Raw genomic sequence first — 141,995 nt, 5'->3', positions numbered from 1 at the left:
TTCCACCTCCACAACCCAAGAGACAGTCAAATGTGGCAGGACCAAAGAATTCTGGGGCTGGAGAACAGTTGAGGCAGACCCTTCATTTCATAGATGATATAACCGAGTGTGTGCTTTTCCTCTACTTGCCTAAAATTATCCAGCTGGGGAGGAGGCAGGGCTAAAACCCAGGTGTCCTGACCTGTAGCCTACATGTTTGCCACCAACCCTTCCTTCCTGCTGGGTTAATTGCTCAGCCAAGGATGGAAAGTAGAAGACTAGGAGACTCACTGAAAAACTATTACTCCAGGGGTTAGGGCTTCAAGGGCAGGAGCAAAGGAGGTTGGAAGGCATCATCAGTGTAGTCAACCTTGGCCACACTCCTGAGGAAGTGGCATTTGTCTGTGATTACTTCTGTCAATGTTCTTCCTCACTCATTTCTTGAATAGGCTGGTTTACCATTGGCTAAGCAAGGGGAAGAAAGACTTATGGAAAAATAAGGGAGAAAGCCTGGAAGCCAGAAGAGGACCATTTGTAAAAACATTGCACCATATTTGCTCAAGGAATGAATAGTTATCAAGGAGTCCTAAAGAAAGCTATCTACACTGCATGCTGCACAATAGCCACTGTGCCATTGACAAGTGCGTTCTAGTCTTGCATTACTGGTTGTTAACCTCTTGTCGATCAATAGATGTAGCCCCCATGCCCAGCTGTCCCATGCCGCCTTGGCCCTTCACCCTGGGATGCCCTGGACTTCCCATGGATCAACAACTAAAGATTGCCTCCAGAGCCTCCAGAATAAGTTCTGGTTGATTAGTGCTTGTGCAAGCACTATTTGCTGAATATTTTGAATAGCACCCCTGTGCACAACAAAGTCTGAAGTTCAATTTAACTAAGTTATGCAAAACTAATGCTGTATTATAGCTTTGCAACAACCCTGCACGGATGACTATTAAGAATCGACCTGTTAGAAACCCTAGAAGACAACAGAGAATGAAAGCAGACATGGTACTGTGCAAGGTCACAGAGCTTCTGGTCTAGTGGGGGACACTTAACTCTGCACCACCATTAAATGAGGAGACCCTCTAGGGACACTCTGAACCCTGTGCCAGCTACTGGTTCTCAAGGATGGATGATGCAGTCCCCCTACAGGTCATTTTGCATCATGATAACAGCAGGGTGCTACTAGCTTCTCATAGCAATGCAGTGGACAGTATCACAAAAAGAAGAATCATCCTGCCAAAAATGCTAATAGCACTCTATATGATAGCGAGAATATCATAAATATGAATATCATGAACAATCAACACTGACACACTGTGAGACAGTATGTTCTGCAAGGTAAACAACACAGCCTGTCAGAGTATATATGATGCTTGCCATTCAACAATTGAGCAGAATCTAAGGGGTAAAAATTTTTGTTTGCACAATCCTGTTGTACGGGTCAGACAAAATGCTGCATATAACCAATGCTTCTCCACCTAGTGTGAAGCAAAAAATTCTATATTCTGAGCACCATACCTGCAGCACATGCACACAAAAAATGTGTTTACTGAAAGCTATACCACAGCTAGCCAAGGACTGTGGATCATGAAAACAGGTACAGAAACATAAAGGGTTAAGTCCTTGTTCTGTTCCTGCTTAAAAAAAAAAAAACTATAATATACCTCCTAATCCTTGTGGTTTCATTCCTTACCAGCCAGAAAGCATTGTCTGAACCCCCACACTTCTCTCTTAAGCTGCTTTTACAGCCCCTTCTATTTGAGAAATAGCAGACACAGGGGTATTATTTTCACCTTCGGCATTCCCCTAAAGCAAAGCAAAGGAATGAATCTCTTCCTCCCTGACAACAGAGCTGGGAGCTGGCAAAGCAAATTCTAGTGAAGAAAAAAAGCAGTCTAGAATGTTAATCCATCATTCAGCCAAAACTGCAGAATATCTTCCCAGAATTTATCCAGCTTCTCACAACATGACTGTGGAACTATAGTGGCTTATATAGAGTAGACAGGCAATGCATATCTGTGGAGTGAATTAATAAAATGATGAGAAGAGTACAATGGGTAGCTGCGAGGTCATGTCACCACCCCCACCACCCCCAGTCAATCTCCTGCAAGACTCAGGTGCTGGAACCTAAAACTCTGATCTGCTTCTTATTACTCAAAAGATTTTTATCGACTTACAATGATAACAACATCTAACAGTTACTGAATTTTTCATATGTGCCAAGCACCCTACAAAGTGCTGTATCTGGATCATTTGATTTAATCTTCACAGCAACACTAAGTACTAGGGTTCATCATGATCCCTACTTCATAGATAAGGTAAGTAAGGTAATGAGAAGTCAGTCTTCTTGCCCAAGATCACATAGCGAGGAGGTGATGGAGCAGGTTTCGAATCCTCTTCTAGTGTCTTCAGAGTTAGCCACACTGCTCTACGGGAAGAATGGAGGGTCAGTTGCTGACTTCTCAATAGCTAGTGTCCACAGAATTCCAACACATCCCACTTGGTGCCTCGTTTTTAGAGGCTGTCACAGAGAAATGGGAGTTGAAGAAGCTGTGTCTGAATCCTGAAGCATCACCGCCAAAGATTTAAGGAGCATGGTGCTACACATTACATCAAAAGCTAATTAACCAAAAAACATATAAAGAGTTCTGAAAGCAGCAAGGTGGTAGGAACTAAGACCTCAGTTAGGGAGTGGGGTCAGGAATGGTTTCATGAAGAAGTACCATTTGACATCCTAGAAGGAGATCGAAATTTGGAGAGAGCAGAGAGGTATGCAGGGAAGGACACTGCAGACAAAGGAACAGTATATTCAAAAGCACAGCCTCTGACAAACTGCTAAAAGAAGGAAAAATCACCTCAAAAGAAGAATTTTATCCTCCTGGCTTCTCCTTCTTGCTGTTAAGACCCAGGGGCCAGGTCTAAATGTACTAAAAGTAACCAGCAGAAGCCCAGGACTGAACTTCTGGAAGAATTCTTAAGGAGGCAATCTAAGGATGATACGGGAGAGCCAACAGCTAGCCACCACGAAGGAGCAATTTTGTTCATGGTAAGAACCCATGGGGCAAGAGTAGGTGTGCACAGGTGCTTGGATCAGAAGAGGCTGCTACTCTGCCCTTTGAATTTAGGGGATTATAAAATGGAAGCAAATACATGGCTCAAGAGGTTCAGCTTTCACGGGATCCTTTAATTGCTTCAAATTGGCACTGTGTCCCAGTTTATTTATTCATGTGTACTCTAGAGTTTCTCACACAGCAACTCCCCAGAAGCACCTAGGAAAACCTGGGGCTCTGTTCAAGATGAGACACTCGGGAGCTTAAAGGGGTTTCCATGAGTTGGGCCTATCTGCCCTCCACAAGGAAGGCTGGAGAAGGTACGGGATTGTTTATCTTGGAGCCAGAGCAGCCTGGGAAACATCAGGAGCAATGGAAGGAAGGCTGCAAAAATACCTGATGAAGGTGCCTAGATCATCAAAGGGCTGGCACTTTAGATGTCCTCATTAATAATAATTGATGTTCCACTGCAACAACAACAAAATAATAATAATAATAATAATTGATGGGTAGACTCCTCAAGGATATTCTTAGGGAAGTAGGATTAGCAATAGCCTTCTATTTGTATAGCACTGAACAGTTTTCAAAGACAAGTTTCCTAGATTCTGTGCATGCCAAGAATATTAGTCATGACTCTACTGACTGCAGGGGACAGAAATGCAACTATAACTAGCTTTTTTAAAAATGGGAAGATGGTAGAGTAAGAAGCTTCAGAGATCTGTGCCCCTACAGAAGCTTTGAACAACCAGCAAGAAATGGCAGAGACATCTTTCTCAAAACTCTAGAAAACAATTGAAGAACTACAGTGACAGGAAAAGTGTAAAATCAAGAAACATTAAATTAAAAGTGGTAGGGCCTTGTGGCACCTTGGCTGGTCCCACTCCCAATGGGGATCTCTGGTCCTGGCCCAAGAAGGAGCAGAGTAACCCTTGTGTACATACTGGGAGCATGTGTGCCTGGCCTAATCCATCTGGTGGTGTCGTGAGGGACTTGCTCTCCCAGAATTAGCCCTATATCTAGAAGGCAGTTCACAAGCTCTTCTACAGAATGCTGTGGGAGAGCAATCAAGCAGGATGCCTGGGGCAAGGCATTGCTGACAGTAGGATCTACAGTGCAATGCCCCAGGCAGTGAGGAAACTGTTTCCTAGGGAGGAGGGGCATTCATATCTAAGTAAAAGGTGGGGGGAGGGAAGCAATTCCTAGGATCAATGCACACGCCCAAAATAAGATCTTGTATAGAAAGGACAAGAGAGGGCCCCTAGCCTTTAATCTTGAGCTATTCTCTAAACTCACTGCATGGATAAACTCTGAAGGAGAGCACTCCCACAGGTCAATCTTCAAAGACTGGGAAAGGCACTTTTTTATATATACTTTTTGTTTTTGTTGTTAGATCCTGGTATTCAAAGAATGCTCTCTCATACATTGGATACAAGTTTAAGAAATAGGTGCATTAGAGTCTAAATTCTAGTGATAACACATTAAAATATCAAAATTTCCAGGTTTCAGCAAAAAAAAAAAAGAGGCAATAGCCCAGGCAAAGGGGAGACTAAAATATTCGAAACCTTCAATAAGAAGGATTAGACCTGGGACATAACAGACAAAGACTTTTAAAAAATGGTCCCAAATATGCTCAAAGAGCTAAAGGAAAATGTAGACAAAGAAAAAAGGAAAATGTAGACAAAGAACTAAAGGAAATCAGGAAAATGATAGATGAACACAAAGAAATCAACAGAAAGGTGGAAATTATGAAAAGGAATCAAACAGCACTGAAGACCACAATAACAGAAATAAAATATTCCCTAGAGAGGTTCAACCACAGATTGGAGGTAGTAGAAGAAAAAATTAGTGAACTTAAAGATAACACAATTGAAATCATCCAATCTGAGGGGAGGAAAGAATGAAGAAAAGCAAACAGTCTGAGGAATCTGTGGGACACCATCAGGCATACCAATATACACATTGTGGGAATCCCAAAAGCAGAAGAAAGAGAGAATGGAAAAGAAAGAATATTCATAGGACAATATATACATTGTGGGAAACCCAAAAGAAGAAGAGAGAATGGAGGAGAGAGAATATTCAAAGAAACAATGGCTGAAAACTTCCCAAATTTAACAAAAGACTTGCAATGCATATCCAAGATGCTCAATAAACTCCAAATAGGATAAAACCAATAGACCCACACCATACTATGTTGTAATCAAACTTCCAAATGCCAAAGATAAAGACAGAATTCTGGGAGCTGCAAGAAGGAAGTAGCATGTCATATTTAAGGGCACTTCAATAAGATTAAGTGCCAATTTCTCAGCAGAAACCATGGAGGCAAGAAGACCTATTTAAAGCACTGAATGCAAAATATTGCCAACCAAGAATTTGGTATCCAGCACAACTGCCTTTCTAAAATGAAGGAGTGATTATGACATTCCCAGAGAAACCAAAACTGAGGAACTTGGTCACCACTAGACAGGCCCTATAGAAATGCTAAAGGGAGTTCTGCAGGCTGGAGTCACTAGACATTGACTACAGCCACATAAACAAATAAAGATCTCTGGTAAAGATAATGACATGTTGTTCTAGTTTGTAAGCTGTCAGAATGGAATATACCAGAAACAAACAGCTTTTAAAAAAAGGGGGGGCGGAATTTATTAAATTGCAAGTTTACATGTTTTAAGGCTGTGAAAAAATGTCCAAATTAAAGCAAGGCTCAGAAATGTCCAATCTAAGGCATCCAGGGAAAGATACCTTGGTTCAAAAAGGCTGATGATGCTCAGGGTTTCTCTCTCAGCTGGGAAGGCACATGGCAAACATAGCAACATCCGCGATCTTTCTCTCCAGGCTTCTTGTTTCATGAAGCTCCCCTGGGGGGCATTTTACTTCTTCATCTCCAAAGGTCTCTGGATGCGTGGGTTCACGTGGCTCTTTCCAAAATGGTTCCCTCTTAAAGGGCTCCAGTCGGTAACCTCACCTTGAATGGGTAGAGACACATCTCCATGGAAACCATCTAATCAAAAGCTACCACCTATAGTTGGGTGGGTGACATCTCTATGGAAACAATCCGAAAGGCCCCACACAGAAATATTGAATAAGGATTAAAGAACATGGCTTTTCTGGGGTACACAATAGTCAAACCGGTACACATGGGGAAATATAAATGCTAATAGTATTGTATTTTTTGTTTGTAACTCCACTTTTTATTTCCTTCAGGGCCTAAAAGATAAATCATTGCTTTTTGGACTCAATGTATAAACATGTTAATTTGTGAAAAGAACTACAAAAAGGTGGGGGCATGGAGACATATAGGGACAGAGTGTGTGTATATTATTGAAGTTAAGTTGGCATCAAAGCAAATAAGATTGTTACAGATCTAAGACGTTAAATTTAAGCCCTATGATAAATTCAAAGAAAATATCAGAGAATATGCAAGCTCACAAAGTCAGAAATTAGAGTACAGTTTGCCAGGGGAAGACAGCAGGCGGAATAGGGAGTTAATGCATAATAGGTATAGGGTTTCTGTTTGGGGGAATGATAAAATTTTAGCAATGAAGGATTATGAGGACACTCCAATATTGGGAACGTGATTAATCCCATTGAGTGGTATGGTTGAAATGGGGATGTTTATTGTATATATGTTCCCACAATTAAAAAAAGAAAGAAAGAAAGAGCAAATAAAGTGACAATGATAATTAAATACAATACATGATCCTGGATGGAATTTAGCAAGGAGGAAGAAAAGACCGAGTCATTATTAGGATACATGAAAAACTGGAACATAGACTAAACTTTACATCAATGTTGAATTTCTTGAACTTGATAACCGCACTTAAGATGGTTATTTAAGTGAATATCCTCGTAGTCTTCAAATGTACATGTCGTCTTCAAAGAGTGAGTGACCTATGCTCATGTTCAGAAAATGGATGGTTGAACAGACAGACCGATAGATAGATAGTGGTTGGATGTTTGGATAGTTAAGTAGAATGATATGCAAATGTGACAAAACAGGGTTAAAATTGGTGGATCTGGATATCTGGAAGGGTAAGGCTGTGTTGATTCTCTGTTTGGGTTTTTTATAATTTTATAACCTTCTTTTAAGTTTGAACATATTTCAAAATAAAAAGGTAAAAAAAAAAAAAAATTAACGGGGATCCCCTATATTACCCATTGGCTACTTGCCCTGGAGCACAAGGCAAAAATCTCAGGGCTAGGTTATGTCTTCTCTGGATCCAAGATTTCATTGTAAATGAAAGTTCCATGAATCCCTCTTCCTCTATCTTCTCCCTGTGACCATACACTACCCTGCCTTCAAGCCTTAATCTGAACAATGTTGCCACATCTATGAGACCTCACCCCTAAATCAAGGCTGGTCATCCTTTCCTCCATTACTGAGCACTTCCTATGTGGCAAGAACTGTTCTAAGCACTTTATTTGTATGGCCTCTTCTAATCCCCAGATCTCCGTGAGACAGGTACTATTATTGCCTACCCATAGCCCCTCCACTCATCTCAGTTTGCCTGGTCTACTATGACAAACACCACACACTGGCTGGCTTAAGCAATAGGAACTTACTGTCTTATGGTTTTGAAAGCTAGAAGTCTGACATCACAGTCTCTACAGGCCATGCTTTCTCTTGGAGTCTAGTATTCAAATGCTGGTTCACCACAATCCTTGGGGTTCGTCAGTTTGCACCTCTACCTCCATCACACGATGGTCTGCTTTGTGTCTGCACTGCTCTCTCCCTCTGACTTTTGGCTTCTACCAACTGTGTCTAAATTTCCTTTGTTTATAAGGACTCCAGTCATATGGATTAAGAAACACACTGATTCAATTTGGCCTCCTCTACATAGGATCTTTGAAGACAGAGGAGTCCACAAATGAGTCCACACCTTAACGAATAACAACGTTCACAAATGGCTTCACACCCATAGGACCAGGGGTTGAGATTTGAACATGTCTTTTATGGAGGATATGATTCAATCCCCAACACACACACCTTTATTTTTTTGCATGTGGAAACAGAGTGTCAGAGGCTTTGAATAATTAGCCAGGGTCACAGTACCACTGGATGCTAAAGCCTGGGGTCTTAAAAACTCCACTCTTTCTCTATCTTGCCCTTCTCCAGAAATCCCATCTCTCTTCAGGACATGCGCCACTCTTTCCCTTGTGACCCCTGTTCCAGGGATTTGTGTATAATTCTGCCTCATCCTTCTACACTGTAAGTTCCTTAAAAGCAGGGGTTGATCATATTTATTTCCATTTCCCCAGTTCCTGACAGCTAGCAAGGGCTCAATCAATGTCTCCCTGAAGAATAGAAGAGAACATGAAGGTTAAGGGCAAAAGTTGACCAATGTTCTTCATCCATAAAACAGAGAAGGCTCATCTTGGAGAGCTAATAAAAAACTTTTAGTTGCCTCTCTGACTTCATTCATTCATTCCTTCTGCAAATATTTGATGAGCCCTTCCTATGAATTCAATCTAGTGGTAGGCATGGAGGAAACAAATAAATCAGACAGATTTGCCCTCTTAGAACTTGTAACCTGGTAGATAAGTCAGATGAGTGAATAAATCACTGTATTACAATGGCTTGGGGTGCATTTATTTCTCAGGTAAAGGCTGTCTTGTGTGTCAGGAGTCATCAAAAAAAATAATGAAGGCAGGCAAGGTAGGGCTCGCACAACTTTTATGAAGTTGGAGAAGAGCTCCTATATGCCAGGAGCCATCATAAAATAAATAATATGGTACAGAGCCAGATTGAAATAAGAATACATGAGAAAATCTACCCTTAAGCTTAGCTAAGCCAGTAGGTCACAGAGGAAAACTCTTGTGGTTTCCAGATCCAGACCTGGGTTCGAATATAAGATCTGCTATTCATTAGCTATGTGTAGTTAGGCAAATGTCTTAACCTATAAGTCTAGTTTCTGCATTAATAAAATGGGGATAATAATACCAATTGACCATGTTGTGCTGTGTATCAAATGAAGCAAATACAGGGAGTATACCTGGAAGCACTGAAGGCTCCATAAATGTAATCAAAGTAGGTTCTGGACCTACCAGACCTAGGTTTGAATTCCAGCTCTACTCTATGCCACCTCAGGAGGCTACTAGACTTCTCAAAACCTCAGGTCTCACCTCTGTAAAATAGGAACATAATAATTTTCTTCACAGAGCAGTGGTGATTCATGAGACTGAGGTGTGATATATGTATTGGTATATCTTGGGTGCATATGGTATCCATATATTAGTACAGTCCCAAACGTGTAGTTACGTGCTCATTGATTTGAATAGCTTTTCTATTATTCTTGTCTGTGTGGCCATTTGGCTCCCCTATTACCCTCTGTTCATTCCTTGCCTTCTTGTCTAGAATTCCTAGAAGGGCTCTGACTATTTCTTCCTAAGCTCAAGTCCATTTGCTATTCCCTTCTCCACTTCAAGGCATCTCCCCACCCCAAATGGAAACACAGGGTATGATAACACAGCGGGTAGGGAAAAAATAAACACAGATGGTTTTTTTCCTGACTACAAAAGTAATTCTGTTCTTTAGTAAGGGATCTTTGGTGATAGCTCATAATTCTCTGAAAGCCACATCCTTACCCAAGGCCCCTTAAAGGAAGGATCTGTTTCATGTAGGAAATATCATTGCTAAACTTTGTATGTCATGGGGTGGGGCAGTGCTGTAGCAACAGACAGCCCCTAACCAACATTTATTCCAACTGACACCATCGCAAATCCATAAATCCACATTCACTAGAGTGCCTCTTTTTCTGTATCCAAAGCTAAAAACACCCTCCTGCTTTCCTCAGTTGGGTCATAAATCTTTTCCTAATCCTATTCATATTAAAAATATATATAAAAATAAAAATGTCATTGTGGGGTTTAAAGCTGTTTCTTAATACCAATAAGAGAGAGGTGCCTTGCCCTGCCCTGCCTTGCCCTGCCCAGAAGCTACCATCAAAGTGATCAGGCAGTGGTATTTGCAATAGTGGAAAACAGGAAACAACCAAACTATCCAGCATGAGGAAATTAGTAAATGAATTATAGCATATGCATAACACAGAACAGGGTAGACGGCACTGAAACGATGTTGAAGAATAAAAATGCATGAGAAGCTGTATGAAGAGAATAAAAGGCAGAAAACAGAGAAAGTGCAGAGCCAACACAGAGGGCAGAGAGATGAAACCAAGACAGATGTCTGGAGATGCAGAAGGAGCTGAGAGAGCCGTTTGAAGGCAGGATTTGGGAGAGAAGGACAGCAGATGTCACCATGTGCCTTCCGATGGGACAGAGAACCCTGGGACCTGATCTGCCTTTCTTAAGAGAAAGTTAAGAGACATCTTCACAACCTTAGAATTTTAACTTGTAACATAATAAATCCCTTAATAAAAGCCAAAAAAGAAAAAAGAGTGGGAAGGTGTTCTAGTTTGCTAGCTGCCAGAATGCAATATACCAGAAACAGAATGGCTAAAAGGGGGGGGGGGGAATTTAATGAGTTGCTAGTTTACAGTTCTAAGGCTGAGAAAATGTCCCAATTAAAACAAAATTATAGAAATTTCTAATCAAAGGCATCCAGGGAAAGATACCTTGGTTCAAGAAGGCCAAACAAGCTCAGGGTTTCTCTCTCAAGTGAGAAGGCACATGGTGAACACAGTCAGGGCTTCTCTCTTGGCTGGAAGGGCACATGGTGAACATGGTGTCATCTACTAGCTTTCTCTCCTGGCTTCCTGTTTCATGAAGCCCCCTGGGAGGTGTTTTCCTTCTTCATTTCCAAAGCGCTGGCTTGTGGGCTCTCTGCTTCACAGTGCTGCAGCATTCTCTGCTCTCTCTGAATCTCCTCGTTCTCCAAAATGTTTCCCCTTTTATAGAACTCCAGAAACTTATCAAGACCCACCTGAATGGGTGGAGACATGTCATCACCTAATCCAGTTTAACAACCACTCTTGATTAAATCACATCTCCAGGGAGATCTAATTTCAGATACAAACATACAGTATTGAATAGGGATTATTCTGCCTTTACGAAATGGGATTTAGATTAAAACATGGTTTTTCTAGGGGACATACAGCCTCTCAAACCAGTACAGAAGGTGTTCAGAATAAGCTCATATTTGTAAAAAATTATTATTATTAATAATAAAGCATACTTATTATAAGGGTGCCTCTTGCTCCTGCATATGTATTTTTCTTTGTATGCTGTATGGTGGGGGTCACATTTCATTCTTTTTCCATATGACTATCCTGTTATTGCAGCACCATTTGTTGAATTTTTTTTTTTTGGAAGTATACGGGCTGGGTGCATATGTATTTTTAACAAAGCATACACACACACACACACATATATATAAATATATAGTGTGAGGTGGAATTACAGGTGACTTTTTCTTTTTTGGGTTTGTTTGCATTTTCTACAGAAAATACATATTATTTGTTGCATTCATTTCCAGGGACTTCTTCGTGGCTTAAAACAACAAGAATGTATTTTCTCACAGCTCTGGTGGCCAGAAGTCTGGACTGGAGGGTCAGCAGGGCCATGCGCCCTCCCTGCTCTAGGGATGGTCCATTTCTTGCCTCATCCAGCTTCTGGTGGTGGCCAGCGTTCCTAGGCTGGAGGCTACATCCCTCTGTTCTCTGTCTCATTCTTACATCACGTTCTCCTTTTCTGTGCGTCTCCTCAGTGTGTCTGTCTCTAAACTCTTGCTTTGTCTCTCTCTTACAAGGTCACTAGTGCATTTAGGACTCATATAAGTCAGGGTTCTCCAGGGAAACAGAACTAATAGGAGGTATCTGTAAATTGTATGGGATTTACAAAAGTGTCTCATGCAATTGTAGGGATGCACAAGTCCAAATTCCATAGGGCAGGCTGCAGGCAGGTCTTCAATGAATTACCCAGGAGAGACTGATGACTGAAGTAGAGACGAAAGTTCTCTCTTCTGGCTGCTGAAGCTGTTACTTCCCCCTTAAAAACCTTCAACTGATTGGATTATGTATCTCACTGTGGAAGACACTCCCCCTAGCCGACTGCACGTGTAATCAGCCAAAGATGCAATCAACTCACTGATAATTTAAGTCCATGAAATGTCCTCACAGCAACAAATAGCCCAGTGCTTGCCTGACTAGAGAACTGGGCATGATTACCTGGTCAAGTTGACATGTGAACCCAACCATCACAAGACCCACCCAGAAAATCCAGGATAAGCTCCGCTTCTCAAGATCCTTAACTTAATCACATATTTTGCCATATGCTCTAGTTTGCAAGCTGCCAGAATGCAATATACAAGAAACAGAACAGCTTTTAAAAAGTGGAATTTATTAGGTTGCAAGTTTATAGTACGAAGGCCATGAAAATGTCCAAATTAAGGCAAGGCTACGAAAATGTCCAAATTAAGGCTCCAACAAGGAATTACCTTAACTCTAAAAAGGCCGATGATGTTCAGGGTTTCTCTACCAGCTGGAAAGGCACATGGTGAACCAGGTTTCCTGTTTCACGCAGCTTCCCCGGGGGCATTTTCCTTCTTCATCTCTGGCTAGCATGGGCTCTGTGGCTCCTTCCAAAATGGTTCCCTCTCAAAGGGCTCCACTAGCAACCCCACTTTGAATGGGTGAAGACGCATCTCCATGGAAACTACCTAATCAAAATTTACCACCCACAATTGTGTGGGTCACATCTCCATGGGAACAATAAAAAAGCTCCCACACAGCAGTATTGAATGAGCATTAAAGGGCCTGGCTTTTCTGGGGTACACAAGAGATTCAAATCAGCACACCACATAAAGTAATATTCACACGCTCTGGGATTAGGACATATCTTATGGGCTCCACCATTTATCCCACCTCATTTTGAAATCCAGAGAAAGTAGTTTTATGTTTTCCTTGGACGTGTTCACTATTGTCTGTGTTATTTTAGCCTCAGTGCCCAGCACTTGGGTCATGATAGACACATAGTAAATATTTGTGGAAAGAATGAATGACCTACCCAGAGTAGTTACTGTGTTCAAGGTGAAAAATTATAGGTGACTTCTTTCCTTTTTAATTTTTCTTTTGTTATTTTTGTTACTATCATTTGCAGATGCCACTTAAATATATTTCCCTCTTTTTCTACCCATATTCAAGTATTTTTCTCTCTAAAGCTAAGATACAAAAACCTTCCTATAACCAAATACTTTGGCACAGAAGGGGGTTCCAAGGCTTGAGCTTCTTCCTAAGTATAGAATGACTGAAGGGCCTGCAGCCCTACACCCACGGCCCTCGGCAGCAGTTCTTTCCCGCAGCTACCCTAGGCAATGTGAAGCTCAGAGACTGACCATGTGAAGAAAGGCTCTCTCCAATCATTCTGCCCTTCTCCCTTCTGGCACTGGGAACATTGACCAAGAACGACACTCAGCAACTGGAATGAAACGTATTACCTTGTCTCCTGCCTGAGAACTACTACAAGCCCAACACCACGTAATCCTATTTAAACTGGTAACACTGAACCTCTACAGAGTCTAGAGATTGGCAAATAGAGGTGTCTGTGCTCCACCTACCAAACATAGACACATCCACACACAGACATTGGGAAAACGTTGCTAATTGACTATAGCTCTCCTCCCATCGGGCATTAGGATCCTTCTCAGCACAACTCTTTGGCAGCCATAGCCAATCAGTCCGATCTGGCACTGAGATAAAAGCCATTTGCCTTCCTTCATCTAGCCTATGGTGAGACTGTATCATCATCATTGACAAACATTCATCAAGCTCCTTACCTGTGCAGAGGGTTACAATCTAGGCATAGATTCAGGAAAGATACAAAAAAGGAGGTCCAAAGCAACCAAATACACGATGCAGTCAACAACTGGAAAAGTTCAGAAGTTGGCACAGACCCTTGAGGACTCAGAGAAGGCTACCAAAGAGAGTTAGACTAGAGGGGACTTGGGAGGAAAAATAAGACTCAGATTAGTGAACAAAAATGGACAGAAAAGTCAAGACTTTAAGAAAAATGTGACCTCTTTTCTCCCCTCCCCCACCCTGAATCTCCCTCTACCCCAAGCAAACTTGGAACTTCTGCTCTGAAGTACACTTAAGTTCCAGGCCTGACCAGCTTGTTGAATCCAAATTGCCAGACTCTTTCAGGGTTATTTTGGTCTAATGTTGGAACCATTTTTTGTTATTATTGTTTTTCCTTAAGCTGAAGTCTTAGAACTTTTCATAACTTGAAATTTTTCTTTTTATTTCAGCAAGTCAAATCTTGTAAAGGCCTACATATTTTTTTTAAGATTATAAGATGTTTATGCAAAAACTTTTTAAAAATGTCTCTGCCTTGCCTGCAATCCATGCAATGTATGTTAAATTAGTCTCTAGTCTCAGACACTGTTGTTAGTTATCTCTGTGCTTTCATTTTTCTAAAAGAAAAAAAGGTATAGTGGTAATTCAAGATGTTCTAACATTTCCATGATAGTAAATGAAGCTATTTTGTCATTAATGAACTAATGGCACAGAACATGGTGGTATTTGTAGGGTTCTCTCCATTTTCCCCATACGCAAATGTGTCTATATATTTTGGGATTTGTTCAGGTTACTTTCCTCACCTTATCTTGTACATAACTTGTATTATGTGTAAGTTAAACATTTTAGCCTGAACTTGGAATGTTCCCAGTCATTTAATTCAGCAGGATGTTTTCTGCCTTGTTGGCATATGATAAAAAAAACATAAGAAGTATTTGCTACCAATAGGTAAATGGTGCCCCTATTGTATAATGGGGAAAATCTCACCTGTCTTTTTTGTAGCCTAAGCCAAATCAGCATTGCAATCTTAAAACAATAAAATGCTTGTATTCATCAACTAAAATAGCTGGACGATAGTACGTAAGAAACAGATAGTTGTTAAGATAATAAAAATAAAAACATAACATCAAAAAGAAGAAGAAGAAGGTAACTTAAAGCTCAGGGATGTGCAAGCCTTTTCCCTGGAATGTCTTCAGGGAACAGAGAACAAGCCAAGGTAGCACAAACTGAGGGTATTCAGGTCCCTGTTCAAATGGCACCTTCTCAAAAAGGTCTTCGCTGAGTGTCCAGCCAAGACACCTCTCCCTCACCCACCCATCACTCTACTCCCTTCCCTGACTTCCTCTTTCTTCAAGGAACTTATCACTACTCATCTGGAGAATATAAGTCCATCCTCTAGATAAGTTCATCCTTTTATCACTGCTCATTTAGTGGGCAAAGTCCCCGTACACTTGAATGGGTCCTGGCATATAGTAGGCACTCAAAAATATTTACAGAATGAATGGACGCACCAAGAGGTCCTAAAGGGAGCTCACTATGGAGAAATATGTGGGGCTCACCTGTTATTGCCTTTGAATATCAAACTAAGAACCTTGGTCTATTGAAGAGTATTTCCAAAGTTATTTCCCATCAAACGCCATAGGAGGTATTAGGTCAAAAACAGAAATTCCATGTTCTAATGCACTGATGGAATACTGCATTAAACAGCACTAAGCAGTTTTCTTTTCTTTAGTTCTTTCTAACACCTTAACCATATCAGTATGTGCTCTCCAAATATTAATACACTGAGCTCTTCTCTTTTTTTTTTTTTTTTTTCTTAACACATCATACTGTATTAGGGTTTCACTGAAGACACACTGGGTAATGGAACTGCAGAAAATGGGATTCTTTAAAGATGTGGGAGCCAGCATTTAATGCATATATGATGATATTTTAGGAGGATTAATCTTTTAGTAGAAATTAGTACAAGGGAAATGCTTGAAACCAGGAACCTAATTTGGAGATTATAGCAGAAGTCATTTCCTCTATCATTGTACAACAAATAATATGTGCCAGGCCCTGTTCAAGGCACTAGGGATAAAGCAATAAGCAAAATAATGTCCATCCCTCATGTACAGACAACCTATGTTCCAGTATGTCCAGGACAGCCCCAGTTTTTGTTCACCTCCCACATAAATATTAAATAGTGCCATTTTTATTCTCAAAATTGTCCTGGTTTGGATGATAACTTAAATGGTCACTCTGTTCATGGAGCTTACAGTCTATGGAAGAGACCAAGAGACTCTATGGCACCATTGTGCAAACCAGACAAAGGCCCCCCTCGGGATGGATGTAGCCCAAAACGCACAGTTGGACAGACAGATTTCACTCTTGTGCAAACTAAATGAAGGCATCAGGACACTGAGCTTGGGCGGCAATGCTCCGTTTGAATTTCTGCCTCCACGCCCCACTGTACACAAAGATTACAGTCTAGAAGTGGATTCAGAAAAGAGCACTAAGGCAATGTCTGGCCTAGACCCCTTGTGCAGTGAGCAACCTCCACAACAATTAGCTGCTGCCCTGGAGAGGATCAATAAACAAATAAATAAATATATCGATAAATACAATGTCGAGTAGTGAAAGGTCCTGGAAGAAAAAAAAAGCCAGGTGAGGGGATCAAGCGTCACGGGGCAGCCAGCAGGCACCAGTGACAATGTGGTCTGTGCAAATGTCACTCCCTATAGCTGAGCAGCATGGTGCTATTTTAGAGGCGGTGGTCAGGAACGACCAGGTGGCGGCGGAAGGTAACTTGCTATTAATCTTAAGGAAAGAGGAATAGATATGAGAGAAACATCTGCTATGGGGGAAAATAAAGCCAAAAATGGCACGGCAACTGGCTTCGTTCAAGGGGGCTGGGGATAAGTGTTACAAATGACTTGAAGCTTCCACATACCGTTCGAATGATTCGTTGATGGGACTATTAAATTCTGCCCAGCTTACAAAGCACTTACACTCATCATGTGTGGTTGGCACAGAGAACACACGGGTGAAAAAGGCACAGTCCCTTCTCTTGGGAGTTTGCATCCTGGAATAGGATTTCCTAATGTGTCTGATGGAACACTAGCTGGGTAGCATGTTAATTGGGGTTCCTAGAAAAAAATAGTTGCTCAAACAAAGTTTGAGAAGTGCTGGGCTAAGCAAAATTAAACAGGTTTCTTGACTGGAAGGCTTCTCAGAGACATTTTAATAGATTCATAGACTTGGAGAATCTCAAGAAGGAAATGTGGACCGCAGTCTCTCCAAACTCAGATGCCCAAGGAAATCTTTCTTTGAACAATAAATCAGGAGACTACTGTTTCCTAGACAAACGCCAAATGGCCAGAATGGAAAGCAGAGTCAGCTAAGGGCTACAGAGGAGGCAGAGCTGGCAGAGATAAGGGAGCCACCAAGGAGCCTTTTGCACAGCCCTATGGAAGGCAGGACTCCACGACCTGGGCTCACACTGCCACAGGGCAGACCTGCCCGAGGCTGTCCCCACAGGTCTGGCTTCACCCAAGCTCCAGATGTAACCTCTGAGTCAGTCTCCCCTCCCCCAGGGCTAAGTTTAGCCTCTGAATGACAGGCTAAAGTGACTGTCTGACATCCCTGGGCCTCCACTTACCTTTCTATAAAAATGGGGATAAAAATATTCCCCTCCCTCTCCTGGGTGGCACGAGGCCCTGGTAATTACTATTTGGCAGGGGAGCTGAGGTGCTGACAAGCTCGGCCTGACACACTTCGCCCCGGCTCCTCCGGGGCTGCACCTGTCTCCGCAGGAGCACGCGGTCCCCGACGGCAGCACCCTGAGGCATGCTCAGACCTCAGCGCCCGCCAGCCTGCCGGGTCCCCAGCTCTCTCTTCTTTGGCTCCCATCACTGTCACAAGGGGCTCGCCTAAACCCTCTGCAGACCCCCGGGCACTGTGGAGGTGGGAGATCCACCTGCCGGCTGCCATTCCCGGGCCTGGCCGCCCCTGGGAGGCTGCTCGGGGCCCAAATGCCCGGAGCACGCATGTCCCGCCCGGAGGCAGCCGTGCGATGGCGGCGCTGAGGAGGCAGCGCGCGCCCAGCCCGGGCCGTCGCGGGGCCGGGCCGTGACCCCGTCGGAGGAGCCCAGCCCAGCCCAGCCCAGCGGGACCAGTGAGCTGAGGTGGGTGCTGCTTGTGTCTGAACGTGCAGGGAGGAGAAAAGGCGCCCGCGGGTGGTGGGGGTGGGGTGGGGGAGGGGAATCTGGAGGCCACGGGGCAGAGCTGATCTTGCTCCCAATTCTTCCACCAGGAAGAAAGAGAAAAAAGTGCCAAGGAAGCCTTGAGGCTTCTGCACACACAGCTCGCCTGGGAGCCAGCCCCTCATCACCGTTCATAAGAAACGTGGCCGTCTTTTGTAGGTCCTTTTCCCCTCCAGCCTGCCTGTGAGATGGGTTTTGCCCAATTTCATCTGCATAGGGAATGGTGGGGAGTCGTAGCACCCTTTACCTTGGGATGGCACCCCTTGGAGGCAGCTCTGCAGGGAGCTAAAGGAATGCCTGCTCCGGAGTAGATGGGTGGGAAAGGAGTGACCTTGGGAGATGGGGACGGGGATCCCTGTATGACTTGGAAATGCCAGTATGCCCACCTGCAGAACGGGATCGGAATGTTGAGTTCTTTCAATTGGCTGCTCTCAGAACTCAGGGCCGTGTACCGGATATTTTATGGTGAACCAGTTGTTACAATTACACGCCTTGCTTATTTGGTCAGATATGCCTTCTGATCTGGCCGAAAGCTTCCCATTAGATAGTAGGCGTTTGTTTTCATCCTGGGCTACATTCAACTGCTATAAATGCCTAAGATAGAGATGAGCCCATGCTGATTGCCATCAAAATCTGCAGCCCCTTGGCCTTGAATGTCAGTTTAAAATTAAGATCTTTTGAAATCCCTGAAAATCGGAGGGGGTAGGGTGGGGGGAGGAATGGGGAAACCTCCAGTAAAGAACGATGACAGAGGCTTGTCTGGCTCAGCTTCCAGCCCCTGCCTTCTTTAAAAGCCGTCACTGTCTCTAGCCCTAGCGTGTTAGCAAGTGCCTTGTCAACGTCAGGGGAGCCGCGCAAAGAATCTCCGGCATGTTGTTAGCCTCGTTTCAACATATAATTAGCCTAAAAGTCCTCCTCGCTGCCTCCATTCAGCATTACATCATAAAGAATCAGCTAAATTTTACTATTTACAGGAGACCATGAAGACTTTAAAGAGTTAATTATGGCTCACTGGAGCCTGTCCCCAAGAGCGCCAGAACCAGGAATTAAACTGTTTATTTCCAAGTGTCAGTCTTCAAGACAGCATTTGAGGCGACTTCCTCCGTGGAATCCGAGATTGCCACTAGTTTGAAAGTATATCCACCAGATGTACAGTCGTGGGTGGAGGAGGTAATTTGATTGCTCCAGTTTAGGCCATGTGTTCTCAGAGCTCTCTTCATCTATTTGGCCTCAGAGAGAAAAGGGAACCAAGGAGAGCTGGAATTCGACTCACCCTTCTTGTTCCATGGGGTGAATCCAGCTAAAGCCATTTGTAATCTGTGAGCTGGAGAGACCAGCAGTGTGGCCAGAGTTCAAAGGGAGTTCAGCCCTAATCTGGATATTACAATCTGAGCCAATCTAACCATGCAGGCTCTGAGGACATTATTATCAGTCAACAGCAATTACAGATAAAATAGTTTTATTAATCGGCTTCCTAAGGGGAATGTGTTTATCTGATGGGTGTGTATATAATGGGATCACAGAGAGGGGGCATGGTGTATCTGTACTGTGTGTGGTCGGTCTATACAGTGGGGAAAGCAGGGTGTCAGGGGGAGGAGGGAGAGGAGGAGGGAGTGTGGCTGGGAGTTATGTGTAGGTACTGTGTGCTGTGTTGGAGCACGTCGATCACGAGCGTGGGTATATGCGTGCATTTGCTCATGTTTAGACAGCTGGACTTGAAATTGTACCTTTTTCACCATTATACCTTGGATCTGTCATAATCCTTTTCCCAAAAACTAAGTAGACTTTTCCATATTTGTACTTAACTGGAACTTATATTAGATTCCACCTGAAGGTGTCCTCTTTGGCCACTAATTGTCAACTGAATTTTCAAATCTTATCTCCAGACCTATTGGGGCATGTTTTACATGTCCAACACCTTAAAGCAGTTTGTCACGCTTGCAGGGGGCTCCTGAAAGTGCTGCTCCCCTCTTGAATGTTTTTGCACCTGACCTGAGGTTAATTCCATTTACCTCCAGAGAAATGAAGTTTATGGGGCCCAGATCCTAAAGCTGTCCACCAGGAAATTTCCAATTCAGATGAAGTCTCAGTGGGGCGTTGGGTACTGAGTTAATGCTCCGAGGCTAGGTTCCATGAAAGGGAGCCAACAACCTGTGCAACTCCCCCAAGACTGCAGAACAGCCCTCAGAGGCAGCCTGGCCAGCTCAGCCCTTTCCCCCATGGTCTGCTTGCAGCATCAAATATCTGAATTAGCCCTCTCAAAGCACAACCTGTGTCTGCTGGCCAGTTGTGCAACTCTTCGCTTGCTTTGGCTGAAACACATGATCTGAAACGATGATTTCCCCCCTCCTCAGAGGGCCTTGTGCAAAAATCTGCTACTTGCCTTTAATGCAGGGGTGGCACCTGAATGTTGCCCAAAGTAGCATGGGATCCAACACATGTGACAGACAGACAGCTGATGTGGCCGTACTTCCTTGATGTAGAGGCAGGTGGCATCCATTCTTCCATAAGCACCACAGAAAGGAGAACTCGTGAAAGGTCCACATCCAGCCTGTGAGAATTTGATTGCTTCTATAGAAAGATGTAAATTATGCCAGCCACGACTTGCATTGCTGCATGACAACTCCATCAGCTGCTCTGTAAACTGAGCTGGATTCCTGGAGCCAGAAAAGCACATTGGAGCCCAAAAAAAATGGGGTGAGGAAACGAACATTTTATAAAACTATTGCTCCACTGAACCATAGGCCAGGTAGAGTGGCTTCTTTTAACTCTAAGGCTGATAAACTTTGATGAAGGCCAGATGAGAAACTGAAAAGGAACAAATAGATGGATGAATGCCATGTGCCAGATGTCTACAACTGGGTTGTAGCAGTTAAACTAGTGAGTAGCTAATACCATTCTCATTTTACTGTTTAGGAAACTGAGGCTTGGATAGGTCTAATGATAATAATCATAATAACCATCATTTGTTGAGTATTTATTATGTGCCAGGCCCTGGGCTGTGTACTTCTTACATTATTTTACTTAATCCTCACCAAAACTCTATGAGGTAGCTATTTATTTATCCTGTTTTTCAGATGAACAAACTGAGGCTCAAGGAGATAAGTAACTTGGCTTCTGAATGATAGAACTGAGGTTTGAACCTATGTCTATCAGACTCAGAACCCAGGCTGTCTCTAATATGGGTTTTTCTGTAGCTGCCTTGTCATTTGGCTTTTGCTCTCAGTAACACCATCGTTATCTGTTTAGTTATTGCATCACCTGACAATTTCAGCCAAATCCCATTATCTCTCTGGTTCCTTGGAGCCAAAGTGATAGCTGACAACTCAGAATAAAACTGAATCCTGCCCATCTGCCTTTGTAAACTGAGAATGACTTAATGTGTTGTTTCATGAAAGGGGATGTGGATGAGAGTGATGTACGGAATCATAGGAATCACTTTAACTCCAACAGCTCAGTGATAACTTCCAAAAACGCTGACCCAAGATGCTGACCTTGGGTGAGGACAAGTTTCTAGGAGGAGAGCAGGAGTTCAGAAGTATCCTTGCAGGACTGTGGGCTCTAGGTACAGATGTGTCCGTGCTGGTGGGAGCCCAGCAGGCCTCTTGGTGAGGCTGGGCAGCTTCCCCCTTTTGAGGGCTCTCCCCTAAGGTTTCTCCAGTTCCAGGAATCATTGGATTGCAATACAATGACAACCTATAATAAAGTGATAACTTGGATGGAAATTTTGTAAAAAAAAAAAAAAAGAAAGTATAAGGCCTACTTTTTTATACCATTCTGGGTTTACAACACAGACTTCCTCTAAATTAGTTCCCAAACAGAATGAAACTCAGGAAATTTCACTGTGTAATTTAGGCCTTTTTACTTTTTAATGGCAATTAAAACTGGGCAAGACAGTAAGAGGTTGCAGACACATGCATGACACAGAGGGAAACATTATTTCAGAATTGTAGAAAGAAGCAAACTAAGCAAAGACCTCCATAAGAAACAACAGTATGACTCTTGGAAAAACACATGGTGGGAAGAGAAAGAGAAAAATCAAAGATCGTGACCACAAATTTGCCCCTGAACAGCAGACAAAATCTGAGACTTCCTCAAACTCAAGTTCCCCGTCATATGGCCAGAGACCCTCTGGTTCATAGGTGTTGATACCTCAGGCACCACAATTCAAGACTCACCAAGGGCTGCCTCGTGGGAACACATGCAGGACTGAATCGACCTTCCTTGAGTAGTTCTGGGCTGTCCCGTAGTCATTCTTTTCTCCCACAAACCTCCCGGTGTCCCCTTGATTGAAAGACCTTTCCCTTCTGGTCATCCCCGACACTACAGGGTATAGAGGATGGAGTCCTAGCTCTGCCACTTGTTAGCTGTGTGACCTTCAGCAAATTACTGAAGCTCTTTGAACCTCAGTTTCATCTTCTGTGAAATGGAGATAATAACAGTCCCTACTCCTACAGTTGTACTTGACATATAATAAGCATCCAGTTTCAAAAGGTCACCCCAATTTTTCGTGACCCAGCTCGAATGCTGCTTCCCATGGAACACTTTTTCTAAGTGTCTGAACCCTACTGACCTCCATTCACTGAAGTCCTTACTTTGGCTTGGAATTGTAGACTGCCTCTTAGTGTTTCCTCTTGGAATTCTCTGCTAGGGTGTCTGGTCCTCGAGGGCCACAATTCAGACTTACTCTTTCTTATATTCCTGACAATACTGGCCTATTATATTTGTTGACTTTTTATTATGATGTTTACCAAATTTATCCTTTAACATTTCCGAAATCAGGATATGTTTTAAAATCTACACATTTATCATAGCGTTTTCCCTCCAAAACAGTGATTTAAATTAATGATGTATCTTATAATCAGGGGCATCTGAGCAGTAATTAAGTAGGATAGATTTGCCTGGATCCAATCATACATTTTCCCATCTCACGCTCTGTCCTCCATCCTCACACACTTCTACCCCATCCCTTGACCAAGCACATGTTTGGATAACAGCTGGCCAAAGGGAGGAATTCAGGCTGGAGCCAAAGAAGCCAGTCAAACACATTGTCAAACCGCGTGTATGCTCATTCCCATTTGACAAATGGGGAAACTGATGTTCAGAAGGGTACGCTCACCCAGCAAGTCTGGCGTTAGCTCACCTAGGGGAAGATTAAGTCCTTAATGATTGACTATCTATTGTTAACCTAACTTTCATTTGTACAGTTCCCAGATTAATCAGGCAATTTAACTGAGGCTGGAGGGACTGGCCCATTGAACAGCCAAGGTTTCAATGACGGCACCAGTAGACCACTCCATCCTCCAACCAGCAGCGTGGGCTGGCCACAGCAGCCAGTGTAATCTAGTCTTCAAATGTTCGCCCTCAACAACTCTCTTAGAAAAGCACTGCCTGCCAGGGAACTGATGTTTGACAAGAGAACAGCTAAAGGAAAGTCTGTTTTCAAGATCCCTTCCTTTGAGAATGGACTATTCCCTTGGCTGGGCCTCATAGAACTGTAACTTCGTGCAGCCATCATTGCCTCAGATTCATCTGGCCGACCAAAAACACAGGAGCCTTGATTAGGGCGACATACAGGAAGAAGGGAGACTAAAATTACAACCGTGCAGTTGTGGCAGCTGTTTCACAGACATCATCATCATAATTAAATCTTATTAATTAAGCGAGTATTCCTATCCTCGCTTCCATTATGCCTCTGCCACCATTGTCTTTGCCGTTACTGAGCCTTCTTGATGGCTTCAGAGCTGAAAATGACACAGAGACTCATTATTCCGTCAGGCTCATAGCCAGAAAGGACTATTAAGGAAACCACCTCCCTGCTGCTATCAACTGAGTCGGGAGCTCCCAATGAGGAGGATGTACAGCTCGAAGAGCTGAGGGATGAGATGAGCAAAGGAGAATGAGGGAAGATACCCAAAGAGGAAATACAGCAAAGAACAAAATCTGAGCATACACAATCAGACAACAAAAATTGCTTGAGCACCTATTCGTACTGGAGCACATGTTGGATGCCTTAAAGAAACGTAGGTAGACGACGCAATCCTTGCTCTCAAGGATCCTTCCAGCAACAAGGAGGTACCCACGAAAACCGATGTCCCTTCAACCTATTTTCTGCCTTCCCCAGAGGCACCAAGTGAAAGCCTAATGGTGAAACCTGTGGGCTCTGGTGCTAGTCCTGCTTAAATCCTGCTCTGCGTCCAACTGGCTGTGTGATATTGGGCAAGTTATTTGAACTCTGTATTTCCGTTTCTTCATCAGTAAATTATAGATGATAATAATGGTACCTATCTCATCGGAGTGATGTCACATTAAATGTCTTAATACATGTAGCATGCAAGACAGTTCCTGGCACTCAGTAAATGCCTGACGAATGATAACGATTATGATTATTTATTGTAGAAAGGCAACATTATCCCACTGATGTGGTAATGCTCAGAGGTTAGGGGTCTCAGCCAAATTCTGTATTCCACTCCTTAACCTGTGATAATAACCAACGCTTGTTGCACTCTCACCGTATACTGGGTACATGGTAGGTAATTCACAGAGAAGGAAATGGAGGCCACTAATTAGTGAAAATGAGCCATGAATCTGATGTCTCCCAGGTGGCAGATGCCAGAGATGGGAATCCAAGTCCAAAGTCTGAAATGCTCATGCATTTTACCATCGTGCAAATCCTCTCCTTTTAGGGGCATGGTGTATGAACGTACGTAAACTTGTGGTGAACTCTCTTTTATTTGCAGCATGTGCTGCCTCGTGGGGTAGTGGAAAAGGTGACAGATCAGGAAAGAGAAGGAATGGCATAAGGAAATGTGGGCCTACATTAAAGAGGATGGGTTCTAGGAAAAGCAGCTGAGACAGGGAGCCTGTAATATCTGGCAAATAATTGAGTGAGGGCCTCCAGCTTCATGTCAGGTGACTTGTCCTTTAATTCACTTGCACTTATTTGAGGGTCGTCTTTTGTCCCAAGAACCATACTAGGCCCAAGAGACTTAATAGGGTTCCAGAATGTCCAACTGACTGTGAAAGACAGACTGTGCCAGGCATGGCCATGAGACCCAGGGAGCTTGGGCCAACAGAAAGGGAAGGGTTCCTCTAAGGTCAGTGCTAAGCCCAGACCAAAAAGAAAGAGGCCAGCTTGAGCTCCTGTGTCCATCAAGCGGTTCTAACAGTAGACAGGCCTGGGTTTGGCCCCAGCTTGGTCGCTAACCAGCTGGTAATGCCCTGCAAGGTATCTCTGTTCCCTCATCTTAAAAAGAGAGTCATAACTCCAGTATTTTGGAGCAGCTAGAAGGAAAAATCTGAAATAGTGGAATGGTCACTCATAAGAAACTCTGAAATCTGTTCTGTAACTACTTGTTGGAGTGTATTTTAAAAATCATTGTTTTTACTTTGTATGTATATTTAACAATAAAAAAAGTTTAAAAATGTGAAGAAAAAAGTGACAACAGATTTGAAAAAAAGATCCAAGTAGAAAATCTAGAACTGAAAAATAAAGTAAATGATATTGACTCAATTGATGGGTTTACTAGATTAGACACTGCTGAATAAAAAGCTATAAAAAAAAAAAAGAGTCATAATAGCTACCTCCCAGGGATGCCGTGAAAAGTCACCGAGGTAAGACAGTGAATGATCCCACCACAATGTCAGATATTCTATAAGTGGGGTCCACTCCCCCTTTTCCCCAAAGAACCACCCCCTGAGTCCCCAGAGAGTGGTTAGTATGGCGGTTAAGAACATGGAGCCAGGAAGGCTGGATAAAAATATTTGCCTTGTCACTTAGCTGTGTGACCATAGGTGAGTTACTTAACCTCTCTGTATCTTAGTTTCTGTGTCTGTAAAATGAGGATAATAAGTAACTTCCTCATAGAATTTTTCAGAGGATTTAATGTCAGCAATGAAAATAACATACCTGGCACATTGGCAATAGAGTTCATATGTAGGGTTCTCTACACTTGGTAGATTTTAATTCCTTTAATTTACATGACAGTCTTAAATGAGGTATATTCTTTGTCCCCCATTTTAAAGATACAGTGACTGAGAAGCAGGATGTTAAATAAAACCTTCCCAAGGCTTTCCTAGATACCAAATGGCAAAGTAGGGATTTAAACCTAGGAAGTCTCCTTCCAGAATCTGCCCTCTTAGCCACTAAGTTACAATTTTAAGACCAATTAGTATAACCTGTTATTATTATATGATGGAGACACTAGAAGGAAAATAACCTTGGAATTCTAAAATGCTCTATTCCTTCTTCTGTCCACCCTTTCCTTATTTTCAGGCCTTAGTTTGCATCTCCTACTTCCCCATCCCCAGACCTTGCCTCTTGTCTCCCAAAAGACATTCATAATAGTTTTTATAAGCTTAGTGTTTGATATCATCCTAGATCACCACTCCAATTACATGTAGGTAAATGTGATGGCTATGCTTAATGAGAGTCAAATTCCTCTTTTATTTTGGTTTAATCTTCATCGTCTCTTTTATCCACTAGTCCAGAAGCCTTTAATTTCGTGCTTTGCACCCAAAGATGCTGTATTATACATTCAGATCAGTGAGACAAATGGAGCTTGTTGTCATACATACCCACTGCAGGAAAACTTTACATTCTTAAATATTTGTGCCAATAGAGCATAGAAAAATGTATTTACTCCAACGAACTCTTTTCTAAAAATAATATCAGAAAAGTGTTTTCCTTGAAAACTCCTCCACTGAGCAGAGTGTGTGCGTCAGAACCAAACATTAGAAGCATTTCAGAAAACAGAGACAAGATGGGAAAGCATCCAACCACAGAGAACATGGTATGTGGAACCAAGGAGGAAGAGGAGAAATCAAAATATTTTAGAGCTTAAAGGCATCTCAAAGAGCATCTAATCCAGGTATTTGCAACCGCTTTTTAAGGGCAGATTCTTTTGTTCAAATGAAATTGTACCCGAGAGACTTATGTAAAAGCTGAGATGCCCTTACTGAGTCGGGGAGGGGTCTAGAGCTGAATCCACTCCAGTCCCCATCCTCTGAGCCCCAACAGCCCTGGTGAGGGTGTCAGGGAACCGCGTGGGTTCCTCAGAGTACAGCTTTTGAAAACACTCTTCTCATCCAGCCTCCCCCTTCGTCACAGCAGAGAACGAAGCCTAGAAACTGCCTGACTTGCCCGAGGTTACCTAGCAGGTCAGCGGCACAGACAGTTCCCTTATCTTCAATGCTTTTTCCATGATGACATCCCAAATCCTCTCATGAACTGCCTTTTGTTTCTCCGGACTGTATGTCTGTTTGTATTCCTGTGCTTGTACCCGTGCCCAGTGTTCTCGAGAAAACCTAACCAACCAGTCCCTGCTTTCGCTTTAAAGCTGGAGTCTGTAGTTTGGCCCTACAGTCGACTGCCCAAAAAAAGGCTGGAAACATAGTACGGAAGGTATTGGGTTATAAATACAATCCCCTAGAAGACCTGGGGCATGAGATTTCACAGCCTAAATTAGATCTGGTTTCTGCTTTTCACGGGGAAGCATTCAAAGAGGATAGGCCTCAGCAGGGCACCTGAGAGCTGGCATCGAAGTCAGGCCCCCTGGCCAATTAGCTTTGGACACCCGACTTCCTGCTAAGCCTCTCTGTTTCTCCATCCAAAAATGGGGGGTGGGGGAAGAGGCAGAGAGCTACCCCACGGCTCATTGTGTCCAAAGATGTGAGAAGTTTGAGTAAGCTCATGCGTGCAACGTCTTATTAGTGCCTGGATGAAAAAGTGGAAGGAAGGCCCAGCATTCATTCTGTAAGCTGGCTGCTTCCCTCTCCTGGTCGGAAGGTGGAAGGGTGGAAAGGGGGTTCGAATTAATGAACTTTATAGCTGAAGACTTTGCGGTCATAATAGCTAGCGAAGGGCGTGCACGGTGTTTTTACATGCACTACCTCGTTTTTACATGCACTACCTCATTTAATCCTCACCGTAGCAACCTGAATAAGTACTGCTATTTGCCGGACGAGGTTCAGAAGAGCTAGTTAAGTTGCTCAAGGGGACACAGCTAGGAAATGGAGAACCCAGGATTGAATCCAAAGCTATCTGTTTGTAAAACCTGTGTTCTTAACCACTGCCCCATACTGCCTGTCCTTCCTGCTGGCCACCTGGGAAGGAGGGATAAGTGACGTGATATCCAAAAGTGCAGGACCCGGCCAGCCCAGGAGGGTGGGTGGCAGCCTAGAAAAGCACCAAAGCTGCGTTTTTCTGAGTTTCCCCTCCAGCGTGCACAGAGGAGAACTCCCCAGCAAACGCACAGTCCCGCAGATCTCCCGGAGGCAAGAATTCTTGGCTTGTTTACTGAGTCCCCTGGGCCACAGAAGTGGTGAGCTGGGCACAAAAGCAGGATAAAGGTAAACTTTCTGCATCTGAGAACCATCCCCCCCTCCAAGGAGCCGTGTCACACTGTATGTCACCGTCATCAAAGGGGCTGTGCATAAACCTGAAAAACTAAACGGACCTGTCTGTAGGTGTTACTTATATCACAAGGCTACAGGTGCCTTTATTTCCACTGTACGCTGGTGCTGGGAGCGACTGCCTTCTCTTGCCTTGAAAACCTCTGCTCTGGACCTAGCCACTGCTGTCCTCACGTAAGCACCTTTTCTTTGCTCTTTTGGATGAATTGTAAGGGGTGTCAGGGCTCAGCGGCTTGGGCTGGGACCCAGATCTGCTCATCTGTCTCCAGCTCCTGACCGCCAGCCCCTCTGCTGCATCCATCAGACACAGCACCTGCCTCCCGGGAGCTGTTTTGACTTGGGTTTAGCTGCTTGCGTGAGAAAGACATTTTTGCTTTCTCTGGCTGCCTGCCCACACGCCCCCTCCTCACCCCTCACTCCCACTGGGTCACTTGACTAAACCAAGGGGAACTCAAAGAGAATGCAAACAGGCACTCAATTCTCTGCCTTCCGGCTGTCGTTAGGAAGGGAAGCTGGATTTTACACAGAAAAATATTCTGCTTACAGGAAAGCTCAGCAGCCCTGGTTTAACTGCTTTTTCCATTGGCCTGCTTGCTACCCCTTGATACAAAAAAAAAAAGAGAGAGAGAGAACCACCGTATTATAGTTTGGGGCATTCTGGAGGAGTTGGCTTATACAAAATAGTATTAAAAGAAACCCGTGTTCCCTTCTCATCGTGCCTGGGAATAGACGGCTTCCAGAAAAGCTCTGGTAAGGGATTTTCCACTGTATTCTCAGACGTTATCATTCTGCAAAGCTTGGGCTCCTGTGGGTTTGCCCCCTTCTGGCAGTAACTGGTAGCTCATGCCCCCTTCTCAAACAAGCTGGGAAGCCACGTTTGGACGTGCTGAGAAGTTGAGCAGAAAAGGATGGGACTGCCTTAGGTACAACCTCTTCATTTTACAGATGAGGAAACTGAGGCCCAGGGAAGTTCATTGATTTAAGGAGACAGTTAGTTTTAGTTCAGAGACCCAGGGAGAGGGATTGTTTGCCCATTTGAGTGAAAGTGTAATTATTTTGTCCTCATGTTCTCTGTGAGAATGTTTTTTCATGATTCAAGGTATTCTTGCAAGCGTTGCCCCCGTTTGACTGCCTTCTTTTCTCAGAGTGGCAGCCTTTCAGATCGACTGATGGTGGTTCATTTTTCCTTGTTAAAACAGGGAATTATTATGTTGAAATAAAGGAATTATCACAGGCATTGCCACCACACCTCTGCATAGATGAACTGATTTTATTAAATCTTCAGACATTGGATGAGGAAACTGAAGCTCAGAGAGGCAGGCATACAATACCTTGGTATATATACCATAACTTGTATGAAAGAAAAAAAATAGAATTTCAGCAGACTGATTAGTAAGAAATCTGCCCCAGTTTACTTGCCTTGTAGATGGCAGTGGTGGCATTTTATCCAGACAGGTCTAACCCAAAGCGGGGGAGCTTTGCGTTGCAGCCCGCGGTGAGCCCTACAGCACACCTTCTATGGGTCTTAGTTGCACCTTCAGAAAAGGAACTACAAGCAAACAAACAGACTCCCTCAGCAAGCTAAAGAAAAATGAAGACTCACTTGAGAAGACATCAGCAAGTCCATTCCCACAGCTGCTTTGATTTCTCCCAGCAGAACTTAACACCCAACCTGCCGGCCCTCAAGAGCAAGTGAGATGCGCCATTGGGTTTCCTTCAACTGTGTCCCTTCTTAGAGAGATCCAGAGAAGGAGAAGAGACCCTGCCTATCCCCACAGAGACCCAGCTGGGGACCCAGTGGACAGTCCAGGGCCTGGTGTTGCTGAGGCTTTGTAGAAGGAAAAATATTTTTCTTCTCGATCCTACTGCCCTGATGGTGAAATTGCAGAAGGCGTCTCTTGGTCCCCTCTTCCATGCTTTCCGCCCCCACGGTCTTGTTCTGCCCAATGATTTTTTGGGGGCATCAGCAGCCCATGTGTAGATGCTTAACTGGGTGGCCTTTTGGTCCCATGCCCAGAGTGAAGCTTATGATCCCCGCCAGGGTCAGGAAGGAATTTTCCTCATCTGGCAAACAGGCCAAGGCTGGGTGGTTTGCTCCTTCCCCTCTCTCCGGAAGGCTGAACAGAGGAGCCTGGCTGCCCAGGCCATGGCCACAGCCCCTGGCATTGCTGCCTCTGGTCCGTGTGTGGGCGAAAAGCCCACAGGCCTGACCCTCTGACTGGGTGGACCTCTCCCTGGGCGCACTTGGTGAGTGAGCCGACTCTAAGGGTTCTGAAGCCACTGGGGTATCTGGAGACCTGAGCCACGCGTGCCACAGCTATCTCGGTCCCAAGAGGTAGCCGCAGCCGAGCCTATCTTGTGCGTAGAAGGAAATCCAGCTGATTTTTCCAACCTTGTGTTAATTGTATTTGACCCTTTCCTATTTACCAGGCCACTGGAAAGGTGACCACATTTGGGGGACACTGATTCTGACAGCCTTGGGTCTGCTGGGGGACAGTGATCGAGGGACCAGGGTATGGAGGGGGCATGGCTAAGAATGCCCAGAGACCACTGCCCTCCCAAGACTCCCACATCTGGCTGGGGTAGAAGGTAATGGTATAGGAGGAAAGGGAGAAGAGGGAATTAGCGAGCTTCCTCGGAGCTGAACGTTTAATCTGTGTTTGTACTGGTTGGATTTTACTTCATTTTGGTGAGCTTGCTTTGGAGTTTACCCGCATAGAATCAGTGTGCATGCCTGAGTGTACGTGTGCACGCCTGAGTGTACGTGTGCACACCTGAGTGTACGTGTGCACACCTTCGGAGGCGTTGGATCAGTAGGATGGGGCCTGCGGAAAATTCTGGAGGTACAGCAGGCCTTCGAGTGCATCCTGTCAGTGTCCCCATTTAGCAGACGGAGAACTGAGGCTTGGAGAGGTATAAAGGGCTGAACCCTGACTCCCAGCCCAGGGCTCTTCCCATGATGACAAACCAGCCAGACCCTTGAAGGACAGAAAGTATGGCTCGAACAGGCCAAGGACCCTCCCTAGACACCAAGTTCTTGTCCTGTCGTTGACTCTGGGTCTAACCCAGTGCTTCCCAGCCTTGTTTCACTATTGCTCCCCTAAGGAGCCTTTTTAGACATTTCTTCCCTAGTGATCAACCAGCCCCCATCGTTCGCTGTGAAATGTCAATACCACAGATACACTGTACATCTGCTTATGTACTGTGGCCTTTTGGAGGGTCACAAAATGTTGTCGTATTAAGGATTTTTTTTACCACCAAGAACCAAATTTTGCCCACTGGGGGGACAGTATTGCTCCCATTGAGAATGTGTGGCTTAACCTTGGGCCACTGGCCTCATAGCACTGGGACTCAGTGTCTTCACTGAGAAATGGGCCCCAAATAACTGCTCGTTCGTGCCCACTCTGGCCCACCTCCATTAAAGGAATCTGTAAGAGCTCAAGTGTTCGATTATGGTAAAGCCTAAGCAAGAGGGTCTCCTGAACACACAGCAGCCGTCATTCCTGAGCTCTCGTGCCCAGTGTGTGCTGGCTAAGCGGCAAGGCCCTTTGTGGAATGCCCAGAGTCAGTAATACCCCCTTCTAATGTGATAGCAAAAGTAATAATAGTAACGCCTCTGCTACTATAATAGACATTTTTCAGAAAAAGCAAGAAATAATTACTGAAGGAAAATAGCACTTGTACACCTGACAGAGCCCTTCAAGAAAACTTAATGGGTATACTTTGCCGTGAAAGGAATTACCAAAGGGAATCAAATTCAGCCTCAGGTATAGCACTAATGAGATTACAGATCAATTGGATCTGTAATTGAGTGGGCTGGGATAAAGAGGGGGAAGAATCCCTAAAATATCATGTTGATCAAAAATATTTCTAATTTTTATATGATCAAATTCAAATTACCAAGTGACTGACTCACTCCTACGGTAGCATTTTGAACTTGAAGAATTTCTTACTGTTATTGAAGACCCGGGGTCTAGTCCTGCTGCTAGCTTCCATTCTGAGGTCTACCTTCTCCAAACCCAGACAGCGAAGGTCATGTCAGAGGCCTGCCATCCTCTTCCTCAGTGTTCTGAGCCTCTGGCCCAGAGAGGAAGGGGTGTTTTGACCTGAGCCCCCACTGAGGAGCGCTTTTCTTCAGTCCAGTCAAGAAAGCAGAGGTGACTGTGGGTTCCAGGGCTGCCCTCCCTCAGAACCTCCCACCCCCACCCCCATCCCTCTTCATCCTGCCTCCCGCTTAGGACATAAAACCATCCAATCTGTGGGAAAATCAGAGCCCAAAGCCAGGCAGCCCTGAGCTGTGTCTGATATGGGCCTGGCTCCCAGGGGAGATCCACGGCTCTGATAACCCACCAGGCATGTGAACCTCTCCTGGTGCTCCCTCCTGGGGTGGGTCATTCTTGGGTGGTGGCCCAGAAAGACCACCTAAGTGTGAGAATTCAAACTCGGCGACTTACTTATGGCAGGAGCACGTTTCTCATGCAGGACTGATGGGGATGATGGTGGTCGAGTTAAAGAAACCCTCAAAGGATCAGTCTTTAGTTCTGGAACCCCACAATCCTGGGCCCGCTTCGCAGTGAGGTCCCTTTGAATATCTAAGTATGTCTGGGATGTGTCTGTGAGTAGATACGACTGTGAATGCTTTTAGAAAGGGAAGACATTGGGCTGAGAGCTGGAAAGTTTGGGGTCTCTCCATAACTTAGCTCAGTCTTTCAGCCACTGTGTGACGTTGAGCAAAGATGAAGTGCCCTGGGCTTCAGCTTTCTGAATTGGAAAATGGAAAGATAGAGAGAAGAAATTGAGCTCACTTGGTATATTCCACCATATGGCAGTCACAACCCTGGTGAGCCACAAAATGATTGGCAAAGTTTTTCTTCAAAGGCCAGATAGTAAATATTTTAGGGCTTGCAGGCCAAAAGGCAAAATGAAGGTAGGTAGGTACTTATGTAGCCATTTAACATCCAACCCTCAAACATGTCAAATCATTTTTAGCTGTGGGGGCTGTATAAAAACTGGTCTTTGGACTGTGCATTTTTGTTTAATGATCCCTGAGCTAGGTGGTATACAGATAAACAATTTTTATTTAAATGCTCATTTATTTATTTTTATGTATGTCAAAGAATACCCATTTTCCATTTAGAGTGGCGATATAAAGTCTGCTTTGCAATGAATGTATTTATGTTAAAACAAAAGGGAAGTAGAATGCTCGCCTTTCATGCCAGGTTCGATTCCAGGACCATGCACCCCCCCCACCCCCACCCTCCAAAAAAGGGGGAATGTGTTTTTTTTTAATGTGTTGTTAATAGTAGTGCTCAATTATCATGGTAATAGGCAAATGACTGAAGTTTGAGAAACATGAGAGTAGATGATTGCTAACCTCCTTACCATCTTAAAACTCCATGCTTTTAAGATGACCTGAGCCTGGTCTTTACTCTGACACTTAACAGCTGTGCAAACTTGAAGTACTAAAGTGGCATCCTCTTCTGCAAAATGGCAGCAGAACCACCCTATCTTGTATCTTTCATTATTGTAAGAATCGAAGAAGACAAAGTGGGTGAACAGATTTTTTTTCATCTCCTAAACATAGATTTTTTTTTTTTTCTGAACTAGGGGACTAGGGAAAACAACAGAGAGGTAGTTTGAATGATGAGCCTGGCGAGGATGAGTGTGACCAAGGCCCTGAACCTGTTCTGTTCTGCCCTCCTTCCAGCCTCAGCCTGACACTGTGTCTCTTAGAGCCCCCTTTTCTGCATGGGGAGCAGAAAACAGCTATTAGAATCATGGGCTTTTGAAACAGACAAACCTGGGTTATCACCCAAGCTCTGACACCTGGGAGGTTTTGCACATGTTACCTAGAGACTGAGACTCATAAACCCAGTACCTACCCCAAACAGTGGTCCTGAGGAGGCCAGGCATAAGGAACGTGAAGTACTAAGGTGCTTAGCACAGAGTCCAAAGCCTGGTTAGTGAGTATTAGCTATAATTATCCCAGATCCTACACCCTGGGGCCTGATGTGCTGCGGAATTAAGAATTCTTCAGGTATTAGGATGGCGACACTGTTTATCCACCACAGAATACAGAATAACCCTGCAGGGTCTAGGAGAGCTCAAACACATTACTATTTCTGCAATCTATCATAGGAATATTCACTAAAGGGGAAAAAATAAAATTATAACTATTATATATAAACAGTCTATAAAACTATATAGATATCAACTCAGGGCTGATGTTTTGCTGAGAAATAAGTTTGCGCCAAACACATGCACCTCCTTTCAGTTTGCAGAGGTTTCAGATTTTAAAATTGTAGGAGAAGGGCTTGTGGGTATATTCACACATAGCAATTCTTGCAGTTTCCAGAAGCGTATTGTTATAAGCCAGAGTTCAGGTGGTCAGGTGAGAGGGAATACAGACAGTAAATACACAGGGAGTGCTGCCAGGAAGAGACTCAATCCTCAGCTCCTGGCTCTGCCACTTACGGGTTTGTAACTTGGGCAAATGTCTCAACGCCTCCGTGCATCAGTTTTCTGTATAACCTCATGGGGCGTGGTGAGGATTAAATAATGTCATGCACGGAAAGTGCTTAAGGAGCGCCCCGGCTGGCAGTGAGCAGCAACGAAGCGTTCGGACCATTGTTGGGAACAGCCCGCTGCCCAGTGGGTGGCCCCGGGCTCCGGGCCCCTCCTCACAGCCTCTCCCACCGTTGCAGGGTGATGTTGGACTCAGTGGTACACAGCACCTTTCTGCCCAACACGTCCTTCTGCGACCCCCTCATGTCGTGGACTGATCTGTTCGGCAACGAAGAGTATTATCCTGCCTTCGAGCATCCTACAGGTACGTACGTGCGTCTGAAGGCATCCATCTGCGGGCGGCTGGGATGGGGTTGGACAGGGGGTGGCGCTGGCCTCAGTCGGACGACAAGGCGGTGCTTGGAGCGGGAAATGGCAGTGTGGAGGACAGAGGGCCAGTGGAGGCCTGGTGGCAGGCAGGGTGGCCTCTGCAGAGAAGACAGCCCTGGAATCCTCAGGCCAGCCTCTTCCCAGCCACACAGCCGTGGGGGGCCTGGCTAACCTCTCCGAGCCCATTTAGCCAATTGGCCCCATTTAGCCAATAGGTAATACCATTAATTGTCATTAATATCATGCCAATCTCTTAAGGTTATTGTGATAATTAACATGGTGGAAAGGAAGCCCTTAGCCCAGAGTCTGGAAAAATTGAGAGTTTGATGATCAGGGTATCGGCTCACATGTATTGACCACTTAGCGACGTGTTCATGGCAAGCACCCACTGCATCCTTACAGAAGTGCCATGAGAAAGGAATGATCGTTCTTGTAAATGAAGGAACTGAGACACAGAAAGGTTTAGCGACTTGCCCCAGGCCCCACGGGTAGTTAAGCTCCAAGGGAAGCTGGCTTCGGCAGCTGGAGTCCATTGCACGCCGTCGCCTTACGAATGTCACACAGTCGTCATTGCCACTAATGTTACTGTTATTCTCGGAGCGTCTGTTTCTCCAGCTCTATACCAGGGATAATCGGGGTCACTGTGAGCATTGAGGGAGTCAAAGTGTGTAAAAAACAGAGACTGGCATAAAGCGAGTGCTCAGTGAACGTGAATCCCCTCGCTGTCTCCAGACCTCCCCTACCTCCTCTCTCTGGATCAGTTTTCTCCGTCTGAGAAGGAAGCCTTGGAGACCTTGTGCAGATCCCACGGCAGAGGGAGGTCAGCTGAGTTTTGCCCCAGAACCTCTCTGAGGACCTCTGTCCCCGAATCGCCTGGCTGCCTGCTGGGCCCGGCAGGTGCGCCCCACGTGGGTGCTGATGCAAGTGCTGATCAAGCCCTGCCTTAACCCTGTGCTCCCAGGTGTGCCGGAGCCCACACCTGGAGTGAGCAGGCAGCCAGCCAGCCTCCAAGGATGCTGTGAAATGTCTGCCACCCCAAGGAAGCCCAGAGGCAGGGGCTGCACAGACTTGAAGACGTTGCCACGTAATTCAGTCGTGCACCCCCTCTGCCCCTGCCCCCACATTCCCAGTGAAGTCTCACAGCTGCCTCTGGAGTCTCCAGATAATTGCATTCGGACTTGGGTCATGCAGCATACGTATTACAATTCTCCATCAGGTCTATGAAGCCCCTCGTTTCCCAAAAAGACGATGAGAAATGCCTTCCATCTCCTCCCCCTTGTAATTTGGTTAACAGGCTAAATTTGAAGAAGAGAAACAAAGGCTTTGACGTCCCAGTCCCCTAGCCCATGTCCCGTCCTTCTCCCTGCTGGTGCAAAAGGCTGAGGCCACTCCTAACCCAGACCTGCCATCCTGGGAGGTCCCTCCTGCCTGGTCTGCTGGGCCGTGGTTGGGGTGGTGGTGGGAAGGGGTGGCCTTGACCACTCTGCCGGTGCTTTTGTCGTGGTCGAGAGCTTGGACTTTGGAACCAGACATCCCACCCGAAGCACATTTGACTTTGACGCCTGATGGCTGTGCCATCATAACCTCTTTGCCCCTCTTTTCTCATCTGTAAAATGAAGCTAATAATAAGAATGCCTACTTTGTAGGGTTGTTATGAGGATGAGATGGGTTAAGATATTGCAAAGTGTTTGAGACACAGTCTGGCACATGAGAAGCACACACAAGTGTTTGTTTAAAGGTGAAGGGCTAACAGAAGTGAGCTCCAGAAGGCTGCCAGTGTGCTTTAGAAGTCTGGCACAGTCTCGGAGATGTTGACACAGCTTTCTCCATCTAAGGTCTCCACATTTCCACCAGTGTAAAAAGAGGAGGTTGGACTGGGTTATTTCTAGGATGCCTTCTAGAAGCTTCTTTGAGTCTTGCATTAGGCAGCATCACAGATTTAGCCCTCTTCTCCCACCATCCCTTAAGATGATAGAAATTCCCAACAAGGCTTAAGGCCGACAAAAATAAAATATCCTCCAGGAGTTTCACAGATTTCTAGCATTCTCTTAGGGACGAGCCAGGCTTTTGCGCTGCCCCCCCTTGGGCCGCTGGAGCTCAGAAGACGCTGTATGTCGCTGACCTTCTAAAAGGGGTGAAAGGCGAGTCTTGAGTGAGTGCCTCTCTCGGAGCTGCCCTGGGCCCTGGTCAAGCCTCTTAGTTCCCTGGCTCTCTGGTGAGAGGGAGGCCCAGTGGTGCTTCTGTCTTTTCAGACAAGGACACTGTCACCCAGAGAGGGTGCGTTGCTGTGAATCTCAGCAACAGCCTCCCCTGACTGGAACGTGTGAGGTGGCAGCTCGGAGAGCGGCGGACTCAGGGACCTCTGTCCTCAGGCCCTTGCCTACGCCCCCGGGGAGACTCCATCTCAACTCTGCGGTCTCCACAGGGGCTGGCCAACGAAAGATTCCTGTTTCCACACTGGTCAGCGCCGGAAGGCTAGTCCTTGTTACCTCAGGCAGGTTTTTCCTAAGATCTCAGATCTGCTTTCCTCAGCTGTGACAGTATCTGCCTCCTAGAGTTGAGAGGATTAAATGAGATCCAACATGTAACGTGTTCAGGAAAGCGCCTGGCTCTTGGCAGGTGCTGTTCAGCCAAGAACACCTCTTGCCTCCCAGTTAGGCAGAAACACAGCCTTCTTTCTCCCTCCTCACGTCATTTTTTTGTATTGAACCAAAGCCACACAGCTCTCCACCTCAGCCTGCCCGATTCTCAGGATTTTCGATAGCTGGGATACTTTGAGATCAATGGGAGAGAAAGGGAAAAAGAGAGGATGTGTCCGTTATACAAATCCTATCTGCAGAAAGTCAGGGAAGCACACTTACACCTGTCAGGAAAACCAGCTGTACTCAAAACCTTTCCAGATGGCTTCGGCAGAGTGCCCCCAAGTCTGTGCCTTCCATGTGCTAACCACAAAGGATTCTGATCTGGTCTTTGAAGTAGGACTTCTGCTCGCTGCATGGCAGGCTGGGAGGTGGACAGTCACATACTGCAAAATGCAATAGAATTTCATTAACTCTCCCTGGCCTATCCCCTCAGCTGTTTCAAAATAAAGAATTACAAATGCTGGAGAATGTATCAGAATGGGGTGACTACATATGTTTCACGTGTATATGAGTTTTCAAAAATGCTACCTCTCCACTCGAGCTTCAGGAGCCAACCATCTGAAATGCCAGTAGGGCCCTCGCCACACCCCTGCTTTCTGAAAGTCCACCCTGAACCCCCACACACCCACACACTTCTCCCTGATTGCTGAGATGGCCGCACCAACGTGCAAAGCCTCCTGTGCTTTGGAATCTTGTTTATACTTAGTTGTAGCAGAGGTTTATCATTCTGGGCAGCTCTAGGGGTTCTTGGGAGATCCCTCAGGGGCCCCTGTAGAGGGGGTGGGTGGCAGCTGATGAGGCCAGATGCCAGCACCACCCCCACCCCCATCCTGCCAGGGTTATTAGCATGGTGGTTATTAACACTTGGCTGCAGTACACCTGTGTGACCCGCTCTTCGCTCTGTCACTTTCTCGCTGTGACCATGAAAAGAGACTGCACCCTCTACGCTTTAGGGTCTTCATGCGTAAACTGGAGGATGTTAGATGACCTCAAAGCAGTCATGAGGATAACATGAAAAAAAAAGCATTTAGGACAGTGACTGGCACATACGCAATAAATATGTCAGCTATTATTACACAATGCATTTTCCAGCAAGATTTTATTCAGAGAAAGCGCTTTCAAAAAAAAAGCTGCAATACTTATTGATCTTGCGTATTAATATCCGGAATATCAGGGAGAGGCATTTGGGTTTCACGTAGGCTTTTCTAAGATCCATGTGCTGGGTATACAAGTTTGAAAACATGCAGAGGAAAGAGTCTGAGAATTTCTAAATCAAAACCAGCTCAACAGTTTGTTGTTTGGAAGTTGGCAGGGAGCCCTGTGGCAGCAGACACTTCCCCATGGCACCCCCAGGTGGAGACCTCCCCAGCAGCCACCTCTCACCTCTGCTGCACATGACTGAGGGTTCGGAACTTGGTTCTCTCTGCCTCTTCCCAACTCCACGTTCTCAAGACCACGTCTCTCTGCAGATCCCTAGCCAGCAATTCTCGGCTTTTCTCTGTCCAGTTGCTTACACTTCTCCCGGGTTATGTTTCTCCATCTCCTGATCTAAATCATTCCACAGGCTCAGAAGGAAACCAAGGAGAGCTATTGGATGGGGTTAGACCAGCCCTTAAGGAAACCTGGGAACAATTTTATCATTTCAGATTTTCCTTCATAAGGCCCTTCCTTTTAGTAACAAAGCTGCTACGTGGTCCATTTGACCACTCTCTCAAGTGCTCCCCAGGCAAAAAAAAAAAGTTCCCAATTCCCTATGCTAATAAATTATACTAATTATGGCCCGAAGTTGTCTAATTCAGGCCCCTTCTGACCTAGACTCTCTGCCTCCTCCTACCTGGGCCCTGTTGTTTGTCGGGGGCCCTGGTGAGGAAGGTTTCGTTTCCCTGAGAGCAAACGTAGTTCCAAAATGGTACCTAATAGTTTCATTTCCCTGAGAGCAGACATAGTTCCAAAACGGTAGCCAATAACCGGGCACTTGCATTGGAAGCTTGCCATCTTCCCGGAGTAATTTATATGTATCATTTCGTTTCCTTTTCCCAAAAAATTTCCTACAGGTAGGTACTATTATTATTCTTATTTTACAGAAGGAAGCTGGGGTCCAGAGAGGTTAGGAAACCTGGCTAGGATTGCACAGCTAGAAGTGAAAGAGCCAGGACTTCAGATCAGAAAGGTCCATCTGTAGTCCAGGCTCAGTTACACCACACAATCCTGCAGCTCTCAGTAGAAGATCTCTCAGGAGGCCAGATGGAAGAGTCCTAGTTTGGAGGGACGGGAGCAGTAGTCTGATTAAATCTCTGTAGCTGGCAGGTTCATCTAGCTGCTCAAACTTTCCCATCACGATTTCCCAATCAGCAGAAGAGAAAGCTAAGGCCCAGACTGTTCCCCTCCTCCTAGCCAAGCCTCAGGCTTGCTACAGAGAGTGTAGGGACATAATTCACAGCCAAAGCTCCCACTACTTTTGCATTCTGCAAATTCTGCGGCATAGCTCTTTTTTTGTCATATAAAAATAAAAATTTCCCCCAAAATTCTCACTCCAAGTGAGGCTCTGAGAAAACAAACAGTGTTGGCTCCAGAATTTCAATACAGGAAGGGCTTAGGGGCAGCAATTCAGTAAGAAGGGATGGCGAGAGGATTTATCAAGAACCTTCCTTATTTTAGAGAGAGAGAGAAACTTGCATAAGATGGAGAAGACATCAGCTGTCTATCATAAAGAATGGAGGTGGGGGATTAATGGACCTGCCTTCTGGCCATTTCTTCTGAAGATAGGTAGTCATAATTAGGTGGCTTCGCTTATCCCTGGCACCCTCTGTTTACCCTGGGGTGTACAGCCTCTGCCATGGTTTTTCAGAATTAGGGGCGTGATGAGAGTTTTGCAGAGTGACAGGCACTCGCCCATGTCCCCACCAGTTGAGCTACAGAGGACAGCACTGGCCATCTAACACATGCTGGCAATACAGGGACAATTTAGCTTGGTTTCTAATATAATTTTCTCATTTTTAAAGAAGAAAATAAACCTAAAGCCCTGGCACAAAAGAACATATTAGAAATATTTGAGGAAATGCAATTAAAGTGGAGGTGTGGGAAGGCCAGCAGGTAGCCCCAATCTTAGCAAGGATAAATGATGGTATTTAATGAACGCCTACTACAGGTCCTGCCCTACTCGAGAACTCTACATGTATTAATCCACATAATCCTTTTAACAGCACGGTGAGGTAGGTCCTATGATTCCCGTGTTACTGCTGAGTCCCAAGGAAACAGGACCACTAAGTGTGAAACCACGTATTCTTTCAACTTTGGGGGAGAATCCAAAATACTGAAACCCTGGTTTCAGGATCTGGAACAGTGATTTTCAAGGAGCCTCCTGGAGCTAAGGAGGGGAAGCCATCTAATACCTTCACCTGCACTCTCAGCAAAGCAGCTCTGCTCTTTTTCCGGAAAAGTTTTAATTTGAAGAAAATACGATTCAACTAAAAACTATAAAAAGTCCTGCATGTCCAGTCTAAGCAATGATCTCAAAAAAGACAGCTGTCCAAAGCACGTGGAATGCTGCTTTAGAAAGTGCCTGCAGGAGTTTGTGATTGGCCCCCAGAGTTTTGTTTGGTTTTGTTTTAAATTAAATAAGTTGCCAGCACTTAAAAATCAAAATCAGGAGATTTCACGTGACAGTCTGGGCCTGGCAACGAAGGGCCTAACTCTGCATGGCAAAGGTCGATAGGAAATGAGCAGCTACTGTCCACTTTGGCATGAGCTTTCCAGTGCCCACCCCTCTGGGGCCACTTCGGCTGGCCCTGTGAGCATTTAAGTGCACCTGCCCAGCTCAAAAAGCTAAATCCCTCCTTCTGCATTCAAGTACAGCTCAGATAATGCCCCCCCCACCCCCGTGAGAATTCCACCAGAATTGCTAGGAGCTTAAGGGTGACAGAGGAGAGTGGAGAGGTGAGGAGGGGCTGGCCGAGGTAGGCCTTGTCAGCCCCACCTCTGCAGCCTTCCTTCTGGTGGGGTTGCTGTGAAGCACAAAAACAGACAGAGCCAGGGAAACGCACCACAGCGAGACGCGCTCCGCGGACGCTGGCTTCCCTTACTCTCCTTGTAGCTGAGAGGAGCCATTTTGTTTTCAGCTCTTGGGGCCTGTGGGAAAGGCTTTCCTGATGAACAGAGCATACCACCACTTGGCTCTGGCTCCTGGCCTCCCTGCAGGGGCCGGAGCTGCACACAAAGCCTGCTCTGTGGGCCAGCTTCAAAGGAGAGAGTGAGGAGAAGTGACCCTGTGCCAGCAACACCTTCCCTGTGTCAGTGCCCACTCCCCACCCGGGCATTTCTCTGAATCCTTAAGGTCCTGTTGGCTTCCAGAAACAATATGGCCCTCTTCAACCTCCAAAGAAAATAACGAGGGGGTAAAAGTGGAGCGGGGAGGGGAACGGAAACTTGGCGAAACCTCTGCATGGAAAGGAATAACTTGTGTCCTCCAGCCGCAGCCTGCTGGATAGCCATCTCGGTCGGGGCCCAACTCAAGGCCAGAGGCTGAAGAATGTCAAGGCTTGTAACCATCTCTCATCAGAATTCCAGGAAAGTCAAAGGCCCCCTGGGTTTACTCAAGCCAGAAATCAGTAGATGAAACCACAGATCAGGCAAGGGAATGGCTGCCCTGTTTTCCCAGGAGACTCAGCTTGTCCCAAAGCTGCCACCAGGGGCCCAGAGCACAGGCTGGAGCCAGTGGCCAGTGAGCAAGTAGAGAGGCCTCTGGTGTCATCTGCCCCCTCACTCTCCTTATCCTCAAGGTAGAGACCACAGCAGCGGCCTCAACCAGCCAGTTAGAATATCAACTTTTTGATTGATATGCATGTAGAATTCCAACTTAAAATTTAAAAATCAATGCAAATGAATCCATTGTTGAAGCTATGCCTCCCCCTCAATCCACTCCTTGGTTGGAAGACAGATTTCTGGAAGGCTCTGAGCGTTAGGAGGAGCTTGGCTTGTGAAATGGCCTGATCATACCTACTGGGGAATTGCTGGGAGGATCTGAGAAACTGAGAAGACATAGCTAAGGGCACATGGCACCATGGTTGGCACACGGTGGGTCGTGGTGATCACGGACATCTGGCAGGGCAGAAAACTCAGGTCCTGCCTTGGCCCTGGTCTTGGAGGCATCTCGTCTCTGCTGAAGACAGTGGCAGCAAATAAAGCATTTAAAGGGGGAGTAGTAATACAGATGTTATGGGTTTACAGAGCAATTATGCATAAAATACAGGATTCCCATATACCACCCCATCATTAACACCTTACATCGGTGTAGAACATTTGTTATGATTGGTGAAAGCACATTTTGATAATTGTACCATTAACAACAGTCCATGGTTTAACTTAGGGTTCATTGTTTGTGTGGTGTTGTTCCATAGATTTTTTAAAAGTCTTATTCTATTACTGTATATGCAACCTTACATTTCCCCTTTTAACTACATTCAGATATTTATTCCAGGACTATTAATTATGCTCACAATGTTGTGCTACCATCACCACCATCCATTACCAAACAATTTCCACCATTCCAAATAGGAATCTTGGTAAATGTCCATTCCCTACCCCATCCCCTCCTCTAGTAACCTCTATGCTAGATTCTGACACTATGTGTATTCTAATTTTTTCATATCAGTGAGATCATACAGTTTTTGCCCTTTTGTGTCTGGCTTATTTCACTCAGCAGGATGTCTTCAAGGTTCATCCATGTTGCTGCATGTCCAACATGCATCACAACTTCAATGAAATACTATTCAGTTGTAAGAAGGAATGGAGTCCCAACTTTTGAGTGACCTTTTCTGTCATCCTCTCAGCCTGAACTAGGCACATGTGCTGTATTCTCCTCTCTGCTTTTCTCCTCAGGGATTCTTGTTCTCTCTAGCTCTCCTCTGCCTTCACCTCTGTCTCCATGTTCACCTCTTCTCTGTCCTGACCCTCTGAAGACCAATGTGATGGAATGAGAGGAGCAATGGCTTTCAAGTTCAAACTGGGGTTCAGATCCCTGCTCCACCACATGCTGGCTGTGGGGTCTCGGGCAATTCCTCCATGACCCTCCAGTTCCTCATCTGTCACCGCCTGAGGGCCAGGAACCAAATCTGTCTTAGTCACCATTTATCCTTAGCACCAAATTTGTTGCTTCACACACAATAAGTGTTCAGTAATGTTAATAATAGAATTAAAATCTTCCAGGCTCTATTTTAAGTGTATATATATATATATATATATATACACTTATATAGATATATATATATATATATCTCAAGACAACTCTATGACATCAATGCTATTATTATCTCTATTTTATGAAGGAGGAAGCTGTGGATGCAAGAATTATTTCAAGAACCTGCACCCTTTCCATAACCTATGTCTACCACTCTTTTTGTTTCTCCTGACATTGGGACAGGGCTGTTGAGGACCCAATCTCTACCCCTGGACCAGGCAGAACCAATTCCCAGCTCCCAGACAGCGCGATACCATGCTGAGTACCCATGTACCTCTGTCTGAGTGCATAACATTCCTCTTTAGGAATGAAGGGGTGCTGGCTTAAAAGATAGAAATTTCTCAGAATTTCACCAAAAAAAACAGCAACAATAATACAACCAATTCCTCCTTCCCCTCTTCCCTGAGAGAAGCTTGCTTTGGTTATCCAAGGTCTGCCAGTCTCTGGGCTTTGGCATAAGATGGTGGGAAGCTGTGATCACACCAACAGCCAGTGCTGGGTACCTTTCCATAAGAGCCGGAGGGATTTGAACAGACTTCAAATGGTACCTGGCACATGGTAGGCATTTGGTAACTACTGAATTGATTGCTTTCAATGGGCGATGCAGTCCACATGCATTAGCCTCATGAGTTGAACATGTTTTCCTCATTTTACAGATGAGGAAACAGGCGTTAATGTTTGAGAACCTTGTCCAAATGGAAAGGGACTTAAAATCAAATAACTGAAGCGACCTTTCTTCCATTCTCCACTAACTCTCCTCTTTCTGAGCATCAAAAACCCATGACTGGGTTTTTGCCCCTCTTGTTCCTTCTTGGTCCCCAAAGTCCATCGTAGGATGGAGCCCCTCTGGTGTTCTCTGTGTAACAGAAGGTGACCTGGGCCTCTGCAGAACTCCCCAGGGCCGGAGGCCCTTTCAGCTTATTGGACAAGGGATCCTGAGGGGCCAAGGATGTAAGTGTCACCAGTGTCCCCTGCAGAGGGGCAACCCAAAGGCTCCCTCAGGGGCCATCATCCCCCACTCCTCTCTCCTCTGGTGCAGGCTGTGACTCCTACTGGACGTCCGTCCACCCCGAGTACTGGACCAAACGCCACGTCTGGGAATGGCTCCAGTTCTGCTGTGACCAGTACAAGCTGGATGCCAACTGCATCTCCTTCTGCCATTTCAACATCAGTGGCCTGCAGCTGTGCAGCATGACGCAGGAGGAGTTCATTGAGGCTGCCGGCATCTGCGGGGAGTACCTCTACTTCATCCTCCAGAACATCCGCACACAAGGTCAGTGTCCACCGAGCTGAGGCCAGAGGCCGGCCCTGGGTGGGGGTGGGTACAAGACCAAATGCCCTCCCTTGTGAGTCCTTTCAAACTATCATGTGACTCACACAGCAGATTCTCAGTGACCCGAGAACCTCTCAATAATTGGAAGCCCATAAATGCTGGAATTGAGAGGTTTTAGTTCAACGTGAGCAAGTAACAAGGATGCAAATTGAGTATATTATTTAAAAGAAAAGAAAAAAATTAACACATGTCAGGAACTTCCCAGGAACTGGTCTGGTAAGAACAAAATTAAACATTTCAGAAAGATTTGAGACCAGTAGTGGTGGACAAAAAGAGATTTATACTTGACCCTTCTTTAGCAGAAGGGGTTGCATGGGTAACCAGTCTTTTCCCTCCCCTGTTCCAGAAGATTCCACCTAGTGTAGTCAAGGATCAGATGGGCTGGAGGTGGCCACGATAGCTTTAACTCTTCAACGTGTCTGTAGAGTAGAATGTTGATGAACAAGTTTTTAAACCCAGGAAAGATAACTGAGAACAGCTGAATCTGTGTTCTACACTACAGATAAAGGAGGTGAGGGGCCCCAGTGGCAGAGTGACTTATGCAAGGTCACATAGCAGACAGGTCGGATTCACTGAAAGTCTGAACAGAGCAGGGGTTTGAGAGCTGAAAAACCTGCATTTCAGACCCTGCCTCCCACACTTCCTGCCCATGGGACCTGGCTTCACCCTGTAGGACCTCCTTTGCGTTGTCCTGGCAAGGGTAACCACACACACCTCCACAGGCTTCCTGAGGGAATTCAGTGATATATTCCCCAATGGCCGTTGTTTTCATCATGAGTAATATAAACAAAAAGGAGAAATTTTAAAAGATGAATAAACAAATTGCAGCTCATTTTTAAGAAAAAATGTATGAACAGTCAGCATCTTTGCTCTGAAAGCCTACTTCAGAAGACAGAGGAGGGGGAAGTCCCCCGCGATGGTGGGTCTAAATGGCCCCCCGCTTGGCAGGGACACAGCGGGGGGCATTCCTGGGGTGGGCTCTCGGAGAACCACCAGGACTCTTCCAGTCTCCAGTTCTCTCACCTCTCACTTGATCCTCCCTCCCTTCTTACGAGTGCCCATGGTGGGAAAGCTAAAGACGGTGGCCCTCAGGTTGTGCTCAGCTTGTGCCCTGGAAGCCGGGCCCTATGTGGGTGAAGAAGGGGCAGACCGGTTGCTGTCCAGCCTCTGTTTGATTGTGCATGGTGACAGTGACCAGCCATGAGCTGAAAGCAGTGGCCTGGGCCCACAGCCCTTCTCCATAGTGGACACTCCCTTGAAAGGGGGCAGCTCAGGGAGGCTGAGCTCCGAGCTCCCTTCCCCACCTGCACAGGGAATGGCCCCACAGTGGGATCCCAGGGCTGCAGGAATGGAAGTGTTCCATCACACAGGCATTGAGCTCGGCGCCATTGCTTTGGTCGAATGGCCAGAGGGCAGGACTAGTTTCCAGGCCTCAAAGTAGCCCCTGTGCTAGGGTCTCCCATCATGGGCACCTCCTTTCCTCAGCAATTGTTACATTAAAAAGAACACAATAATCCCAATACCTCAGGGCTCTGTGTAAGACTGACTAAGCCTAAAACCAGCTGTTTTTAAATAGGCCATAAGTTGCCTCTTCTTATTCTAAGGAATCCCTGGAACCACAATGCCATCTCCAATGGTAAAACTCCAGGCACTCTAGTAGGGCCGAGGGGACACTGTTTTGAGCAGTAAAACTCTCTACTCTGCTCACCTACGCCATCTGAATCCCACTTTTTTTTTTTTTTTTTTAACATGGGCAGGCACCAGGAATCAAACCCAGGTCCTCTGGCATGGCAGGCAAGCATTCTTGCCTGCTGAGCCACCATGGCCCGCCCCTGAATCCCACTTTTAAGGTCCCTCGAGAGCAGACAAAGTTACAGTACTCCCCAGTTTGCCCCGGACACACCCTGTTTTCACTTGTGATGCTGGAGTAATTATTACTAAAGCCACCTTCCATTCTCATGAGAGTGTCTGTTTGGACGTAACTTCCCCAGTTCCGGCCTTATATTGCCCCACCAATCAGGGCTCTGGCAGAATAGGACCCAAAATAAGTGCATGTGGACAGGGGGAGCTAGCAGGAATTCTAGGGCCCGCGTGCTGGTCTGGCACAGTAGGATTTAAGGGCTGAAAGCATGGACCCTGGGAGCTGCAAGGAGAGATCAGCAGGAAGGGCAGAGGTACACAGCGGCCTCCACAGGGGAAGAGGGCAGGTCCCTTCTGCCCCTTCCTGCTCTCTGAAAGCCCTGGGACACAGTGTACTAGGGTGCTACGGCTGACCAGAACCCACCAGAAGGTGGCACACAATCACAAATGCCCCCTGCTGCCATCTCCCTGGTAAAATATAAACTAGTCCCGTGTTGGGTAGCAAGGTAGGAGACAGATGTCCTTTGGCTCGTGCCACTACTGGGGGACACACAATCTGAAACTCCTGTGTCAACCCCGGCCCACTTCATTCTTCAGGGGAGGAAACAAAGCCCTGGCACAGCCTTCCAGCTCCTCGTATAGGGTTTTGCAGTCCTGGTGGCCCCTTTGTCTGTTTTCCCCTTTGACCAGCACATGGTAAGCTTCCAAATCACAGCCCATAGAGCTGCTGGGGAGCTTAGCAGTCATTTTGTCTCTTGGTACCAGACAGGAAATCGAGCCCAGAGACCAAGTGACCAGGCTGAGGCTGCTCAGGGTCAGTGGTCAGCCCAGCTCAGAAGCCAGCTGCAGGGTCCTGGGCCCAGGCTCACTCCCCACTGCCCACCCAGTGACTCCATAGAGCTGTGTGATGTGAAGCTGCAGGAGCTCTCTCCAGGTGGCCTTTGAAAACGAGGAGATTGTCAGCTCTCAGGTGTGACTTCAAGGTGGCCCCATGAAGGCCCTGTGGTCTCCACGGTTCCTTCTGAGATGAGGCGACCCCTCCTCAGGGACAGGCATCCCCCTTCTCCCCAGCACATTCTCTCTTGGCCTGACAGAGAAAATCAGCACTGCATGGCATGACTGGTGGATTTCTTTCTCTTTCTCAGGTTACTCCTTTTTTAATGACACCGAAGAGACCAAAGCCGCCATCAAAGACTGTAAGTAACCAAACTGCCCAAGATTACGTCAAGGCTGTTGGGGGAGGTGGGTTTGATCATTCTTTTAGGGCCGCACTAAAAGGTTGATCAACTGAAACAATCAGAGACTCTGGAGAAGACAGCACAGATACTTGTGGTAGAAAGAGCAAGAAAGGGGCTTTGTAAATCCAACAGGTCTGAGGCCACACCCTGGCTTTATGGGTTACGTAGCCTCTCCATGACTCAGTTTCCCTGTGTATAAAATGGGGTGACCCTTGCCAGGTTGTGATGAGAAGCATCCAAAGTGGCTGGCACATGCCAGCAGTGTAGATGCCCCCCAAAATGCCAGCCACTCTTAAAAATAATAAAAATTACTAATGATAGTAATTGATAATATTTCTGAAGAATCTGAGCTCCCTAAGCAGGTCAAATTTGTAATTCTAAGAGGATCAGTGATCTCAAATGGCCTGAATATTAATCTTTACTGTTTCACTTCTGTCAACTGAGGTGGTTTAGGGAACTTTATAGCTTTTATTTTTAAAAGATGATTATTATTGTTGCTAATTGTTTTGAGGTCCTATGCAAAGGTCCTGACCTAGGGCCCAGGAGGACATAGGTCCTGGGCAGACCTCTTCCCTCCAACGACTTCAGCTTATGCATCTGCAAAGAGGGGGCAGGTAGGTGGTGATCTCTAAGGGCTTCTGAGTGGTGCAAGCCTGAAAGGCAGCGACAGAGGGATTGTTTCTTAGGATTTCTCTTTGCTTGCTTTAAAATAAAGTCCCAACTGAAAAATTGAGAATTCAGGTTTGGGGGCTCATGATAGATTTTATTGTCTGGAGTTTTAGTACAGGAATAGCCAGGCCCATGAGTCACATCCCGCGGATTTAAGCAGGTGTCCCTTGTCCTGCAGACCAGCTAACCCTCCACAAGCAGCGCTGCCTGCTCTGAGGCACCCTAACCCCTGGCCCATGGGCACAGCATCGCCTCCCTTTTTCAGTGCTCTGGGAAATCCCTTCTGAGGCATGCACGGCAGCCTGGGGGATGGGAAGCCAGCTTTCACCACCCAGCCCAGAGCCGGCAAAGCCCCTGGAAGAATTGAGCCCATCCAGGCACAGGGGCCATTACTGCATCTGTGTCCACAGGCTTAATCCCCGGCAGGGTGGAAGAGGCACAGCATTTGCTTTTAGTCTCTAAGCAGTGGTGAGTTTGGCCTGACCAACCTTTTCTCCAGGTGTCACTATCTTCACCTCCCGTAAATGGGAATCGCTCACCAGCCTGCTTTCCTTGTGCATAAGGAAGATAAGCTAGGAAGAGATGTTCTGCCCCTTAGTTCTTTGGAAGTTGGTGTTACCTGACTATATAACTAGCTCCAATTAGATGCAGTGCTATAATAATAATACCAATAATAATAATAATAAGCGAAGCTAGCATTTATTGAGTGCTAACTATGAGCCAAGCCCTATGCTAAAATCTTTACAAACATTGCCTAAAATAATCTTCCCAATGACACTATGGGGCAAGAACCACCCCCAGACTCCTTTTAGGAAGTAAGGCTTGAAGGTTATCAGTGACATGGTCAGAAGGTGGCAGATGGTTAAGAGCCCTTAACCTTTTGCTCCCCTCACCCATTTCTTTCTTTCCTCATGCATTCATTCATTCATTCAACAAGCATTTATTGAACACCTGCAATGTACCAGGCCCAGAGCTAGGTTTGGTGGCTGCAGTGATGAGACGACTTATATCCTGCTGTCACAGAGCAAGTGAGGGAGAGAAACATGAAACGATTAATCACATAATAAATATGCAAATACAAATTATGATGATATTACAAAGAAAAAACGGCAGGATGCTTTGTGATGGAGGAAAAACCACAATTTGTCTGGGGAACCAGGAAAGACTTCTTGGAGGAAGAGAGATTTCCATCAGGCCTAAAGCATAAGCAGAAACTCGCCAGGAAAAGAAATGGAAGAAAAGGCAATAAGGAATGGCAGATGCAAAGGGCCTGTGGTGGGAACAAACTCGGGTCTTTGAGCAAGAACCAAAAGAAGGCCGGAGGGTATGGAGCTGCGGTGTCTGATACAGTAGCCACTAGCCATGTGTGGCTATTTAAATTAATGAAAATTTAATAAAATTAAAATTCAAGGGTGGGCCACGGTGGTTCAGCAGTCAGAGTTCTTGCCTACCATGCCAGAGACCCGGGTTCAATTCCCAGTGCCTGCCCAGGCCAAAAAAAATAAAAGAAAATTCTTCCATCACATGAGCCACATTTCAAGTGTACAGGAGCCACACATGTCTGGTGGCTGCCATAGTGCACCGCTCAGATTTCTGTCATTACAGGAAGTTGGACAGTGAAGGTGAAGCAGCCCCAGAGGGAGGAGTGGGAGCGGGTAAGGGCAGGTCCTGCACAGCAGAGTTTGTGTTGCGTTCTGAGTACACAGGGAAGCCGCTGGAAGGCTTTATGCATGGAGACAGTAAGCTCCCTTTTCATTTAAGAAGATCCCTGTCTAACCAGGAGGCTACTTCCTCGGGAGAGTAATGATGGCGTCCTGGACCAGGTGGAGGCAGAACTGGCGTCTCTGAAGCACGCAGTCATACAGACAAACCTCTACCCACAGTGGCTGCCTTAGGCCATGGGGGCACTGCCCAGTCTGCCACAGCTGAGGGAGGCAGTTTCTAGACTGAATTCAAGGTTGAGAAGTGTGATGCGTCCACCTGAAGGAGAACCCCATGGGCTCTGCCATATTTCAGTTCCCATAGCCAGTGGCTCCAGGACATCATAGCCTTCTCAGTGGGCGCCTGAGGCCCATCTCTGGCACACCCACAGATCTGGTGACCACGCGTTCCCAAAAATGGAAGCCCTAGTGTGTGGTTCAATGGACACAGGTTAGGTATGAAGACAGCAGATTGATAAATTATATAATGAGCCCATTCTAGAAAAACCAGGACATGGAGTCACTGTGCCTATGATCCAGAGTCAAACAGATGATTTCTATAGACTCAGAACCTCCATGACCCAGAAATGAGAAACCAGCCAAAGGCCAAGACCTGCCAATCAAATCGAAAACAATGTGGCACCCTGGAGCTTCAAGCAATATTCCCATTTGGTGTTTGATGGAAATTAAGAGCTCTCATTACCTCTATTAAGCACTTACTGTGTTCCAGGTATGGTGCCAAGTACTGTGCATACATTAAATCATTAATACTCATCATAGCTCCATTAAGTAGTATTGTTATCCGCATTTGCATCTGGGGAAACCTGAAGCTTAGAGGGGTACAGAACTTGAGAGTAAGCACAGAGCTGAGATTTCAACTCATCTTCTCCAAAGCTGTGCTCTTGAACCTTGGGCTGCACACATATACGCATGTGCACACAGGCACACCACTCCCAGACCCTCCTGTCCACTCAATTGCCCACTCAGATGAAGGCCAAGGCCTGGAGGCTCCTCTAGATCTGGACCCAGCTCCAAAATGATTCCGAAACAAGGATCATTTGCAACTGAGTGCCTGCCTATGGTGCCTAAGTCCAATTTGAGCTAAAAAAAAAAAAAAACTGTCAAAACTGGTCCAAGTGAAGCAACCCAGCCCCTTCCCACTTCTTCTCTTCTCTCCATCCATCTCCCATACACACCTCCACCACAGAAATGCCAATGGAGACCAAGACCGAACACCAGTGCCGCAGCCCTGGGTTCCCTGCTGGGCTGTCCATGCTCTCGACCTCAGCGCTTCTCCGCTCCATCCTGGCCCGGGTGTGTAGGCTCTGCAGCTGGGCCACCAGTGCCAGGAAGGGGACCCTGGGAGCTTGTTTTGGAAAGTGTGCCCCTATCAGGCCCCCGGTGTCCAGAAGATCATGATTTTGATCAACAACTGAGACCAGAGCCTTTGGCCATGTTTTAAAGGTGTTTGTTCTCTAGGCCAATCAAAGGTCTCCAAATATCACAGGCAACAGAGAGCCTGGGGCTGTGACCCCACTCACCCCACCCCAGGCCTGGCCTGGCTGCAGAGACACATTCGAGGTGAGGACATCGTGAGACGGGGGGAAGGCAGCCCCCAGCCCCCAGAGACGCACCACGGGCACCGGCAGAGATTTAGTGAGTTCGGGATATGGCTGGAGCCTCCAGCCAGCTGTGGCAGGCCGTCTAATTTGGGCACTGGCTCAACACTGACGCCCAAGTGATAATTTCTGTCCCTTCTGTCCCCCCCCACCACCGCCACGAGCCAAGCAAGGAAATCTAGTCAAAGCCACCACCCCAAAGCTGGGAACAGATAAAGCAACCCACTCTGAGAACTCCCCTCCCATAACCCCACTCCCCACCAGCCTATTCCCTGCTCCTCCTTTCAGGCCAAATAGCTTTCATCCAAGACCCATGGAAGGAATTACAAAGCTTAAAAGGCAGTCTCCTTTGCCACCACTTCATTCCATTTTAGCATTTCAGTGAAAGCTTACTGTCTGTTCACAGGTTAATCATTCAACTCTGTTTATCTTTAGGACTCCACTTGTTTTCTCTCTTCTTAAGAGATTAACGAAAGAAAGATAAGTCGGCTGTGCAGGTGACACAGTGTAGCGTGGCATTCACTCAGGCAAAAGGGCAAAATACCTGATCACGATCAGCCACTGTTAGCCCATCTTCTCTGGGGTCACCTCTCTCCACCTGGGGCCGACCTCTGTTCTCAGCTGATTTCACCTGGCCGTTCATTTGTGGTTGCACACACCTGCGTGCATGCACGGGCCTGTTTTTCCAAGTCAGTGCAGTTCCTGGTTCTAACATGAAAGGGCCGAGAAGCAGCCTAAGGATCCCAGAATTCAAAGGCATGCATCCAGAACACCATTTATCCCCGTGGGCCAAAACACTGCCGTATTAGCAGTGAAGACACAGAGGGCAGGGTGCGTGGAAGCAGATTTCATCTCTGCCACTGGCCAGGCACATGATCTGAACAGCCTTTCCCCACACATCCTCCAGGCTCACTCCTTTCCTGCTTCAGGGATCTCTTCATCAGAGAGGCCTTTCCTATTTGTGCTATTTAAAAACAGCAACTTCACTACCCTCACTCTTTCTCCTCCCACTCTGCTTTACTGTTCTCCATAACATTTATCATCAACTGCAATGTTATGTGTTTGTTCGTTAACTATTCCTACCTGCTTGGATGTACTTTCTTGAGAGTAGAGGTTTGGTTTTGTTTCCTGCTCTAGAACAGGGTGGCATACTGTGGCTTAATAAATATGAACGAATGCACGAATGAACTGCTACCTAACCTCACTATGCTTCTGTTTTCTTATATGTAAAATGGGCATAATAATAAGCATACATCAAACATTGGTGAGATTGAGTGCATGCCTTGCAATGTAAATGTTTGATAAATCTTAGCTAATAATAATATTATTGATTCATTTGTTAAATGTCTGTTGAGCACCTGCTGTGAAAGGCAGTATAGAGTAGTAATTATGAGTATTGGCTTTGCAATGTGGCCATTTTGGGTTCAAGTCCTGCCTCCATCACTTTAAATGAAATTCTTAAACTCTGGCCTTCAATTTCATCCTAATAATAGTAGAACGTAACACACACAGAGAGTTGTAACAAGATACTGTATTTTGATGTGCTTAATGAGAACTTGACATTTAGTAAATGTTCCATAATGATCAGCTGTCTGTGGAGGAGAAAACAAAGCAAGATAAATCTTTACAGTAGAGTGGGACCAGTGCTGCAATCCCTGGCAACATACAGGTGCTATGGGGCAGAGAAGGGCGCTGGCCAGACCGTCAGTTCAGAGAAGGCTTTCTGAAGAGACCTTGTGAGAGTGTGAGTTGGCTGGATGGAAATGAGGGAGGAGAAAGTCTGTGCAAAGGCTCTGAGGCAGGAGAAAGCCAAGCCCCAGTGGGAGCACTGGTTCCATTGGGACCATCTTGCCCAAGAGAAGGAAAGAAGTGGAGAAAGGGGAGAAGTTGTGGAGCAGCAATAGCTAAGGCTGGAGAGCTGGGTGTGGTCAGTTGGTAAAGGCCCAACTAACATGGCCGCCTTCAGCCTGGACACAACACGGAGCCACTGCAGGACAATAAGCCCAGGGGTGAGTGCTGCCACGGTGGGCAGCAGTGCAATGCCCAGGACACACAGTCCACATCGTTCCTTCCCTTGACAACACAATTATTCCTTCATTCATTCCACTAAATACATATTGAGCACCTACTATGTGCCAGGCACTGTGCTAGGTGCTGGGGGGCTACAGCTGGAAACACAAATCCCTTTGCTGTGATGAGGACCGACAGGAAACCAAGTGAATAAATAAATGACACAATACGCTCAAAGGGGATAAGTGTTACAGCAAAAATAAATAAATAAATATGGGAAGTGGATGGAGAGTTGGGTAAGGGCGAGTGTGGGCAATTGCAACTTGGGCGTGCCGGGAACGTATTCCTGAGAAGGTGATTGTGAGCAAAGCTGTGAGATGAGGGTAGGAACCCCACAGACAGCCAAAGGGAACGGCAAGTGCAAAGACCCTGAGGTGGGATGTGCCTGGTTTCCAGAAGAACCAGGAGGCTGCTGTGGCTGGAGCAAAGTGATGAGGGGGCAAGAGAAGAGGGCAGAGATTTAACATGGGGCAGGAGGGGGCAGTCCTGGTCCCCCCTTTTTTTTTCTTTAAATCACAAACCACTCTAAGACAATGCTTCTCCAGGCCTCTCAGATTGTTATCTACAGCCTGAGTTATTATTTAACTCAGTGATAAGCTAATGTCTTGCTTTCTACTCTTCACAAGCTCTAGTCTTTTTGCTTATACTTACGTCCCTTCCAGTCTGTTTGGCACACAGTAGTTGGAAGAATCTCCTTAAATTGTGGATCATGTCAAACTCCAAAGACTTCCCTTTACATTTTGAGCAAAATCCCAAGTCCTTGCCGGGACCTACAAGGAGGGCTGCCTGCGGCCCTTCCCAGCATCATCAGCTACCCCCAGCCCCTGGATGCCCACACAGCCACTCCACCTGTCCTCTTAGCTGGCAGCACTTTGCATGTGCTGTTCCTTCAATCCACAGCACTGTTCCCCCATGCACACTCCCGGTCCTCTTCATCTTTCTCTCATAGCATAAATGAGGTCCTTCCTGGCTATCCTCTCCAAAGTAGGCTGTCTTCCCCAACCCCTTCTCTAACTAATGCCTTGTTTCCTTCTTAACCTTTAAAACAATGGATGATTTGCTTGTTTCGCTTGCGTCCTACCTTTCCCATTAGTCCTTGAATTCCTTGTAAGCAGGGCCCATGTGAACTAACTCGGCACGCAGCCAGTCCCCAATGCTGAGCGCATACGCCCCTTAAAGGCAAACACTGTGTCTTAAGCCTCTTTCACCTCCACCTGCTCACTACCCCCTAAGTGCCTGCACAGTGCCTTCCCTCAGCAAAGGTGCTCGATTAATATTTCCTCGGGGTTTTTTTGGGGTGTGATTCAAGACCTGCACGTGGCCTCCAAATCCCTTTCCACCACCATAAATCATTCTATTTCAGATGCTGATTCCAGTTGCTTGAAAACAAGTGGCATCAAAAGCCAAGACTGTCACAGCCATAGTCGAACAAGTAAGTGTAGAGACACCATTTTCCACCCCCAACTTCTCAAAACCCTTCCTGGACCGAGTGATGTACTTTAATAAGCTTTGAAACTAAACATCTGAGTAGAGACAGTTATTTCCCCAAGGAAGATAGTAGGAAAAAAAGAGAGATGGTTACTTTTATAAATGTCATTAAAATCAAATTTACTTCTTTTCACTTGGAAATAGTATGGTACTAATTCAAGTGAGGAGGTAGAGAAATTTTCAAACCATGATGCGTTTCTGAATAAGTGCTTGTTTTTCTTGGGGGCGAAAAACCTACAGCAGGTTCTTCTCGTTAAAGGACTCAGAGGAGGGTAGCGAAGAAACCACAAGCTGGCAACTCTGCCAACCTTTCCCAGCACTAAGACAAATTTACCCAGCAGAAAGCCAGGCCTGCAATTTTCACAAATTTGATGTGTCGAGAACACGTTCGATCTGCTTGGCCTGGGTCTAATCCCTAGATTAAATCACTAAACTCCCACACCTCTGTAGGAGCTGTGTACTCTTATTATCCCTCTTTTACAGAGGAGGTACCCAGAATTAGATTAAGTAACTCGTCAAGGTAATGGAGTTAGAAAGGATCCAACCCAGGCAGCCTGGCCCCAAAAACCAGTCTTAACCACGATACGATGGAACAAGAGAAACACACCAGCTTTTCATCAAAAACATCACTGTAGGATCAGTCTGCCCAGACAGTTGTGGCTGTAAGAACAGTGCAGCCAGAGTCCACGTCAGAAGGAAAAGCAAGACCGTTTGACTGATTTTCATCAGTTCCATAGTTCCACAGAGAAAGGAAGGAAGGTCCGTCAGCCACGATGCTGTGAGGCAACATAAAGTCAGTGTTGCCGCGTGTTTTACAACCATGTGGGTAGAGGAAAGCTTTTTCATGGCTCTGTAATATTCCAAGTAGAGTGTTCAGCAATAATGATGGGCAATATCCCCACAAGATGGCAGTTCCCCCGCGTTAGTGAGAAGTTGCACAACCCTTCTCTTAAAAATAAAAAGATTTGAAGTAACCGACTCTTTGTTCCCTTCTCCAAAGGCCTCCAGAGTTCTCATCTATGGGAATTCGTACGAGACCTGCTTCTGTCTCCTGAAGAAAACTGTGGCATTCTGGAGTGGGAAGACAGGGAACAAGGTATTTTTCGGGTGGTTAAATCAGAAGCTCTGGCAAAGATGTGGGGACAAAGGAAGAAAAATGACAGGATGACATACGAAAAATTGAGCAGAGCTCTGAGGTAAGTGAATCGCCTGGTTATATAAAATGGCCGGCCATACAAAATTACACTGTTTTCGCAGCTTTTTTTTTTTTATTTGATCATCAAAAGGTCATGCAACACAACTTGCATTCTTAGTTACAGGCAGGATTAGGGTTGGTAAAGTGACACGCCCTCCCTTTCACTCTTGGCAGTGTTCCCCTAGGGATCACTCTGAATCCAGGCCGCCTTACACAGCCACACACAAAACACGTTTTGAACTGAGTACACTGAGGTTCAGCCTGCCTGATGTCTGGGAAAGGTTTAAGTGTAAGTTGATAACAGGGTGTGAAAATACCAGCCTAACCCAAGAATAGCCTTGTCACCTGAGAGGGATGGGGGCAAGGGAGTGTCGAGGAGCTGTTGTTTCCCCGCAGTGCAAAGCTTCCCCACGTTTCTCTTCTCCTGTCTTCCACAGGTACTACTATAAAACAGGAATTTTGGAAAGGGTCGACCGAAGGTTAGTGTACAAGTTTGGAAAAAATGCACACGGGTGGCAAGAAGACAAGCTATGACCTGCTTCCTGCATCAAGCTCGCTTTATGGATGTCTGTCTTTTAAAACAATCAGATTGCAATAGACATTTGGAAGTTTTGTGGGTTGTTGTTTTTTAACTTGCAAACGTGCTGATAAAATCGTTTCACGTCTCTGCTTACATTTGGATTCGGAGTTGTTGCTATCTGCCTGGTGTGATGGTAGCAACCCTTGAGAAATCCTTTTATTTTTTTTGAAGGGGAGGAGAGGATGCTCTTTTACGGTACCTTGATCAAACATATTTCTCTAGCCAAGAGTTGCAGAACCACCATAGCCAGTATCATTGGTGCTGCTCCAAAAAAAGGGCCCAATTCTGCCACTAGAGACTCAGCCAACGCTTCTATTCCAAAGGTTCAAAAGTTTTCAGGTGTTTAACTGTGGCAGCTCACAAAGGAAAAATAAAGGTGATTAGTTTGTAGCTAATGTAGTAGAAGAGGGTAGAGATGTAGGTAAGACCTACATAACTTAGATTTTAAATCGCTGAAGTCAGATTCCATAGAAAGGTGTCTTAATTAATAAATAAGCTAAGCTATCAAGCTGGGACACTCACTGGATTTAGTATAGCTGATTAGAACATTCCTTAACCAGGCATCTTTCAGGTCCCTCGGCCAAGCACCATGGTCATCCTTCTGGGGTTATACTCTTCAAATTAGCCATATTAATGTTTGTTACTGAGTCTATTCTTCCTCTTCTCCTAACTTGTGTCTGGCATCAGACATGCAGAGAGCCAGCAGACACTTGCATCAATTTTGAAATAACTGCTGATTCTATGATTCAAGCCATCAAAATGATAAAATCATAATTCATTCATTCTGTCTGTGGCCAGGACATTAAACCTTTGTAGAATTGGAAATGTCTCCCAATTCTGTAATGGCCAATCAAATTGCAAGTCTGTTTTCTTTTGTCTTCCTACCTGATGGGTACTCAAGCTCTAAAACATACTTCCATGATAAAAATAGTGACAGTGGATTTACACCAATCAATGTTCACGGGTTAAAGTCTGCGCTGCCATTTTCTCATCAGTCACTGGTATGTAAGTCATTGGTGAGCTACGTCTGGGTGGACTGTCCCATGACTTCCACTGCATTGGAGCAGGAAGAGTCAAGTGAAGAGGCACTGAACTGCAATACAGGCTGACCTCCGTGCTTCGAGTTTAACTTCAAAGGCTAACTTGTTTTAAAATAATGTGAATTGCTTTAAAATAATCTATTTTTGGATTCATGTGTTTTCCAGGTGGATTTAGTTTGTAAACAATGTGAATAAAATATTTAACACGCTCAACTCTCTCTGTATTGTTAAATTCACCAAGAGAAACACAGCAAATCATTGAGAACTGGTAAAAGCTTTGATGACCCTTCCATTTCCCAGCCGTTGGGGGACTGGAGCTCTTTAAAGAGCTCCAAAACATTCAAGAGACACATGGAGTGATGCTACCTGCCACCTTTCCACCGTAAGACAGAGGTCCACGTCACAAACAAAGCCCCTGGGCCAGCAAGGTCTACAGATATGTTTCTTGGTGTACATAGTATATAGTTTTCTTTTTGCTTGTTGTTTTGAGGTTTTGTTTCTTATGGCGAACAAGCTGTCTTATCGTAAAATCAGGAAATTGACCTAAAAATGCAGATTTCTAGCTTCTGTTTAAAAATCAGAAGATCTGGCAACCCTCGTCCTTCAGTTGCATGTGGCATAATTTCTCGGAGCTAAGTAGGAGCTACTCTTTGGATCAAGCCTCTATCTGGTCACCACCTGCCTGCCTGGCATGCAGGCTGTCCACTGCCTTCCAGCTTTGCACTTGCACTGTGTTTTGTTTTGTTCTCATCCATGGGGTGCTTATTACATTTTGATTTGGGGGCCCCTGCCCTGGCCATCTGCAGGGGTAAATGCCGTGTTAATGAGATGGATTTCAAAGCCTACAATGCGTGTGAAAGAAGAAATTTTCCAGGAAAATGGATATTAGCCGACAGGAGGGGAACTGGGAATCTTCAGGCAAAGAGTTTGGCAGTGAAGGAGAAGCAGAACCGAGAAGCTCAGGGGAACGGCGGGGACTGGGTGGGGCCAGGACTGGCAGAGAAGGTGCGGAGTGGGCCAGGCTGGCCTGGGGAGGAAGCCGCTGCCCAGGGGTGCTGGTCCCCCCACGCCCCACTCCCCACCTCTGGGGCCTCTGGCTGTTCAGAGAACAAGAAATAAACAATCCCTCTGCTCCTCAACAAGTTTTCATTTTGCCACCTCATTAAACCAGCATCCTCTTCGTATTGGTTTCCTAGGGCTGCCATGATGAACTACAGAAACTTACTATCTCATAGTTGTGGAGGTGAGACATCTGAAGTCATGGTGTTGGCAGAGCCGCCCCGCCCCACCCCACCCTGGAGGTTCTGGAGGGGGATCTGCCCAGCCCCTTCCAGCTTCTGGTGCCTCCTGGCATTCCTCAACTGGAGGCTGCATAACACCAAATTCTGCCTCCAGCATCAACATGGCCGACGGCCGTCTCCCCTCTGCTTCTTAAAGGACACACCAGTGGATTTGGAGCCCACCTGGATAATCCAGGGGTTGGGACATGGACATATCTTTTGGGAGCTACCATTGAACCCACTATACTCTTTACAGTGGGACTTTGACTAAAACATATAGTTTCATAATATGACTTATTAAAGGGCAGGAAATACAAGGGACTGTTTAGCTACCATACTGTATCAATTCCAGAGCAAGGTGACAAAAAATTAAAAGCCATAGACAATGCAAAATGTACCTAGCAAACCCTCAAATGAGGGATTAAATCTTTCCTTTGTGAAAAGGACTCACAACAGAGCTTTCCATACAAACTATTTCAGTATATTAATGTGATTGTTTAAAATTTTCAAAAGTTCAAAAGGAAAGAGAATTTTTGGAGTACAGCTTTTCTAATCCTTGACACATTTCAAAGCTCTGATGAGGATTTTAAAGCCATCAATTTGTTTTATCAGGGAGCTTATAGCTGAATTTAATACTATGAACTGAGAGGCAAAGGAATGCACAAGTATCTTGTTCATTGCTTCTCTCTCAGAAAAGCGGGTGCTGAGTTCTTAAAACTCAGTTCTTTAATACAGAGTAGTACCCCTTCACCAGGGAAAGAAAAACATCAATGTTTTTTTAACTGAAATTCTGAAATTTAATTTGAAACAAACCATATGACCCTTCACAGTGCTTCCAAAAACCCAGGCCTAGTCCTCCTCTTAAAGAGCAAAGGACAGATTTTCAAGTATCAGGAGTTGGTTTCACAGAGGGGCGTGCCAGGAGGGAAGCGAGAAAGCTTTTACAAAGGTGAGAATGCGAGAACTGAGAACACAACGTCCACACAAAAGCACGTACACGAATGTTCACGTCAGTATGCTGTTTGGAAACAACCCAAATGTCCATCATCTGATAAATGGGTAAATAAAATACGATATCTTCGTGCCATGGATTTATTATTTGGCGATAAAGAGATGAAGTACTGATAACATGCTACAAATGGATGAATCTTGAAAACGTTATGCTAAGTGAAAGAAGCCAATCACACAGGACTACATAGTATATGATTCCTTTTCAAGGACATGCCAGGACAGGGAAATCTGGGGAGACAGAGAATAGATGGGTGGTTATCTAGGGGGTGCAGGAGGGGGGAATGGGGAGGGGCTGCTAATGGGTGCAGGGCTTCCTTTTGGGTGATAAATACGTTCTAAAATTGTGGTAATGATTGTCCAACTCTGTGAATATACCAAAAACCACTGACTCATACACTTTTAATAGATGAATTATATAGTATGTGAATAATATCTCCATAAAGCTGTTATAAAAGAAAAAAAACGAGTAATCAACTATATCAAATGCTGCTACAAGATCTTGTAAACCAATGACCACTGGGTTTTAGCAGCATGTTAGTCATTGGTGGCCGTGGCAAGGACAGTCTGAATGGAATGGGTTCAAGAGAGGACAGAAGATAAGAGGGAACAGCAAAAAAAGATAACTCTTTTAAGGTATTTTTCAACAAAGGAGATCAGAGTAAAGTGGGCAATACCTAGAGAGGGCTAAAAGGTCAAGAGAGGATTTGATGCAACAAACATAACAGCAGGTTTGCATGCTAGCAGGAATGGTGCAGAAGAGAAGGAAAACTGATGGTGCAAGAGAAGGCAGGATAACTGTGGCATAGGCAGGATAACTGAGGTGTAGGCAGGAGGGGATGCATCCAGGGCACTCTGGGAGCTAGGCTTCAGAACGAACATTGTTCTGTCGGTGGGAAGGGAAGGAGAGTGCACAGATGTTCGTGCTGGCAAACTGGAGGATTTGGGTGGTGGAAAAGATAAGTTACCAGGTATTCTATTCTCGGTGAAATAAGAATTGGTTGAGAAGGAGAGGGAAAGGCAAGTGGGGAAATGTACTGGGGAAATAAAGACCAATTTCCAGGCAGAACTATAACTGTGTTTTGCTCTAACCATGTTCATTTCTCCAGAGCAACAACTGAGTAGGGAAGAGGCAGAGTTTACCAAGGCTGGGTTTTGGAGAAATTACCATTATGAACTACATAAAATCGAAGGGGTAAGGAAGGACATGTGAACGATGAATAGTGAAAATGTGGTTGGGTCGATGGACTGAAATGTTCAACAGGTGTTAAAGAAATGATGGGAAGGGCAGTCTACGGTGATAACTGTTCACACACACACAAGCACCCCCATGGGCATGATGAACTTCCTTGCCCTTTGGCTTTGGGCTTAGCCACATGACTTGCTTTAGCCAATGGAATATGGGCAGAAATGATGTGAACAAAGGTTTGAAAAGTCCTGTGCAAGTGGCATTGTGCTCCTGCATTTCTGCCATCACTAAGGGTTTAAGCATCACTTTCTAGGGGTCGCAGGAGGGTGAGACACATGTGACATTGAGGTGCACCAGCCAACCCACCCCAGCTGAGTCCAGCCCAGATCAGCCAAGCCCCAGCTGGCTCAGACACACAAATGATCAAAGCGATCGTTAGTCTAAGCCACTGAATGCTCAGCGAACAAGTATAAGCTGACCAAAATAGGGCCCAATGGGGATTGGGCTAGAAAGGTATGATGGTATACCGAATATTCACTATGCAACACTATAGAGGTAAGAACAACTACTGGCCTCCTTTAAAGATGAGGAAATTAGTATTTGCTTAAGTTTCTACTGGATTTGAATCCAGGTCTGTCTGGTTCTAAAAGCCATTAGAAACTGCCTCTCACTAATTTTATCCTTCTTAGAAATCTGGTTAAGAAACTCTTAGGATGCATCTTAATGTCACGTAAGAACATAATTACATAGTTCCTCCCAGGAAGTAAAATCTAATTGAGGAAAGTTAAGTTCATTAATATTTATCTTTGAAAATGACAATAAGAGGCCTCCAGAGCAAAACTGGGGACACTTCTATGTGTCAAATTTTTATATCTTATATCTAGATAGTGGGATTTTAACTATCAACTTATCTTTAGACTACAAAATAGAATGAAGCAGAAAATCTCAAAATCTTTTTGTAACTAATATTCACATCAATAACCTCCTTCACCATTCCCAATTATAATAGTTTTATTTATCTTATGTATTTAATACTATAAAGATGCATTAACTACAGTGAAGTTAGATTATTGGGTATAAATGGATGAATCATTCTCTATGTCTGCGAATGTAACAGTTTTCAAAGCACACTTGATTACAGGAGGAATTCAGACAGGGGAGTCTGACAAGGAGGGTTAAGAAGTTTGAGCTAGAAGGCTGAGAACCTGTGTCTGTCTACTTGTGGTCTAATGGTTTCCTGAAGCCTACCAGCTCAAGAAATTCCTAAGAGTAGGTGCAAACTGACTTTAAAGATCTGAGATGGGGAGTGGTAGAATTTTCCACTCCCCAGATCAGTGGTAGAATTCTTGCCTGCCATGCAGGAGACCCAGGTTTGATTCCTGGCCCATGCATTTCCCAAACAAGAAACAAAACAAACAAATGAAAAAACAAAGCAAAACATATTCTATAGAGGTAAGAACAATAACTGGCCTCCTTTAAAGATGAAGAAATTAGTACTTGGTTTACATATGAAAACCAAATAAAAATTCAACAAATGGTGCTGCAATAAGGGGATCCTCACATGGAAAAAGAATGAAGTGTGACCCCACCATACAGCATACAAAAAAAAAAAAAAAATGATCTGAGATGTGAAGGGAATAAAGATTTTCCAGGAAAACAAGTTTTATTTAGTACTCAGAATTGCTACCACCTTTAAAGTCATCCATAATTTTCAAGCAGGATAAGCAAATATGGGTTTCAAGAAAAAGAGAACTACTGGTACTGGGCTCTTATAAAATGCATAGTTGGGTAAGTAAGTGATAAGAGAGAAGAGATTGAAGCCATATTCAAAGCTATTTTCCCAACAGAATTAAAGTTCTGCTCCTCAGAAGCGCAGAAGAATGTCTGAAGGCTAATGATTTAAATAAAAGGACACAGGATTCTCATGGTACTGTTATTTTATTTTTAAGAGTAAGCACTACCAAACAGGTAATGTCCAGAATAAGAGTCTGGTGGCCATTTCCAAGTTATATAGGGAACTGAAAGAAATAAAAAATACCATTTCATCTAATCTTAAATACAGATTATTTTATTGTAAACATGTAAGCATTTACAAATCAGTCTGTTGCAATAGCAGTGCTATATTAGCATAAATGTAATTCCGAGAGAAAGAAAGAATGAATCTGATAAATTTCAAGCAGGAATAAACATTAAGCTATGATGGTGCTAAAGTTATTTTCAGAAGACAAGGATGCATTAAATGTGTTTTCTTATAAGGAACTTAGAAAAGTAAAAATTTCTCGGTGGATCATTTTAATTTTTCTTCTGGTATAATTACAGTCATGTTTTTATATATTAGGTGATATGTAAACATATCTTTTTCACCAAGATGTTTTATCTCCAAATAAAATCATATATCTGCTAGAAAATGTCTTCTGAGACATTTTAAATGACTAATCCAATCAACTGTCAAAAGCAAATGCATTTCTTTCAAACAATCATTAAGCCCTAACTTTCATTGTCCCCTAGGAAGACAGTATTAAAAGTCATTAATGGATTACTTGCTACAGAAACCTGGATTATAATTTTAAAGACATTAGCTTATATTTGCCAAGTAGCACAGGAGACTCTTCCATCCAGAGATGAGTGCACATGAGCACAGCAGGCTTTGCTTTCTCGGCGGCCACAGGCTCTCACAGATTGGACTTCTCCTTTGCAGCCAGGTGAGATCCATGCTGCACAAAGGTGTGAATCGCATTCTGTTTAAAAAGAAAAAGGTCAGCAGGTTACTTAGATCACTCCGGGGAAATGAAAGTAGTAAGGACTCAGTGTTCCTTCACCTTAAACGGTCTTAAATTGCCCAGAGCTGAAGAGTACGTGTTTTGCAGGTGAGTTCTTTTTATCTCAAATGAGTTTTCAAACAGCAGCTGAAGATGTCGGGAAGCTGCAGGCAATGCCACCGAGGAGACTAATGCTAAGAGGAGCCGAGCTCCGTGGGCACTAACCCAGGACACCACCCTTCCTTCAGCTGGGCTCACCTGAGGCTTCTCAGCGTTGTATTTGTCCAGGAGAGCCTGGACCCGAGCCCCATAGTCAGGATGGACGTCAGTGAAGTTCTTGACCTGAAACCAAAGGAAAGTACATGTAAAGCGCACTCCAGACCCTACTACGCCACTCCTAGTGTCTCCGCATCACAGCGTTTCTGCCGGGGGAGGAGGCAGTTTGACAACTCAAACCCTGGAGTGAGACTTGAGAATCTGGTGAAAGCTGAGCGACCCTAGAGAAGTCACTAAACTTGCCCAACCACTCTATAAAAGGAGTGTGATAATGAAGTCCTCCTCTTGGGCTAATGTGAGAAAGATGCACGTAAGGTGGACTGCATTTACAGCCTATAGAGAGCTGAGCTAAGTACTACTTATAATTCTTAAGCACTAAATGAATTATAGTGATTTGTAAAAGTCATCAAGTACGAAATGGATTATGGTGATTTGCATTAAGAAATGGGCCCAGACACTGCCTGAATTTAAAATGAAGTGAACAAAGACACGGGCAGCTGCTGGGTAAATCCACATGCGTCAATCAGGAATTCCCAGCCATGGCCCGAGCCCAGGAAGACAAGGTGGCCAAGGGGAGGCGGCGGGCAGCATGAGCCGGCAGGAAGCCCCTTTCAGCACAGGGTGGAGGGTGAAGAATGCCAAGGGCCCGTGCCCAGCGGTGCTACCGACAAGCCTTCTTACCTGTGCTCATCAGGTAAGACCTGCCTGCCCACCCATCTCACAAAGCAATTAACAGGCTCTCTGCTGAAGAAAGCGGTAAGTGAACAGTGCTACTTTAAAGGGTTATTTTTCACACGCACTCACACCAGATGCACGTCCATGAACGACAGTTCTAGACATAGATCTCCGCCCGCAGAGAGCATCCAGCCCCTGCTGGTACCTGTCCCCAGGTCCCCGGGCACATCCCAGATGGCTGCCAACTCAGCTGGCCCTATCAACAGAGGAGGAACCAAAGGACAGGGAAGAGCCAGGGCTTCCTAGATTCACAGGAAACCAGAAGCGAGAGGGCTTCACACAGCTCAGTGAGTGGCCATCAGAAATATCCTGGCACGTAGCTCAAAGGCTCAGCCTGACTTTTAGAAGCAGCTCGGTTTTCAGGCCAGAAAAGTGTGCAAGTTTCTAGTTTGCTTCTGAAGGAGGGTCAGGGGTCATGACATCGAGCCTTTAGACAGCTTCATACTAAGAAAACATAAGCTGTACTTCTCTCCAGCATTCAAGGAAAATTATGGTGTGGACCACATTCTGATATTGGACATTTATCCTGCACAGAACTTGGCTACGGCCAAATTAAACAAGAAGTGAATTCACTCTGAGCTCAACTAAATTATTACACACTGGATCAATGGTTATACTCTACCATATAATACATGGAGAGAAGATAATCAGAGATTTATTGGGGGGTTATTACTATTATTTTTGAAGTCCTCTTAGGGCAAGTACAATACAAATGTCACTTTTCTTTTTAAGCTGCACTATCTACTTCTGCCGGCAGATGTCACCCTTTAGCTTACAAAATAAGTATCACTCACAGCTTTCTTCTGGATGAACAGCTGCGCGTCTCTGAGATGCCCGGCGATGTTCTCGCAGAGGCGTCTCCTCTGCTCCTCGTTCAGCACCGTGGTATAGAACGCTCGCACCTGTGTGTTGCAAACACAGTGAGACAACTTTATAATCCATCATCACTTTTCAAACCATCAGAAAATTTTTTAATTTAAGACTAATTTAAAATTATGGTTGAAACTGTCCTGTGTTATAGGAGTCCCTCATTATTAGTTTTAAGAAAAACAGGAAGGCTTTTAATAATGACTGATAACAGCTCAAAACTGCTTTTTTATTAAGGTCTTCTGTAGTCACTGCTTATCAATCCCTTATAAATAGAAGTCACGGTAGCCTAAAACTTCCCACACTCAGAGCTGACAAGTCCAGAAAGTGCAAGCTGTCATCAAATATATATAAAATCACAAAATAACCTTTGTTCAATTCACCCAAAACTATGGAAAAAAGCAACCAACTCATTGAAATACACATCCTTAGTTGATTAGCGAAGATTCCTGGACAAGGCTGATTCTAATACAGAGATACTTTGCTTAGATTGCTATTGAGCTTACGTCTAGAAAAAAGACCAATAGATTAAAATGAAAACTAGGAGCTTGCTATCAGCTATATGAAACAATCCAGGTATCTAGCCTCTGCTCATTTCTGAAAGCAACTGGGGTTAGGTTATAGCCATGATTTCACTCTAATATTTCATTCATTTGTTCATTTAAAAAGCATTTATTTTCAGAAGAGCTGAAAACAGTGACACAAACAGACATTTGCACCCCGATGTTCATAGCAGCATTATTCACAATTGCCTAAAGATGAAAATAATCCAAGTCCATCAACAGATGAGTGGATAAACAAAATGTGGTATATACATACAATAGAATATTATTCAGCAGTGAGATGAAGTGAGGTCCTGAAGCATAAGAAGACAACATGGATGAACCTTGAGGACATAATGTTGAGTGAAATAAGCCAGACACAAAAGGATAGACAGTGTATGATTTCGCTATTAACTCAGAGACTTATAATGTAGAAACCAGGGGACCTACAGGTACACAGAATCCAGAGATGGGTGAACGGTTAGCTAATGAGGCTGAACTTAAATGTAAGGGAATGTGTGCACTGCCACGTGACAGAGAAGCCCAGGGCCATGGATCACAGGTAGCCAGGCCTAATGCCAGTCTTTGGGAACAAAGCTTCACCTTGATGACGCCTTCTTTAGACTTTCTCTTAGTGCCAAAACTATGAGCTAATGAATTCCCATTGTTTAAACCAACCTATTACATATATTTGCTTGAGCAACCCAGGAAACTAAAACAGATTTTGGTAGCAGGAGACTGACTGAGGTGCTACTATTGCAAATACCAAAAAAATGTGGAAACAGCTTTGGAACTGGGTTATGGGGAGAGGCTGGGAAAACTGTGAGGTTCATGATAGAAATGCCTAGATTGCTTTGAACATACTGTTGGTAGAAATAGGACGCTAAAGGTATTTCCTATGAGACCTTAGAAGGAAATGACGAATATGTTATTGGAAATTGAAGGAAAGGTGATCCTTGTTTTAAAGCGGCAGAAAACTTGGCAGAATTGAGTTCTGATGTCAAATGGAAGGCAGAACTTGAAAGCAATGGACCTGGATATTTAGTTGAGGAGATTTCCAAACTAAGTGTGGAAAGTGCAGCCCCGTTTCTCCTTGTTCCTTATAGAGAAATGTGAAAGGAATGGAAATGTCAAAGGAAAACTGACCTCTTCAGCACTAAGAAAGCAGAAATCAATGGTTTGGGGGGTTCTGAGCCTATCCAGAGAGTGTGTCAGCCAGAAGGGAAGGCTCTGTCAGGGACCTCCTTCAGCTTCCAAAAAGCAAGTCCCCAAAGTATACAGCTCCAGGTGACAGTTTCACCGAATGTGGATCTGTCAGACATTTCAGTGTCTCCAATGCCTGGAGGCGGTGAGGCCTGTGCCTCCTTGTTCATGGAGAATCCGCTGCCACCTCACTGCTTAGAGCAGGGCCTCTACCCCCAGGTTTGCAGAGAGCCTGGCCACAATGCTGATACTTGGAGAGGGTGGAGCCAGCACCCTGTGTGGGAGGGGAATGGTGGTGGAATTTGGCTCTGCACCAGTGCTTAGAAGGGGTGGGACTGCTGCTCCATTAGTCCTAAAGGGCAAAACATGGAAACATAGATAACTCTCAGACCTTGAAATCTAATGGAGTTTGCCCTGCTGATTTTCAGAACTGTTTGGGACGAATGTCCTGTTTTCCTTCTAATTTCTCCCTACTGGAATGGAAAAGTTTATCTTATGCCTGTCCCTTCTGTTTATATTGGAAGCAGATAACTTGTTCTCTAACTTTCACAGCTCCACAGACAGGGGAATTGTGCCCCAGGTCAAACCACACTCATAACCAATGGTGATGAGACTTTGTACTTAGCATTGTTGCTGAAAGAATTCAAGGCTTTGTGATGTTCTAATGGAATTAATGTATTTTGCATATGGAAAGAACGTGCCTTTGGGGAGTCCAGAGGATGGAGCTTAGTGGTTTGGAGCTGTTTTTACCCCCAGAAAAACATGTTCCTTAACTTAATCCATTCCTGTGGGAGTGGGCCCGCTGCAAGCAGGACTTCTTGGTGGTTACTTCAGTTAAGATGTGGTCCAAGTCAATTGGGATGGATCCTAATCCTATTACTGGGGTCCTTTATAAGAGAATGAAATTCAGACAGAGAGAAAAAAGCCCTAAGAAGCAACAAGCTGGAGGTTAATGGAACCCAGGAGAGAAAAGAGGTCAGGAGAGGCCCCCATGTGTGCATTGCCACGTGACAGAAAAGCCCAAGACCATGGATCACCAGCAGCCAGCCCTAATGCCAGTCTTTAGGAAGAAAGCATCTCAATAATGCCTTATTTCTCAAAACCATGAGTTAATGAGTTCCCATTGTTTCAAACTGCATGGTATTACAGCTATATGATGATGTTGTGAACCACGGAGCGTACACTTTGGATGACTGCATGGTATGTGAATATGTATCAATAAACTTGCACTAATTTTTTTTTTTTAATTGCATGGCATTTACTTGAACAATTCAAGAAACAAAAACCCCACTTGCTCTACCACTTACCTTTGGCCTGGTTGATAAGCAGCTTTCCAGCCCTGGGGCATAAACTCTCCCAGAGCCCAAATGCACATTTGCAGCTGCCACCCACACCATCCACACACCTCACCCAAAACCCACAGCTGGTCCCAAATGATAAGCTAACCTTCCCTGCCACCCTCAGAACCCCAGTCCCTTTTCCTTTTCGCATGTTTCCTTTAAACTAATCAACCCTTGATACTCACAGGAAATCTACTAGCCTCTACCCCCAGACCACAATAAAGGCACAAGCCCCCGGGTCCCTCTTGCTCCCCACCTACTGGCTGAACCACCTGAACCAATCGCCCTTCCTGTCAATCCCTCGGGGCTCCCCTGTCTCTGGAGCATGTGAGTTACAAACTTTTTTTTTGGTCTTGGTTTCTCATTGTCTCACACCTGCCCTCCACCCGAACCCAAATTCAAAATCCAACGTAATCAATTCGGAACAAGTGGTACAGTGAGCAGAGTGTACTGGTCATGGCCATGGGAAATAAGGCATCATGTCTTTTGCCTGCTCTTGGCTCACTAACTGACTGACTCTCCCAGACAGCTAACTCTGTCTGGGAAGGGTCCACGGCTTGCTGACGTCCATCCACACTGCTTTGTGTGGCCACCTGTCACCTATGCAGGGTGCCACCTAAGCTTGCCACGCTAAATCAATGGTCCTCCCCAGGAGCCAGCTCTAGTACAGGAAGCGGGAATACTTTGTGGTTCCTAGTGCTCCCCCAAATGGATGGCTGGCATCAGGCTGACACTGAGAAGGACCAACTACATAATGAAGGTCTTGTTGCAGTCCCCAGAGTAGGAGCCTGCAAGGCAGGAGATAGGCAACCCCCACCTGCACGTAGGTAGCTAGGGCTAAATGCACAGGGGCTGGAAGGGAGCAGCCTGGACCTGCCCTGTCTGGACCACAGCAGCTGGGAGACCGCTTTAGGAGACTCCAACCATGGTGTCTGTGGACCAGGCGACTGGGTCCTAAACCCACCCTCACTCGAGGGGCACCTCCCCCAGGGGAAGGGTAATGCCACCCTGCAAGCAACAGTGCTACACAAGTCTGTGATCCTTATGTTGCAGCTGTCTGAGCCGCTGTCACTCTTGGTCCCCTGAACCCTGGAAATATAAAAAATCTAACCCCTGGTATGAGGGAGCAAAAGAACTACTGTGCAAAAACAAAGGGGGGAGGGGTCTGGCAGTGGTACTGAGCATATTAGGCCAGTTACCCCCTAAGACACCAGAAGAAGTTTCTAAGTTGCTTAAGAAATGTAAGACTCCCATGCAACGTGCATGGCCCTACTAAGTGCTGCTGTTTATTAGCCGAAAGCTCTGGTGTTGTGCTCCTGTGATCTAGGGTTGTGTGATGATCCCACCCCATGGGGTCAATTGGTGTACCCTAGGGAGAGAGAGAGGTGGCTGCCTACAAGCCTGGCCAGCAGGAACCATGAATCTTCCCTGTCACCACGTGTAAAATCAAGCAGGACCTCAAACAAGAGCCCGAATAAAAACTAAAACTCAAAAATGTATTTGATTGGAGATTCTGAATCACACTTACAGATTTTGTTCAAGAGGACAAGAAGAAAGGGGTAGATTAGTTGCTGAGTCTTTAACATGGGATCTGAGTTGCCACTCTCATTCCAAAAAAAAAATAGAAGCCCTTGGCTGGTATCACTAAAGACTCCAACTGACAAAAAAAAAAGACATGAAGAAACCAGTCCACAGCAGATATGACCACCAAGGCAACTTCCCACGGACAGACAACTTGAGGGCCCTACGTTACTTAAAAAGGTTGAGATGATGCAATAGGCATAACGTTTCTTTGAGCATTGAGACAAGAAACCTGGAGTTCAGCTCTGTCCCTAAAGGGGCCCCCACTTTGACACCAAGTAGTAGAGAAGTTTCTTACAGGGAACCCTCTCCCCCAGTTACAGGCCAGCCTTGCTCAGCCTTATCAGCAGGGCTAGTACAATCTGGAGGCTGTGGATGGGGTGGAGTTGTTGGCTGAACTGAGGGGACTCAGGGCCAAGCCACAGATCCTGGCTTAGGAGGCCCAGAGACCACCCAACCATGGGCCACCACCTCCTGCATACCAAAGGCCCAGTTTCCCACCCTCCTGGGTTGTGACTCTTGAAACAATTCTTATTAAATCATTCCATCACCCCACAATCACCCCTCACCAAGTGGTAGCACTTTTGTTCCTACTTTCCCAATATAGGTATTGATGCTTTAACCACTGCTTGAAATATGATGAAATCCTTGCCTCCCTCATGAGCCATTTCAAATAGAACCCCAGGGGCAGTACCCCTGCCAATCAAGGTGATAAACACCACTGCATCCCCTGAAACATGGGCCCCAGTCTACAACCCCAGACCTCACCGCGGGACCCATCACACCTACCACCTCACCATACAGCAGCCCTCTTGGGCCAGTTCTAAAAGCTTCCCCCAATGAAGGACGATTAGCCATCAATGAAACCAACCATAAAACATAAGTCCTTCCTATCAAAACTCCTATTCCTAATACCATCTGATTAATAAAAGTATACAAAGGAGCATGAGCAATTGCTTTCCTATGACTGACTTGGCCAATATGCTTTACTCATTGCCAGTACCTAAAAAAGAAAAAAAATCCTAACCGCTGCTGAGAACACTTAAATGGTCTTTAAAAACCACTTAATTAAAAAATAATAATAATAAAATAAAAACACTTAATACTGGCACCATATAAAGGAGATCCGATGAAGTGGCGGTTCTAAAGAGGGCCTCCGAGAGGACCCAGACACACTCACACATCGTTTAAAAAATGAGGCTGGGCAATAGCACCCCGTAAAACATGAGGGCTATCAAACTGTCAAAATCCCAGGCACCTTCTAGTCCTCTCAAAACAGCCAGATTCCCACCACCATCGAACACAAGCCAACCCTGACACTAAGACATGCCCAATACCCGTGAGGCTTACACATATCTCTCACTCTCATTTCAGCCCAAAGACAAAATCACACATGCACATCTGCTGCTTTCTACTGGGAGAACTCTAATAAGATGCCTCAGAGTTGGCACAACAGGCCATTTCCCAAGTCATATTCCTTGTCTCACTGGGAACAGATTTTAGATTAGAGGCCATGGCTACCAGAGAACAGGCCTCTTGGAGTCCTTGGACTAAACCTGGCAAGCAATGGCTCCCAAAGAGTATTTTTGGCTAAGAGGCTCCCCTTTTCCATCTATCACCCAATATGCCCCATTAAAATGGCACATCCTGGCTGCTTATTGGGCTCTTCTAAAAGTGGAGGTGCTTACGGGGCCACAACTGGTCAGCCCGTGCTCGCAGATTCCCCTAATGCCAACCCCCTCACATGGAAAGAGGTCAGCACATCTCACTGACAGCAAGGCTGTCCACTGTATGCCACACAGTTTGCATTTCACCCTACCTCAAACAACACCCCTGGGCCCAAGATGACTGGTCTACACAGTTAGCAGAGCCAAAGGAGGTTCAGTAAGCCCTTTGGGAAGCTTGGAGCTGTCAGCTGCCCAATTTCTATATCTTCATTAATTCCTGGGTGGCAGTCAAAGGGCTCACAGGGATGTCAGGCCAAAAAAACAATAATTTTCTCATAGAAGAGAAACAGCTTGTATGCTTCCACATTTGGAAACAGCTCGCAGCCTCATTCATTTCCATACAGGCTTGACTCACCACACCAGAATACACTGATGAAAAACTACCTAAAATCCATCCTTATAACCCTATCCAATGGGTCCTTCAGAGACTGCTCGTTCAGGCTCCCCAAGCATCTCTAGGCCCATCACTGCCAACACAGTTACAAAGGCTGTGACTTGTGCTCCCAAACCAAACATCGAGATCCCACAGAAGGGGTCACTTTCCATGAGATGGGGATAAACCCCTTCTCCCATTATCATATTAATTACTTGTGACCATTTCCCCAACACCGCAGGACTCAAGGGAAAGTAGAGATTATAGCTCCCAAACTACAGTGGAACAGTCTGGGTCACCTTTAGAGGTGAAGGAGAGCTGTGTCTAGCGAACGCCAGTCACATAAAAAAAAATGACCTTCCTTTGCCCTGCCATGAATGCTCATTACTCATAAAAGGCACAACACCTGGGATGGCAAACATGCCAGAGAGCAAAAAGCATTATGCACTGTCTCAGTAAGGAAGGAATACCACCAAGTTCAGCAGTCATGATATAAACAGCAGGGCCAAAGCTAGTCCTTGCTGACCACGCAATGTCAATGTTCACCCTGGCTCTGGGTTTTAGTGCTTTGCCGGCTGCATGGGTCACAGGCTTACTTACCAAACCACAAGGCCTCACCATGCAGGCCCAGGAATGCTTAAACATCTTTGGCTAATCCTAAAATTGTACCCAGGCATGGTACAGAGATTGCTGGCTGGTGCTCCTCAACTACCTGTGCCCAGCATGTCACAAGCACAGCTGAGAACCCAAAGCCATCCAGCCTGTATAGCAAGTGGGTCCACTGGCACCAAAGCATAAATGATTCTCAATCCAGGAGTAACCTAATAAAAGTCTCATACAGCACCAATCTTTACAAGTGTAATCAAATCAAACCTACATGACTCAGTGTCTTCTACCCCAGCCTGCAGGACATACTGTTCTAAAACAAAAGTTTGGATTGCAAAGGGGGACTACAAGGAATTAACAGAACTAACACCCAGTTGGCATGTAACCTACCCTAACACGCTAATAAGGGCTAATACAACACAGATTCTCTAGCCTTAGACTACCTCTTGGTCAAAAATAGGGAGGTGTCTGTCCTGTAAGAAATACCTCCTGCTGCATGTATTAATCATTTGGGAGCTGGTCAAAATCAAGTTACAAAAGATGGCTCAAGAGATCAAAGCATTTGACAACACAATCAAGGTGTTTTCAACTTACAATTCAGACCCTACAATGAATGAATCCAGCATTTCATCCTAGCTATCCCCTGAAGGGTGGGGGAAATGGTTATACAAAGACTTCTTACTATTGGGTGTACTATTTATTGACATTCTCCTAATAACCATATCCTCAAGTGCCTTATGTGCTGGCTAAATAATGCTATGCCTCTGCTAGTAAAGATGTCAACCACCCAAATCCTCCAAGTAATTACCACAATCCTCCAAATAAATTAGAGCATGTCATTAAGGGATAGATAGTTGTAACTATCAGACGTTTTGGTGTACACCCTCAGCATCCACCTTTTTTTTTTCATAGTAAACATTATATCTTCATACAGTCATCTTCAAAAATCTAGGCTACTGGAACACGGCTCAACAGTTTCAGGCAGTTCCCTCCAGCCACTCCACTATACCATAAACTGAAAAGAGTATCTATATAATGCATAAGAATAACCTCCAGGTTAACCTCTCGACTCTATCTGAAATCTCTCAGTCACTTTATTTTGTCTCATTTCTCTCTTCCCCTTTTTGGTCAAGAACACTTTCTCAATCTCTTAATGCCAAGGTCCTGGCTTATCCCAGGCTTTCTGTCCCACATTGCCAGGGAGATTTACACCCCTGGGAGTCATGTCCCATGTAGGTGGGGAGGGCAGTGAGTTTACCTGCTGAGTTGGCTTAGAGAATTCTAATAGGCCACATCTGAGCAGCAAAAGAGGTTGTCTGGGGGTGACTCAGACATAATCTTCAGTAGTCAGCATCCATCTTACTTTGGCAGAGCCACTTGCCTCAGCCCTGACCTCTGCCTACTTAGAAGCAGCCTCCCAGCCCTGGGGCATAACCTCCCCCAGAACCCACACCCGCATCCGTGGCCCCCACCCACACCACCCACATACCTCACCCAGAACCCACAGCAAGTCCCAAGTGATGAGCTAACTACCCCCACCCCCACCGGGAACCCCAGTCCCTTTCTCCTTTTACACGTTCGCTTTAACCAATCTTTGACTCTCACAGGAAATCTACCAACTCACACCCCAGGACCATAATACAGATTCAAACCCCCAGGCAGGACCCTGTCACTCTACCTGTGTGCCCCCCACCTGCTGGCTGAGCTCCCCAGGCTAATCGCACGTCCCATCGCCCTCTCAGGACTCTCCTCTCTCTGGGACTTGTGTGTGTAACAAACTCTCTTTTCTCAGGCATTCTGGCCTTGGTTTCCCATTGTGTAGAGCCTGACTTCCACCCGGACCCAAATTTCAAATCTAACTTAAATCAATTCAGAACAGTCCCCTTACCTTGGACTGAAAGAGCTTAGTGACACATCTCTTCAAATCCACCCAGTAAAGGGACTGATTTTCTATTAGGGATAAGTTTTCACTAAGTTCAGTAAGACACAAGAGACACTTTTAGAGAGGAGAAACATGCCGACATAGATGAGGAGAATTACCAAGTGACTCCCAAGGCCGAAGAAGAGGCCGTTACCTGAGTGACGTTGTCTTCGTTGGCACTGTTGAAACGCTGCACGTCCCCAGAACATCGGGTGCTGTGTTCCTTGGCAGTAAGCTGCTGCTCCGGGGCACTGAAGCTGTTGGGGTAGTAATTTGGAGCACCACCTTTAAAAGAAAGACAGGCAAATTCACTCAGGGAGAGGAAAGATGAAGTAAGTCTGCAAGCAATCAATGGGATAAGTTCAAGTGACAATCATATTTATAATATATGATATCAGAAGTACATATATCAATAGACACCAAACATATATATAGCATATATATCAACAGACACCACAATACATGCACACACATTTAGTTACAGGCAGAACGAAGATTCTTAGATAATACTGTCATTTTCTGGCGGGGTTGTCTCATCCTGGCTCTCAATGAAAAGATCTCAAATTCCACCTGAAAGCTTAAAATGGTGCAATCTATAAAATCTGATTCCTACCAGCACAAGGGTAATTTATAAAGGTTTGATCTGGCCACCTTCGAAGATGAAACCCAAGAAACACATTTCAAATTTGCAGGTTTTATTTGGGCTTATGCTCAGTTTGAACACTGGAGCACATCCCAAAGCTGTGGGCTCTGCTTCCTCAATTTACAGACACAGAAACTGAGCCCTGAGACGTCAAAGGTCACACAGTTATCTAGTGACAAAACTGGGACTAGAATGCTGGCATTTTCGACTTCGAGTCCAACATATACACATCATTCCAGCACTCTACTTCTCTCTTCCTTAAATGTTTTTAGGATTCGCAGGGTATCTCTCTTTCACTGACTGTGATGACTTAACTCAATTCTAGCCTCACCTTCCCCTCCCTCCACATAAATTACCAAGGGATTTTTTTTAACCTGATGTTTCTAGTACGTTAGCTCTCGTTTATAGTGACAATTATAATCAAAACATTTTTATGACTTCTGGAATAAATCATGAGAATTTTCTTTTATTGTGGCATATGTATTTTCCCAACCATACTTTCCTTAGGCTGGTACTTGCATACCTTAAATTAAACAGGAGTGGCCTAATTCTGTATTAAGAATTAGCTCTTTGACAACTAGAAGTAAAAATCTAAAATTGTGAAATTGTAACCCACACCAAATGCAGAAATCTGTTCTACAACTAATTGTTACAATGTGCTGTGAAATTCATTTTTTTGCATATATGTTATTTTTCACAAAAAAGAAAAAAAAAGTCAGTTGTGATGACACTTGCACAGCTATATGATGATATTGTGAACCACTGCTTGTATGCTTTAGATGATTACATGGCATGTGAATATCTTAATACATATCAACTAAAAAAATTTAAAAATAACTTAAATGAAATGTAAAAAAAAAAGAGACTTAGCTCTTTGAAATGTGCCTATCTGAATAATAGAAAAATTCTATTTCCAAATAAATTCTGACTTTTATTCAAAGTGGGAGTTTTCTTTAAGTCACTGACTACTGTAAACAATTATGCCCTTCTTTCATCAATCTTCAAGAACCCAGCCCATATCTCTATTTTCAAAATTAGGCAAAGGATGTGTCAAAATACATCCTGAAAGAGTTTTTTCATTCCTCTATCACTATAATGGGAAACAAGAATGAAGCCATTACTGATTAGTGAATTTCAAAATGTAAATGAACCTTTCTGTTGTAGTCAGTTTCAATAATGAAAGAATGGAAGAATATGAATGAAAACAAGAACTGGAGAATAAAAACGGAAGGTAAAACATGATAAGCAGTCTCACCACCCTCCCCCTCTCTGCGTGGGACATGACTCCCAGGGGTGTGGACCTTCCTGGCAACTTGGGACAAAGATCCTGGAATGAGCTGAGACTCAGCATCAAAGGACTGAGAAAAACCCTAGAATGAGCTGAGAATTAACATCAATGGATTGAGAGAACCTTCTCGACCAAAAAGGGGAAGAGTAAAATGAGAAAGAGTGTCAATGGCTGAGAGATTCCAAACAGAGTCGAGAGGTTATCCTGGAGGTTATTCTTACGCATTAAGTAGATATCACCTTGTTGTTCAAGATGTAGTGGAGAGACTGGAGGGAATTGCCTGAAAATGTAGTGCTGTGTTTCAGTAGCTATGTTTCTTGATGATGATTGAACAATGATATAGCTTTCACAAGGAGACTCTGTGAATGTGAAAACCTTATGTCTGATGCTCCTTTTAGCCACTATATCAACAGAAGAGTAGAACATATGGAATAAAAATAAATAATAGGGGGAACAAATGTTAAAATAAATTCAGTTTGAAATGCTAGTGGTAAATGAAAGCGAGGGGTAAGGGGTATGGTATGTATAATCTTTTTTTCTCTATTGTCATTTTATTTCTTTTTCTGTTATCTTTTTATTTCTTTTTCTAAATCGATGCAAATGTACTAAGAAATGATGAATATGCAACTATGTGATGATATTAAGAATTACTGATTGTATATGTAGAATGGAATGATATCTTAATGTTTTATTTGTTAATTTTTTTTAATTAATAAAAAAAAGTTTAAAAAAAAAAAAGGAAGGTAAAATGCAAAAGACAGAAATGGGAAGACCAATTATACCCCATGCCTTTGTAAATTCCAGAGAGCAGAAATATTGCCCCTTCCTAATATAACTGGTAAGCAAGTAAACTTGTTAAGTACATAGAAAGGCTTGGTAAATGATCCGAAGTGTATATAAAATATTCATAGAAAAGACTGGCAAGAAATATAGCAAAATATAACAGTTGTGGTCTTTGGGTTTTTTGTCTCCCTGCTCTTTTCCCCTGTATTTTCCAAATTTCTTTTGGGACATGTGTATTATTTTTATCATAGAAAAATAAACTTGATTTATACTACATATAGACATCTATGGCTATAAATATAAATCATCAGTAAAATTTCTGAAGGGATTGATATAAGCAGTTCATTCTAAAACATGTCCTAAATATGGAAAAAAAAAAAAAAGAAAACTAAGATCTAAATTAAACTGTGGAATACTAAAAGGGATAAACATTAATCAAGCATTCTTGACTAATCAGAATGAGAAATTAGAAATAGAGGCTGTTTGTACGTGGCACCAAAAGAAGTGGTTAAAAGAAAAAAAAATTATAAATGTGGAAAATGAGTTACAAAAAGCGAAACACATCAGAGCCCCAGTTCACTAAGTAATTTGCATGAATTTAACTACACTTCTTAGCAGAAAAAAGGTGGGGGAAGAACCCCTTTATTTGCCCTAATTATTTCCACTTCCCTCACACCCTCTCTGACCCCTTCCCTCCAAGTTCTAACTAGACCAGCTCCTCCAAGATCCCCAAAGAGTGCAGAGAAAAGAAGACCTGAACTCTTGGCTTTTGCACCCCCAAGAGTTAAGTCCTGGTAATTTAAGAGTGATTTAAGGAACTGTCCATTGTTTAAACAGTCTTATGTAACCCCTAACTGGGATGCTACTCTCCCGTGACCAGTGTCAAAGACCACTCTCCCTGCCTCTGACTATCGGGTGGGCAGCAAGTAAAGTCTGAAGTCGGAACTCTCAATGAAATATAAGAAAAAGATACAAGCCTGGAGAGTCCTCAGGCAGTTTAGGCGTGGCGAGCACGAGGTGGTCCTAGGCCTGGCGCCTGAGCCCCCTGCTCTGGCGGTGCCCCCTTCCGGCAGGGCAGCCAGCACCCTCAGCCTACCTTGATTTTCGAGCATGCACATGGGGCCGTCACGCTGGTAGTTGGCCACCCGGGTACGGAAGGGACAGTTGACGGGTATCTGAAGATAGTTGGGCCCCAGGCGGTGGCGGTGAGTGTCAGGATAGGCAAAGAGGCGGCCCTGCGGTTACAAATGAAACAGGTGCTGACTCTCCGTGGCAGCGTATAAAATAGAAATGGTCTCTAAACCTCACTCCAAAACTTAAAAGTACAACTCTGAAATCTGCTCTATGACTACTTGTTACAATGTACTTTGAAATTCACTGCTTTTTTGCATAGATGCCATATGTCACGACAAAAAAAAATAGTAAGTAAATAGCACTCTGTCCATGGACACCACAAAACCCGGCCTGTCCTGGAGTGACACCATCAATGTGGGGATGTTAGACATGCCTCAAAAAGCATGTCCTCCGATGTTCGGTGATGAAAAAGATAAATCCCACTTGCTCAGAACTCTGGAGATGGTGGAGACTGGAGAAGGACTCCACTAATGCTGAATCGAAGAATCGAGAACTTCCCCCCACCCCCCACCACTCAGTCCCCATTTCCCGCCCCCTTACCAGGTCCCATGCAGCTTGGGGGTCACATGGAAACAGCACGGCCAGGCCCCCTCTGGGGACTAAGACATTAGAGCGACTGGGCGGTAAGTCAGACCTCCAGGACCCAGGTCCACAGAGACTCTGGTGGAACGCAGCCGCCTATGACGGCTGCATACAAAAGCAGCCCAGGTGCAAACAGAGAGAGGGAGAGGGAGAAACCCAGGAGAAAGGCTTTGAAAAACTACTGTGCCCTCACTCAGCTCAGTTTCCGTTGGCTGGACCACCTAAAGGCGCCCCCCACCTCCCCAAATCACAAGTTAGTGTCCACTTTGTATGATTTCTACTCCCGAGGAAGCGTTCCGTCGTAAAATAAATCTAGTAGGCCCCAGCATGGTGGTCTGGAGCTAACTGTCCCCAGGAAACCAGGTTCTCAAACGTCATCCATTCCAGTGGGTGTGAACCCATCGTCAGCAGGGCCTTTGGCTGAGGCTACTTCACTTAAGGTGTGACCCACCTCATTCAGGATGGGCCTTAACCTTGTTACTGGAATCCTTTATCAGCAGAATGAAATTCAGACACAGGGAGAGAAAGCCACGGAGGGAGCAGCCAGAAGCTGAACATCCACAGAACCGAGAAGAAGAGGGACCGGCCAGGAGAGCCGGCAGGAGGGAGGCCCGCTGGCAGCCCGCCCCCGGACGCCTGGCTCCAGGAAGAAAGCACTGCCTCCACCAGGCCTGGTCTGGACTTCTCCAAGCCCCAAAGCCATGAGCCAATACATTTCCGGTGGTTAAAAACAGCCCATCGCATGGCATGTGCTTGAGCAGCCCAGGAAACTAAACCTGCGCTACCCAGCATCCTGACCTAACTCCACTCCTTCTCATTCCCCGGCCCCAGGTGAGGGAGCTACCATTTATTCACTCTCAAGCAAACTAGTAAATTCATACAAAACCAATGTATAGGAATTATTCAGAAAATACCTCCAGTGTTACATTCTGCATTATCTGAAAGCTCTGAAGCTGTCTAGATATAAACAAAGTACTAGCCAGTGGAAGCTGAGGTTCAAGATAATGACCCTTCAATGTCAGAAGGTCCTGAATTCAATTACGTTACATATTTACCATGGCAAGATGGTAAGCATTTTGAAATTTCTTTCAGTTGGTAGTGAAACAAAAAGTTTTATGATTAACTCTGCACTAATCTTTGTATCCAACTATTCAAAGTTCTACTCTCTCAGCAATCTTTCTTTCATTAATTTCATCACTGGCCTTGAATCTGAAAGAGTATTCTTATATGCCTAACTTTATGAGGCAAAACAAGTAAATAGGACAACTTGTGCAATATTTTGTACCAAATACTCATTCCAGCATGCTTATCCAGCCCCTCTGCTCTGTCCCACTGGCTCTACCTCCCATAATCAGACTCCCAAATAATCTAAGGCAATGCTTAGGTGACTGCAAGCACAGTCATGACCAAGAGCCACCTCTAACTGGAAACTGGTTGCCTCCTTTGGATCAAAACATACACTACACTGTCCTCTAACTCCACCAACAGGGCAGAGGCACAACTGGGCCACAAGCAGCCTCCGGGAGGTGTACAATTCTGTTCTTGTGCCATCTTCTGTTTATCAGGCAACCTTACCCCACCTGTGGAGAGACACCCACAAGGTCAAGGTTGGGAAATGGGTGCAGTGACCCCGTATCCTGATGCCAACTTGCATCTAGGCCTTACCCAGGGCCTGTGCCTAAACTTCTGCACTGGGCCTGGGTCAGAACGCAGAAGTTTTCCCATACAAGCCACCACTTCGTCCAACTCCTTCTCCTCCTGTTCTCCAACTCTTGGTAAACCACGGAGTATGGGAGTGAAGAAAGTCTGCAAGGACAGTCTCTCTGTGACTAAAGGTTACCTCCCTTGCATAATACTTTGGCTGTTTTGCTGTAGCCTGGTTTATGACTTTGGATAACAAAGTTTTAAAACGGACCTTGTTGAGAGGTAACAGAACTTTGTCCATTCATATAACAATGGCCACCACCGGAGATAAGGTGCTCACGAGCTCTCCCTGGGAGTAACTTGGAAGTCCTCCTAGCTGGCCCTGCACTTCTAGTCCCTTCTCCAACAGTACATCCTACACACTCCTCCCCATAGAATCTTCCCAGGGCCATACTTACATTGTACTTGTCTACTTAAAAGATCTCAAATGATTTCCTGCTAATCACTAAGTGGTAGAATGAATACAACAGTCCCTCCCCATCTTTAAGGTTTCTAAAAAAGCTCCATGGTATTAGCATTCACAGCTAATAATCTAAGAAGTTATGGGGAAAACTAGACTGCAAACTGTTGACTTGACTGAACCTACGAAATCTTTTTCAAACACTTCTTTTAAAACTCACTTAAACTATAAAGAATGCAGGCTAAACTTAGAATACATGCATTTGCCATAACTGAAATGAATATTAAGAAACCATAGGATTAATTTCCATGCATCATCCTTTTTCAGGACTCTCTTCCCACAGTTGCAATGAGATGGTTATACATTTGTTTTCTTTTGTTGTAGAGAATATGTATTGGCTAGGAGGTTATTTTCTCTGGGCCCAGTCCTCCCTCCAAATCTTTAATCTTCTAATTTCATGACTCAGTGTTGTTGACTACCTGCAGGTCCCACTATAGACCTAGAGAGCCAGAGTGACCTGGATTCTGGTGAAAAGACTTTGGGTGGCATTTTATTCCTTATCCTGTTCCCCAACACCCATGATGAAACAGTCTCAGCTCTGCCCTTGACAATGTCATGCCTTGGAAAATCCCATTAGCCTCTTCTTTTCAGCTTCTGCTCCCTTCAACCACCAGGAGGGGAGGTTTGGGGCCCAGCAGTGCATTGGCTTGACTTCCTCTCTCCCCAGTTTCAATGCAAACACTTCTGCTCATCCTCTATGATCTGTTTGACTTTTCTTTTCTATTCCCAACCCAAGTGTGGTGGCATAGAGTTAGGTACCCTACAAAAACATCTTCTTGATCTTTGTGAGTGTGAGCCCATTGTAAACAGGACCTTGTGACGAGGTTCACTTCAGTTAAAGTGGACCCAGCTGAATCAGGATGGGTCTTAATCCAATATGGCTGAATGTGGATGATCAAAGGAAATTAGACACAGAGAGAGAAGCGACAGGGAGCAGCCAGAAGCTGGAAGGCAATGGGATCCATCACCGCCATATGCACTGCCATGTGACACAGAAGCCAAGTACCAAGGATGGCTTGCCACCATGGTCTTCATGGAGACAGCATCGCCTTCCTGAGGCCTGGACTTCTAACAATGTGAGCCAATAAATCCCCACTGTTTAAATCAACCCATTTATGATATTTGTTTTAGCAGCCAGGAAACTAACACACCGTTTCCCTTTTCTCCATTCTAATACCAATCAGAATCCACAGAAATGATTTTAATTGGTATATACCAGACCATATGTCTCAAAACTGAAGAAAACTTTTATTTTCCTAGAAGGGACCCCGTACAAACTTCTCATTCAAAGATTTAAGGTCCCCTCTGACATATGCCCGCTGTACGTGTCCAAATCTCATTTCTTCTAACTCAGCAAGTGACTGTCCACAGTTGGTTCACAAAACTTTGTTCAGTCTTCTCCCTCCAAAAAGACCTGGTTTCTCATTCTGCTTCACCATGCACTCTACCTTACATTATAGTTATCTTGTGTTTTCTATCCTTTATAAAATCCCCCAGTTGAGCGCTGGAGTAGATAGATACTCAGTTCATACTAAATAAACTGAACTAAAAATTAATGAAAATCCTACTTTCTACAAAAGCCTCAGATGTTCCAATGTCATAAAAAAAATTATAAAAGAAAACAAGGGGATCTTAGCTTGTCCTCCATGGAACACTGATACCTGTGCTAGAATCAGATGCTTCCATGAGAAGCAGCTGTCAGTCCCTAAGTTCTGATCTAGTGTATAATTTTCAACCTTTGTTTTATAGTCAAGAGTTCAAAAATCCAAACGATTGATTTACTTGGTAATTATTAAACCAATTATTTTCCTATTGATTTCTGGTCCAAAGATTTTTTCACTCTTTGTACACTTGGAAAGAGCATATTAGAAAGCAATGTAAAACATACTGAGTGCCGAGGAATAACAGCAAGACAAAGGGGTTAAATTAATCTACCTGCCTTTCGTCACCAGTAACCTATATTTAGGTCATAAATATCACCTCCAGATATCTTTTTTTTAACATGGGCAGGCACCAGGAATCGAACCTGGGTCTTCAGCATGGCTGGCGAGAACTCTGCCACTGAGCCACAATCGTACCACCCACCTCCAGATATCTTTTTTACAGATGGAAAAATTCAAGTATCACTGTGGAAGAGGAAATGAATAAAGCTACCCTGACCAAGGTGTTATAATTAGTTGATTATATTCCCTTCCTTTAGTTAAACTGAACAAATAGGGGTTTACTCTACAAATACTTAAGGCATTTCTAGTTTTCCCCTTTTGAGGTTAAGACACTACAAGTTTTAACATATTGAGGGACTTTACTGTGGAATCTGGTATATGCTTGGTTTACTGAAGCAGCGCCCATCTAAAGATCTCCCTCAATCAGTCCCGCAGGTAACTAAGGACCTGCATTAATTAAAAGCCTAAGTAGTGCACCAGTAAATTCTTCCTATCAAGATAGTGCCAAATTACAGTGTGTGTGTATGACACAGGCACACGTGTTATGTGTGTGTATGACCTGCCTGCCACATACATGTGTGTGACACACCCGCCACATACACGTGTGTGTATGACCTGCCTGCCACATACATGTGTGTGTGACACACCCACCACATACACGTGTGTGTGTGACCTGCCTGCCACATACATGTGTGTGTGACACACCCGCCACATACACGTGTGTGTATGACCTGCCTGCCACATACACATGTGCATGTGTGTGTGAGACACACCTGCCACATACAAGTGTGCACGCGCGTGTGTGTGTCGCTCGTGCCCGCCCTACAATGTCTCCACCCACGGGTCTTACCTGAAGCATCTTGTCAGGGCTGGGTTCAATGCCAGGGGGCATGTTGCTTGGGTCAAAGGCCAACTGTTCAACCTCAGCAAAGTAATTGACTGGGTTCCGGTTTAAGACCAGTTTACCAACTGGGATAAGAGGATAGTCCTTATGAGGCCAAACCTGAAAATAATGTTAGATTCACAATTATCATATAATCAACTGAAGAAATTAAAACTACCAATCAAAACACCGGCATTCAAATTTAATGAAGCCAATGATGATGAGTCAAAATGATAAATTTTTTTTTTATCCAATAAATCATAAGAACTCAGGATAAGTGTGTTGACTGAATCTTGCATAAAAGTAAACGGTAAATAAATACTGACACTTTTCCTGGGCAAAGACACATCAATAATGTTTCGCTGCTAATAACAATATCCCAAGCCACCTAACCAAACTCATTAAAATGAACATGGAACTGAGCTACTACTGAGCTACTAGTGAGCTACCAGTTCCCAGGCTAGGAAACTCTAAGTTGTATGACTGTATTTTGTGCATCCCTTCCCTATTGCCATGAATGCTTGGCTGAAAAATGATCAGGTAAGAGGAGATTTTTTTAAAGTAAACAATTTAATGATATAACCGACTCACCTTGGTGACATCAAATGGATTAAATGGAAAACTTTCGGCCTGATTAAATGTCATGACCTGGATATAAAAAGTCCAGGAGGGGTAGTTGCCTGTAGCGATGGCATTAAAGAGATCCCGCAGGCCATAGTCAGGGTCTTCCTGGGACAGTCTCGCCGCATCGTCAACAGAAAGGTTTTTGATACCCTGGTCAGTCTACAGAATGAAAGAAAGAAACTAACAATGAAACTTATTAGCAAAGCTATCAAAATTTTTAATCAGGAATCCTCTGAAGAATGATGATGCTCTACCATGAATTCTTCATGGATACATCACACTGAAGGACTGAATTTTCCCCGCAACTGTATCTCCAGTGTTCCAATTTGATGGCAAGGTCAATTTATCAACAGAGAACGCTACTTCGTTATCCTGATATCTTTAAATGTTCAGGTAATTGAGACTATACATTTCATATTTAAAATCAGCCATATCTTTCCTTTTATGTTCTTCTATATATTTTTAATGTTTACACTCATGTTCTTTTTTGAATCAGAAAAAAAAATTAAAATTTATTTAAAATAAGTAAATGATTTATCAAATTAAAGGACTCCCCCCTCTTTTTTTTTTTAATTCCCCACGTCATGATAGTTCAAATCACCTACTGAGACTGTCCTCAGCTACTATCACCTCCATCCTCATTTCCTGCCTTTTTTATCTTTTTAAGAAGTCATAGAATCCTAATTCATAGAGCTGAAAAGAAGCTCAGTGTAGCTGCTCTCTGAACATGGGCAGGTAAAATTAGTCTCTGGATTCCAAAAAAGCCATTATGACCCAAGGAAGTTAAGTCACTTGAACAAGTGTTCCTATTATAACACCATTCTGCTCTTCAGTGGATTTCCCACATACATCTTATTTTTTTCTTAGTGGCACTAGGGTTTACAGGCACTGGGGCTTGCCGACCAAGCCAAGTGCCATGGAGAGGGTGTTCGAAGCAAAAGCCCTCGCTGCCTGGTCCACATGTAACACAGAAATCCCAACTCTCCAGCCTGTAGCAAGAGTTGGGATTTCTGATTTGAACCCTTCTTACTACTAGAACAGAAGTGAAACCACCTTAGGGGTTAAAAAGTGAAGGTTACTCTCTGGAGGTAACCCAGAGAGCTAATACATTAAATTGTGCAATCATATTACAATACCTTTCTGATTTTAACTAAATCCCTTGGGTTTAGGAAAGAATAATTTTAGGTGAGAATAATCCAGACTGATGAATCATACAGCTCTCAGGCTATCTCAGCACTCTCTGTTAAGCAGAGATATAAGCAATCCAATCCTGCCACAACCATGGGTGGCTGGTATTCTTTTGCCAACAAGACAATGAAAAGACTGGAGCTCAGGGACCTTTTAGTAATGTGGACAAGCTTACAGTTATCTAGAAGAGTGAAGATTTGAGTTTAGTTGGTCTCACTCCAAAGCTCCAACTCAGCTGGCAATCCCAGGTATAACCACTTAGCCTTGCTCTAAGTGACACTATGCTGCTTTTTTTGGCAATTTCCAGCCAACAGGACAATTTCTTAAACCTGTCCCTAGTCAAAGACGATAGATCCAGGTCCTAACTATAAAGAGGGGTGACAGTCTTCCTGTTTCATATACCTGCACAAGTTGTTCAGATAAATGTTAAGGCAAGATAAAAGAAAACAGTCCTTCTGGATATCAAGAGGAAGGCTCTTTCTTTAAGGCCATATCTGTGAAGATTTTTGCAGTAATATTAGGAAACAGAATTTGTAGGCAACCATAGGTTTTTAACTAACCCTCTGAAGAGAGCACACATAATTCTTCTAATTGGACAGCGTGGATCTATTTACAGGCGAAACCAACAAAAAAGTTGCCATACTGCTGATCAGCTGGTTCAGGTCTTCCCCTCCTTTAGGGAGGAGGTAAGAGAAAGGTGGGAGCAGCTGCCCAGCTCTCAGGAGGAAAAAGTAGAGGCGAGGCAGGGGGAGCCTTGCACCTCCTGCCCCAAAGGCAACATCTACCTTATAATGGAATTTGCAGTAAGCTGCCTCTCCATTCGCGTTAACCAGTTTAAAAGTATGTGATCCATATCCATTCATGTGCCGGTGTCCGTCAGGAATCCCTCGGTCACTGAACAAGAAAGAAACCTAGGGACAGAAATATAAAGCAGAACATTTTCAGGCTTAAAGCAAAATATCCCAGATTTTTAAGACATTCCTAGGATTCTGGAAAATCCCTTGATTACTGGCGCATACTAGCCAATCACCCATGGGAAGGATTACCAGGATTATTTCATTTACTGAAAATAACAATCAGGAGAATTTTAAACTAGAATGATAAATCATTAATAGCACAGCTGAAAATTCTATGAAGGAAAGCTAAAACAAACCTGGAAACTGGCCTAACTTGCTATTTAAAAAGTCTTTTAATAGAAAATGTGTTTAGTACTCCCTCCCCAAACACAACCACCTCAAGTTAGAGACTGTAATCCTTAATACTGCTAAATATCAATCTGTGTTTCTAATTATACAGCATCATTACTTAAGGGGTATAGATGGGGAAAGATTACCAAAATCAGTTGTTATAAAACTCTTCATGATTGAAAAATCCGAGGAAGCCTCCCAAAAGGAAAGTCAGACGCCAATTCCAATAGAATAGCCAAAATCAGAGAAATCTTTATGATGTAAAATTAACAGCTCTGCCGCAGCTGATGACTACAACACAGTGGAAAAGGAAAGGTCCCCACCTGATGCAGAGACTCCGGACGCAAGCTCCAGAAGTCCCAAACCATGTCCGGGTCCTTCAAGTGCGTCTGAGGGTTTCTCTTCTGGCTGTGGATAAAGGACGGGAACTAAATGGAAAAAGAGAAAAAAAAAATGCAAAAGTTAAGTTTGCAGGAATTATGGCCTCTTATGTTATAAGCTGCCTATTGCCAGGTTTATGGATCATAATTCTAAACAATACTCACCCTAGGCTTTTAAACTGCCAAACCCTAAAATGAAATTTACTCAACATATAACAGCTAGCATTTAAAATACCCTAACGTATTTCAAAAATGCTCAAAGCTATTGTTTATCTTTAAGGAATAAAAGGAATTTAAGGAATACAGATGCCCTCTGCTCATTTTTAGGCAAAGCCCCTCTTTTTACTCTTTCAAGCTCTACGAGAAATACTGGACTATTAAGTCGATGAATCTTGAAAATGCCAAATCTAAGACTAATGGTAATTGTTATTTAAGCTATAAGGAGATATTAAGTACAGAAAAACATGTTTAAAAAAGGCAGTCCGACCAACCCAAATTCTCCTTTTTCTGCCTTCCCCAGGGACTCTCCTGAAATGCCCATTTACGCAAACTATATGAAATCAAGTCAACGTCTGTAGAATGCACGAGTGCGACATCACCTACCAGAATGGCATCCCTGATGAAGAAGATGGGCGTGTTATTTCCGACAAGATCCCAGTTGCCATCTTCCGTGTAAAATTTCACTGCAAACCCACGAGGATCGCGGACTGTGTCCGCTGAGCCTGATTCTCCAGCTAGAGGACACAAATGGGAAATAGCGAAGCATTAGCCAGAGTACTTTGCATCCAAAAAGCTCAATGCCATTTAAAAAAAATAAAAACAGAGGACTTCCTGGAAGATGGCGGCTTAGTAAGACGCGCGGATCTTAGTTTCTTCTCCAGGACACCTACTAGGGGAGTAGAAACGATACAGAAAGCGCCCAAAGCCACAACAGAGATAAAAAAAGGCAGCGTACCCCATCCTGGAACGGCTGGCTGGCTGAGAGAAGCAGCTCGGGTGAGATCGCCGAGGCGCGCGGGCCTTACCGGGCGGGGTGGCAAGCGGCCGGAGTTACTCCCTTCCCCCTTCCCGGGCCGGCTGGGAGAATTGGAGAGGTGGTCCCCTGAAACCAAGGCGACTGGCACCCACACCACGTGCAGCCCCCGGACCAACTGAGAGAATTGGATCGGAAACCCCCAGGCCGCGGAGAACGGTGACCCCGTGACTCCCGGGGAACGTGCACTCTCTCGGGCGGGCCGCTGCCGCTGGCGCCCTCCCGCCACGCTTGTTGCCCAGGGCCGACTAGGAAATTCGGACGGGCTCTTTCCCTGGCTGCGGCGACCAGCAACTCTCCCTGCGTTCGGACTCCGGGCCGGCTCAAGCCGCTTCGGCTAGCGAACCCCCCGGACGGCGAGAGTTTTCCAAAGTTTAAGGTCCCACAGCACCTTTTACTGGTGGGACCCACAGACAAACGTGTGCCACGAGCGCCACCTACTGGGCAGGATAAGAAAAACAGAACCCAGAGATTTCACAGAAAAATATTACAACCTTGCTGGGTCCAACACCAAGAGAAATCTGAATAAATGCCCAGACGCCAGCAGCAGAAGATAACTGTCCACGCTCAAAAGATTGAGAATATGGCCCAGTCAAAGGAACAAACCAATAGCTCAAATGAGACACAAGAGCTGAGACAACTAATCCTGAATATACGAACAGAAATGGAAAACCTCTTCAAAAATGAAATCGATAAATTGAGGGAGGACATGAAGAGGACATGGGCTGAACATAAAGAAGAAATAGAAAAACTGAAAAAACAAATCGCAGAACTTATGGAAGTGAAGGATAAAGTAGCAAACATAGAAAAAATAATGGATAGCTACAATGATAGATTTAAAGAGACAGAAGATAGAATTAGTGATTTGGAGGATGGAACATCTGAATCCCAAAAAGAAACAGAAACTATCGGGAAAAGAATGGAAAAATTTGAACAGGGTATCAGGGAACTCAAGGACAATATGAACCGCACAAATATACGTGTTGTGGGTGTCCCAGAAGGAGAAGAGAAGGGAAAAGGAGGAGAAAAACTAATGGAAGAAATTTTCACTGAAAATTTCCCAACTCTTATGAAAGACCTAAAATTACAGATCCAAGAAGTGCAGCGCACCCCAAAGAGATTAGACCCAAATAGGCGTTCTCCAAGACACTTACTAGTTAGAATGTCAGAGGTCAAAGAGAAAGAGAAGATCTTGAAAGCAGCAAGAGAAAAACAATCCATTACATACAAGGGAAACCCAATAAGACTTTGTGTAGATTTCTCAGCAGAAACCATGGAAGCTAGAAGACAGTGGGATGATATATTTAAAATACTAAAAGAGAAAAACTGTCAACCAAGACTCCTATATCCAGCAAAATTATCCTTCAAAAATGAGGGAGAAATTAAAACATTCTCAGACAAAAAGTCACTGAAAGAATTTGTGACCAAGAGACCAGCTCTGCAAGAAATACTAAAGGGAGCACTAGAGTCAGATACAAAAAGACAGAAGAGAGAGATATGGAAAAGAGTGTAGAAAGAAGGAAAATCAGATGTGATATATATAATACAAAAGGCAAAATGTTAGAGGAAAATATTATCCAAACAGTAATAACACTAAATGTCAATGGACTGAATTCCCCAATCAAAAGACATAGATTGGCAGAATGGATTAAAAAACAGGATCCTTCTATATGCTGTCTACAGGAAACACATCTTAGACCCAAAGATAAACATAGGTTGAAAGTGAAAGGTTGGGAAAAGATATTTCATGCAAATAACAACCAGAAAAGAGCAGGAGTGGCTATACTAATATCCAACAAATTAGACTTCAAATGTAAAACAGTTAAAAGAGACAAAGAAGGACACTATATACTAATAAAAGGAACAATTAAACAAGAAGACATAACAATCATAAATATTTACGCACCGAATCAGAATGCCCCAAAATACGTGAGGAATATACTGCAAACACTGAAAAGGGAAATAGACTCATATACCATAATAGTTGGAGACTTCAACTCACCACTCTCATCAAGGGACAGAACATCTAGACAGAGGATCAACAAAGAAATAGAGAATCTGAATATTACTATAAATGAACTAGACTTAATAGACATTTATAGGACATTACATCCCACAACAGCAGGATACACCTTTTTCTCAAGTGCTCATGGATCATTCTCAAAGATAGACCATATGCTGGGTCACAAAGCAAGTCTTAACAAATTTAAAAAGATTGAAATCTTACACAACACTTTCTCGGACCATAAAGGAATGATGTTGGAAATCAATAATAGGCAGAGTGCCAGAAAATTCACAAATACGTGGAGGCTCAACAACACACTCCTAAACAACGACTGGGTCAAAGAAGAAATTGCAAGAGAAATTAGCAAATACCTCGAGGCGAATGAAAATGAAAACACAACATATCAAAACTTATGGGACGCAGCAAAGGCAGTGCTAAGAGGGAAATTTATTGCTCTAAATGCCTATATCAGAAAAGAAGAAAAGGCAAAAATTCAGGAATTAACTATCCATTTGGAAGAACTGGAGAAAGAACAGCAAGCTAACCCCAAAGCAAGCAAAAGGAAAGAAATAACAAAGATTAGAGCACAAATAAATGAAATTGAAAACATGAAAACAATAGAGAAAATCAATAAGGCCAGAAGTTGGTTCTATGAGAAAATCAATAAGATTGATGGGCCCTTAGCAAGATTGACAAAAAGAAGAAGAGAGAGGATGCAAATAAATAAGATCAGAAATGGAAGAGGAGACATAACTACTGACCTCACAGAAATAAAGGAGGTAATAACAGGATACTATGAACAACTTTACGCTAATAAATACAACAATTTAGAGGAAATGGACGGGTTCCTGGAAAGACATGAACAACCAACTTTGACTCAAGAAGACATAGATGACCTCAACAAACCAATCACAAATAAAGAAATTGAATTAGTCATTCAAAAGCTTCCTAAAAAGAAAAGTCCAGGACCAGATGGCTTCACATGTGAATTCTACCAAACGTTCCAGAAAGAATTAGTACCAATTCTCTTCAAACTCTTCAAAAAAATCGAAGTGGAGGGAAAACTACCTAATTCATTCTATGAAGCCAACATCACCCTCATACCAAAACCAGGCAAAGATATTACAAAAAAAGAAAACTACAGACCAATCTCTCTAATGAATACAGATGCAAAAATCCTCAATAAAATCCTAGCAAATCGTATCCAACAACACATTAAAAGAATTATACATCATGACCAAGTAGGATTCATCCCAGGTATGCAAGGATGGTTCAACATAAGAAAATCAATTAATGTAATACACCATATCAACAAATCAAAGCAGAAAAATCACATGATCATCTCAATTGATGCAGAGAAGGCATTCGACAAGATTCAACATCCTTTCCTGTTGAAAACACTTCAAAAGATAGGAATACAAGGGAACTTCCTTAAAATGATAGAGGGAATATATGAAAAACCCACAGCTAATATCATCCTCAATGGGGAAAAATTGAAAACTTTCCCCCTAAGATCAGGAACAAGACAAGGATGTCCACTATCACCACTATTATTCAACATTGTGTTGGAGGTTCTAGCCAGAACAATTAGACAAGAAAAAGAAATACAAGGCATCAAAATTGGAAAGGAAGAAGTAAAACTATCACTGTTTGCAGATGATATGATACTATACGCCGAAAACCCGGAAAAATCCACAACAAAACTACTAGAGCTAATAAATGAGTACAGCAAAGTAGCAGGTTACAAGATCAACATTCAAAAATCTGTAGCATTTCTATACACTAGTAATGAACAAGCTGAGGGGGAAATCAAGAAACGAATCCCATTCACAATTGCAACTAAAAGAATAAAATACCTAGGAATAAATTTAACTAAAGAGACAAAAAACCTATATAAAGAAAACTACAAAAAACTGCTAAAAGAAATCACAGAAGACCTAAATAGATGGAAGGGCATACCGTGTTCATGGATTGGAAGACTAAATATAGTTAAGATGTCAATCCTACCTAAATTGATTTACAGATTCAATGCAATACCAATCAAAATCCCAACAACTTATTTTTCAGAAATAGAAAAACCAATAAGCAAATTTATCTGGAAGGGCAGGGTGCCCCGAATTGCTAAAAACATCTTGAGGAAAAAAAACGAAGCTGGAGGTCTTGCACTGCCTGACTTTAAGGCATATTATGAAGCCACAGTGGTCAAAACAGCATGGTATTGGCATAAAGATAGATATATCGACCAATGGAATCGAATAGAGTGCTCAGATATAGACCCTCTCATCTATGGACATTTGATCTTTGATAAGGCAGTCAAGCCAACTCACCTGGGACAGAACAGTCTCTTCAATAAATGGTGCCTAGAGAACTGGATATCCATATGCAAAAGAATGAAAGAAGACCCATCTCTCACACCCTATACAAAAGTTAACTCAAAATGGATCAAAGATCTAAACATTAGGTCTAAGACCATAAAACAGTTAGAGGAAAATGTAGGGAGATATCTTATGGATCTTACAACTGGAGGCGGTTTTATGGACCTTAAACCTAAAGCAAGAGCACTGAAGAAGGAAATAAATAAATGGGAACTCCTCAAAATTAAACACTTTTGTGCATCAAAGAACTTCATCAAGAAAGTAGAAAGACAGCCTTCACAATGGGAGACAATATTTGGAAATGATATATCAGATAAAGGTCTAGTATCCAGAATTTATAAAGAGATTGTTCATCTCAACAACAAAAAGACAGCCAACCCAATTACAAAATGGGAAAAAGACTTGAACAGACACCTCTCAGAAGAGGAAATACGGATGGCCAAGAGGCACATGAAGAGATGCTCAATGTCCCTGGCCATTAGAGAAATGCAAATCAAAACCACAATGAGATATCATCTCACACCCACCAGAATGGCCATTATCAACAAAACAGAAAATGACAAGTGCTGGAGAGGATGCGGAGAAAGAGGCACACTTATCCACTGTTGGTGGGAATGTCAAAGGGTGCAACCACTGTGGAAGGCAGTTTGGCGGTTCCTCAAAAAGCTGAATATAGAATTGCCATACGACCCAGCAATACCATTGCTAGGTATCTACTCAAAGGACTTAAGAGCAAAGACACAAACGGACATTTGCACACCAATGTTTATAGCAGCATTATTTACAATTGCAAAGAGATGGAAACAGCCAAAATCTCCATCAACAGAAGAGTGGCTAAACAAACTGTGGTATATACATACGATGGAATATTATGCAGCTTTAAGACAAGATAAACTTATGAACCATGTAATAACATGGATGGACCTAGAGAATATTATGCTGAGTGAATCCAGCCAAAAACTAAAGGACAAATACTGTATGGTCCCACTGATGTGAACGGACATTCGAGAATAAACTTGAAATATGTCATTGGTAACAGAGTTCAGCAGGAGTTAGAAACAGGGTAAGACAATGGGTAATTGAAGCTGAAGGGATACAGACTGTGCAACAGGACTAGATACAAAAACTCAAAAATGGACAGCACAATAATACCCAATTGTAAAGTAATCATGTTAAAACACTGAATGAAGCTGCATCTGAGCTATAGGTTTTTGTTTTGTTTTGTGTTGTTTTGTTTTGATTTTACTATTATTACTTTTATTTTTTTCTCTATATTAACATTCTATATCTTTTTTGATTATGTTGCTAATTCTTCTAAACTAATGCAAATGTACTAAGAAATGATGATCATGCAGCTATGTGATGATGTTAAGAATTAATGATTGCATGTGTAGAATGGTATGATCTCTAAATGTTGGGTTAATTTCTTTTTTTCTGTTAATTAAAAAAAAAAAGAGAAGGGATAATTGGAGATGAAGGGATACAGACTGTACAACGGGACTGGATATAAAAACTCAGAAATGGACAGCACAATACTACCCAATTGTAATGCAATTATGTTAAAACACTGAATGAAGCTGCATGTGAGGTATAGGTTTTTTGTTTTTGTTTTTTTTGTTTTTTTTTTCTTTCTATTATTGTTTTAATTCTTATTCTGTTGTCTTTTTATTTCTTTTTCTAAATCGATGCAAATGTACTAAGAAATGATGAATATGCAACTATGTGATGTTATTAAGAATTACTGATTGTACATGTACATTGAAATGATTTCTAATTGTTTTGTTAATTCTTTTTTTAATTAATAAAAAAAAAAAATTAAAAAAAAAAAAAAAAAAAAAAAAAAAAAAAAAATAAAAACAAAAACAAAAAAACATTGAGCTCTACCCTTTCCAATCCATTTCCTAGAAATAAATTAACTATTTAGGTGTTTAAGTTATTTCTACCTCCCACCAGCTAACTGGATCTACAAATTAAGCAAAAGAATTAACTCAGTGATAAGAACATACATAATAACAGCCAGAAAGATTACCCACTTAACATAATAAGATAGCTTCGTTCAAACATATAATTAAAACTTAAAATAGAAGAAGAGAGAAATTATGAAGATTTAAAGTTGGTGAACAAAAAGAGTGAGTTGTCAAATTTATGAAGTTATATTAAGAAAATGAATTAAGATGCAGGTTTTTATACTTAATTTCAGTTATTTTTGCATTTTATGGTATTTTAAAATTGCAAAAACGCAGACTGATACAGAAACAATTAATCATATGTTGTGGTGTGTTTAGACAAAAAAATGCTAGCTGTAACACTTACTAGCTCTGTGACATAAGGAAAACCACTTAACCTCTCTGAAATGGAAATAATCCCACCTTACAAAGCAGAGCTACAGATTAGAGATAAAATCTCTATAAAGTACCTGATTAATATCTATAAAGTACCTAAGCATGGTTGGTACAAAGTTAACTCTCAGTACACAGCAGTTATCGTCATGGTTATGGACGGTGGCCCCTAGTCCGACAGTGTGAGGCGGTCGCACGGAGGGACGTGCTTTCCAAATGTCACCTCACTGCTGAGGTGGCCACTGTGTGTTACTTCCCTAACCTCAGCAACTGGAGACAGAGGTAACTTCCTTTGTCCCCGCTCCAACACTTTTTCTATTGTTAAACCTTGTTGCAGTTTGGAGAAGTGCTTGTTTCCTATTTCCTAATAAGCATCTCTTGAAATGAAGTGACAAACGGCCCTGATCAGGCAGAGGTTGAGTGGATGACGCGGCATCAGCCAGGTCAGCAGGCCGACTCACCAACCGTGGAGAAGCGCACGGCAATCGGGGTCCTCTTCCCAACTTGCTCAAAGACCTTTGCCTTGGAGTACCTGGTAATGTCATGAGTGACCTCAAAGTAGCCAAAGGCCCCTATGGAGAAAGACACAAAAACCCTGCCCGTGAGGCCATCGCTCAGTCCATCAGGCACTTGACCTCCCCCCAAGCATCGGGAGAAAGTGATGGTTTAGCACTTAGCATTAGCCTTCTGGAAGCTTCTAGCATAGGAGGGAAGGAGAGATATCCCAACACAAATTAATGAGCGTAAACCACAAAGCCCTATATCATTCAGTGCTAAACTGAGCTCTGGAGGCTAGGAGGAGGTGGGGGTGAAGGGGGCCAGGCTGACCAAAGGCCCTAAAGTACAGGCAGGACCTAGGAGAGAAAGAGGGACAGGGAGGAGAGCAGTAGAAACTCAGGGAAGGAAATAATCGTTTAAACCACTTGGTAAAGACACCACAGAGCCAAACAACAAGCTGAACAGCATATTAAAATCAAGTGGAAAAAAGCTGTAGGGGATGAGAAGAAATCTTACCTAGGAAGATGAAGTCATGAGGAAATTTGGAAGTCCAATTAAGCAGGCTAAGGAAAAAAGTATCTTTCTTTCTACCGAGCTTGCTTTTTTCTATCGAGATTTTAACTTTCTTTTAAACAACCTCCCTCCCCCCATCTTTTGTTTCTGTTATAAAAAAACAATGTTTTCTATTTTACAGATGTTGTGAACAAAAGAGAAGGAAAAATCACCCCAAACCCACCACCCTAACACAATTATCCTCAATTTTGCCCAGTTCATTCCAGTATTGAGCCAATAAGTGCACCATTTAAATGAAGCTGAATTACAGTGTGTGTGTAGCTGTGTCTGTATTTCAGTGTTTTTATTTCTTCACTAAACCATATAAAGGGAGAAATATTCATGATTAATATTCTTCCTTTTGAAAAAATAAACAATTTTATATATGACATTATATACAGAGAAATAATCATCATCTAATTACTAACTCCTCTACTGATGGGTTTTATTTTCCTTTCTTCCAGGGATGGAGACTGGACACTTCTATTAAAGGAACAGCAACCCTCTGGGAAATAATTTCTGACCCGGGTATAATGAAACATTCCTTTGACAACAAATAAGCACAGCACTCACCTGCTCCTTTAGCATGCACGACTCTCTCAGGAATTCTCTCTCGGTCAAAGTGAGCCATTTCATCAGTAAAAACCACATCCTGAACAAGGAGGGGCCCCTGGGGTCCTGCTGTCATGACATTAAGTTTGTCCCCTATGGGGTTGCCAGCTCCAGTAGTCAGGACATCAGGTTTCTAAGTGAACACAAAAGGGAAAAGGGTACAGGAGAATCAGCACAATCAAACCTTTAATTTACCTATCATAGAATACATCATTTCACAATTTGTACACCTTCTTCTCTAATTCTTTTACATTTCCTATGTCCAAAGTATTCACATTCCACACCATAAGCCAATGCTTGATATTTACTGTCAGGAATCCTTGCTAGGTCCCAACACTGATCTGCTGAGGGCAGAGTGACAGCTAAATATACTGCCTGCTGCTCAGCACCCTTTCCAGAGACCTGGCTCCCCACAGGAAGCCCCCAGGCAGAGGTCCCCCCAGAAAGGGATCACACTGAATGTCCAAACTAATAGTGAAAAGGCTGCCTCTAGAGAAGCTGTGATGGTCAGTGCCTTACTCAGAACTTACAATATGTTTTGTTCCTGCTTTGGATATTAAACTGTATCATCCTGTGCAACGCATTCATTTCGCTCAAGCAGTATAGATCTGCTACTGGCAACATCTCTTTTCAACTCGGATATTTTTTTTAAAAAGTCAACAGCTCTTATTGTCACTGAAAATAACCTGCTCCTGGTAAGATGGATTCCAGCATTAATTTCCTAAAGATGTCAAATGTCCCTGAAATGGGATAGGTTATTTTACTGTAATAAAGAACACATTTCATTCCACCCAATTCTCTAATTTCAGTGGCATCAGAAGTGCTCAGCTGTCTCTCCTCTAAGGTGGGGGCACTGTTCTTTAAGCCCCACATAATTCTGGGCAGCTCTTAACTTCAGCTCTCTTCATCACTCTCTTTGTTGTCTGCTCCAGTGTCTTCCCCTAGTCCCTGGGAAATCTCTGCAAATGTGTGAGTATAGCAAAGCTAAACCATCTCCATCCTGGAAGAAGAGCTCAACAAGGTCTTCTAAAGAAACCAACTTCACATACCTAGAGAGGCAAGATTCTCAGAATTCCCACACACTGGGCTCCCTGGAGTACGGAGTGTATAAACCTCTCTCTATGCATCATCCTACATATTGAAATGAAGTTAATACCTGTTCTTCTCTCAATCAGGAAACGGGGGGAGTGGGATACAGGGTTGGAGAGAGGCTTAAACAACTATAAAGTACTCTGAGCTGTTTGGAAAACGGCCCTGAATAAAAGAGATCTTGGAATTTGCACAATTCAAATGCCAGACTTGCACACACTAGGAATTCCCATCGCCTGCTAGGACTCTCTTCACATCAAAACGGGAAGAGGCAATGGCAGCGTGGAGAAACCATGGACGTGACAGCAGAGAACCTGGGCTCAACTCCCAGCTCTGTAGCTACTGACTACTGTTTCTTTATCAAGGGACAGAATAACATCTACCTCACGGAATTAATACAGGGAACAAAAGACCCATTTATGCCGCCACTTTACTGGCTGGAAGAAAGTAGCCTAACAGCAGAAGACACAGAGCATTTTATACTTTATTTTTCTACTACTCACAATAGATAAGCACTCATCCATTCAGACTCTCTCCCCCGCCCCCTTCCCCATCTAGCAGCAACCCCTTCCAAACTGTTAGAAAGTCTAAGGGTCTCATCAGCAGTTGCCACATAGTCACGCCATTTTCTTTTGCCACTACACATTTTAATACATGTCACCATGTACTTTTATTATCTTTTAAAGTAAAGGCTGAATCAGAAAAAGAAAAAGCAAAGTTGCACAATTTCACCTCTAGTTTATACCTAAGTCTTGGTTTTCAAAGTTGGCTCTATGCTGGGATCCGCTGGGGAGCTTTAAAAGCACATTGATGGCAGAGCTTTACTGCCAGAGGCTTGATATTATTAGTCGGGGTGAGGTCTAGGCATCAGGAATTTTTTTTAAAGTTCTCCAGGTAACTCCAAAGTGAAGCCAACTTGAGACCACTTTTAGACGAAGGTTTTTAGATATTCCAAAATTAAAATAATAAAACAGCCTAAGCAAGTTAAACCCATCCACACCTTAAATGCTCTTTTCACGGGATGAACAAGGCACTAAAGGAAACCTAAAAAAGTAAAGAGGACATGCCATAAAGAAGAAGGGGTACCAGGGAGGATATCAAGAAGCTCAGTGAAAGGAAAAGCTAAACAGGTCAGAATTGTATTTGCTTACTGGTATTCCTAACACAGGGAGGGAGCTGCTGCTAACAAGGAAAAGGGGCATTATAGGAAAGAATAAAAGCACATATGTAATATGCCCCTTGCTGTTACTGGGTCAGGTTGACAGTGAAGAATAAAATCCTCACCCAAAGGAGGCAGATGGAGAATAAGTGCCAACAGTATCTGTGAGATGAATGAATGAATGAATGAATGAAGAACTGAAGTATGAGGTGGTCTCACCTGATGACACTGGCTCCTGACTCTTCATGTGGAAACGCTGGGATTGTGCCACCATCAGTCCCACCTCCCGCCCTTGCAGGCATCCCCTCAGAACATCAACTATGTTAAGAAATGAGGTCTGCCCTGAAAAAAGTAGTATATTAAAAATGCCACACTCGGCACCTCTTCTAATTCCACTCCCGACTAAGTCACTGCATCCTAGTTTATAGCACCTTTCCTCATACAGGCTATTGCATATGCAATTGGCCTTCAAAACAAGTGTGGCAGTAAAAGCTTCCGAGAGGTCAGTGACACAGAAGGGAGGCCGGTGGGCAGACCAGAAAGGAAAAGACCCCCCAGGGGATATTTAGGGCAAGATTAGGTAAAAGAAACTGACCTAAACTGAAAGATAAAAGGGCATTTACTAGGTGAGGAGAAGAAAGCAATGTATTTGTTGAGATGATAACAGTTCTTGCAATGAAAATCTACTAAATAAAATGAGAGAGTGAGACTGGGGAATGGACCATGGGAAGCAAATTTTAAGAATCATTCTGAAAAAAAAATACAAGGCTTTAGAGATGTTTCTACATATTTCTAAAAAATAGCCAAATTCCATGTGATCAGAGGTACTGCCTCATAATGCCTTCAAATCTCAGTAATATCCTTATGTTGGGAGTAAAAATGGACCAACTTTGAGGCAAAAGATTTTTCCTCACAGAATCTTAGGACAGGAAGAAATAAAAAGCAGTTATTTAAATTCACTCAGCAACATTCAGAAGATACTTATTTTGTGCCTACTATGTGTTAGGCCTGTTCTGGATGCTGGGAATTACAGCGGCAAACAGACCAAAATAGCTACCTTCATGGAACTTACACTCTAATGGGGTTGTGAAGTGTAAATTATTTATAACAAGAAGAGCTCAGAAACAGCTTAAATGCTCAAAAATAAGGGAAAAATAAATTAATAAAGGAGTATCCATAAGACGAAATATTATGCCAACACTAAAAATTGTGCCCAGAGAAATTTTAATAGCATGGAAACTATAGTAACATTTAGGTGATATATTTATAAGTCATTTAAATTTTCTTTATACTTTTTTCTATTTTCCTTCCTCAAATAAACTTTAAACCAGAAATTATATTCCCATATCTAATAGAATATCAGAAGTTCTTCAAATTATTATATTTTTATACCGACTCAATGACAGCAATAAGATTCACTTTCATATAATGAACAAAGTTTCTAAAAATATTCTTAAAGAATATGCTGTTTCACTGCAGGTATCCCTCCTATTCACTTTTCCAATCAGTTTCTACAAACTCCCTAAACTACGCTTTATTTTTATTTGTCTGGAGAAATTTAGACACAACTGAAAGTTTTATTTGAAGTTATACACATCTTCAGCTTAAACTGATTTCATATAAATATGTGTGTGTAATCATTTTTAAGGGAGCAGTCTATAAACAAGACCTCTTTCCTCCATTCTAATGCCTACAAAGAAATAATAAGAACTAGAACCACTGTAGGGTACAGACTCTTAAACAAGTTTAAAACACCAGATTTCATCAATTATAATATACACGTTCTGTTTTACATTTTAAGATCTCTGCAACTGGCATATATGTCTTACCACTGCATCTTAGCAATGAGATGATTTAAACTGGCAAAACTTTTTCTTTCGTAGCATTATAATAAATATCGATGTGCTTTACAACCAATGGCATCTTAGATTTGATGAAATATGGTACCTTAGCTCAATGCTGGAGAAACACAGCCTAAAAAATGTCCAATTTGATAAAAAAAAAAAAGTAAAGCTTTAGAAATTCTTTTTTTACTATGCTACAACTCTTGCCCATAATTCCTGTCTTCTGCAACCCACAAAAAAGCATGTGTTCAGCAAAAAGGGAAATCTTAAACAAAAAAACTTTATCTACAAAAGCAGCTATACCAAGTGTGGCCGCTGAAACTGTGGCCAGGAGCAGGGACCGCAGCCGAGGCCCGGGAGGAAGAGGCTGCACCTGACGCCAGGGCGAGGCCTCTCCCCACCCCCCCAGGGACAGAAAGACCCAGGACAGGCACCCAGGAACAGCGACGCCATCACACAGGAAGAAGAGAAGAGTCAGCAAAGGAGATGGGCGCGTGAGGGAGGTCAGGGGAGAGCGGGAGGCTGCCGGGAATCCAAGGACATCCAAGGACGGGGGCTTTCCGGGAGGGAGTCACAGAGACACTCGCTGCAAAAGGGTCACGTACAGTGGGGACTGAAAATGGGCTACTGAGCCTGGAAATCTGGGGGGTGCTTGTGACAGGTTTCAAGGGTAAATAAATAAAATAACAAAATGAGAGAGAGCCAGACAGAGACCGATGGGGACAGAGCAGCATGGACCAGGGATGATGATTTAGCCAACTCAGGGCATGTAAAGTCCTGCAGAAAGGCTTTTTCACCACTTTATATCAGTGGTTCTGGAAGAACAAGCGAGACTGAGCAAACTGAGGAATGAATAGGAGGGAAGGAAGCAGAGGCTAGGAATACAGCCTCTTTTGAGGACTCTGTCGATCGATGGATGGAGAGAGTGGTGGAATGCAGCAAGCAGGCAGTGAGTGCCCCGGCGGCTAATCTGGCGGTCAGTTCCATGCAGTGAAGCCATGAGATCAACTCCAGCATAAACACAGTGAAACTCCCGTGTTAAAAAAATATTTTATTGTGATAACATACTTACAACATAAAGTTTCCCACTGAAACCACTAAGCAGACAGCTCGGTGGTAACGGCATTCACGATGCTGAGCTGCCATCAGCACCAGCCACTACCAAAACTCTCCCATCACCCAAACAGAAACTCTGGACCCAGTAGGCATTAACTCTCCAGGCCCCCTGCCCCTGGTACCCTGTAATCTATCCTAGAAACTTCCAATTTGTAAGGACAGACCTCCAGCAATCTCACGCATTTAGAACAATTTTCAACTAGTTAACTCAAGGGTCGTCAAAAGCAACCCTCCAGAGCTACAAGCAATAATTAAAAAAAAAAAATTCCGGGAAGGGAAAGACTTGGCAGATTACACCTGATTAGCTAAGTAGAGGCAGATAAAACCACTGCTGGTATAAACTGGGAAGGGCAGAGCTGACCAGAGGGAAAGAAAGGAGAGAAGAAGGGTTGTGGGGGGAGGCGGACATGGCAAGTCCCACCAGCACAGAGGCATCTGGGACTGACGAGGAGGGCAATGGGCAGCAGACTTCAGACACCTGCCGGGAGCAGAAGGGCTGGAGGGAAAATTAACACAAAGCTCGTCTGTGGGCCGAAGATCCACAGGCGGCCCTAAAGGGCACCTGGGTCACATCTGAAGTTCCACAATCCCAACGAGAACCCCTCTGCAGGCTGGATGGTAGTGTCCAGAGGGTGCAGCATTTGGAACCAGGGCTCCTCAGTCTCGCTCATTTCAGCACTCATTCATTCATTCACCATATTGCCTGGTGACACGAATCCACGTGTCACACACACACACACACACACAGCAACCTGGGTCTGTAGCCTTGAAGGACAGGGAGGGATGATCAGCCAGAAAATAGTCACACCTTGTAGCCTGTGCCCTGGTTTTTAACAAGAAGCAGGCAAAAGAAACAGCATCCCTCAGATGCAAACTCTGAGCTTTCTCTAGAGATTAGATGCCTCCATTAAGATGCATAATAAGGTGAAGCTATTGCCAGTCCACAGCTAACCACAAAGGACAAAGCGCTGTCTATAACTTTCCAACTTCCCCTTTTTAACTACCATTTCTGGGGCATTTGCCCAAATGCAAGGTTTTATCCCAGCTACCTTCATACAATTTATCCCAGGCAAGCCTTCCAACAATTCAGTAAGATAAATGTCATTATTCCCACTTAATGGATGAAGCTACAAACTCAGAGAAGTTAACTTTACACAAGCTTCAATTTTGTGGTACTATGTTACCTGTTACAGATAACAAGTAGAGATGGGCAAAGATATTTCTTCTGACTTGCCGACTGTTTTTAACTCAGTGAAGGATCACTTGAGAACTAGGATTTTTTTTAAAGATAAAAAAGTTTTTCTGTTGTTGGACCATTTTAAGAGCTGTCTCTGAAGAAGGACCATTTGTCCCTATTCACATCTTTATATCTTCTTGGCTGCAGGCCCTTTATTCCATCCACACCCTTGGAAAGGCTTCTGTCTCCTCGCAGGTCCCCCACCTCCCAATCTCTTCACACTGGGTCAAAGGCACCTCCTAAAACAAATCATACTTGCCTGCTTACGTCACTTTTTCTGCTCTGAACAGTGTGATCCTTTCACATCTAGATCCCCAAGACCTGATACAATACCAATACATTTAACAAATGCAGAATAAAAGTTTATGCATTCAGCACATAAATTATGGACCAATATGAAATAGCCAAGAAAGATTATTTCTAAATCTAGGAGGAGAGAGCAGCAAAAGCCTACCCCTCTCCCTGCATCCCCTCCCCACCCCTTCAAAAAGTAAAAGGGAAAAAAATTGAATTTATAATTTCAAATTCTCTTCAAACACCTTTAGACAAATCCATTATGAAAACTGTTACAGATATTGGCTAAGAAGATACCCGACTTGCTAAAAACTGGCACCATGACTGGAAATAGGGACTTAAAAAGCGATGTAAAATTAATTTTGGTTTTGCTATTTTTATAAACTTCATTTGGCTGGAGATAATACATAAATGAGGACAATTTCCTAGGAAGAATAAGGTTGGCTTTCTCTGGTGAAATATTTTATCAATACGGTTTTCACATATTCTTACCCTTTGCTCACAGAAATATCAAGAACAAATTCACATTCTTCTATTTTTTTTAAGTTGAAAAAGATTGGTGATGCCAACCAGCTTCCGGTTTCCAAAAAGTCACGATATTAGCTGCTCACGCTCAGCCACCAACACAGGACACTCCTAGCGTTTTCCAGCAGATTGCTGCCTAACACGCGACACCTACTCCGCACACACCCAAGGGCTGACAATGTGTCCACCCACGGACAGGGGATCAAGACTGTATTGGCCTTCAAATGTCTTAGTCTGTGGAGAGAAATAACAAATATACAAAGACCAGCACGTGCTGAGGATGAGGCACGCCGAGGAGGGGGGCCTCCACCAGCAAGAGCACCCATCCCCACAGCCCCTGCTCCAGCCAAGGGGAGACACTCCCCCAACTCGGCAGTTTGGAGAAGGATCTAGGCCTGTTCCGGGGCTTGGCTCCCGTCTGGTAACCAGCAGCCGCATGGGAGAACATATTCTTCCCACCGCCTAAATGCAGGGGGCGAATGCAACTCAGGGGTGCAATCTCAGCAAGCCTGCTTGGCCGAAACTCCTAAACCGTGTTCTCCAACTGAGCCTCCACCAGGAATGGAAGTAGTATTTTGATCTGCACCTGTCTCATCAACAACTTGTTTCTCTCTCAGCTTGGGTATCTGGGAGGGGTGCCTTATTAGATGCGCTCAACCCTCAAAACAGAAATAGTAGCTTAATAAACAGGGCATATACATTTAATCCATGCAACAACTCTCTGAAGTGGACACTATTATTATTCCCATTTTATACAAGAGGAAACTGAGGCACAGAGAGGTTATGCAACTTGCTGAAGGTCGCACAGCTAGAAACAGGTGGTATCAGGATTCTAACCCAGGCAGACTGGCTTAAGAACCCAAGCTCTTAACCATAATACCACACTGCCTCCTCACACAGCACAGCAAACATATCCTGTGCACCTACTACATGCCAGGCACCCCCTACACACAGTAGGGAGATTTACTGTCCCATTTTTGAGATGGAAGAAAGAAATGGCAGTGAGAAGTAATTTTCCCAAGTGGTCAGGCCAGGATTTGAAATCTGTCTGACTCTATCTGCTTTCTTTACTGAACTTGCAACTTTAAAAAAAAAATCTTTAAAAAAGTCAAAGCATCATAGCCTACCATAAAACCACACTGTACTAGGAAAATATTCTCAAGCACAAAACAAATGAATTCACAACACAGGGGGAAATTTTCTGATCGCCTTAAAGACTGAAAATGACATTTTCTGGGCTATAAACTGGTACTTCATCACGAAGAGGCACATCTGTATGTTTTAGGATGAACTCATCATGATTAAGCCACTAGGTGCCTCGAATGTATAAGTTAGTGACCAGTCAGCCATTCTAAGCTCAATGGCTAAGAATGAGTTTGCATTTTACTTTATTTATTGCCTAAATCACCCTACACGCTCTGCCTAAAAGACTTCCACTCCATAAAATATTAATTACTACATAATGGAAAAAATAAAACCCAATAAGGGTAAGAAAAATATGGCTGTGTTCTACATAAAGAACACAAATGGTTACTGTTGGCACTGAACAGCTTATAATGAGAGTTTAAAGCAGGCCATGCTCACTAGAATCTACAATCTCTATTGCCTCTGAGAACAATAAATACAACATCTTGTAGCAAGCAAAGAATCATGTCTAACTACATGGGGCAAGGGGAAGCAAATGACAGAAGAAAATCAAAACTGATTCAAAGGATCCCATCCCAGGGAAGACAACTTGCAAACAGTTTTAATTACAGAAAAAAAAAAAAAAATAGAACAAGATCACAAGGCTCAGTCTCTGCGTGCCAAGTGACCAAAAACTCCTCCCCGGCCTAGATGTGAAGTGCTTTGTACAAGCAAGGCTGCTTCAAATTACCATGTATAAGAGTAATCATGTGACTTAAACCACTGTTAATATTTTTCCTCTCTTCTTGTAGAATTGCCAAGTATTATTCACTTTGTTACTGAAATATTTCCAGCCAGAAACGGTCAAAACATTACTACTGGTTTTCAATAATTACCAAATATTTAGAATAATATTACCAAAAATAGAACCTTGAAAATACAGAATAATTATCACAAAAGAGGTTTCCTCTGCCTTGAAACTGTTAAATAAGCCTGGGAGTAGTGAGAACTGGCCTAGACTGCAAAAACAATACACAAATGTAAAAGATTCCTTTATTCTTTAAATTAGAAGATGCAATAGTCACAGTTCTCAGAAAAGAGATAAAGAACTAAAAGGAGGAAAAAAGAAACAAAAATAAAGATTTGCTTGTTTTATATTTTGTAATCAAGCTGTCTTTTCTGACCTCAATAAAAATTATGGTGTGGTCTTGATAATGGTTAAGGAATAAAATTGAAACCTTACATATTTAGATTGCCCTTTCATAATGTCTCTCCTGCTGCCACACTGTGACCTAGCAATTCCACTCAAAAGTATTTCCTAAGAGAAACGAAAGAACATGTGCACAAAAAAGTAACTTAGGCACCTGTCCTCCACCCCAAACAGTGGCAGTGTTACATCAACGCCATTATTATCAGATTACCATAAAAAGTGTATAATGGAACTACACAGGCTTTGTCTTATGACTCACTGATAGGAATAATAGGCTAAAACCAGAGTCTCTTCCAGGTAATAGATGAGGCGTAGCAGAAAGTAAATCTTGTGATGTTCAAGTATTCCAACTTTAAGGGATTAGAAGCTACTAATTAAACCTAAGTATCCCAAAGGAAGGGCCCGTGGCATGCTAAGCAATGAGTAACAAAGTTCTCATTCAAAATGACTGGGAACATCTTTAGAACCACATACCCCATCCCAATGTATACTGAGAGAAAGACGGAACAATTTCTAAGTAGATCCAAGTCATACCTACGAAGACATTTGGCTCAGCGCTGGTTTATTAAATGTTAGAGACCTCCCAATCTACCTGCCAGTAACAAAATCTGAACATGAGCCAGACGCCCAATTAACAGCTCTCACGTTGGCTGACACTCTTCCGAAGGAGGGCACACCCAGCCTGGCATTCTGCGTCTCATTCTGGAGGGAGGAAACAATACAGTGCCCTCATATAGTAGTTCCAAAAGTTAAAGATCTCACAGTCCAGTAACAGATCAAAATAAATGGGCAGGAGACCGAGCTTCCAGTCAACCAAGATGGCAGTGTGAACTGCTCTAGGATGCCATGCCCCCACAGAATCTTTGAAGAGCAAAAACTGGCAGACCCACCTTCCTCAAAACTTTGGAAAACATTTAAAGGGTTGCAGTAATGGAGTGAGTGCCAAGCCAAGAACTTATTTAAAAAAAAAAAAAGTAACTGCATTTGTGTTGCAAGTTTTTTGTGCCAATCAGGGTTATGGTAGAGCAGTAAAATTGACAGAATCTAAGCAAGTGGATAAACTGATTTACATTAGAAATGGAATGAGCCACTCTTAAAGAGTGTTAATAGATCCAGAAGTTAAGGAGAAAGCCCCTTGATGTCCACCAACACAATGTATTAAAATCACCAATGACTAAGATTGTCCCAGGTTCTTGGTAGATATCTGTGCTGATTTGAAATTGTTGTATACCCCAGAAAGGCCCTGTCTTCTTTCCTAATCCAATCTTGTGGGGGCAGACCTATTGTATAGGGTGGAAAGTCTGATTAGATTCTTTCCATGGAGATGTGGGGCAGCTAGTTGTAGATGTGGCCTTTGATTAGATGGAGATGTGACTCCACCCATTCGAGATGGGCCTTGATTAGTTTCTGGAGTCATTTAAAAGGAGAAACATTTCAGAGAAAGCTCAGAGCCAACACAAGTCCCAGATGTTTGGAGAACAGTTGCTTCAGAGCCAACTGAGATGCAGAAATCTGTAGATGCTTGGAGTACTGAAAGAAAGTGAGCAGACACTGCTATGTGCCTTCCCATGAGATTCTAAGCAAGCCAGAACCCACAGTTATGTCCCAGAGGAGCTAAGTGAAGGCCCAGAGACACTTACAGAGGAAACCACTGACATCAGAAGCTGGACCCAATGGAACTAGGAACAAGAACCAGGAGAAGCCGTCCATGTGCCTTCTCATGGGACAGACATCGGCTTTTCTTGAGTCAAGGTTATCTTTCTCTGGATGCCTTAGTTTGGAATTTTTATGGACTTAGAACTTGTAACTTAATAAATCCCCTTTTTAAAAGCAAAAAAATGCAAAGTTACTAGCATAAAGATAGACATATTGATCACTAGAATCAAACTGAGAGTTCAGAAATAGACCCACAGATCACGGTCAATTGATTTCTGATAAGGCTTCCAAGTCCATTCAACTGGGACAGAACATTCCCTTCAATAAATGGTTCTAGAAGAACTGGTCAACCATATCCAAAACAATGAAACAGGACCCCTATATCTCACTTCTTATACAAAAATTAACTCAAAATGGATCAAAGACCTAAATATAAAAACCAGTACCATAAAATTCCTGGAAAAACAAACGTAGGGAAACATCTTCAAAATCCAGTGATAGGTGGTAGTTTCTTAGACCTTCCACCCAAAGCAAAAGCAATGAAGAAAAAAAAAAGGATAAATGGAACCACCTCAAAACTGAATACTTCCGTGTTTCAAAGGATTTTGTCAAAAGGGTTAAAAGGCAGCTGACTCAATGGGAGAAAATATTTGGAAACCACATAGCTGACAAGGGTTTGATATCCAGAATACAGAAAGAAATGCTACAACTCAACAATGCAAAGTCAAATAGCCCAATTAAAAAATGGACAAAAGACATAATAGAAATTTTCCAAAGAGGAAATGCAAATGGCTAAAAGGCATATTAAAAGATGCTCATCTTCATTAGCTATTAAGGAAATGCAAATCAAAACCACAATGAGATATCATTTCACATCTACTAGAACCGCCACCATTAAATAAACAGGAAACCACAAATGTTAGAGAGCACATGGAGAAACTGGATCATCTATTCACTGCTGGTGGGAATACAAAATGGAACAGCCACTGTGGAAGATAGTGTTTCCTCAGAAAGCTAAGTATGAGCACTGCCCTTTGATCTAGCAATCCTGCTATAGGTACCTACCCATAAGAACAGAAACCAGGGGTGCCTTAGACACTTGAACACCAATGTTCACAGCAGCATTATTCTCAATTGCCAAATGATGGAAACAACCCAAATGTTCATCAACCAATGAATGGATACACAAAATGTGGCATATGTATACGACGGAATATTATTCAGCAGTAAGAAGGAATGAAGCCCTGAAGCATGTGACAACATGGATGAACCTTGAGGGCATTATGTTGCATGAAGTAAGTCAGGAACAAAAGGGCAAATAAGAGCTCACAAATATGAATTAATTATAATATGTAAACTCATACACATAGAATCTGGAATACAGGTTACGAGGAGATAGAATAAGGCTAGAGAATGGGGAGTGGCTACTTAAGTACAGAATTTTTAACTAGGGTGAATTTAAATATGTGGAAATAGAGGTGACGGTAGCACATTACTGCGAGTATAACTAACAGTGCTGAATGATGTGTGACTGTGGTTGATATGGAGAGTTTAGAGTAATAAATGTCACCAGAAGGAAGGCCAGAGATCAACACATGGGACCGTGTAACACAGTAAATCTTGTGGTGGGTGGTGATTGTGATTAACAGTGCAAGTATAAAATATTTCCTCTATGAATTAGAACAAATGTACAAAATTATTACAAGGAATTAATAATAGAGTGGCAGATGGGGGGAAAACACATCTATTACAAACTATGGACTATAGTTAACAGCAATATATTAATATTCTCTCATCAACCCATGTTATCAACAGCCCCTCCCAACATGAAAAAGTTAGAATGGGAATAGCCTAAAGAGTGGGAGAAAGATCAAAGGTAATGGTGGAGTTATAAAGAGAAGGCCAGGTTTAACAAATGAATGTGAGTGCTGAATTATTATACTGATATTTCTCTTAGTGTCCAGTACTCAGAGCAGCTAGAAATAAAAACCTAAAACTACTTTTGGGAAGACGGCCAAATAGAGTAGCTTGAGTTCAGCCCTGCTCCACTGAAAAGTTAGAGAAGGGACAGGAGGGCAACTGAAGTGGCAATTTGGGAGTGCGGCTGACCTGGGAGAACCTTTTTCACCACATGTGGCAGCCATAGTTGCAGAGGCCGAGGAACTGAGAAGCAGAAAGTTGGAGCCTGGCACAGAGCTGCAGAGCCCATGGGAGTGCACAGATGGGAGCAGGGGTCTAAGAAGTAAGCCAGGCCATGTTCCTTGGGCATGCTACCCTCACCAGCGCAGCCCAGGACCAGCGACTCACCCCAAACCGCACGCACCTGAATTCCATCACCTGCTCCCACTCCCCGCGCTACAGACGCTCCCACCCCACCAACCTCCAGTGCACATACCTGCCCCCCACCCCCACCCCAAGTGCAGCCAATTCACCTTTCCTGCACCCCTCCCAAGCACTACCTCCCCCACCCTATTCCCTATAGGCTGTTGCCAGCGCATAAATGTTGCAGGCACTAACCTCCATACCCAGGCTATCCCTACCCACTCCCCACAGTGTCACACAGCCTCACCCCGCACCCCCCCCACCCCGAGCTCTGCACATCAGTTTATGGCACTCTCAGGCCCACACATGCACACAGGGCCCCTATCACATCATTCAGCCCTGGGAACCTCAGTTTACAGCATCCTAGAACTGCGCATGTGCACGGTCCTCAGTCTTACTTCTGAGCTCTGAGAAAGTGCTGACCTGTGCAGACAGGTCACAGCTGCCCCCAATCCACGAAGGTATAACACCGATCTGCTGTCACAGCTCTACGCATGCGCACAAAGGACCCCAAGACTTAGACCAGTGCACACCAGGGTTACGTCCCCCAGACCAGTGCACAGCTACATCCTCCCTGGCCACTGGGCACACATGTTCACAAGCATCAGTGTAACATCCCCAACCTGCAACCATACCTGCCCTGAAACAAATCACCATACTGAGCGCTCCACCCCGTGCCCTGATCCCTGCTATACAACCATCCCCCAAACAGAAGGCCTTAGACTACTGAAAGAAATCAACTCCCAAAGTAAACAATCAAGATATTTACATGCCACGAATACAGCAGATCACTAAGCATACCTCAATGCAGAGAGATATAGCCCTGCCTAACAACCAAATTAAAAGACCAGAGACACAGACATTGGAACAACTAATCAAAGATGTTCATACAACTCTACTTAGTATCTTCTTTCCTAATCCACTTATTTATTAAGATAAGTGGGATAGCAAAGAGCATAAAGAGGAATTTGAATGAATACACAGAAAAATAATAGATATCAAAGAGATTAAAGACTTTATAGATCAAATAAAAAACATACTAGAGACAACAACACCAGATTTGAAGAGACAAGAAAGAACAAGTGACACAGAGGACAGGATAACTGACTTCAAAGGCTTAAAACTGTAAATGGCAAAAAGGATGGAAAAATGTGAATTGGATCTCAAAGAAATGATAGACAACAAAGCGCACAAATAAAAGAATCACTGGTGTCCCGGAAGGAGAAGGGAGGAAGAAAGGGCTAGGAAGAGTAGTTGAGATGGGGAAAACTTCTCAACCCTCATAAAGAACATAAATATACAAGTCAAAGAAGCCCAACGAATTCCAAACAGAATAAATCCAAATAGGCCTTCCCCAACGCACATGCTAATCAGTCTTTCAAATGTTGAAGAGAAGCAGAAAATCCTGAAAGCAGCAAGATAAAAACAATCTACTACACACAAAGGAATTCAAACAAGACTGAGTTCAGACTACTCAACTAGCACCATGGAGGCAAGAAGGCAGTGATATGATATATTCAAGAGCCTGTAAGAGAAAGACTTCCAGCCAATAATTCTGTACCCAGCCAAATTGTCCTTTAAAATTGGGGGAGAGATTAAAGTTGTCACAGACAAAGAAGTCCTAAAAGAATCTGTCAACAAGATATCAGCCCTACAAAAAAATACTAAAAGGAGATCTGCCAGGTGAAAAAAAAAGACAGGAGAGGAGGTCTGGAGGAGGGCACAGAATCGAAGAGTACCTACCACTAAGGATAATTTAAAGAATACAAAGAGAAAGAGGGAAAAGAATATATAGATCTGACAAATAAAATTAAAAAGATATGATGGTGGATTCAAGAAACGCCTTTTCAGTAATAACTTTAAATGTTAATGGACTAAACTTACCAATTAAAAGATACAGATTGGCAGAATGGATTAAGAGCCATAATTCAGCTATATGCTGCTTACAAGAGACTCACCTTAGACACAAAGATGCAAATAGACTGAAAGTGAAAGGATAGAAAAAGATTTTCCATACGAGCTGTAACCAAAAGAAAGCAGGGGTAGCTATACTAATATTGGACACAATAGACTTTAAATGTAAAGGCATCATAAGAGATAAAGAAGGACACTATATACTAATTAAAGGGTCAATTCAGCAAGAAGATACGACAATCATAAATATGCTCCCAATCAAGGAGCTCCAAAGTACATGAGACAGACATTGGCAAAACTGAAGGGAGTGATAGATCTTTCAACAATAATAGCAGGAGACTTCAAAACACCACTCTCCTCTATAGATAGAACAACCAGACAGAAGATCAACAAGGAAATAGAGAAGTTAAATAACTTGATAAATGAATTAGACCTAACAGACACATATAGATCACTGCACCCCAAAGCACAAGGTTATACGTTCTTCTCTAGTGCTCATGGAACATTCTTCAAGATAGATCATATGTTGGGGCACAAAACAGGTCTTTATAAATTTAAAAACATTTAAATTATTCAAAGCACTTTCTCTGATCACAATGGGATGAAGATGAATCTCAAGAACCACCAAAGAATGAGAACATTCACAAACATATGAAGATTAAGTAACACACTCTTAAAAAACCAGTGGGCCAAAGAAGAAATTGCTAGAGAAATCAGCAGCTATCTGGAGATGAATGAAAATGAGAATACAACTTATCAGAACTTATGGGATGTGGCAAAGGCTGTGCTGAGAGGGAAATTTATTGCCCTAAATGCCTATATTAAACAACAAGAAAGAGCAAAAATCAAGGACTTAACAGCACCCCTGGAGGAACCTGAGAAAGAACAGCAAACTAACCCCAAAGCACACAGAAGAAGAGAAACAGCAAAGATTAAAGCAGAGATAAATGAATGGGAGAACAAAATAAAAACAATAAAAACAATCACTAAAACCAAAAGTTGGTTCTTTGAGAAAATCAATAATACAATTGTATTAAAAAAAAAAGAAGAGAAAAAACTCGTAGGAAAAGCTCACAGCACCTTTGCTGGCCTTTCCCCCACCCCCTCCAGAGTTCTACATGGAGCCAGCCTATGCTTTGAATTGTGGGTCTCAGGCCTTGCTCCAGAGGGAGCAGAGGATCCCCTATGTGCATACTGGGGTGCCTGTATGTCCCTGCCAGTCTCTCAGGTAACAGCCTAAAAGACTGAACCAGGAAACTCCTCTCTGGCTTGCCCTGCCAGAACTTTCCCTGCAGGCAGGCACAGGTACTGATAGCTAAAGTAGTGTAAGAAACAATTAGCTCAAAGTGGTCTGGGGCAAAAGATTACCTGCTTTAAGTCATACAACAGAGCACCCAGGAAAGGGAGAAAGCTCATTTCACAGGGAGTAGAGGGGGCACCCCGAGTCCTGCAAACAGGGTGGCAAGAGCAGGGCCAGGACAAGACGTGTGCTCAGAAAAGGAGAGGACTGTGCACTTCACATTCTCCTCGAGCTGATCTTCTGACCAGGGGACAAATCTCTGAAGAAGTGTTCCAGCCAATATAGAGCCAACATGCAAAGAATATGAAAGAGCGTTTTCAGGGTTTGTTTTCTTAGCTTCTAGCACTCAAGAAAATCTCTATCATATCATAGCTGGATACAAACTTAAGAAACAGACAGCTTAGGGACTAAATCTCAGAGTTAACAACTGTACACCAATAAATTAGATAACCAAGATGAAATGGATCAATTCCTAGAAATATATGAAGTATCTACACTAACTCAAGAAGAAATAAAACATCTCAACAGACCAACAGCATGTAAAGTAATTGGACCAGTAATCAAAAAACTTCCAAGAATCTTGAATAGGGCATGAGATCTTGTTGGTTTGTCTAGGTTAGTGTGACACCCCGTTATTATCCCAGAGTAACTTGGGCAGAGAATAAAAAAGTATTTGTGAAGTCCCCAAAGGAGTAAACATTCAAATTCCTCATCTGGGGAATTCCTGATATTCTCCTACACACTGGGGACAACCAATTCAACAGGCTAAGCCCTCAACCTTGGGGCTTGCCTCTGAAGCTTATTTCTGCAAAGGAATAAACTGATACACCTGAGAGGCTACCCTCAGAGACCCTCTTCTGTTGCTGGGATGTGGCCTCTCTTGCTAAGCCAACTTGGCGGATGAACTCACTGCCTTCCGCCCCAACCCCACGTGGGACATGAGGACAAGACTCCAGTGGTGTAAATCTTCCTGGCACGGGGGACAGGACTCCTGGAGATGAGCTGGGACCCGACACCATCAGAATGAGAGAGCCTTCTTGACCAACAGGGGGAAGAGAGAAATGAGACAACACAAATTCTCAATGGCTGAGAGATTTCAAACAGAGTCAAGAGGTTATTCTGGAGGTTATTCTTATACATTATATAGATATCCCATTTTAGTTTATGTACAGGAGGGGCTAGAGGAAAGTACCTGAAACTGGTGAACTGTATTCCAGTGGCCTTGATTCTTGAAGAAGACTGTATAACTATATAGCTTTTACAATGTGACTGTGTGATTGTGAAAACCTTTTGTCTGATGCTCTTTTTATCTAGTGTAGGAACAGGTGAGCAAAAAAAAAAAAAGAAGAAATAATTAATAGGGGGATAAAGGGTAAAACAGGGTAGACTGAAATACAGTGGGTCAATGAGAGGGAGGGGTAAGGGGTATGGGATGTATAAGTTTTTTTCTTTTTTTTTCTTTTTCTGGAGTGATACAAATGTTTCTACAAATGATTATGGTGAAGAATACACAACTACGTGATGATGCTGTGAGTCACTGTATAATATGGTTGGACTGTACGTGTGTGGATATTTCTCAGTAAAAATATTTTAAAAATTAAAAAAAAACTTCCAACAAAGAAAAGCTCAAGACCCGTGAATTTTACTAAACATCCCAAAAATTAACACTAATCCTGCTCAAACTCTTCCAAAAACCTGAGGTGGAGGGAACACTGTCTAACTCATTCTATGAGGCCAACATAACACTAACACCAATCCCTTTAGATAAAGATACTAAAAAAAGAAAATTACTAATCAATATCCCTTATGTATACAGATACAAAAGTCCTCAACAAAAATACTAGCACTATGAATCCAACAGCACATTAAAAGAATTATACAGCATGATCAAATAGGATTTACATTTACTCAGGTATGCAAGGGTGGTTCAACAAAGAAAGCCAATTAATAGAATATGCCACATTAATAGCACAAACGGGAAAAAACACATGATCAATTCAACTGAAATACAAAAAGGCTTCTGATGAAATCCAGCATACCTTCTTGTTAAAAACAATGAGAAAAACAAGGAATAAAAGGAAATTTCCTCAACTTGATAAAGAATGTACATGAAAAATCCACAACTAACATCATACTCAATGGTGAGTGACAGACTGAAAGCTTTCCCTCTAAAGTCAGGAACAAGACAAGGATGCACACTGTCACCACTGTTATTCAACACTGTACTGGAAGTTCTAACCAGAACAATTGGCAAGAAAATCAAATAAAAGGCACCCAAATTGGAAAGGAAGAAGTAAAACTTTCAGTAATTGAAAATAAAATGATCTCCTATATATAGAAAATAATGAAAAATCCACAACAAAGAGCTAATAAACAATACAGCAAAGTGGCAGTGTATAAGATCAACATGCAAAAAGCAGTAGTGTTTCTACATACTAGTAATGAACATTCTGAAAGAATCAATAATTCCATTTTCAATAGCAACTTAAAGAACTAAACATTGAGAAATAAATTTAATGAAGGATATAAAGATATACACAGAAAACTACAAAAAATGCTAAAAGAATATTTTTTTTAAAAAGACCTAAATAAATGTAAAAACATACCATGTTCATGGATTGGAAGACTAAATATTAAGATCCAAGGTGATCTGCAGAGTCAACGCAATCACTCTCAAAATTCCAACAGCCTTCTCTGCAGAAACGGAAAATCAGTCATCAAATTTTATGGAAAGGAAAAGGGCTCCTGACAGCCAAAACCATCTTGTAAAAGCCGAACAGAGTTGGAGGACTCACATTTCTTGATTTTAAAATGTATTACAAAGCTTAGTAATCAAAACAGCATGTTACTGTACAAGGACAAGACACATAAACTCATGGCATCAAATTGAGAGTTCAAAACTAAACCCTCAAACCTACAGCCAACTGAGTTTTGACAAGGGTGCCTTGTCAAACACATGGGGCTGAGAGAACTGGATCTCCCTTGGCAAAAGACTGAAGCTGGACCCCTACCTCACACCAGACACAAAAATGAACTCAAAATGGATCAAAAGTCCAAATATGAGAACCAAAACTACAGAACTCCTAAAAGAAAATGTAGGAAACATCTCAGGGACATTGTGTTGCGCAATGTTTCTTAGACTTTAAGCCAAAAACATGAGCAACACAGGAAGAAAATAGATAAAGCTGAGTTGTCAAAATTAAAAACTTTTGTGTGTCAAAGAACTTCATCATGAAAGTTAAAAGACAACTCACAGAATGGGAGAAAACATTTGGAAACCACATACCCAATAAGGGCTTCATATCCAGGATATATAAACAAATCTTACAACTTAGCAACAAAAGACAAACAACCCAATTTAAAAACAGCCAAAAGACTTGAATAGACAATTCTCCAAAGAAGATAAACAAGCAGCCAATAAGCACATTAAAAGATGCTCAACATCGTTAGCTATCAGGGAACTGCAAATCAAAACCACAATAGGAGTGCAGCGTGGACCTTTCAATAAGAGCTTTATTCTCATACTAGGACCCTGGAAGGCAATGGAGGTGGCGGCTAATTGCTCCTCGTCAAAGAGAGACAAAAAATTTGCTGGCTGTTTTCCAAATTATTCCTATGCAGCTCTCTGCAGATGCCTCTGCCAAGTCTTCATCTACCATCAGCCCACTCCCTGTCCACTGTACTTTACAACAGAAAGGAAGGCAGGCAGGTAGGGCAGGTTGCTAAAAAGCAAGCAGCAAGCAGCAAGCAGCAAGCCTGGAAACCAATGACCCTATTTTAGGCTTCCAAGCAACAAACAAGAGATTATTTGTTCTCACTACCAAAAACTTCCTTTCAATAAAGGTAAATACTGAGAATTATTTACTCAAAAAAAAAAAAAAAGCCCACAATGAGATAACATTTTATACTCATTAGCATGACTACTATTTAAAAAATGGAAACTTATGAGTATTGGAGACGATGCAGAGAAATAAGAACCCTCTAATATAAAACGGTACTGCCACTGTGAAAAGTTTGGTGGTTCCTAGGAATCCCACTTTTAGGAGTATATCCAAAAGAACTGAAAGCAGGGACTCAGACATTTGCACATCAATGTTCATGGTGGCATTACTGACAACTGCCAAAAGATAGGAAGCAACCCAAGCGTCCATCAACAGATGAATGGGTGAACAAAATGAGTATATACATGAAATGGAATATTACTCAGCCATTAAAAGGAATGGAATTCTGATACAGGAAACAACACAAATGAACCCTGAAGAAATCACAATGAGTGAAATAAGCCAGACATAAAAGGACAATTATTGTATCTCACAAACACAAAATAATTAGAATAAGCAAATTCATTGAATCAGAAACTAGAAAACAGGATTTCAGAGGCCAGAGTGGAGTTAGAGAACAGGGAGTTAATGTTTACTTGGTACAGAGTTTCTGTTTGGTAAAGTTTTGGTAGCTGATAATGTTGACAGTAGCACAACATTCTGAATGTACTAACATCACTGAATTATATATCTGAATGTGGTTAAAAGGGGGATATTTTAGTGTATGTATCTAGAATAATTTTTTTAATCATAGGACTAGACAATACTAATGTAAAGTATTAGATATAGTTAATAATATAATTATAATCATATTCTCTCATTAATTGTTAGTAAGGCACCACACTAATGTAAAGCATTAGTAAGAGGGAAAACTGAGTGTGTACAAAGGGTTATATGTGAACTCTCTTTTCTGTAGAGTTTTTCTGTAAACCTACAACTTCTCTAATTAACAAAAAAAAATCTTTAAGGGAGGGCAAGAGAAGAAGAGAGAATATTGATACAGAACTGCATACTAATATAAAAAAGTGTTTACCAAGCAAGGGGAGATAAAACTTAAAAAAAAAAAAAAGAAAGAAAAAGAAAACAAAACCTATCCTCTACTACTGTCAGAATTTTCTAACAGAAGGTATTTTAATGTCAGAAAGTAAAAAAGACAATCTTTAAAAAGAGACTAGGGGAGACTCAGCCCGTTTGTCCATCACCGCATCACAAAATAATGGCTGGATAGATTTTCACTAAATTCTGAGCGTAAGTTTTGGTTAATGTGGCACAGTCTATTTTCTGGACACAGAGATGGGCGACATTTCCCAACATTCCTTGCAGTGTGGTGTGACCAGTGACAGGTTTCCAGCTAATGAAACAGTAGAGGTAGCTGGCGCCAATTCATAAATACGAATATATCACAACTGACTAGCATTAAAAACTACTGATACATGCCGCAACATGAATGAACCTTAAAAATATTTTTGCTGAGTCAAAAAAAGTCTTGCAGAAAAAAAGTACATAAGCAATCAATGGTTTTAACAATATAAAACAGCGGTTGCCTGGGACAAAGTTGCTGGGAATGACTGGGAAACAGCACAAGAGAACTTTCCAGGATGATAATATTCTATATCTTAACAAGGGTTTGGGATTCACAGATGTATTTATCAAAATACATGGAATGGTATACTTAAGATTTGTGCATTTCACCGTATGTAAATATTGTCTTAAAAACATACACGTTGAACTCTGTTCATAATATGCATGCTTAGTACTTAAGGGGGAAGTATGCTGATATCTACAACTTACTTTGAAATGCCCACCAGAATAAAATGGATTAATGGCACATGAAGGGATGGACAGACAGAATAACGTGATAGAAGATATATAGCAAAATATTCATTATAGACTCCAGATGATGAATATATGGGTATTTACTGCACAATTCTTTCAACTTTTCTGAATGTTTGAAATTTTTCAAAATAAACTGTTGGAAAATTATACAGGCTAGGTGACATATGCAAAATTCCCTCTGGCAGATCCTGGGGGGGGGGTGGTCACCTCAAAGAAATAAGCAGTCATTACAGATAGCAGCAAAAACTGGGGAAAGGAGCAGGACACTAAAATGTGCTTCCCCATCAGGACGCATGTGCACGACGCACTGAGATGCTGTGAGCACAGGAAACAGCAGCGATTTCAACTATGAGTCTCCTGAAAACTATCACATTATCCATATTTTCCCCCACTCATCCAGTATTCATGAAAAGTACACTGCGAACCAGGATTAGCAATCACTGGTTATGGAAAGAGTCCTGGCCAGGGGAAGCCAAGTTTTGATCTTGGCTCTGCCACTACTAGCTGCGCATGCCTGATAAAGACTCTTAAGTCTCTCTGGTTCACTTTGATTAAGAACTGAATGTGAGAATGAAAGAGGGAGAAGTGCTCTGGGCACACAGGCAACCAGAAGGAAAGAGAGACAATAAAGACTGAGACGGTGTAATTTAGGAATGCCTAGAATGAACAATGATAGTGACTAAAATTAAAAATTAAAAAATGTTTTTGCATGAGGGAGAACAAAGCAATATCAATATTGCAGGGTGTTGAAAGTAGATGGTCATTCATATTTTAAACTTCAACTTCTGTGTGAGACTAAAGCAAGAAATGTTTATTTGGTGCACACTTTATATTTTGACTAGTGCATTTCCTAATTTAACTTATACGGACAGTTTAATTGAACACCATAAGTACATGGAACCTTGAATAGGGCATGAGATTTTGTTGGTTTGTCAAGGTTAGTGTGATCTCCCGATAAATTCCAGAGTGATTTCAACAGTGAATAAAGAAGTATTTGCAAAGTCCCCTTGGGGATAAGGGGAGAAAGGGGGGGAAATTCAACTTCCCCATTTGGAGAATTCCTGATAGTCTCACAAGCAATGGAGACAAACAAATCAATAGGCCGAACCTTCAATCGGGGTTTGGCCCTATGAAACTTATCCCTGCAAAGGATAGGCTAAGCCTAGTTAAAATTAGGCCCAAGAGTCACCCCCCAGAGAACCTCTTTTGTGCTCAGATGTGGCCTCTCTCCCTTTAAGCCAACATGGCAAACGAATTCACTGCCCTGCCTCCCCTCTAGTGGGACATGACTACCAAGGGTGTAAACCTCCCTGACATCGTGGGACAGAAATCCTAGGATGAATTGGGACAAGGGATTGAGAAAACATTCTCAACTAAAAGGGGGAAGAGAGAAATGAGATAAAAGAAAGTGTCAGTGACTGAGAGATTTCAAATAGTCGAGAGGTTATCCTGGAGGTTATTCTTATGCATTATACAGCTATCCCCTTTCTACTTTATGGGTATTAGAGTGGCTAAAGAGAAGTACCTGAAACTGTAGAGCTGTGTTCCAGTAGCCATGTTTCTTGAAGATGATTGTATAATGATATAGCTTTTGCAGTGTGACTGTGTGATTGTGAAAATCTTGTGTCTGATGCTCCTTTTATCTATGGTATGGACAGATGAGATATAGGGAGAACAAAGGTTAAAATAAATTGAGTAGATTGAAATACTAGTGGTCAATGAGAGGGAGGGGTAAGAGGTATGGCATGTATGAGTCTCTTCTTTTTTCTTTTTTCTTTCTTTTGCTGGAGAGATGCAAGTTCAAAAAAATGATCATGGTGATGAATACACAATTATATGATGATGTTGTGAGCCATTAATTGTAACTATGTCAAGAATGTTTGTATGCTTGTTTGTTGTTTACAGTAAAAAAGAAAAAATCTACAGGCATTAAAAGAAAAAAAAAAGAACTGCATGAAAAATTTAATTATCCTAGCGGCATACAATAAAGGACAAGCGTGAGAGGAGAGATTTCCAAGGCTCTTAGAGGGAAATGGCAAAGTTTTCACCAACAGGAAGCCATTAAAGTAATCATGAGCAATGTACCATTTATACCCCAGGTCACGGTCCATTAAAACACTGCTGAGAAAGAAAAAAAAAAAAAAAACACTAGACAGAGAGGATGTATGGTTCTAATCCTCCCATGAGCCACCAGCCACGTGAACTTGGTAAATCCCTGAGATTCTCTGGGCCAGATTTCCACCTGACAAAATAAACTGCCTACCTAAACCAACCTCTCAAAAAGTTTGGGCGAGTCTGAGACTCTGCACCCCGTGGCACACACCAGGAATGCTTCCTCCACAACTGGGCTTAAATCCTACTCACCTTTAAAGCTCTCCTTGTTGGAGGGTAAGCATTTGTTATCTGTCTTGTCTGAGCAACTAGACTTTGAGCTTCTCTGGGACTCTGTTCTTGGACTTTGTACACCTTGTCCCAGCACAGTACCTGCCACATGCAGGCACTCAAAGATCACACATGGAATACATATATCAATTAATCCCTATGTCCCTTCTTGGGGTAAAATGCTAGGCTAGAAGCTTTTATGTGCAAATAAAATAATGGACGTGAAATTGTTTTGCAGTCAGTTGTACTGTCTCAGTCACGGTGCTGGGACACTGATACGATAAAACACGTTCGCTGCCCCTTGGCACCCCACAAATACGAAAGCTTGCACTAAATACCTTGGTAAGGTCGAAGCTGGAGCCTCTTCCCACTTCCCTCCCATGCCTGCCCCCCACCCCCACTTCCTTTCTTGCAACTGCAGCTCTCTGCCTCTTTCCCTGGGAGCCTGAATTCCTCCCTCAAGCTGCGACCTCTGCCCTAGTTGGCAACAGTGCAAACTCAGGAACCAAAGAGCCGCGCCCTGTGGGCGACAATTCCCACAGACTTTGCAAGCAACGTGGGGTCCACCGTCCCGAACCCCTGACCCCTCTTCCCTCCTCAACGCGAATGGTACAGTCCATCGGAACGAAAGGCCGCACACCCTTCCCCTCCCCCCGCCCCAAGATCAATGGTACAGCCCCTCAGGACGGCGCAGCGCCGGGGGAAGCACGGGCCGTTAGTTGTGAACGCCGGGGCTCCCAGCGTCAAGCTAGTGCTGATGCGTAGAGCAAAGGGTGCACCTGATTGGCCCGGTGCTCCTTCCAGAACTTCATCTGGTCGCTGGCTGGGTCCCGGCTGTCCGCCATGGTGCCCGACTGGACCTTCAGAACGTTATAGGCTGCCTCAGCTCGCGGACTCCACCACCAGCAAGCGAACGCGACCACAGCCCCGCCGCCGCGGTAGAAGACTTCGAGCAGGGCCAGCTAGCCCCGCCCTTCTCCCCGCCCCCTCGGCAGAGCGGCCTCCTGACTGGGCGCTGGAGTGCTGGGAGGAATGGGATTGGGTGAAGGAGGCGGGGGGCGAAGGGAGGGCCCGGAGAGCCTCAGGAACCGTGCAGACTGGAAGGGGAGGGGCGCGAGGCGCGGAGAGCCCCACCTCTGCCGGGCCCCGAGCGCAGAGCTGAACCCCAATAGCCCGAGATAATCCAAAGGGCGGGAGCCCGCGTCCGAGGACCTGGCGCTCGCCTCTAGTTATCGGCACCCTGCCCCGGGACGCGGCGGTGGGTGGCTGGCCAGTCTTCCAGAGGCAATGCTTCGGCCCTGTAGGGTGGGCCTTTGGGTTCGGTGAGCATGCCAGAAATCCCGGGTTGGAGTCTCTGCAAACTTGCTTTGTCACATCCTAGTCTAAGGAGCGTTCGCAGTTGAAGAATCGATGGAATTTGGAATAGATGTAAACACTGACTCAGCAATTAGATATAACCAGTAATCTTATTCGCAAAATGTATGTTGCTTTTTCGTCACAGGCACTAAAGATGCCTTTAAACACACACACACACACACACACACACACATAAAATGGAAACATTGACATGTTCTTATTAGTTTTAATAGCCGAAAACCCAACGGAAGAAAGTTCAGCTTTTTAAGCACCTTTTTGGACTCGCAGCGCCCCTTTTTTGATTGTGTGCTAGCACTGCTGGACTTTTGCCAGGCTATATAATCTTTACAACAACCCCGTGATGAAAATTTCATTAGCCCCCATTTTAAAGACAAAGAATCTCAAGCTTAAATGAGCTGGAGGAACTTACCTAAAGGTTCAAAGCCAGCTAAATGTCAGAGCCTAGGTCACAGGTGTCTGATTTCAAAGCGTGGGTCCTGAGCCACTGCACTATATCCTGCCTTTCTAAGAGGAGTAAACATGTTAGATGCCCAAGAAGACGCCTATTACAGATTTTATGCTTCTGAGCATATGATATGTTGAAACTGCCATGCAGTTTTATTACCAAGAAGTAATGAGGCCTACTTACCCTGCTCTTCGCCTTATCCCTGAGCCTCACCCACTACTGTAGAGGGTGAGAGTGTTCAGGATTGGGTATGGGAGGCTTAAGAAGGGGTTGAGGACAGGGATACCAGATACTGTAATGAAGTAGTGCATTTTGCATTTTGACATTAATGAGTATCAAAACATCTTTGTGGGATATACATACATCTCCTTTTGCTCCCAAGCTAAGCCCTCATCTCTGTTGCTTGCTCTACCTCTCCTACTGTCCTCCTGGCTGCATTCCCTCCAGATGTCTGGGCTGTAATTCTTCTCCCGCCTTTATTTTTAAGAAACAAGAACACAATTCGCTCGCCTTTCTATCTCTATGTTAAATATATTAGGAGAAAGTAGAACAAGGTGATTATGCTCCTCTTCTGACTTTACCACATCCTAGCTGTGTGACCTCGGGCAAATTCTTAACCTCTCTGTGCCTCGGTTTCTTCTTACATTAAATTGCTGTAATAACAGTGCCTACCATCTCATAGGGTGTTCTGAGTATTAATTGGGATATATGTGGTTTTGCATACTGCCTGGCACAGAGAAAGTACTACAGCTGTTTAATATTTTAACTGTCATTGTATCTAGTTGGCATCTCCTACCTGCCACTCTACTTCCAAATCACATGGTTTTCTCCTCTCTCAATGTCACCTTCCTTTAATCTACATCCCTTCCTACCCTTCCAAACAGTTTCCTGTCATCCTTTTTCAATGAACCCCATGAAACCCTGAATGCTTTAAAGAAGCTTTTTTCTCTAGTGTATTTTTATCCTATACTTTTTTTTCCCTCTCTTAACGCTCTTCCTTAACTTCTCCATGGAATTATCTTCACTTACTAGGCCAATATACTAATTATTTAATATAAAAATTAAATAATTTTTAATTATTTAATAATGAATGAAATTATTAACAGATGAAGTGCTGAAACTTCATCTCAACACATATGGATATTTATTTTTAAACAACTTAATGTAGAGGAGTATACATGTGACTAGAAAAATGCATTCAACTCTGGCATATTATGTCAAATTGGCTTCTTTAAAACCTGCTGTAATATCCTTCCTCAAATTTTAGCCCCATATGATTAAGAATTTTGAAAAACTCTGTCTTTAAAAAGCCATGAAGAGAATTAAGATACTTGGTAATATTTGTAGTAATAGTAAGTCACTGTTTAGTCATAATCACGTGGATTGAAGGATTTCTACATATAATGGGTGCATATATGATTATAGAAATTTTACATGTCCAGTTATACTACATATAATCGGTGGATATATGACAATGGAAATTTCAGATGTTCTTGATTTTACAAAAGTGTGATAAGAATCTAATCATAAACTTTAACTTTTGCAGTTCATTTAGGAAAGCAGCCCACAGGTTGATCTTCATCACTGTGTATTTTTTTTTCTTCATTGCATTTAGACACAACTGTCCTATGCTGTAGCTATATGATTTTTTTTATGTCTTTCACTGCCCACCCATTCACGCTGCCATGAGACAGTAAGCTCAGTGAGGGCAGGACCATGTCTGATTTGCTCGCTGTTGTGTTCCTCCACACCTAACATTTCTTGAACACTTACCATGTGCCAGGGACTGTTCTGAGTTCTTTGTGTCTATATACTTGGTCAATCCTCCTTTTTTAGTTCATAAGCTGCCAGAATGCAATATACCAGAACTGGAACAGCTTTTTAAAAGGGGAATTTATTAGGCCGCAAGTTTACAGTTCTAAGGCCATGAAAATGCCCAACCAAACTGAGGCATCCAGGGAAAGATAATTTGGTTCAAGAAGGCTCATGATAACTTGGTTCAAGAAAGCCAGCGATGAGTGCTGGCTTTCTCTCCAGTCTTCTTCAGTGGCTTCTGGGGGTGTGTCATTTCTCGTGGCTCTAAAGCTTTTTCCAAAATGGTTCCCTCTTAAAGGACTCCAGTAAGCAACCCCACCTTGAATGGGTGGAGACACATCTGCATGGAAACCATCTAATCAAAAGTTACCACCCACAATTGGATGGGTCACATCTCCACAGAAACAATCCAAAAGATCCCACCCTAGCAATACTGAACGAGGATTAAAGGACATGGGTTTTCTGGGGTACATAATAGCTTCAAACCGGCACACCTCCCACCAACCTTATGAGTTAGATACTATTATCCCAATAATACAGATGAGAGAAACTGAGGCACAGAGTGGCTAAATAACTTGCCCAAAGTTACACAATTGTTAAGAGACAGAGCCAGGATTATAGCCCTATTTGTTCATCTCCAGAGACCATGGTTTGTTGAATAAATGAATGTTGAAAGAATCAAATTAATCATTTTTTCAATAAAATAAAAAACTCTGGAGTCATGTGTTAACATTTGTTCTATGGTTTTTCCTCTGTTTCTATTTCTGTTACTGCTGGTTTGAATTTCTAAGGGATTGTTTTAGGTAAAAGAGAACTGGAGAAACAAGAATTGTTTTAAAGCTTGCTGTATCTTGTATGTTAAAATAATGTGTGCTCACAAGAAAATGGCAATGAATTTATATTAGCTATATACGTAGAATTCTATTTATTGGCTTTATAACTATAATTTAATTATACTCTAAGTCAAAACACCTGTAAAATCAGCCCTTGTTTTAGAATACTTGCAACCAAATCTGTTTGACTCCTAAAGGTAAATTCCAAGTGATTCATCCAGTAAACAAATTTGGTACCAGATATTGATATTTAATTCAGTTAGACACATGAGTATTTTGGTCGGTGCTGAATAAAATTATTCAGAAAATGCTGTCTTCTGTTCAAAACTTAGTGAAATAAGATGTACTGGCACAAATCATAATGTTATTAGTCCTGATGTCACCCAATAAAACCAAGCTTTCAAAGAAGACCATTTAACAAATGTTTAAGAGAGAAAGCTGGACACTCAGCTAGGAGTCCTCTTAGACAAGTTTTCTTTCATCAGTATTTGGAAGAAAAGATTGGAGAAAATTAACTGAGTGTCCCTTGTTGGGTGACAGGTATACAAAGCAGCAGGAGAAATAACAGAACTCAAACTAATTATTAGAGAATCATTTACTGATGTTCCACATATTTCAAGTTAGTTCTTGTGAGGTAAACTCAGGGGCAGGGAGAGAGGAGAAAAAGAGAACATAATGTAAAGGAAAAAGATGTGTTGCAATGGAGAATCAGCAGTTGGCCTTGGGAAAAGGGCAGCTCTGAGGTGCTGACCAGTGGTGGGTCAGGCCTGAGCAGGCGGGGGAGTAAGTGGAGCTTGCATGGAAAAGTGGTGAGTTGGATGCGTGGCAGTCGCATGCATCTTCTGCTCTGCGTATTTCGATTTACCATATCTTTCTCCTACTGTAGTAGGAATGATTACATCAGACACAGGCAATCCATATGTCCCCTGAGTCTGGCAGGGAAGGCCGTAGTTAAAACCTTCCCAAGAAAAAAAACATTTGCTTTTCCTTCCTCCTCCCAGCCCTCACCCTCTCTGTACCAATCAGGGTAATTATGGGAAAGGTGAGAAACACCAAAGCGAGAATTTGGAATTTGTTTTTACCTTAACGTTTTTTGTTTTTGAGAATATTTTAAGAATAATGTATGCTTACTATAGCAGGCTTGGAAAATACAAAATAATAAAATCATTTTTTTCTCATGTGAATACAAGGAAGAAAGAAAGATTTACAGAGGACTATATAGAATACATAATTTTGTGTCTTCTTTTATCACCTAACATTATAGGATGAAAATTTTCCTAAGTCATTAACTATTCTTCCAAAATATGATTTTTCCCCTGTGGCTGTACAATATGCAATCAAAGAACTGTTCTTTCTTTTGTTTACACATTCACTTATCGGGAATGTTTAAATTTTTTTCTTTTTTCTTTTCTACTCAATAACAGTCTCGTGAACTCTCTGTATTTCTGTTTATTTATTTAGAATCTATTTCTAGAAGTAATGTTTGGTTCAAATCATACGAACATTTGAAGGCTCTTGTGACATATTATCAATTGTTTTCTGTAAAATTTGAGCCAGCTTATACACTCACTGGCACTGAGAGTGTGTGGATTAGAAATGAAATTTTTGAAAAGGGGTAATAATAGCTTTCTCCGAGCGGAGGCTGCCTGCGTGCCCAGTTCCACCGTCACGGCCACCCATGGTTGCACCCGCGCTGCTGAGTGCCGGCCGCACACGGACCGGCCTCTGAGAGGGCAGTGGGGAGGAGATCGCTGCAGACCAGTAGCTGTGGCTGAGAGGGGAAGGACTGCCCCTTGAGCATACCTAACAAGGGCACCTAACGGGAGCTTGTGGGATCATGAGGGGCTTCCTCAAAGAAACAATCCCCGAGGGAGTCGTGAAGGATGGAGAGGAATTAATAAGGCACAGTGCCAGGGACGAACTTTGTACCATCCACCCTGCTATGGTGGAATCTGAAGAAATTCTTCCATTTTTCCTTAAAAGTCTCACTTCATGGATGGTGGTATGGTGATACCTGGAGCAGAACTGTGATAGCAAACCAACACGTACAACCACAGGTAAGCCTTTTTCGAGTTTGCCCACGTCCGCTGGCGTCTGCCCCTGATTGGCTTTGACTCCTGCTGCTCACCTGCTTTGCCCTCCCCTCGGCTGGCATCCTGCAAGGCCTGCATAAGGCGGTCGTGCTTAGCTGCTGGGACTGAAGTGCCCGACTGAAAGTTATTCTTCAGTGCTGCCATCTTTGAGGTATTTGATGGTCTGTGCGTTGCAGCTTTGCTTGGCAGGGGCTTAAGTCTATACGCAGACACTAGATATGGGTTCTTGCACTCTGACAATTAAAAAGAATATGCAAGAACTACAAAGACAAATTGATACCTACAATATACACAAGACAAATTGATACCTACAATATACACAGAGACTACACAATTATGGTCATATGAAGAAACGACTAGTTATGAAACATACCTGTTGGGTGAAACCATGGGTCATAACTGAAGATGCTGAGAGGATCAGAGCCGGCATCACTCTCCTCCCCTTCTTTTCCCATAAACAGCAGTGCTTCAAGAGGCAAAATAGCTCGGTGCTACATGGGACATGACTCCCAGGGGTGTAAACCTCCCTGGCAACATGGGACAGAACTCCTAGGATGAGCCAGGACCCAGCATCAAGGGATTGAGAAAACCTTCTAGACCAAAATGGGGAAGAGAGAAATAAGACAAAATAAAGTGTTAGTGGCTGAGAGATTCCAACAGAGTCGAGAAGTTATCCTGGAGGTTATTCTTACATATTATACAGATATCCCTTTTTAGTTTATGGTGCATTGGAGTGACTGGAGGGAAGTACCAGAAACTGTAGAGCTATATTCCAGTAGCCTTGTTTCTTGAAGATGATTGTATAACTGTGTAGCTTTTACAACTTGACTGTGTGATTGTGGAAACCTTGTGTTTAATGCTCCTTTTATCCAGGGTTTGGACATATGAGTAAAAATCATGGATAAGTAAATAAATAAGTAAAAGGGGGAACAAAGGTTAAAATAAATTTTAGATGGAAATACTAGTGGTCAATGAAAGGGAGGGGTAAGGGGGATGGTATGTATGAGTGTTTGCTTTTTTCTTTTTTATTTCTTTTCCTGGAGTGATGCAAATGTTCAAGAAAATGATCATGGTGGTGAATACACAGCTATGTGATAATATTGCGAGCCACTGATTGTACACCATGTATGGAATGTTTGTATGTTAAGAATGTTTGTGTGTTAAGTTTTATCAATAAAAATTTTTTTTCTGATTTTTTATATATTTAATAATTCCCCCGAGGGGGGTGCACCGTTCCTGGAAGTACTGCAATACCAGGTCGATGCATGGAGTGGACGAAGCAAGCTCCTATTCCATCTACCTGCTCCAAAAATCCATTTAATATATTGTCTTAGGATAGAGGATGTATCAGATATTAAACTGATTAAGAACAGATACTCCACTTGATCTTAGCCAAAAGACCGAGAAGCAATAAAAAATGTATTTTTTTAAATAGCTCGGTGTACAGTCAAAAGCCCCAGCTCAAGTGTCAGAGCACTTGGGTTTGAGTTCCTCCATGGCCATTGATAAACTGTGTGACCTTGAGCAAGTCACGTAAGCCTTCTAAGATTCCACTGCTCTTTTGTAAAATGGAGATAATAACACCTTCTGCAGTTGGTACAGTCTTAAGCCACTGTAGCAAAAGGAACCAAAAACAGAATGCCTTAAAAAAAGATTCAAATAACATACTAAAAACAAATAAACAAAGATAAATGTTTATCTCTCTCCACGAAACATCTTAGCTGTAGACAGTATGGGGCTGGTTAGGAGGCTTTGCCATTCTCAGCCCATGGCTCTCACGTCTGGGCCCAGGTGACTGCTCCAGTCCACACTGTCACAGCCACATACCAGCCAGCGGGATGAGGGTGGGAGGAGCAGAGGAGAAAATGGGGCACAGCCTTGGAGGGGCACAACCTGAAAGTGGCCTGCTTCAGTTGTGCTCACATGCCAGGGGTCAGAGCTTGGTCACTGTAATGGATGCTGGGAAATGGAGTCTCTGGCTGGGGGACCCTGTGCTTGGCGAAACTCAGGCATTCTATTGTAAAGGAAGAAAGGGAGAAATGGATGTTGGATGTCAGTGAAGAGTTGTCCCTCCACCTGTTTGGATTGTTGGGAGGATTAAGGGCGATGATGCACAGGAGCCACAGCTCAAGCAACAGCTGATGAAAATACAGCAAACTTTGTGTTAGCACATGATATTATATTCACCCCTATGGGGTGTGCTGTGGTTAAGAGACCGTTTAGGCCCCTAGCCACTACCAGTATGGCTCCAAGATCACATTTTAATGAACAACTACCAACTTCTGCCCTAAATCAAACCTTCCTGTCCCACGTAACCATCCTCTTGAAACGTATTTCATTTATTACACTAATACTTACAGCACTCTTGCTATGCCCTAGGCTCTATTCTAAGGGACTACCACCCCTTTCAATCCTTATAACAACCTATAAGGTGTGAACTGTCATTATCTTCACTCTACTGATGAGAACAAGGAAGTACAGAAAAGTGACCTCCCCAGAGCCCCATGGCCAGTTAGTGACGGGGCCAGGATCCAAAGCGGGCAGTCTGGTTCTGGGGGTCACACTGTAACTGCTGCACTGTGCTGCCTACAGCAAAGTGGGCAGGGATGCAAGAAGATCTGGGGCAAATATTCCATATTCTTAGAATACAACTAAAGCATTGTACCGCCTGCTGCCCACCTGAAGACCCAGTTTCATGGGAAGCACCCTGACGTAGACCGGTGGTGAAATCCATGTCCTACACCCACGTCACTGAGAAAGACCACGGGAAAACAGCATTCCAGACTGACTTTGAAAGAGAGAACGGGCAGTGATACAAGAGCACTGCAGGGCTCGAGAGTCCGATGGAATTGAGGCACAGTCAAAAGGAGCAATAAAAGCACCGGAGAAGAGGCAGTATTCAGAAGCAGCAAGAATGAAGGGGGAGGTGTGGGATCCTCAGCTGCCTCTCCTTCCTGACATCAAAGGGCAGGCAGAGCCTCAAACTTGCAAGAAAGTATGATGGATATTCCTTGGGAAATATGTCCTTTAAAAGACTCATATTTCCCACCAGTCAAAAGGAGCCGTTGGCCTGAATCATTGTGAAACTCCTGCTCCCGGATATGTGGACATAGATTCAATTCTTAAACATGGTGATATGAAGCAAACTTCACTTTATTGTGCCAAGTGCAAAAAACAACTGCCTCGTGCAAACTGAAAACAGAGGTCTACTTGGTGCCTTTAAATATAAACTCTTACAATGCAACATGCAATTTATGCATTACACATTTACTGTCTAGCTTACTTTCTGCCAATAATCATTCAAAATCTTCTCCATTTATCCTTCCTAGTCCTCTTTTTTGTGTGTGTCCCTTACTATACCTTTCTTTCATTATTTTACTTAGCAAGCACTAATTTAATACTCTGGCACCTTTTACTAAGCGTGAATCTTTCCCAATCCTTTCCCAAACCCCAAGAGTCTAAATATTACTGACACATAATTACTATTACCTTTCTCCTCCCTGATCTTTTGACATGTGGAACAGCTTTCTGATGGACATATGATGGTTCGCTGACTGAACTAGTAAAGGGGACAACCTTTAACCTAATTCTCTTTTCACCTCTGCCTCTTCTAAGTACAGAAGCCACATTGCTTGGTCTGTAGGTCTGAATTTACAATATTACCTTCTCAGAAAGTCCTTCCCTGCCTTATGTATTATTACAGCCCCCTCTGGTATTCCCTGTTATGCCTTCCCCGCTTTACTTTTTCTCTCCATGGCACGTCTCACCTTCTAACATAATATATAACTGATTTAATGCATGTGCTGGTTTGAAATGATGTATGTACCCTAGAAAAGCCATGTTTTATAATCCCATGTTGTAAAGGCAGCCATTTCTTCTAATCCCTATTCAGCATTGTATGTTTGAAATGGTAATCAGATCATCTCCCTGGAGATGTGATTTAATCAAGAGTGGTTGTTAAACTGGATTAGGTAGAGGCATATCTCCACTCATTAGGGTGGGTCTTGATTAGTTTCTGAAGTCCTATAAAAGAGGAAACATTTTGGAGAATGAGAGAGATTAAGAGAGAGCAGAATGACATAACCACAAGAAGCAGAGTCCACCAGCCAGAGACCTTTGGAGATGAAGAAGGAAAATGCCTCCTGGGGAGCTTCATAAAACAGGAAGCCAGGAGAGGAAGCTAGCAGATGAAGCTGCATTTGCCTGTGCCCTTCCAGATGAGAGCGAAACCCTAACCATGTTCACCATGTGCCCTTCCAGCCAAGAGAGAGACTCTGACTGTGTTCGTCATGTGCCCTTCCACTTGAGAGAGAAACCCTGAACTTCATTGGCCTTCTTGAACTAAGGAATCTTTCCCTAGATGCCTTAGATTGGACATTTCTATGAACTTGTTTTAATTGGCACATTTTCTTGGCCTTAGAACTGTAAATTACCAACTTATTAAATTTCCCCTTTTAAAAGCCATTCCATTTCTGGTATATTACATTCTGGCAGCTAGCAAACTAGAACAATGTATTATTACATGTTTCTTCCCACTGGGATAGGGTACTTTTTTTCTGCCTCTCCTCAGTACCTAGAACAGTTTGCTGGCACTTAGTAGGTGTTCAAAAAACATGTGTTGGCTAAATGAAAAAAACATACAAATGAATTAATGCATGAGCTAATACCAGGATAAACCATATTACAAATAAGCACAAAAGGTGGCAATTTGCCTTAAGGAATTTGAGAAAGAATATGATAAGTTCTCTTGCTCAAATATATTATGTCCTCCCATTTATTTTTAAATATGTATTCCTTTAGGATTTGGACATGTTCCCATATTTAGGGGTCCTCCCTTTTAAAAAATCAATATATTACCACCATCATGAGCTTCCTCATATGATGTATTGGGAAAGACACAACATTACTTCTGTGACGTTTCTTCCAAAAAAGCATAATCTGAATCTAATCATGAGGAAACATCAGCCAAGCCCAAACTGAAGGACATTCTACAAAATGACTGGCCTTTACTTTTCAAAATATCAAGGTCATGAAAGACCAAGAAAGACTGAACAACTGCCACAGTTTAAAGAAGACTAAAGAGACATGAAAACTAAGTACAATGTGTGATCTCAGATTGGGTCCTGGAACAGGGGGGCATATTTAAAGGTTATTATTGGGACAACTTAGGAAATCTAATAGAAACTACAATTGAAAATATGAAATAATATTGTACCAATTTTAAACTTCTTGGTTTTGATCATTGCACTGTAGACAAGTAAGAGAACGTTTTGTTCTTAGAAAACACACTTTGAAGAAGCATTTGGTGATAAAGGTGCACGAAATCTTCAAGTTACTCTTGGATTGTTTGGGAGGTAAATCTATACATACACACATATATACATATAAAGAGAGAGAAAGTAAATGGTAAAACAAATGGGGAAAAAATGAAAGAAACTACTGAATCTGGGTAAAAGGCAAACTGGAATTCTTTTGAACCAACCTTATAACTTTCTGTAATTTTATTATTGTTATATCAAAGCAAAAATTTACCAGAAAATGTAAATACATTCCTAGGAAAGGTCACATATAAGCATTTCTCAGCTAATACTTAATAGTTGTTTTAGTAGCAGAGTGAGAGCTAGAGTGAGGTCCTCTAGGTTAGGGCATACCTGGAGCAGTGGGGGGAAGAAGTAGCAAGAGTGAGGAAAAAGAGGAGGAGGAGGAAGTAGAGGCCACCAAATTCAACCTTCACCTATGTCAAAAAAAAAAGAGGTAGTTTGCAAAAGCAGCAAGGATGCAAGCATGAAGGGGGAGGTGCTAGATCCTCAGCTGCTTCTCCTTTTTTTCTATGCCCTTTTTAAAAAAAACAATTTTAGGGCAATAGTGGCTCAGTGGCAGAGTTCTCGCCTGCCATGCAGGAGACCCAGGTTTGGTTCCTGGTGCCTGCCCATGTTAAAATGAATAAATAATTAATTTTAAAGTGTACATTTGGCTTACTTTAATGAATCAAACTAAAAGAGTTGTTCCAAGAAGGACTTAGTAGAATGATGAGAATACAAAACTTTGCCTTGACCCAGTCATTTTTTTTGTAGAACAAGTCAAGACCCAGTGATGGATGCTGATGCAGCCATATAATTTTCTCAATTCTTCCATGCATTATGAGATTTAATGTGTTAATCCATATGAAGGCCTGAGGTCATCCAACAAAAAAAAAGTACTGTAAGCTTATTTTAGATTAGTATTCGAGAGAAAGGAATTCCTTGACAATGAACATTTCTTTCTGGTTTTTTCATTACCATATAATTAGTTGGCATTAGTTCAGTAAATATCAGGTATTATCTTCTAAAAAGTCACTGACTTTATAGCCATTTTTGCTGGTGTTTGGAGCATGATGACCTTACAGTAGAATCACAGGTTCAGAGATTATTATGTATAATGCTCTGTTGGCAGGAGCTCTGACGACACAAGTCTTGATATCTAAAGTTAAGTAAGTGCAGGAAAATAACCCTACCTTAAAACAACATGCATTGTTCAATCTGAGCTTCTGTTATCCAAGAGACTAGTGTAAAATGAATCATGAGTAACCTTAGAGCCAAGGAAAATATCATACTATTAGAAAGGGGCCAGGGCAGCTGAAGCCTACAATAAACAAAAGGAACTAAAAACTTACATTCCATAATGAACCATCACAGTTGGAAGAATGATTTAAGTAGTTGGTGACCATGGCCCACAGGCACAGGAGAGTCAACATAACATTATGTCCAAAAGCATTGCAATGGCAAAAGAATAGAGGTGGACCCCTTTCTCATACCATATAGAAAAATTAACTCAAAATGGATCAAAGACCCAAATACAAGAGCCAAAACTATAAAATTCCTAAAAGGAAACATCTTCAGGACCCTGTGTTAGCAATGGTTTACTTGACTTGACACCAAAATTATGAACAACACAAGAAAACATAGATAAATAAGACCTCATAAAACATAAAAACTTTTATGCTTCAAAGGACTTTATTAAGGAAGTAAAAAGACAACTCACAGAATGAGATTAAATATTTGGAAACCCTATATCTGATGGGGTTTAGTATCCAGAATATATAAGAAATGTTTTAACTCAATGACAAAAAGACAAAGAACCCAATTTAAAAATAGGCAAAAGCTGTGAAATCTGTTCTACAATTAATTGTTGCAATGTACTTTGAAATTTATTGCTTTTATGTATATATGTTATTTTAAAGAAGGAGGAATATAACAGAGAAGATGGGATTTAGCAAATGAGTATGACTGCTGAATCATTATATTGACATTTCTGTTGGTCTTCAGTGTCTTGGAGTAGCTAGAAGAAAAAACAAAAAATCATGGAACTGTAACCCATACAAACTTTGAAATCTGTTTTATAACTACTTGTTAAAATGAACTTGGAAATTTATCGCTTTTTTGTATATATGCTATATTTCACAATTAAAAAAACATTTTAAAAAATAGGGAAAAGACTTGAACAGACATTTCTTCAAGGAACATACACAAATGGTCAATAGGCACATGGAAAGATGCTCAACATCAGTAGCCATTAGGGAAATGCAAATCAAAACCACAACAAAATATTATTTCACACTCACCAGAATGGCTACTATTAAAAAAAAAAAAAAAACGGGGGTGGTGCAATGGTGGCTCAGTGACAGAATTCTCACCTGCCATGGCAGAGACCTGGGTTCAATTCCCAGTAGCTGCCCATGCAAAAAGAAAAAGAAAAAAAAAAAAAACAGAAAATAACAAATGTTAGAGATGATATGTAGAAGTAGGAACCCTCATACATTGTTGGTGAGAAGGTGAAATGATGCAGCCACTGAGGAAAACAGTTTGGCAATTCCTCAAAAACCATACAACACAGTAATCCTTCTTCTAAATGTATACCCAAAATAATCGAAAACAAAGCCTCGAACAGATATTTGCACACTAATGTGCATAGTGGCATTATTCACAATTGCTAAAAGATGGAAGCAACCCAAGTGTCCATCAATCAATGAATGAATAAACAAAATATGGTAATAATATACAGTGAAATGTTATTCAACCATAAAAAGGAAAAAAGTTCTGATACATGCAACAACATGGATAACCTTGAAGACCTCAGGTTGAGTGAAATAAGCTAGACACAAAAGGACAAATATTGTACGATCTCACTAATTTGAAATAATCAGAACATGCATATTCATAAAGTCAGAAACTAGAATGCAATTTACCAGAGGCCTAGTGGATGTAGGGAACGGGGAGTTAAGGCAGTATGCAGTTTCCATTTGGGGTGATGGAAAAGTTTTGGTGATGGACGGTTTTGATGGTGACACAATATCATGAATGTCATTGACGCCCCTGAATTGTATAATTGAAAATGGAAAAATGCTACGTTTTAGGTTGTTACTAGAATATTTTTTATTATATATTAATATAATAAAAATTTTTTAAAAAATATAAAACTGTAAAACACAGAGAGTGAACCCTAATGTAAACTGTGGACTATAATTATAATAATAATTTTGTATATAATTATAATAAAGGCACACTAATGCAAAATATAAATAATAGGAAAAACTGCATGTGTGGTGGGGTATAAGAGCTCTGTATTTTCTGCATGATTTTTCTGTAAACCTACAATTGTTCTAATAAAAAAATAGTGTGTTAGAGAAATAAGAACTTAGAGTAAAAAAAAAAACAAGAAAAACTTATTTTATAAGTATCATATGTCCGAGAAGCAGGATGTATACAGCCTATTCTCAAATGTTTAGAAAATGGGTAGACAGACAGACAGATGGATAGAGTGATGGGGCAAATGTGGCAAAATGTTAAAACTGGTGGACCTGGGTATAGGAAGCAGTATGTTGGAGTTCTCTACATAGGTTTTGTATTAATTTTGCAACTGTCCTGTAAATTTGAAATTATAAAATCAAAATAAAAAGCTAAAGGGGGGGGAAGCATTGCATTGGGCAGGGACAACTGGAGAGGGCTTGTGGGTGGAGGTTAGTACCAGGAGAGGCATGTGCCCTCCTTACACCATATTCCCCCTTGCTATCATTACTTGTCCCTCCCAAAACATGCCAGCATGACAGCCCTATATGCTAAAGATGAAAAGAAATTATTTGTAACTGTCAGAAATATTATATAATGTGAAACACAATAGTCTGTGAAACAGCCACATAGATTGTGAAACAGAAGTCAAGGTTCTATTTGTTCTGTGCCAATGCGAAAAAAAAGGGAAGGGAGGGGGTACGTATCTTTAAAGATAGAAATGAAAACTCAGAAAAAATGTATGAGTACAGACATGTGGAAGTTTCCACCGCATCATGCCAGATGGTCCCCACACTTCACTCCCAACATATTTTTGCCTCTGCTTATGGCTATATCCAAGAAATGAAAACACAGACCATAGTAATGTCACAACAGCCAATTTTGTGGAAAACATCTCCTCCCTCCAGAGTATTAGGGATTTATGAACGTGGAACCAAGAAGACTGAATCATAATCAAATGCAGGCATGCTATTGTTTTATACTATTGTTGATCTAAAACAACTAGATATAGAGGTAGGATGCCAAGCCATGCCACCCTGAAAGAGCTCAAGCCACAGAGCTGGCCTAAGGACAGATTTAATTGTGCCAGCATAACTGTTAAGAAAGACCTACAAGGAAACTAAAGAGAAAAGGGTGAGGAGTGAAATTAGGGTCAGTGTTACACAAATTAAAAAAAAAAAGAAACAGAGGAAACAAACGGTGATTAAGACTAGATCTCAACTCTGAAATACTGAGGAAGGCACTCTTTGTCTAAAATAAAAAAAAGGAATGTGTACTGGATCCAGGGAAGAGAGGCTAGAGCAGGGATTAAAGAGCCTTCAGTGGAACACCTCTGTCCTGTGGCAGAGGAAGTAAGGCCTGACTACCAGAAACCTCTCTGCTCCAGATTTGTCAAAGTCAGCTTTTGACTGAAAAGAGACATAAAAGGAAGAATATCCACTTGGAGCAGCCCTTAGTTAGGGAGATATCAAAACTGAACGTTATTTTCCACGAAACCAGAAACTTTGGCCCCAGACTCTCAAGGAAAGTTGTTTCCTGACCAATGACCGACTCGCATTAACCAGTGTGCAGAACTGTAGACTCGTTCCATCCTAACTAGAAACCCCTTTTCGAGCCCCCAGTCCCTGATCTCAGCAAAATACTCAGTGAATTTCTCCTCTAACCTGTGTTCCTTGACCTGGCAAGTTAAAAAAAAAAAAACCGGCTTATTTTTTAAAATAGAGGGACATGAACAAGAATGATTCGTGATGATGAAGATGTGAGCTAAAGGTGACTCCAGCCCCCAAGAGCTGGAAGCCAAAGTCCGGACTGGACTAGCTAATGCCTTCCAGTCCCAAGTGTGAGAGAAGGACACCTGGGGGCGTTTGTAACAATAGTGATGTGGTGAGGTCTCTGTGAATGCAGTTCTTAGAGTCCTAGCCAGCACCTCTGGCCCTCTAGCCTGTTGCAATGTCTTTGATTTCCTGGTTACAACAGCACTGGGAAAACTGGAAACAGCCTCTAGCTAGAGCTGCCAGGACAGCTCTGTACTTGGAGCCCAGGGCCATGCTACCAATGGCACACCTTCTAATGGACCGTTCCATGTCACCATGGCAACAGACATCTCCTCTTGTTTGGTTTGCCATAGTATAGATAGAAATATAAATACAGATAGGTACAGATATACTGTGAAACAACTTATTTTCACTTACCATGTCATGGGTATCTTTTCATGTCAATAAATAATGATCTGCATCATTTTTAATGACTCCATGGTATTCTGTCATAGGATGTTTTCTCTAGACATTCTTTAGCTTGGGTTGATGACAGCAGAAATCTCCCAAGGAGAGCTGTTGACAAAGTATTTGCCTCAAAGGCTACTTCCATTTTATCTAGTGTTGGCACCTCTGAAAACCTACCAGAACTCTAATTTCCACCATAGTTTCCAGGACAGTCAATAAAACTAAATATCTAAAAGTGCATTTTTATCAAACACCATCAAAAAGAGAAAACTCTAATCATGATATGTTCTTCCTGCAGAGGCACTCTGGTTTAACAGGCAATGATTCATGTAATACAGGAAGTAAAACATTACAGAAAAAAGAGGGAGAGAGAGAGGGGGGAAAAAGTTACTTAACTGCTAAATACCGGAAGTGTAGTCCAAAAAGGTGAAAAACAAATTCACAAAAGCCGAAAAAAAGAAACTGCAGGAGAAAACAGAGGGGCAGCATCTAAGATAAGAAAAGGAAAGCAAATAAAAACAGTGCTCTCCAGAACTTGGAGTTATAGGGGATAATAAAAAGAAAAACATAAAATGAGAGCTAAGGAATCAAATAAATGCAGGAATGCAAATCAATACTTAAATGTCTTTTTAAGTTAACACAAACTTTTAATTGTAAAATATTTCATACTTAAAATTTTTAATATGATATGATTTATGTATACAAAATAATATATATGTATACACATATACTTATATTACAAAGAATAATAAAATCAAACAGTCAAGAACCCACTACTCAGCTTCAAAAATTACCAAGACAGACAAAACCTTTCGTATACGCTTCCCTGACATTCCCCACCTCCTCCTGCTTTTTTTTAAAAATAGTATGTATGCATCTATGTATGTATGCATCCATTAATAATAAATTTGGGGAGATCTTCATGTTTTTAAATGTTTAATAAATGTTGTCAACACTGCATGCATTCTTCTGTAAACATAAAATTTGCCTAAGTAGAGTCTATCTTTAGGATACAGGATGTCAGGGTGTGTCTGATAAAAAGGGAAGTATTCTTCAGAAAGAATCGAGGTTATCAGAGGCTGGGTGGGGTTGAGAATGGGGGAGTTCATGTATAATGGGCAGAGTTCTATTTGAGGTAATGAAATAGTTTTGGTAATGGATGATGGTAATGGTAGCACAACATTGTAAATGCAATTAATGTCATTGAACTGTACATTTAA

The 141,995-nt window shown here is 43.0% G+C and overlaps 2 protein-coding genes and 1 non-coding gene across 5 annotated transcripts; 1 reads left to right on the top strand and 2 right to left on the bottom strand.

Moving 5' to 3' along the window:
* Positions 1-28,501: 28,501 nt before the first annotated feature.
* ELF5 (E74 like ETS transcription factor 5) lies at positions 28,502-59,200 on the top strand. 3 transcript variants are annotated; one of them, XM_077114382.1, is made up of 7 exons: positions 28,502-28,608; positions 35,139-35,263; positions 45,245-45,478; positions 48,544-48,594; positions 56,058-56,126; positions 57,183-57,278; positions 57,815-59,200. In XM_077114382.1, exons 2-7 carry the CDS (start codon positions 35,143-35,145, stop codon positions 57,859-57,861), a joined length of 618 nt encoding a protein of 205 aa, XP_076970497.1. In that variant the 5' UTR covers positions 28,502-28,608; positions 35,139-35,142; the 3' UTR covers positions 57,862-59,200. The 3 variants fall into 3 exon arrangements, with proteins under 3 accessions (XP_076970497.1, XP_076970495.1, XP_076970496.1); XM_077114380.1 differs by having other exon boundaries at positions 57,183-57,378; XM_077114381.1 differs by lacking the exon at positions 28,502-28,608 and adding an exon at positions 30,573-30,681 and having other exon boundaries at positions 57,183-57,378.
* A 5,193-nt stretch (positions 59,201-64,393) lies between these two features.
* On the bottom strand, positions 64,394-124,406 carry CAT (catalase). Its single transcript, XM_077114379.1, has 13 exons — positions 124,227-124,406; positions 98,579-98,750; positions 97,417-97,527; positions 89,807-89,937; positions 89,147-89,251; positions 88,422-88,547; positions 86,416-86,607; positions 85,792-85,944; positions 80,215-80,353; positions 76,559-76,689; positions 67,039-67,146; positions 65,492-65,575; positions 64,394-65,212 (listed from the first exon to the last, which is right to left on the bottom strand). The coding sequence occupies exons 1-13, from the start codon at positions 124,290-124,292 to the stop codon at positions 65,147-65,149; spliced, it is 1,584 nt and encodes a 527-aa protein (XP_076970494.1). The 5' UTR covers positions 124,293-124,406; the 3' UTR covers positions 64,394-65,146.
* Positions 124,407-131,230: 6,824 nt separating this feature from the next.
* LOC143645434 (U2 spliceosomal RNA) lies at positions 131,231-131,422 on the bottom strand. The gene has a single exon (XR_013157143.1). It is a non-coding gene; the product is annotated as a U2 spliceosomal RNA (small nuclear RNA).
* Positions 131,423-141,995: the final 10,573 nt, after the last annotated feature.

This window comes from Tamandua tetradactyla, chromosome 8, assembly GCF_023851605.1.
Source record: "Tamandua tetradactyla isolate mTamTet1 chromosome 8, mTamTet1.pri, whole genome shotgun sequence".
NCBI lineage: Eukaryota > Metazoa > Chordata > Mammalia > Pilosa > Myrmecophagidae > Tamandua > Tamandua tetradactyla.
The sequence above is the reverse complement of the archived record's forward strand: the minus strand, read 5'-3'. Positions and strand labels throughout refer to the sequence as shown.

Excerpts from the sequence above, each read along its gene's own strand:
- ELF5 (XM_077114380.1), top strand. The coding sequence starts at position 35,143 with ATGTTGGACTCAGTGGTACACAGCACCTTTCTGCCCAACACGTCCTTC. Across the intron at positions 35,264-45,244 it reads TGCCTTCGAGCATCCTACAG|GCTGTGACTCCTACTGGACG; the intron begins GTACGTACGTGC and ends CCTCTGGTGCAG. Across the intron at positions 57,379-57,814 it reads AAATTGAGCAGAGCTCTGAG|GTACTACTATAAAACAGGAA; the intron begins GTAAGTGAATCG and ends TGTCTTCCACAG.
- CAT (XM_077114379.1), bottom strand. The coding sequence starts at position 124,292 with ATGGCGGACAGCCGGGACCCAGCCAGCGACCAGATGAAGTTCTGGAAG. Across the intron at positions 65,576-67,038 it reads TGTTCATCCAGAAGAAAGCT|GTCAAGAACTTCACTGACGT; the intron begins GTGAGTGATACT and ends CTTTGGTTTCAG. Across the intron at positions 65,213-65,491 it reads ACAACGCTGAGAAGCCTCAG|AATGCGATTCACACCTTTGT; the intron begins GTGAGCCCAGCT and ends CTTTTTAAACAG.